This window comes from Ambystoma mexicanum, chromosome 10 (assembly GCF_040938575.1).
Source record: "Ambystoma mexicanum isolate Mex_15411 chromosome 10, UKY_AmexF1_1, whole genome shotgun sequence".
Classification (NCBI taxonomy): Eukaryota; Metazoa; Chordata; class Amphibia; order Caudata; family Ambystomatidae; genus Ambystoma; species Ambystoma mexicanum.
This window is the reverse complement of record NC_090932.1, coordinates 123,293,436-123,437,614: the sequence shown is the minus strand read 5'-3', so window position 1 is coordinate 123,437,614 and position 144,179 is coordinate 123,293,436.

Here is a 144,179-nt window from a genome sequence, read left to right as displayed (position 1 = left end):
TGCTCTCCATCTGCCTCGGGCAGGGTGCTGTAACCAGTTTCTTCACTGGATAAAGGGAGCAGGCCTCTTGACTTCAGAGGACTGCTGTCCGTCGTTTACTGCACGAACGGTAAGTTTCGAGTAATTCTAATGTCTTTAAAGTCTTTAGTAATGATGTTTCTTGTTTTGCAGGGTTCCGGCGATGGCGGATGACGGGCTGAAGTGAGTTGAAGATGGAGCCCGTGTGATGAATAGAAGCGCCTGGAAGCACGTAAGTAAGCGCTTGTTGCCTGCTTCACGATGCGCTCTAACTGTCTTTTTATTTTGCAGGTACAAGTTCGGAGCGGCTGCAGGGTGCCGGAATACCCACTGGGTTAGATGTGGAAAGGAGTAATGGCACGTGAGTATTAAAGTTCCCCAATGTCTTTAAACGCACCTTGTTTTGTCTTTCAGATGCGGGATGCAGCGCCGAAGGCCTCCGGAGCGTGTGAAGAGTTGGTAAGCTTTTGTCTTTCAGATGACGGAATGCAGTGTGAAGACCTCCGGAGCGCACGAGGAGTAGGTAAGCCTTTGTCTTTCAGATGCCGGAATGCAGCGCGAGGCGTTGGTGACAGCCGATGGACCAGGTAAGTGAAGAGCTGTCACTGAAGACCGTAATGCTAACCTGTTCTTTCTTGTCTTTATAGGTGTTGCTGAAGACTGGATTCAGGATGGTAAGCCTTTTTCCTTAGGCCCAGGATCAGATGCAGAAGACACGATGAGCGTTCTGCTGCAGAGGATGCAGAATAACGCAAAGCAAGATTCATCCATCGGGTGTGGTTTAAATAGCCTCCTGTAGTGCTTAGGTGTCTCCTTCCACAGCCACGCCTAGGTAAGAAAAGAGTTCCTGCTTTCCAGAAGAGTTCCAGTGTTCTGAATCTAGGGAGTGGCTCCTGCCCCACCCAACAGGAAAAGTAGTTCCAAACAGAAGAGGATCAGCGGCTCAACTGGCAGGCAAGTAAGCAGCATGGTCTGCTGCAGGTAAGTCCACCCAAGCATTATGAGCCCGGCGCTTCCAGCGCTGGGACTGGGCATATTTATGAGCCTGGTGCCACTGGCGCCAGGACTGGGTCCAAAAGGTCCCAATTGGGACTGGTTGGCACTCGGAACCTGGGTTATGGATCTGCTTCCAAGGGAGTTGGGAAAACCCTGACCTTTTGGAAGCAGAGATCATGACAGTACCCCCCCTCAAGGCCCCTCCCAAACCGGGCTTCTCCGGGGGTTTTGGCTTGTCAGGAAATGTTCAGTGAAATCTTTTGATTAGGCGAGGAGCGTGGACATATTCAGCAGGTTCCCAGGATCTCTCTTGGGGGCCGTAGCCTTTCCAGTCAATTAGGTAAAATAGTTTAGATTTGGAGATCTTGGAGTCCAGAATGCTTTTGACTTCAAACTCGAGTTCTCCATGAACTAGGATAGGTTTTGGAGATTTAGTTAGTCGGGTTTGAGGTTGCACGGGTTTTAATAGAGAGACATGGAAGACCGGATGTATCTTCATGTGCGGGGGCAAGTCCAACTTGACCGCTACTGGGTTTACTATGGTAGTGATGGAATAGGGACCAAGGTATCTTGGGTTGAATGTGCGTGGCCCTTTTAGAGGTAGATATTTGGTGGATAACCAGACTTGATCCCCTACTTGATATTGAGGGGCTTCCTTCCGATGTTGATCTGCTCCTTTCTTGTATTGTTCTTTAGCCCTTTGAAGGTGAGAAACAGCTTCCTTAAAGGCTTGGGTGATTGTAGAATGCAGGTAGTCTACTGCTGGTGTTTCAAGATCTTGGAGGGGATCCAACTCCGAGGTTCGAGGTTGACTGCCGTACAAAAGAAAAAACGGGGTTTTCCCAGTTCCCGAATGGACAGAGTTATTGTAGGCATATTCGGCTATCCAAAGGATGTCTTTCCAAGTTTTTTCAGTTTGTTGCAGCATGCAGCGTAAATACTGTTCCAGAGTTTGATTGGTCCTCTCGGTTTGTCCGTCGGTCTGAGGGTGGTGACTGGTCGATAGTCTCACATCAATTTGAGCCGACCGACAGCAACTTCGCCAAAAATGAGAAATAAATTGACTACCTCGATCCGAAATTAGAACCGAAGGAAAACTGTGCAGTCGGACAATGTTTTCGAGAAATTCTCGGGCCAGAGTTGCTGCTGTTGGCAAGCCTTTGAGCGGAATGAAATGCGCCATCTTGGAGAATAAGTCCACGATTACTAGAATCGTATTGTATCCGGAGCATGGAGGTAGATCGGTGATGAAGTCCATAGAAAGCGTATGCCAAGGGCGAGGTGGGATGTCAATAGGGCGTAAGAGGCCTGCTGGTCTTTCCTTTTGACTCTTGTTTTGGGCGCATACTCCACAGGACATTATAAAGTCTCTGATATCTTTTTTCCAAGACGGCCACCAGAAGTAGCGCTTGATCTTTTCTGAGGTCTTGGCCATACCGGGATGTCCTTCCATTAAAGAATCGTGATAACAAGAGATTACTTTTTTCTGTAAATCTGTGCTGGGTAGGTATAATCGTTCTTGGAAATACAATAAGTTGTCCTTTACTGCAAAGTCCTTTCCCTGCAGATGCCAATTCTGTATGTCTGCTGGAGTTACAAGTTGGCTGGCTTTATCCTTAACTTCCTCTATGGATTCTGTGGCGATTACACCCAGAATTCTTTGTTCGGGAATGATTGGTACAGGTTTAGGGTTGATCAAGTGTTCTTCCACTCCCATCCGAGAAAGGGCATCAGCTTTACCGTTCTTTGTACCAGGTCGATAGGTAATTATGAAGTCAAACTCGGCAAAGAATAATGCCCAACGGAGTTGTCTAGAGGATTGGGCTTTTGCGGTTTTCAAATATTGCAGGTTTCGGTGATCCGTAATCACAGTAACGGTGTGTCTGGCCCCCAGCAGATAATGCCGCCAAGCCTTAAAGGCAGACTTGATAGCCAGAAGTTCCTTGTCAGTAATCGTGTAATTGATTTCAGGAGGCGGGAATTTGCGGGACCAAAATGCCACGGGATGCAACTTATTGGTTACCGGGTCCTTTTGTGATAGAACTGCCCCCATGGCAAGGCTTGAAGCATCAGTTTCCACGATGTAGGGGAGTTCGGGGCAAGGGTGTTTTAAGATTGGTGCAGAGATAAATTTAGTCTTCAAATCCTGGAAAGCTTGTTCCGCCTCGGTACACCATTCAAAACGTTTGTTTTTCTTTAACAAGGCAGTGATGGGCTGGACTATTCGAGAGAATTCGGGGATAAACCTGCGGTAAAAGTTAGCGAAGCCTAACATGCTTTGCACACCTTTTACGGAGGATGGTGATGGCCATTTGAGAACTGCATCGACCTTCTTTGAATCCATACGCACTCCGCCAGGTGATAATATGAATCCCAAGAATTCAACTTCAGTCACGTTGAAAACACATTTTTCCAACTTAGCGAAAAGTTTGTGTTGACGCAATCTTTCGAGGACCATTTTCACGTGTTTCCGATGTTCAGATTCCGATGAAGAATAAACGAGGATGTCGTCAATGTAAACAACAACACACACATCTATGAGCTCTCTGAGGACATCGTTCATAAAATATTGAAAGGCGGCCGGGGCATTGCAAAGTCCGAAGGGCATGACCTGATATTCAAATAGCCCATACTTGGTGCGGAAGGCCGTCTTCCATTCATCGCCCTCTTTTACTCGTACCAAGTGGTAAGCTCCTCTAAGATCCAGCTTTGTATATATGCATGCTTTTCTGACTTGGTCCAGGAGTTCAGGGATCAAAGGTAACGGATATCTATTCTTAACGGTGATCTGGTTCAGGGAGCGATAATCTATACAAGTTCTAAGGTCTCCTTCCTTTTTTGGAACGAAGAAAAAAGCTGAAGAAGCAGGGGACTTGGAAGGACGAATAAACCCATTTGCCAGGTATTGATCCAGGTATTGTCGAAGGTGAAGGTTCTCAGGCTCGGTGAGGGCATACATTCTACTACAAGGAGGAGTAGATCCAGGTATCAGGTCTATCTGGCAGTCATAAGACCTATGAGGAGGTAGAGAGTTAGCCTGATCCTTCCGGAAAACATCTTGGTATTGTAGGTATTCGGGAGGTAACTGGGGAGTCTCTGAAGAAATTGCTGCCAGTGCAACACCAGGTGGAGGGTGACAAGTAGAGACACATTCTGGAAACTGGACCGTTCTTGCTCGCCAATCGATCAGAGGATTGTGTTTCTCTAACCAAGGTATTCCTAGAATAATCTGAAACTGAGGGGCCTTGATCACATCGAACACGATCTTCTCATGGTGTCCATCTTGACTTACTAGCGTCACCTCTTGAGTGGTATGCGTTACTGGCCCGGAGGCTATCTCCGTACCATCCACCGTAGTAATGACGTCCTTTACAGCCTTGGGACAAAGAGTTAGATTCATCCTCAAAACCATTTCATGATCCACATAATTGCCGATGGCACCGCTGTCGACGTAAGCTTCAATTGCATGTAATCGATCCGGATTATCAGGGCTAATGAGGACCATAGGTATCACGAAATGCGAGGTCACGGAACTGGTTTTCACGCTCGGCAAGAGGACCTCTATTCTTGTCGGGCGAGGTTGTTTCCCTGCTCAGAGTTTGTAACTTTGGTAACTGCAGCTCCTACTGCCTTCTTGGCAGGTTCCACCGGACAGTCTCGAAGAAAGTGCCCTGAGTTTCCGCAATAGAGGCATCATTGCAACTGTTTTCTCCTTTCCCGCTCATTTTGTGTTAGAGGACCTTTCACACCCCATATTTGCATGGGTTCCCCGGAGTCTACTCCTTTGGAAGGAGTTGGCGGTTTGGAAAATACTCGAGCATCAAACTTGGAACGATCGGCCTTCCTGTTCTGCAGTCTGTGATCTATTTGAACGACTAAGTCTATATAGTCCGAACAATCTTGTGGGGGATTCACTACTTGGGCTAACACATCTTTGAGCTCTCCACGTAGACCTCTATAAAACAGCGTAATCCTTTTGTCCTCAGGCCATTGAGTTTCCACTATCAGTCTGTTGAAAGACGCAATATAAGCCAAAAGGTCTTGATTACCTTGTTGCAACGAAAGAAGCTCATTGTCCAAGGCCTGCCCCTGTGAATGTCTTGCGAACAGTTTTTCCATACTGAGCTGAAAAGCTTGAAAATCATGGAGGACCGGATCATCTTGATTTACTAGAGGGATCGACCAGTCTGCCGCATTGCCACTAAGGTACGAAAGCACGAAAGCTACTTTAGCTTGATCAGTTGGAAAGGCTGCTGGCCGGCATAAGAAATGCAACCGGCACTGATTGATAAATACTGCAAACCTCTTTGGGTCACCAGAAAATCGTTCGGGCGGAGCCAGAGGTACATTCCCAGGTAGGTTGATCTGCACTGGATTCATAGAGGATGTAGAAGGAAGATTTCCCCCAGATGCTGGTAACGGGGTCTGTCCAGCTTGTGACTGTAGCAATTGTCTAGCGAGATCATCTGTTCGCTCCTTGGAAATAATCAGTTCCCTTCTTAGAGCGTTCATTTCCTGACGGGCTGCATGCACTTCTGCCCTTAGTTCCCCAAGTAACTTGGCTAGCGGGTCGGTATCCGAGGTTTCCATAGCGCCTGGACGGGAGTTTTGTGGTAGGCTTTGCGTTCTGTAACGCTCACCTGATTCCCGTAGAGGCGCCGGTCTTGACTGGGCGTATACCGTATCTTCAAAGGTTATGTGTAACACACGGCTGGCTCTTTGGGCTGGACCTCTGTGCACTGTATGTCTGACTCGAAGGGTAAGATGTCTGCAGATAGAAAATATGGGATTAAGGAACTGGGTTATTGAATGTCTCTCTCTTCTTCCCTTTCTCTTCTCCTGTAGAACCCCAAAGGTTAACGCTCTCACCTTAGGTAAGTGAACGCTGTGCTCTCCATCTGCCTCGGGGCAGGGTGCTGTAACCAGTTTCTTCACTGGATAAAGGGAGCAGGCCTCTTGACTTCAGAGGACTGCTGTCTGTCGTTTACTGCACGAACGGTAAGTTTCGAGTAATTCTAATGTCTTTAAAGTCTTTAGTAATGATGTTTCTTGTTTTGCAGGGTTCCGGCGATGGCGGATGACGGGCTGAAGTGAGTTGAAGATGGAGCCCGTGTGATGAATAGAAGCGCCTGGAAGCACGTAAGTAAGCGCTTGTTGCCTGCTTCACGATGCGCTCTAACTGTCTTTTTATTTTGCAGGTACAAGTTCGGAGCGGCTGCAGGGTGCCGGAATACCCACTGGGTTAGGTGTGGAAAGGAGTAATGGCACGTGAGTATTAAAGTTCCCCAATGTCTTTAAACGCACCTTGTTTTGTCTTTCAGATGCGGGATGCAGCGCCGAAGGCCTCCGGAGCGTGTGAAGAGTTGCTAAGCTTTTGTCTTTCAGATGCCGGAATGCAGTGTGAAGACCTCCGGAGCGCATGAGGAGTAGGTAAGCCTTTGTCTTTCAGATGCCGGAATGCAGCGCGAGGCGTTGGTGACAGCCGATGGACCAGGTAAGTGAAGAGCTGTCACTGAAGACCGTAATGCTAACCTGTTCTTTCTTGTCTTTATAGGTGTTGCTGAAGACTGGATTCAGGATGGTAAGCCTTTTTCCTTAGGCCCAGGATCAGATGCAGAAGACACGATGAGCGTTCTGCTGCAGAGGATGCAGAATAACGCAAAGCAAGATTCATCCATCGGGTGTGGTTTAAATAGCCTCCTGTAGTGCTTAGGTGTCTCCTTCCACAGCCACGCCTAGGTAAGAAAAGAGTTCCTGCTTTCCAGAAGAGTTCCAGTGTTCTGAATCTAGGGAGTGGCTCCTCCCCCACCCAACAGGAAAAGTAGTTCCAAACAGAAGAGGATCAGAGGCTCAACTGGCAGGCAAGTAAGCAGCATGGTCTGCTGCAGGTAAGTCCACCCAAGCATTATGAGCCCGGCGCTTCCAGCGCTGGGACTGGGCATATTTATGAGCCTGGTGCCACTGGCGCCAGGACTGGGTCCAAAAGGTCCCAATTGGGACTGGTTGGCACTCAGAACCTGGGTTATGGATCTGCTTCCAAGGGAGTTGGGAAAACCCTGACCTTTTGGAAGCAGAGATCATGACACCTGCAGAGTGAGTCGGGCCAAAGGGGAGGATAGAAAGGGAGAGGAAATCACAGCATTCACGGAAGAGAACAGAGGAGGGGCAAGGAGAATCTTGGTAGCTAGTGAGGTCACCAAGAAAGAGGAGCTGAGTGGTTGAGGCTAGAAGGGAGGAGGAGAGGGCCACCCACTCAGAGAGACATGAGGTGATCTGGCCAGGGGGCCACTAGAGAGTAGCCACGGTAAGTGTGTGGCTAGGGGAGAGAAAAAGTGTGCAGACAAGGCATTCAAAAGAGGAGTATGTCCGCGTGGGAATGATAGAGGCAGGAATCCACCCAGGAAAGATCAGGGCTACAGCCCCCCTCGGGCTGGGTGGATCTGGGTGTGGAGAGGATCTTATAGCCATCAGGGAGAGAGTGTCAAAGCTTGTGACAGAGCTGGATGTGAAACATGTCTCGGTAATACCGAGGACATCGAGGTCAAGTTCTTCCAGGAGGTGAGAGTTGAGAGTGGCAAGAAGAAGAAGGCTGTCAGCTTTTAAGGCCTTCCGGCGAGGGGTACAAATCAGAGGTATGCCCTGTGGTGGTGAGGAAGGAGCCCGAGGTGGGGCAGAAGAGGAGGGAAGAGAGGGCAAGGTTGTCACCGGGGTCGGTGATATCTTCGTCCGAAAGTGTAGCTTCTGAAATCTCCCCCTCCCCCGACTCCTCACCTTCTTCTTCCTTCCAAGAACCCTTCTTTTCTTTTCTTCGAGTAGACACCTTTTTTTTATGAAGATAGGGACGACCCTGGAAGGAAGCCACCGTGCTCCCCAAGAAGGGAGACCAGGGGGCCCACCCCCGGGATCGACCAAGAGGGGAAAAAGCCTTAGGCACAAAAAACCCCTGTAGTATCGTTGGGTGTCTTGTAGACGTGGAACCAGGAGTACTTATAAGGTAAGATCTGGTAGAAGTGGCTGGAGACAACACGTGGAGTGAAGACTCAGAAACACAGGCAGTCCATTAAGAGGTCCGAGGAACTGGTACACAGGCTAAGTGAGGAAGTACTAATGCAGCAAGCAAAGGCAGTCCAGGGGAACAGGCCGGAGTCTGGTACACGGGAGGTCACAGAAGCAATACAGAAGGTAGGCGAAGGAAGAGCGGAGAGAGTAACAGACAGGAAAAGGAAAAAAGCGGTAAGTGAAGATGGGAAGGTGGGAGGGGAAGCAAGATGGAAGGAGGGCAAGGGAGAATTACTGCGAACCAAAAGAGAAAGGGAAAGGCAGACAGGTCCAGCGGAAAGAATAACAGAAAGGTTCAGACAGGGTACGAGGACCCGACCAGCAGCAAGCGAGAGAGCAGCACGAAAGCCACAGGTAGCAAGCAACTCAGCCTACGGACGAAACCGGAAGCGGTGCAACGCGTCCGTGACCCGGAAGTGGCTGGTTAAAACACCGGGCCGCGGAGCGTCTAGCCAATCAGAATCAGAAAAAGGGAACCAGGAAACAGGGGGCGTGGCCGAAGCGAACGAAGCTAGGTTCCGCGTCGCCAGCGGCTCCATAGACGCCAGGAACTCGGCGGTATGACAGTATGCCCCCTCCTATACGCTCCTCCTCCGGGTTTCCCTGGATGGAAAAAGTGGTATTTGCGAAGTAGGACAGGAGCATTAATGTGTGTGATGGGTTCCCAAGAGTTTTCCGAAGAAGGGTAACCCTTCCATTTAACCAAATATTCCAGCCTGCCCTTATGATACCTGGAGTCACAGAGTTGGGCGACCTCATATTCAGCTCGAGTGAAACCCTGGGGAATAGGAGTCTGTCCAACCTGTCGTGCCCATGTATCAGCATGAAATGACTTAAGTTGGGAAGCATGGAAAACAGGGTGTACCCTTTTTAGGTTATTGGGTAGTCTTAGGCGAAAAGCCACAGGATTGATTTTCTGTATGATCTCATATGGCCCTAGATATTTTGGAGATAACTTGGAGGGATGTACCCAACGAGGTAAATATCTAGTGGAGAGCATAACTTGGGTACCCACATCCCATCCTGGTACAGGTCTACGATGTTTATTGGCTTGAATGCGATATCGGGCTTGGGCTGACTTAAGGCCTTCTTCTACCTTCTTGTGTGTCTCTCTAAGGAGGGAGAGTGAAGAATCTACTGAAGGTACGTTAGTAGAAAGGCCCGAGACAGGAAGAATGGAGCGAGGGTGAAAACCATAAGTACCAAAAAAAGGGCTGAACCCCAGAGCTGCATGTGTGGAGTTATTATAAGAGAATTCAGCTAGAGGGAGTAGTGTGCACCAGTTGTCTTGTTGGTTGTTGATAAAGCATCTTAAGTACTGCTCCAGGGTTCCGTTCAAGCGTTCAGTTTGCCCATTGGATTGTGGATGGAATCCAGAGGTGAGAGCTCTTTCAATACCTAGTCTGCTACACAGGGCCTTCCAGAACTGGGTGGTGTACTGACTACCCCGGTCTGAAATAATCTTGTTAGGTAGACCGTGTAACCGGAATATGTCTTGGAGAAACACTTCCGCCATCTTGGCTGCCGTAGGGACGCCAGGTAATGGGGAGAAGTGAGCCAATTTGGTAAATGAATCCACTACTACCATGACACAGGTGCATCCTTCAGACGGAGGTAAATCCACTATGAAATCAGTTGAAATTGTGCTCCAGGGACCCTTGGGTACAGCATTAGGTTCCAGTAGACCAATTGGTCTTTTTCGGGATGATTTACTCCTCAGACAGATGATGCATGACTGAACGTACTGCTCTACATCCTTTCTCATTGTAGGCAAATAGAAATGTCTTTGAAGATAGTCATGAGTACCAGCCACACCCCTGTGTCCTCCTAGTTTAGAGTCATGACACCAGACAAGTGCGGTTTTACGAAAAGCTGGAGTGGGTAGATAAAGTTTTCCTCCTACTAGGTAAAGACCGTTCCTGATTTCATAGGCCAGATCTTTAGAGTGTTTTTCAATTTCAAAACGACCTCCAGAATCCTCCTGTACCTGTTGAAGGAATTTAGAAATTATTCCGATAGTCCTGGACTGGGGAAACAACCGTTCAAGATTCGTCTCTGACTCTGACAGGTAATCACACCGGCGGGAAAGAGAGTCGGCTACAACATTATTTTTTCCCGGGATGTAAGTTATGCTGAATTCGAATTGGGCGAAGAAGTGAGCCCATCGGGCCTGTCGAGTATTGTAACACTCGAACTGTTTGAGAACCTGTAAGTTCTTATGATCAGTCCTTATGGTGAACGGGAACCTTCCTCCTTGAAGTAGATGACGCCATTCTACACAGGCCGCTTTCATGGCTAGAAGTTCTCGCTCAATAACCGAGTAGTTCCTTTGGCTGGAGTTTAGGGTCTTCGAGAAATAAGCCACCGGATGTTCTGTACCCTGGATTTCTTGAAGAAGCACAGCCCCTATTGCGGCTGAAGAAGCGTCCGTCTCTAGAATGAAGGGTAGATGTTGGTTTGGTTGTTCTAAAATGGGTGCTGAACAGAAGGCTTCTTTAAGAGTACCAAAGCTGTCTTCTGCCTCCGTTGTCCATTTAAATGGAGTTGCAGATTTCTTTAAGAGCGAGGTGATGGGTAATATCTTTTGAGAGAAATTTGGGATGAATCTCCGGTAGAAGTTTGCTAACCCCAGGAATTTTTGTATCTCTTTGACTGAGGTGGGTGAGGGCCATTCAAGGATGGAAGACACCTTATTTGGATCCATGGAGATTCCGTGGTCTGACAGAATGTATCCTAAATAAGGAATGGAGGAGGCTGAAAACACACATTTGGTGAGTTTAACCGACAACTGGTTTCTCTGTAGTCTTCTGAATACTTCCCTAACATGTTCCACATGGTCTTCAGGTGTACGAGAGTATATCAGTATGTCATCTAAATAAACCAATGTGGTTTGGCACAGGAGATCTGAGAATAGTCTGTCCATAAATCGTTGGAATACCGACGGGGCATTTACCAATCCGAAAGGCATTACCTGGTATTCAAAAAGTCCGAAAGGAGTCCGGAATGCTGTCTTCCATTCATCTCCTTTCTGCACCCGGAGTAAGTGATACGCATTCCTCAGGTCGAGTTTGGTAAAGATGGTAGCACCCTGTACAGCTTGTAGGATATCGGTTATCAATGGCATAGGATACCGGTCCTTTATGGTAACCTTGTTTAGGCCGCGATAGTCTATACACGGCCTCAACTCCTTAGAATCCTTTTTTGAGATGAAGAACAGTGATGCCCCTGCAGGGGACTTGGAAGGCCTAATTAGCCCGTTCTCCATGTTGCTGTCCAGGTACTTTCGGAGGTATTGTTTTTCTTCTAATGATAGTGGAAACATCCTACCGAAGGGTACCAATGCACCTGGGGTGAGATCGATGCAACAGTCTTCAGGCCGGTGAGGAGGGAGCTCTACGGGTATCTTTTCAGTTGCCACTTCATTGAACTCCTTCAGGTAGTGGGGAAGACAGTGCACCGTTTTGACTTCGCAGCTATTAGTGGTCTTGACGGTCTCGAATCTTGGTTCTGGCAAACATTCCGATTTGCATAGTGAGGACTGAAAGCTAAGTAGGTTTCTAGACCAGTCAATACAGGGGTTGTGTCTGCGTAACCAACAGATACCCAGGATAAGAGGGAAGTGAGCAGCTCTGATGATATCGAATGCGATACTTTCGGTGTGTTGTTGGATGGATAAAGTAAGTGCTTTAGTGGTATGAGTGATCAAACCCGAGCTCAAAGGTTCGCCATCAACTCCTTCCACCTTTTGATCTTCGTTTTTGGCTATCCTCTTGACTCCATGTCGTTCTGCCCAATGGGTATCCATAAAGTTTCCTGCTGCTCCACAGTCGAGTAGTGCTAAAGCGGTTACTTCTTTGGGGCCTACTCTGAGAGAAACTGTGAGCACCATCAACCGGGAGTCCTCAGATGTTTCTGTAGAGGATACAGAAAGTGGTGCGTAGGGACTAAAAGCAGCCCCTCGGTAATGCGTCCCAATGTTTACCGAGGGCGAGCGTTTCCCGATCTTCTGGGTGGTACTTCCGGACAATCTCTTAATAAATGTAATGAAGATCCACAGTACATGCACAAGGAACCCTCCCTGCGCCGTTTCCTTTCTTCCGGTGTCAGTGGGGCTCTGGTGGTTCCAATCTGCATGGGTTCTTCTTTAGTTGTCCGTTGGAAGGGTATAGATGCTGGTGAAGGAGTCTCCACGGGAGGGGGTACGCTTAGCCTGATCTTCCTCTTTTCTTGACGTCTTTCCGTCATCCTGAAGTCAATTCGGAGGGTAGCTGTCAGAAGTTCGGCGAAAGACACCGGTCTTTCTATTCGGGCAAGTTCGTCCTTCAATTCCTCCCTTAAACCTCGCCGAAATATGGCATACTGAGCCTGTTCCTGCCAACCTGCCTCTGCAGCCACCTGTTTGAAAGTGGTGATGTATGTCAGTAAATCAGAATTCCCTTGACGGATGTCAAGGAGGTCCTCCGAGGCCAAGTATGTACTCTCTGTTCGCAAAAAGGTTTGCTGAATCAGGGCCTTAAAGGCATCGTAGTCCTGTAAAACCGGGTCTGACTGGTTTACTAGAGGGGTAGCCCAAGCCAGGGCATTTCCGATCATGTGGGTGATCATAAACCCCACCTTGGCGTGATCTGAGGCGAAGGTCTGAGGGCGAAAGGTAAAATGAAGATTGCATGCGTCCAGAAATTCTTTAACCTTCTTTGGGGATCCATCGAACTTCCCTGATACTAGGGGAAGTGGAGGTAAATCGGCTAAGGGTCTTTCTCTGTCCGTCATACGCTGTTGAAGGGTGGCGTTAGCAGCCTTAAGGTTCTGCATCTCTAGACTTAGACTTTGTACAGCGGCTACGAGTTCTTGTACCTGCTGTGGGGTGGCCATCTCTTTTTGGCATTGCAAACTGTCACCGGGGTCGGTGATATCTTCGTCCGAAAGTGTAGCTTCTGAAATCTCCCCCTCCCCCGACTCCTCACCTTCTTCTTCCTTCCAAGAACCCTTCTTTTCTTTTCTTCGAGTAGACACCTTTTTTTTATGAAGATAGGGACGACCCCGGAAGGAAGCCACCGTGCTCCCCAAGAAGGGAGACCAGGGGGCCCACCCCCGGGATCGACCAAGAGGGGAAAAAGCCTTAGGCACAAAAAACCCCTGTAGTATCGTTGGGTGTCTTGTAGACGTGGAACCAGGAGTACTTATAAGGTAAGATCTGGTAGAAGTGGCTGGAGACAACACGTGGAGTGAAGACTCAGAAACACAGGCAGTCCATTAAGAGGTCCGAGGAACTGGTACACAGGCTAAGTGAGGAAGTACTAATGCAGCAAGCAAAGGCAGTCCAGGGGAACAGGCCGGAGTCTGGTACACGGGAGGTCACAGAAGCAATACAGAAGGTAGGCGAAGGAAGAGCGGAGAGAGTAACAGACAGGAAAAGGAAAAAAGCGGTAAGTGAAGATGGGAAGGTGGGAGGGGAAGCAAGATGGAAGGAGGGCAAGGGAGAATTACTGCGAACCAAAAGAGAAAGGGAAAGGCAGACAGGTCCAGCGGAAAGAATAACAGAAAGGTTCAGACAGGGTACGAGGACCCGACCAGCAGCAAGCGAGAGAGCAGCACGAAAGCCACAGGTAGCAAGCAACTCAGCCTACGGACGAAACCGGAAGCGGTGCAACGCGTCCGTGACCCGGAAGTGGCTGGTTAAAACACCGGGCCGCGGAGCGTCTAGCCAATCAGAATCAGAAAAAGGGAACCAGGAAACAGGGGGCGTGGCCGAAGCGAACGAAGCTAGGTTCCGCATCGCCAGCGGCTCCATAGACGCCAGGAACTCGGCGGTATGACAAAGGTAGCCAAGGGGGTGAGGAGGGGACAGCAGGAGATGAAAGGAAATTGATGAGGTGAGTGAAGCATCTATCAAAGAGGAGGAGGTTGGCCTGAGGCATTGGACCATGACAGTGACATTTAGGTAGACATTAATGATGACCTTAGAGGAGTCGAAGGGGGCCATAAGTGCTTCCCAGCGGGCACCACCATTAATGGCAGAGGAGGAGACAGGCCAGAGCACAGAGATCATATCTTCAAGACAAACTAAAACCCTATCACCCTGCACGTACTCTACGATCAAGCTCAACCGGCCTCCTAGTCATACCAAAAACAAACTCAGTCAGGTTAGGCGGATCATCATTCTCAGCCTTGGCCCCCACGCTGTGGAACGCACTCCCACCACACATCCGACTCACTGAAGACCTCATGTCTTTCCGCAAATTACTCAAAACTTGCCTCTTCCCCTAAAACCTACCCCAAACTCAAACTAACTCAAACTGGATAACAGCATCTCAATGACTTTTGCCCAAATGCTAGATCATAAATAGCAATGCAGCATTATGATCCGAGTGAGAAATCGAAAACTAATAACTTCTAAGGTTAGATAAAAAGGACAAACAAAATAGAATGAGTAAAAAGGATCAAACCTGCAAAGTGGATAATAAGAATAAGTTGTACGAGAGCAGTAAAGTGGCTGAAATTAATGAAATGGATGAAATAAATGTAATGGACAAGTGGATCAATGTGGACGAGAGGAATAAACTGGATAAAAGCAATTCAACTAACCCAAACTACTAGATCATAAATAAAAATAAAACAAATAACAATACAACATCAGGATCCAAGTGAGAAATCGAAAACTAATAACCTTTAATGTAAACTAAAAAGGACAAACAGAATAGAATGAGTAAAGTGGATCAAAGCAGTGAAGTGGATAAAAAGAATAAATTGTATGAAAGCAGTAAAGCGGTTGAAATTAATGAAATGGATGAAATTATTGCAATGGACGAAAGGAACAAAATGGACAAAAGGAATAATGTGAAGAGGATGGAAAGATGAATACAGGAGACGGATGAGTACACAGAAAGATGGCATGGAATGTAAGAGTGCATGGTAAAAATGGAACAAACAGAATAGATGATTGGAGTACATGAGATGCGTGTAGTGCATGGGACAAACGGAGAGCACGGAACGGATTGAGTGCGTGCGACAAGTGACATGGGCTGAACCGATAATGCAGGATGAATGAACTAAGTGAATGGAGCAGATGAAGTCAGTGGAGCAGATGAAGTCTGTGGAGCGGATGAGTGCGTAGAGCGGATAAGTGCGTAGAGCGGAAGAGTGCGTGGAGCGGACGAGTGCACGTAGCGGACGAGTGCATGGAGCAGATGAGTGCGTGGAGCAGATGACTGCGTGGAACAGATTAGTGCACGGAGCAGATGAGTGTGTTGTGGTGTTGAGCAGATTTAGGGTGTTGTGGTGTTGAGCATATTTAGGGTGTTGTGTTGTTGAACAGATTAGGGTGTTGTGGTGTTGAACAGATTAGGGTGTTGTGGTGTTGAGCAGATGTAGGGTATGGTGCGGTTACGGAGCGGGTGTAGAGTACAGAGTGGGTGAAGTGGTTGGAAGGGACGGGTGAAGTGGTTGGAAGGAACAGGTGAAGTGGTTGGAAGGGATGGGTGAAGTGGTTGGAAGGGATGGGTGAAGTGGTTGGAAGGGACGGGTGAAGTATGTGGATGGAATGGGTGAAGTATGTGGATGGAACGGATGAACTGGTGTGGAATGTGTGAAGTATGTGGGTGCAACGGATGAACTGGTGTGGAATGGGTGATGTGGGTGGAATGGATGAACTGGTGTGGAATGGGTGAAGTATGTGGGTGCAACGGGTAAAGTGGGTGGAACAGGTGAAGTAGGTAAAACAAAAGAAGTGTATAGACGAAACGGGTTAAGTGTTAGAACAGATGCAGTAGGTGAATGGACGGGTGTTGTGGCTGGAACCGGTGAAGTGGGCGGAATCGGTGAAGTAGTAGGAATGGGTGAAGTGGATGGAACGTGTGAAACGGGTAGAACCGGTGAAGTGGATGGAACGTGTGAAGATGACGTATGTGGATAGAACGGATGAAACAGGGTGTATGGAAGAGGTCAACTATGTGATGGATGATGCATGGAGAAAGGACAATGTGGGTATAACGAAAGAAAGGAGCAGACAGGATGATGACGGGATGACATGCATAGATTGGAAGAAGTGCACTGATCAGAAGGAATACATAGAACTGTTAGTGTGCATAGAACTGAGCAAGTTCATGCAACGGATGGAATGCACGGAACAGATAGCGGGCACAGAATGGACATTGTACAAAAATTATTAGAGTACATGGAACGATATGAAGTGCATACAATGGTGGTAGTGCATAAAATGGTGGTAGTGCATAGAATGGTTGGAATGCATAAAATGGTTGGAGTGCATAAAATGGTTGGAGTGCATAAAACGGTTGGAGTGCATAAAACGGAGTGAATAGAACGGATCGGAGTGCATGGAACGGATTGGAGTGCATGAAACAGATTGGAGTGCATGAAACAGATTGGAGTGCATGAAACGGATTGGAGTGCATGGAACAGATCGGAGTGCATGGAACAGATCGACTTGCATGTAACGTTTGAAAGAGCATGGAACGGTTTGGAGTGCTTGAAACAACCGTAATGAATGGAACAGTTGGAGTACATGGAACGGATGGAGTACATGGAACTATTCAAATGGGCTCGATCTCAAGCACCTATGGTAAACCACCATATCACATCTCCACGCTTACTCTCTTCTTTGCACCACCACTCAACTAGAACACAGCAATACTATGACACCATTCAGTATAGCTGTTCTCATACCATCATTTGCCTCATACTCCCCATAACCCTAACTAAACACTGCTGGTTACGCACTCTCCAGCTTAGGTGATCTCCTCAGGCCTAACGCAGCCAGAATCGGTCTGGAAAACAACCTTCCAGAATTAACACATACTCTTGATCTCTCAACCACCACACCTAAGAAGCAGCTATCACACAAATGGCACACCAGCTGCACACATTTCCAGTGTGCACACACACCTTATGACTCTCTCTATTCTCTCTACTGACTTGAACTTCGGTTCCCGAGGGTGTTCAACCTACCAGCGCCTTGAGACCATACCAATGGTACATAAGGTGCTATATAAATGCAAATTAACATAACATAACATATGAAGAGTCCATAGATCTGGCAAATGAATGATAAAGAGGATGTCGGTGAGGGTCTTTCTGGAGGAAGCGCTGGAATAGGTGTCAGCGATGGGAAGACCTGGGATGGCGGCCAAGATATCCTTTTGAAACTTCTTCCTACTAGACTTAGTGAGAAGAGAAGGATAGTTGATGGAGAAGCAGTTGGAGAAGATGAGAGAAACAGAAAGCGCCATGGGATAGTAGGGAGAGGAGCAGAGGGAAGAGTAGAACAAGTACAGCGGTATGGAGCAGTCACTGGGCCAGCAGGTTACAGAGAAGTATTCAATTCAAGCAAAGGGCACTGGAAGTCTACACAAGAACACAGCTAGTTTAAACCTAAATCAAAAATGCAAAAAGCAAAGCTAAATATGTTTAAATTTACAGTAGGAATCAGATGCTAGTGCTGGGTGCAGAGGCGTAATGCTCAAGTATTGCATTTTTTCTCTAATACTCTTAATTCATCATACAGTGTATCAACTTCTGTCTTCCTTTTGGCAACAAATGAGGTAATATGTCCGCGTAAAGCCGCTTTATATGCATCCCAATCATTGACAGGAGAGGTGTCGTCATCTTTATTAATGTGAAAGAAAAGAAATCTTGTAAAGATAGGTGGTTTTCTTGCAAGCGTGCCATGGTTGGCTTAAATCTATTAATATGAGCAAGGACGTTCGGTCTCTTAATAGGGTTGTTAAGACCTTTAACATTACATCCTATAAACTTTAACGCCATACTCTAAAGCATAACGATAATGGTGATAATAACAAAAAATGAATACATAAAAAAACTATTTATACATTAAGTACGTTTTGCTTGTCTGAAGGTTGGGGTATGCCAGAAAAGACAAAAGTTGCATGGGGTGTCATAAAACAATAACAATAGGTGAAAAAGAGAAAAAGAAAAAGAAAAACCAACATTGCATCATCTGGCAACAGGTTGTTAAATAACAAGAAATTGTATTGTTGTGATGATTAGAACTTTCCCACTCAACAATTATAAGAAGGTAAGATTGAGCAAAAATAAAAAGCTCAGAAATCAGATTTTCAATGTCTAGTGCCATAAGGGAGTGTAGGCACATCCCAAAAAGGGCAAAACAGCAGAGAACAACCTGAGACAAAACCACTCTGAAAGATTCTTCAAGTTAACAGATCCATAGGGATGATTATTCTAGGAAAGCTTCCCTCTTAGCGGAGTCATAGGCTATGAAACCAATAGGGAAGGAAGAAATGTCATGTGTGGCTGGTAGACCCCGTATCCATCGCTTCCATTTATTGTAGTCTGATCTAGTTCTTTAAATCCGCTGGGTCCTCAGAAGAAGAAGTTGTGCTGTTAATAGTGAACTTGAAGGTGCATGGGCGGATTAGGCCATACCTTGCATTTAATTGCTTGAGTGCACGACGATATGAGAGTAAGTATCTTCTCCGTTGTGCAGTGAATTTGGATATGCCCTGTGAAATAAAGATCCTGTGCCCATTCCAGATAAAACGTTTCACACCTTTGGCTTTCTGTAGAATTAGTTGAAGTTGGGTGTACTCCAGAAACAAGAAAAGTATTGTTCTTGGTGAATTATTCCTGAATGACACTGCCCACCTCGGTCCAACTCAATGTGCTCTTTGAATGTTAAGATCGATCGAGGGCTGCAGATTCAGAATGCCGGGAAGGGATTTTTTGCTGAAGAGGGCAATATCATCCCCCTCCAATCCTTTTGGAAAGCCGAGCAGTCGGAGGATGTTTCTACAATTCCTGTTTTTCCAAATCATCATTTTGTTTCTAAAGAGTAAGGGTGGGCACCTTCATATGGGCATCTTTAGTAGCAACATCTTCAGCCACACTCATTCTTTTTTCTACTTCTTTGACCCTATTCTCTAGGCTCCCCCAGCTTTCATCTATTTGTTGCAGCTTGACGTTCATGGTTTCCATAAAGGGTTTGAGTGCCCTTATTCCATTAGCATTTTCTCCATATTTGTTTCCAACGTTGTTTGAGTAGGCGGGGGGAGTCACTTTTGGGTCTTTTTAAGGTGGTTGCTGTTGCATTTTTATTAGTGGAGCCTCTTGTTTTTTTATTTTTGCAAAGTCATAATGAAAGGATGATAAGGACAGGCAGACAGTGTGTATAATATACCAGAATGTCAAGACAAACTTTGGTGTCCACAATAACCTTGGAGGAAGGATCACTGTGTATTCACACTACAGTTATTAGAGCAGATGAATTTATAAGAGACCCCAATTAGCTAGAGGTCGCCTGTGGAAGGTCTCATGTTACGCAGATAGATACACCATGCAATTTACCTTCCACAATGATAAGTCAGCCACCTCCCATGCGAGGACCTGAGGGCAGAGTAGTATAAGTTACAATAACCCACTACATCATTTTGAAAAATATAGTGATGGAACAAGAAGTTAATGTCCCAGTCAGAAGGGTTCCATATGTTAAAATTGCGGCAAAAATGGCTGTGGACACAAAATGTTGCAGCAAAAAGGCCATGGTTTTGCTGCTGCAATCCATGTAAAGGATGCAGGGGACACCCCTGCAAACCAGGCGCTATAATACCATTTAAGGGGAGCGCGGGACATCCAAATGGTGTAATGGGGTACACCTTTAACAGGTCAAAACACACGATTTTTTGTATAGGCGACATTTTTGCCGCACTTTTATCACTGCATACCATCAGAAGGAGTGACTAAAATGCTTCTTTTTGAGGTTTAGTTTCAATTGTGCACGTTTGACCATTTGAAAAAAGTGAATTTCAGCTTTATTAGGGGGTTAAAAGTAGCAAAATGCCGAAGGAACGCCAACCACAGGGCTGTAAATATGATTGCTGCTGGTATTGTAGTGAATTCCGCTTCCAGAGATAGAACCGCTTGCACGATGCACGTCAGAGACGTGCTGATCTGAGCTCAGATCTGATAGTGCGGACAGCAAACGCAGTGTCAGCTGTTGCTCGAGTCCGCTGCTTCAGGGCCTCGCCATTCTGTGTCACGCCTGGCCACGCCCCACTTAACTTGAATTTATTACAATGCACTTGAGTGCCCATATGAGCAGCCGGGACACGACCAGCTGTGTGTTAGGTGGGATAACAATGCTCATGTGTGTTATGTTAGAAGCACAAGAGGGAAGTGGTGGATGGTACCACTTTGGATCACTAAAGGGTAGGCCTCATCTCAGAGGAGGATTGGATCCGGAGAACAGGGGTGGACAGGGCTATAGGAAACTCTGGAGATGTCCTGGTATGCTTCTACACCTAGGGCCTCCTTTGTGTGATATTTCCAAATGTTCCCATAGGAAAAGTGTTGGGCTTGCTGAAATTGTCTAATATAGGGGCACTTTGAAAATTATTTCCAGGCCACTTTTCGTTCCCAGTCATTATTCCCAGGGACTCTTTTGATTCCCAGTTCACTCCTGCCTGAGAGAGAGGTTCATGCAAAACTTTGGCAGGTTTAAGAGAATAGGACTGACACGTGCCAGAATGCTACCAATAAGATCAATGCATTGGAGGTTATAGATCTTGTGAAGGGGACACTATCCAAGGACTAATTGAAGTGAAGCCTCTGTCTGTCCCCCTTTGAAGCAATGGATATCCAATACAGTGTAACTAGGCACTGTTGCCCGGGCTCCAAGCTAAATGTATGTAGCGGTACCGCAGGTGAGGGCTCCCATTGATGTGTGTGTGTCCAGTGATTGTGTATTATGTCAGTGTGAATAATACATTTTTCTGAATTCTGAACTCTCTAGTTGGCACGGATAACTCTAATCTCACTGTGTCTCGTTTGCATCAGTTGTACTATGGTGTGCAATGGAAGGAAACAGGAGTACTGCAATACAGTGAATGCTGCAGAAATGTATATTTGTATGTATGTTTCTCAAGTATGGGACATATAAACCTCCTTCTGTATGCTCATTTTAGCACCGTTATGCAGCATCAGGCTTCTACCTCTGATGCTCTGCATATTTTCACCCGAGTCACATTGGGCAACTCCATGAATGTACAACGTAATGGGATTACCAATGATGACGGTCATTACGTGTGCAAAATTCTGTTTGCTATGTCTATCAAAACCCTTTGACCAGGGTTTATATGTCATTACTTAGCACATGGTGCATGTTATTCAGACATGCCACATGTCCAATGCCATCATGAACATGGGGTGTGGGGTTGTTAATAGAAAAATCGACCTAGGCCCAATTATAACCATCTGTCCATTCATGGGGGCCCCTAATAACAGATTCACTGCTAGAGGGCATGTAAGTGTGTAGAACAGCTACCTATATACAAGGTGGGCACCACAAACATCAGTACCCTATATTTGTCAATGACCATTTACTCCAATCTGACCGTACCGGACAAAATGGCCTACTGGCCAACTTTATCTTGGTGAACTACATTAGTAATCAAGCAATCACAATTTATTTCAGAATAATTCAAATTCCATGTAAGTTACATACAAGGTAAAATCACTAAATAAACACAATAATGCATGTAAATACATATACATGCAAACATGATAAAAGCTCAATGCAACTAACTATCTTTCATTAGGACCATAAACACTTAACTAAATCTTTATTTTGGGAACATTATTCCCATAAAAGAAAATAATACAATAAAAATAGTCATACATTATACAAATATGACATTATCAATGTCATCAATACTTGATGAGATCCGACATGGACAAATGCAAAGTTAACATGCTAAAAATATAAAACTGTTTAGGCTGCAAAAAGATAATACTCTACCAACAGACAATCAACGTTGTTCAATTGATGGAAAACCACTTCCACATTTTGTAGACCACACTTTAATATTTATCCACCGCCCAAGTACAGTTTTTGTCACTGGTTAATTGTATGTCCAAATAAAGCAAAATGACCTGTTTAAATTCCCTCTTCCTTATCAATGGGGTCAAAGTTTTCTCCTGATTTTGTATTTTGGTAAGACAAAGGTACATTTGTGTCTCTACTTCCAGTGGGCAGAAGGGACAACATCGATCTATGAAATCCAGGTCGTGCCATTCCTTGGTCACAGTGTGAATTTGAAAGATACTAAATATGAATCTATTCATAAGGATGCGGTTTCAAGTAGATCAACGCCACAACACTTATGGCTGGAGGTGTATCAGGTTTGAAATCCTAGTGAGACAGATTGCGTAGTTTACCGAGTTCCGAATTTTGACTGAGTTCTTCTAACTTCCCCAAGATCCCATGCAGATGTCATTCTCTACTCTGAAACTATTGTATATAATCATGTCAACATTAAGGGGGTAATTCATAGAATTCAGCGCGCAAGTGGCGCATGTGGCTGGCGCACAGTGTGCGCGTGCGACAGTCTGCGCCAGCCGCATGTGCCAAAATCCATTTCCGCGCACAGCGTATTCATGGATTTTAACATCCATTACCAGTCGTGGCACAGAGTGGCGCAGCGACCCTGCAGCAGCACCAGTTACACCCCCAATCCCTCCCCGTGCGCCATGTACAGCGCACAAATTCCATACATGGCGCACAGGCCAGTGGACCAGCATACAGGCCCCCAACCATGAAAACGCCTGTAAAACTCCCCATGCACCCCTCCAAATACACGTAGAAGAATCACATGCGATTGGCCCTGTGCGAGCAGGGTACGTGTATTACAGGGGTTCGCAGGGAGTTCCACACGCGATTGGCCCTGTGCGAGCGGGGTACGTGTATTTCGGGGGTTCGCGGGGAGTTTCACATGCGATTGGCCCTGTGCAAGCGGGGTACGTGTATTCCGGGGGTGCGTGGAAAGTTTCACACGCGATTGGCCCTGTGCGAGCAGGGTACGTGTATTTCGGGGGTGCACGGGAAGTTTCTCACGCGATTGTCCCTGTGCGAGCGGGGTACGTGTATTTCGGGGGTGCGTGGGAAGTTTCACACGCGATTTGCCCTCTGCGAGCGGGTTACGTGTATTTCAGGGGTGCGCGGGAAGTTTCACATGCGATTGGCCCTGTGCGAGCGGGGTACGTGTATTACTGGGGTTCGCTGAGAGTTTCACACGCGATTGGCCCTGTGCGAGCAGGGTACATGTATTTCAGGGGTGCGCAGGAAGTTTCACACGCGATTGGCCCTGTGCGAGTGGGGTACGTGTATTTCGGGGGTGCGCAGGAAGTTTCACACGTGATTGGCCCTGTGCGAGTGGGGTACGTGTATTTCGGGGGTTCGCGGGCAGTTTCACATGTGATTTCGCTGTCAGAGCGGGGTACGTGTATCCAGTGGGGTGCGCGGGGAGTCCCACACGTGAATTGGCAGTGTGGGTCCTCCCAGGTGTGCCCTCTACCCCCTCCATGGCCCCTGCAGGCAGCCCACACCACAGGGGACTACCCAGCACCCCTGGTCATGTCCCGCACGCAGCCCATCCACCATGGGCATGCCCCCCAGCCAGCCCACATGTCACCTTACACTAGTGATCACCAACTCATGTCCCCCAGCACGCCCACCCCCCAGCAGTGAGCCTCAGGCCCTGACTCATGTGCCCCAGCACCCCCACCCACCCAGCAGTGAGCCTCAGGCCCTGACTCATGTCCCCCAGCACCCCCACCACCCAGCAGTGAGCCTATGGCCCTGACTCATGTCCCGCAGCACCCCCACCCACCCAGCAGTGAGCCTCAGGCCCTGACTCATGTCCCCCTGCACCCACACCCCCCAGCAGTGAGGGGCACCTGCCAGCAGGCCCCGAATCATGTCCCCCCTACATGACATAAAGATGCACAATCATGGCCCACATCTTCACCAAAATACCACAGCACGCCACCCCAGTCTTGAGACGCAATGATTTCCCAATCCACCCCACACTGACATGCATATCTCAACACATCAACACATGTCCGTCACACACACACACTGGTTGGCATTGATTGTGTAATAAACCCACATTTTCACATGCATGAACTCAAAGAGCAAATTACACACATGGCAGCGGAGTAGCAGCTTAACTCAACTGCTCTGGACCTCTCCCTGAAGATATTTATAAATAATTTATAATGATTTCCAAGAAAAAGATTGGTGAAGCTGAAAACCCTGCCTCGAAGACGCCCAAGCAGGTTCCTGGGATGGAGGATACCCCCAGCCCTTCAGATGTCTACAAGACGATTCTTCAGTTGGCCCAAGATGTCAGTGATATTAAGCTGACTATGGCTGAGCTTAATTTGAAAACTGGGCAGCTGGATGGCAGGGTCACTGATTTGGAAAAGTCCTCTCTGACTATGAGCTCTGAGATTGCAGGAAGCTTTCAGGCTTACAATAACCTGCGGTCTGATTTGAAGAAAGAGAAGGAACAGCACCTGAATTTGGAGTTGAGGATCAGGGCAAGAAACATCAGATTGGTTGGTGTGGAGGACTCTGCTGATGATGGTGAAGACTTGTCTTCCTTGGTTTTTCAAGTATTTAGGGACAGTTTTCATTGCACTACTATCAAGTTGGAGGACATTGATAACATCTTTAGGATTGGTAAACACCTGAGTGACGAAGCAAGGTGTATCTTGGTATCTTTTTTGAATCTCAGGTCTATGCAAAGCTTGATGAAAGCTGCCAGGATGATTGGGAATGCTACAATCAAAGGTAAAGCTGTCTTTGTTTATCCTGACTTTCCTAAGGAAATCCTGATTCTGAGGAGATCCTTTCGGGGGGCTAAAAAATTGGCCAGGCAGCTTGCACTGAGGGCTTTTCTCAGTAAGAATAATGTCTTTACTATTGCCTTTCCTGATGGTGAGAAAAGCACAACAGATTCTGCACTTGCGCTAGAGTGGCTGGAAACATATAAGAGGGGCCTTCCTGTGCCTTCCCTTACCATGGAGGAACCTGGGACCTGCTTACACCCCCCTCCACCATCCCCCTCATGGTATTTTGTTTTTTTGTTCTCTTAACGTGTTTATTTTCATAATGTTTACAGTAAGTTTGCACTTTTAAAATGGTGCCGTGTATGGATGACAGTTAACGTTTTGGTGTTTTAAATAAGGCTTTGGAACTTCATCTTGCCTTTGTTTGTCATGTGGATTTACGTCTTGCTCAGGATTCCTTCTCGAGACTCGGTACGTGCTTCATGCAGCTTTCACCACTGTTTGAGTAAAGGACCTTTCTTTGGAGTTTTGTGATGTAACCACGCACGTCCGAGGCCCAAGTCAGCTGTTCCGACCGGCATTTCGTTTCCGGGCTGGCCGCACAACAGTGGAGCGCTTGGATCATGGTCGGCTGTGCAGTTGGTGAAGCTCACAGTCTGCCTGACTTGTGAGGTGGAGCGGGATGGCGTCATCGCCAGGACATGCCCCCAGACACTACGAGGTATGTGAGAATGGGCCAGAGACGGTTTCCGGGGATATGATGGAGCCATTGGAGGTTCTGGTATTGATTGGCCCCCAGCCTCTGCATGTTCGGGAGGGTGGAACGCGCAGTGTGCCGTGTCCTGCCCGGGGGCTGCTGTGCTTGTTCTGCCCTGCTACTTCAGATATCTCCCCAGCACCAGATTCCATGTGCAATTCACTTGCTTATGGTGAACGATTTATGGAAAGCAAATTTGTGCACTTATCGATATACAAACATGTTTTCAAAAGGGCTTGGAAATACATCCGCATCATTACGCACGTTTTACGGTGCATGGATTGAAGGGAAATTTTGTAGCGTCATGTTTCATGCATCGCAGAGCTTTAGTAACAGATCTGATCCATTTCATCCTTCGCTTGGAAGGGCTTCTTGAGCTGCATGCAAGGCTCTGGCCTATGGCTGCCTCACTGACAAGTGTATTCTGGCAGCGTTGACAGTTGCAGCAACTGTGGATCATCTTGTTTTTTGGACAAGGGACAAGGAGGCTGGTTTTGGGATTTGGTTTCCAAGTTTGGCCTAACTGGATGTTTACATGTGTTGGAGCGATGACAGATGATGACTATGGATTTCTGCCTCATATATGGGGTTTTACACTTCATTTTCTTTACTCTTTTGCATGTTTTTCTTTATGTATTTTTGGTTACAGTACTAGGCTCACCTTTTTAGTTTTTTTTTGGTGTGATGCATGTTATATCACAGTACATTTTTGTCATTCAAATATTTTATAGATTCAGTTTGGTGCCTGATTCAAAATGTTCTTTTGGTTTTATTGGGGGGTGGGGGGGCTGGAGGCTCTTGGGTGTGTTTGTGATTTTTCTTCCTTGGTTTTTGCTTCTGCACTTTTTCTGGTAATAATGTTTTCTTTGAACTTAACTACTTTTTTTTATGTGATATTTTTGGATTCTGGGTCCCTTGGGAGAGGTCCTGGGGATGGTTCTGAATGTTGTTTAAATTGTTCTTTGGGCTGAAAAGACTTTGCAGTCTTATCTGTTCTGTTTGTTTTTTAATTTTTGTTTTTTGTTTATATGTAAATGTGCGTTATTTTTCAGGTTTTTTTTGTTCTGTTAATGCTTTTGAGGTTTTTGACCTACATGGTTTAATGATGGCTTCACGCACAGGTGGGGCAGTCAATGATCTATGTGTTGTCTCTTGGAATGTGAATGGGGTTGAAGTGGGAGAATGGGACAAAAGAGTCCCACCAATCCCCTCACGCCCCTGGCCTAGAGGATCGCGGCCCAGACACCCGCCACGAGAGGAGTTTGCCTATCTACCAGACGACCAAATACCCTGGTACAGGAACATACGGATGTGCCCACCAGCCTGCCCACCAGCCTGCCCTGCCCAAGCCGACACCTGCGGCATGGATGAACTCGACTGAACCATTCAACAGTAAATAAACACATCGTTAGAGATGCCATGATGACCTAGCCAACGGTGAGAACACCCGTGCAAACAGGCACACTGGACACTCCCACACCAATCCACACGAAGAACATATTCAGTGCTATGACGTAGGTGACGGACACACCCACTGACGCGCATCTTTATTATTTTTCACATAGGTTTTTCAAAATGCAGAAACGCAAGACGCACAACAAACTCATCTAAAATGCTTGCTGACGCTTCTCCTAACCCATACATTGCGATGAGAAATATAACGGAGACATGATACTGGGGATAAAGCAATATGATACTGTAACTTAAAGTGCCGTGCATCAAACATCCCCACCTATGCACCAGGCCCAAGTAGGCCGCAAGCAAGAGCCTCCACGAACATTGAACGAGCAAGAGTACAATTGCTGACCCTGCAGAATGAGCCCGGCGAGAACAGACAGCCAAGGTAGCAATGTTGCAAACTCGCATACCACAAGCCGAAGTCAAGGTCACACCTGCAAACTAAGCCAGACACACAGTGGAAAATGCAACATTAAATGTGCAGAATTCTGCCTCAACCACGGTCTCTCCTCACGTGACCAAGCTGAACCTGACAGGGTGCCAGACCCAGGAGGGAGGAGGCACCTGGGTCCCACGTTTTGAGACACAGGCAGCAACAATGAAGCGACTCAATGGACTTCTGCGGCGGTGGGAGTAGTCTGCCCTCAAGCATATGAACAAATCCACGCATTGTCTGCACAAACACATAGTTACATATTGTTGCAAATGACAGGTGCACCGCGAGCTGGGAACAACGATGGTCCCAGGCTGGGGGGCTCGCGAGTGGACCAATCAGAACATGGGGCACTCATCACTGACGCCATTAACATTAGCCAATCATCAGGGGTCTTCATGTAACAATTTTCATGTATCTAATAGAAGGGACAACCAAGTATACCACCTGACTGACCCTTAACCACTAACAGCGTTCTCTATACGTATGCTATACTAACCCTACCACTCAAGGAACCAATCCAGAGTGACGATAGGTTTTTTTGCTAACTTTCCCAGGTGACGCAAGTAGCGCGTCATACTGAGGTAAAAAGGGCCTGCGAGCCCCACGAATTTCGAGAGAGTCAGGACGGACGCGTACGATCCTTGACCCATCCCTGCCATTGTTTAATAAACAGCAGAACCACCTTGCTTCTTGCGTGTGCCTCATACTCATTTTTGGGATACGCGGGAGGAGTTGGGGCCTCCCTGCCCGGGGGTCCGCGGACGGCCCAGCAGACCCTAGCAGAATTTCCCCCCGACAAGTTGGAGGCACTGCTGAGATCTGTTTAAGATCTGCTTTTATTTTATTTTTTCGAGTGCTCTCGTTGCGAGGAAGCCCGGCGGCGCGGCCCCCTCTGCCGCTGCCCCCTTTTTGAGGACTACAGGACCATCGCGGAACTGCGAGAAGACCGGACAGCGCAATCCGGATATTGGCCTTCGGGAGCCGGTTGAGAAGTATCCCGCCCGCGGTTGGCGAGTGTCCAGACGTGGTCCAGACGAAGGGGAGGTGGCGAGCCACTTGGAGGGGTGCACACAGTCGAGCTGCCCCGCATCAAGAGAACTTGGTGAGTATGCCACGCCCAACAAGCAATGTGAAATTGTAAGGGAGGGGGAGGGAATAGAATACGGGAGGTGGGAGGTGTTACACAGGTGCGCGGCGAAGATTTGATAAATTAGTGTTGAGGGTGAAGTGAATGGTAGCTGGACAAGTGTGAGAACAGTCCGCTACGTTACAGAAGAGGAGGGGGCGGAGCACGAAAACATCACGTGCGGCCGCTCGTAGACACTGATTGGCCTAGGTCGCGACCACCTTTAAGGGTGTGTGTGTGTGCGGTTTCCTACGATTTGGTGATTATTGATCAATGAGTAGATGAGGATCCCTATTGATCGAGCAGAAAACTCGATAGATAGATGACGTTTCCCTGTAGGCGGTAGCTAGCTGGTTGCCTAATACGGAAGATAATTGGCTGGTTAAGCCCTCCTGTCGAGAGGCGTATCACACGCGAGGCGACGCAGCGTGCGCAGTCTGATTATATTGTTGATTACCTTGTTCCAGGCGTGACAAGAGGACAGGTGTGGGGTTAACGGGGGTAGATTGCAAGCGTATTTCAAACTTTTAAAAACATGTAAAGAACTTACCAGTAGTTTTGGAAGAGATCGGTGACGTCACCAGTAGGGCTTTCATAGGATATCTCGAACACACGGCATTTTTTCGGAGAGTGGTGGGGAAGAGAATAATGGTAAGGGAGTGGAGACGGAGATAAACGGTAACGAGTAGATCGGGGCAAGGTGAAAAGGGGGACGTGGCCGCGCACAGAGAACGCCGGCCACGACAAGCGAAGAAAGAGGAGGAGGAGTAAAACAAAAGTGGGACGGCTGTATAAGAACGTCGCACAGGGCACTCAGCCGCAGGGGGCTACGTGCGCCTCGGCCGTAGGGGGCCGTAAAGTTGTTCGGTAAAGGAAGAAAAGGAAGAAAAGAATATACAAATGCAAATGCTATATTTTACTATTTTTCCTTAGCGGACAATCGCAAGTCCCCAAAATTACGGGGCCAGGTAAAGATCTAAGATTGTATAGCGTACACTGTTAGCAAGATAACCGCTACCAAATAGGGGTAGGATAACAAGTGAAGTGCTACTATGTCATACGGGACAGGATCGGGAGGGTGGGGGAACACCCTCACTACCCCGCTACAGCATATATGTAAAACACTGTCACCCCATAGGGAGAAACTGATCAAATACAGCATAGAATGGACACAGGGGACGGAAAACAAAATGACGACACCATGGCCGCCTAATGGCAATTTCGATCCATATACCCAACATTCACTATTAACCCATCTGCATAACACATACAAGGGGAAGAAGTTGACACACCACGTGGAGGTGTTTAATTTATGGAGGATGTTCCAAGGGTCCCGACCAGGACCAAACGGAATGTTCACTATGGGGGAAACAACGGAAGAAAAGAAAATTAAGGAGGAAGGAGAGAATGGGGAAAAAGAGAGTGAAGGCACACAGAACACGGGGAACGGACAAGAGGGAGGAGAAAAGAGTAACAACCTAAACGAAAAGGAAATAAAAAAGGAACAGAGCGACGATATGCCCCTAGCGAAGGTAGTGAAAACGGAGGGAGGGGGTTATATCCTTTAACAGAACTACAAGAAATAGTAAGAGAACAATTAAGTGCGGCTGAGGGGTACTCGAACCCGGCATACAGCCCGCCACCATATACAGCTACAGGTGGCCACACGGGAGGGGAGCGGACTAGTACGACGGGATCAGCTCATACGAAGATGCCCGTGGTGGAGGGCAGGACTGGCGAAGAACAGATCGTGGCAATAGGACATGATGAGTGGGTAGCTGCGCAGGTATTATTAAAATTACGAGGTTCATTAACAGGAGAAGAGAAGGAGGTAGTAAGGAAAATGGACGAGGATAATACCAGAAAGAGTGAAATGAAAGGGGAAGAGGGGAAAAGAAAGGAAGAAGAGCTGTTACGACAAAAGGAAGAGATTTTGGACGAACGATTAGCAGAATTAAGGGATGAGCAGAATGCACTGATCAAGCAGCTTGAGAGAGAGGAAAGAGAGAGAGCACGGGAAAGGAAAGAAAGTAAGAATGAGTTGGAAAAAATGAGGGAACGAACTGAGGAGCAAAAGAGAGAAGCCGAAAGGGTAAAGGCAGTAGCAGAAAGGGTATCCAGAGCAGCACTGCGTGACAAGAAAAGAGAGGAAGAAGAGAAAGAAAAAGAAATGGGAATATGGAAGAGGAGATTACTATCAGAAACGACAAAGAAATACGAAGAAGGGAGGATGATAGAGAGTATATTAGAGCGGGAAAGAGCGAGATGGGAAAGGAAGAGAGAAGAAGAAAGGATATTGGAAAAGATGAGTAGTGAAGTAATGGAGGAATTGATAAAGAAAAGAGAGGAAATTAGTAAAGAAATAGCAGAGAGAAAAGAAGGGGAAAGAGAAGATAGGAGAGGGGAGAGTGAAGTAAGGAGGTATGTACGCAGAGACACAGAAGTAGCAACAACATCAGCACAAAGGGGCGCAATTGGTAGAGAAGAAACGGGAGGAACGGATTTAATAGACTTAAAAACAGTAACGATTAGGGGGAAAAAGATAGAATGGGGGTTGTCACTCCTGGATGACTTTTGTAGGGAGGAAGAAGAAGGAATGGAGAAGGAGAAATAGTGAAAGGGAAAGCCTAGATAAATTATACATCACCCGGACAAATAGAGAATCACCGTGGGCTTGCAGGAGAAAGGAAGAACTGGAGGGAAGTGAGGGGGAAGAGCAAGGAATGGCGGGAAGGCAGACACGTGCAGCTACACCCTCATCATCCCGTCCAACATGCTCCACCACCCCACACTCACCCAGTGCAACATGCCCACCTACACCCGCACCAGCCCCTCGCGAACTCACACCCTATGCAAGCAGGCTTAGAGATCTCCCTGGACGCAGGCAGGAAGAACGAATACACACGCCCACATCAAATAAAGGAAATGATAAAAGAAGGGGAAGAAATGGAGGAGAAACAGTTACGAGCAGGGGAAATATGGACACAATTGACGGTGTAGACGACACGGAAGAAGAGGAGGGGTACACAGACTCGATTTTGGGGAACCCAGGGGGTCAAACAGGACACAACTTAATGCCACTTCTGGAGAGGGGAGGGGTTAGACCACAATACGTCCCTTGGAAGCATGCAGACAAGGAAAATATAAAGTGCAGGCTCCCATCATTAAGTGGAGGTGCGGGAAAATGGATATATGAAATGGAAAAACACACCGCAGGACAGAAACTGGCAGTGGGGAATGTAAAGGGCCTTCTAATATCAATATTGGGGGATGCAGCAGATGACATCTGCAAGAGAGCAGGCTTCCCCGGGGTCACAATAACAAACACATCAAACGATGGGGCACCATTCGCAAACTGCAGACATGCATTATGGCAAGCGCTGAGGGTACAGTACCCAGACACATCAGACATAGGAGCAATTACATCACGCAAGATGCGTGAGAACGAAGATCCTGTTGATTACATCCAGGAAATTCAAGAGAAGTGGCGTATGGAAACTAGAGAACAATGGGACAAAACACCAGCAATATTCTATCATATACTAATACAAGGGCTCCCAGAAGCAGTTCAAAAACAACTGAAGAAGGTAGTGGGGATGGAAGCAAAAGCATGGCCAGAAATACAACTGACGATAGTACATCATTGTAGGACATGGCAAGAGAAGATGAAACAAAAGGAAGAGGATAGAAAAGCGGAAGAGGCTAAATTGGTACAGAAAAAACTTACTAAATACACGATGGAAGGTGCGCTAATAACAACACCTACAACAATGACTCAAAACCCCATACAAGTAGTGGCTGCACAAGATCCCTCCCAAATACAATCATCACAGATTGTAGCACAACAGCTGCCACCACCCAAACCATACACGACTAACATGGGAGGAGGATACGCAACGCCAGGAGCTGGATATTATAATTATAACAGGGGAAGGGGAGGAATGTTGAGGGGGAGGGGATACGGCTATCACACACAACAGCAAGGGGGAGGATTCAGAAATGTCTACCCCACCGGGCAACCAGTATACCAGGACAATTCAGGGAGCTTTCCATGGCAGAACAGGGAACCACCGGTATGTTGGATTTGTGGATTACTAGGGCACATGTCACGCACATGTAGAATGAGACCCAGCACACCAGCATGGGGAGACCAGGGACAGCAAGGGCCTACAAGGGAGCAGCAGGGCATCCAACAACAGCAGGCACTGCAACCGGGAGATGTGCAGCAACAACTAGTAACACAACAACAGCCACAGACATATTCACTACCACAACAACAGGTAGCGATAACACAACAACGTCAAGTGCAGCAAGTACAGCAACCTGCCCAAATTCAAGACCATAAAATAACCTCTACCAATACACAACTACAGCAAACACAACTGGGAAGGGTGACGGTCCTGGGACACAACCCTTACACAGGAAGTGGTCAATCATTATACCCACAATAGGACAGCCCACAGACGGCCTTGGTGTGTCCCATCCTGTCGGTAAAACCTAATAGTGCGGAGGAACCACGCATAGAGGTAACGATAAGTGACAAAAAATTATCATTCCTTGTCGACACCGGGGCGACCCGGTCTTGCATAAGGGAAGGTAAATTTAAGATGTCAGGTGAGGCCATGAACACCCAAGGATTCTCTGGGGCTAGGGGGTTGGTTACCTTTACTGATAGCATTCCCTTATCGATAGGGGATTATGACATGTCCGACCCGCTTTTATATTCTAGGGACTCACCAGTAAACATACTTGGGAGAGACATAATGAACAGGTTGAATATGACGATCTCCTTTACGGAGGCCGGCATAATTTGCTCCACTCCTGGAATAAACATGCTCACTGCATGGCAAATTATGCAAGCATACTGTGGACAGACAGTGATTAGGGCTGAGCCAGTAGATGGCGAACTGTTCCAGTACGGAACAGACATGGCATTCGCATGGATGCCAGGAATAGAAGGAAAGATCTGGAGGAGGCCAACAGCCTATTTGTTTAGACCAGAAACACCAGCCAATGAACCAGAAGGAAAGGTGATTTCAGTGAGCATGGAGAGCATTATAGCAACTGCTGATTATATCGCAGTACATGCCCAAGACAGGGAAGGAAGAGCATGGAGGGCAGTGATAGCCCTAGCTGAGGGATGCAGGCTCACCCAGGTGTCAGACTAGGCGCTCTTTTCAGAAGAAAAGGAAGAAGGTGAAATGGTATTTATGATGAGTGTAGACATATGGCTAAGAGTGACATGCAAACAAGTGGCACAGAAAATTGCAATGGCACTTGAAGCACCCACATCCACCCCAGTTCCCTTCTTTGAGGAGGATATGGCAAAAGTCCCAACATCATTATGGACTACTAGTCCCTATGACGTGGGGTGCATAAAGAGTATAGGGGGAGTAAGAATAACATTGAAAAAAGGTGCAATACTCCCTAGAGTGAAGCAATACCCACTATCAAAAGAGGCAGATGAGGGCATATATGAAACAATAACGGCCCTTATAAATAATGGCATATTGGTACCATCAGAATCACCATGTAACAAAGCTGTATATCCGGTGCGCAAAGCTAAAGGAGGGTCTTGGCGTTTCATCCAGGACCTCAGGCCCTTGAACAACATAGTGGAAGCAGAATACCCCATAGCAGCAAACCCGGCCACAATATTGTGTGGCATTCCAGCAGAGGCATCACGATTTACAGTGATTGACCTCAAAAATGCCTTTTTCTCAATACCCCTGCATCCAGACTCACAAGATCTAACAAGCTTCACGTACAGAAACACAAAATGGAAACACACCAGATTGCCACAAGGGTACTGCGAGTCACCCTCAGTTTTCAACAGAGTAATACAGATGGACTTGGGAAACATTGAATTGGAAAGCACAGTGTTACAATATGTTGACGATATAATAATTTGCAGCACAAGCAAAAAAAAATGCAGAGAGGACTCATTGAAGATGCTGACAATATTGGCTGAAAAGGGTTACAAGGTAGACAAAGAAAAGTTACAGTACTGTCAGGAACAGGTACTATACATTGGTCAGCTCATATCCCAATTCGGAAGAAAGATTGCACCACAAAGAGCACAGGCCATATCAAAAACGCCGTTGCCACAAACAGTGAGGGAAATGCAGCAGTTCCTGGGACTGTGCAACTACTGTAGAGCATGGGTATTTGATTACAGCTCATACATAGGACCCCTACTTGAGGCATTAAAAGAAGCTAACAAAGGGGAGAAAAAATTGCGGTGAACAATGGAAATGAAAGAGGCCTTTGATGAACTGAAAGATGCAATATCAACTGCTCCGGTACTGGCCACCCCAGATTATGAACGACAATTCTTCATATTTTCACATTGCGACTCAGCAGTAATGAAAGCAGTGCTGGCTCAAAAAACAAGCATGGGTTACAAACCAGTAGCATTTTACAGTGGTCACTTGGATCCTGTAATGTTAGGACATTTCCCTTGCGAACAAGGTCTCGCCGCAGCTGCCTTCGCGGTAGAGAAAGCATCATCAATTACAATGGGGTGCCCAACCACACTATTTGTGGAACATGCACTATTTGCAATATTGAACAAGCCTAAGTCCACACTAACTACGCAGAGGGCGTCAGGTTATGAGATCATCCTATCTAGACCAGAATTATCAATTGTTAGATGCAGCACAGTTAATCCTGCAAGGTTTATAGCGGAAGTCATTGAGGAAGGCGACTATGCACATGATTGTACGCAGACTACCGAAATGTACTCATGTACTAGAAAAGTTGAAGAGGACGCGCTAAATGGAGGAGAGCTCTTGTTCATTGATGGGTCATCAACAATAGACCAAAGTGATGGGATAAGGAGAACTGGGGCAGTAGTGGTAAAAATGACTGAGGAATTGGTGTGTGTGGCGGTGAAATGCGCACAATTACCACAACATTACTCTGCCCAAGCAGCAGAACTGGTTGCACTGATCTTGGCTTTGAAGGAAAGCTTTGACAAAAGAGTGACTATATATTCTGACAGCGCATATGTCACGTCTACTGTCCACTCAGGATTGTCCAAATGGAAGAGAAGAGGGTTTAGGAGAGCTGACGGCACCCCAGTGCAACATGCTCTCTTGTTAGCTGAGTTAATTGAAGTAATAAATGATCCCCAAGAGCTAGCTTTGGTCAAATGTCTCGCACACACTAACGGAGAAGATCATATCTCAAAAGGAAATGCAGCAGCAGACGCACATGCGAAGTATGCCGCATATTTTGGTGAGATATGGAACCCCCCAGAGTCAGAGAGAGGGAGAGGGAGGGGGATAGCTAAAGAGATGTTGATGAGAGAAGGGTACACCCATCTCCCAGCCACACAGATAATGGAGTTACAAGCGGCTGCACCAATGGCAGAAAAAGAAATATGGGTAAAAAGAGGATGTACAATGTCGCCAACTGACGCACTATGGCGCCAGGGTAACACTGGAAAGATGGTAACGCCATTGGCACTATTGAACACCGCCCTGAGCCGACTCCACCACCCAGCTCACACAGGCAAGGAAGTTATTGCAGCACGAATTAGGGAAGATTGGTTCTGTCCCGAGTTAAATTCCCATGTGACAAATTTTATCAGCAATTGTCTCACATGTCAACAGTTTACGGCCGGTCACACGTTGAAAGTGATAAAAGGTACTATACCCCGGCCAGAGGGACCCTTCCTGCACATCCATATTGACTACGTTGATATGATCAACGTATGTCAAGGAAATAGGTATATGATTGTAGTAGTATGCCCATTCTCCAGGTGGATTGAGGCAGGACCCTGCTCACATCCAGATGCATTTAGAGCAGCTAAATTTCTAGTGAGGGAGGTTTTCCCCAGGTGGGGAGTGTGCGAGGTACTGCTGTCGGATAACTGCCCGCATTTCGCTAATGAAATGTTCCAGCACATCACATCCTTACTGAATATCAAGCATAAATTTTCATGTGCATATCACCCGCAGGCCAACGGTATATGCAAACGCCTGAATGGCCTACTGAAGGAGGCAATTGCAAAGATACAGCAAACAACAAAGAAGAGTTGGTTGTATTGTCTTCCGCTAGCTCTATTTGAGCTGAGGAATAGACCAGGCTCCGACCACCACCTCACTCCTCATGAGGTGGTGACCGGACGTCAAATGCGCCTTCCTCTAACGCCAACATCAAGGGCATTCACAGACTATGAAAACACTGCAACTGTTCTTGGTGATGAAATGTACCAATATGTGTCTTCTTTGATTACTAGTGTAGTGTTTGTGTCTCAACAGCTCGAGGTCACGCGGGGCGGTTCTAAGAGTTATCAACAAGAAGACGAGGACCAAGGATCAGAAAAGGAAAAACTGTGCAAAATTGCTAAAGGTGACCACGTGCTACTCCGCAATTTCAATAGAAAGTGGAACAGCCCACGCTTCACTGGTCCCCACCTTGTAGAGGAGGTATCTACGAGAGCAGTAAAGTTGCAGGATAAGCGTGCTTGGAATCACCTACACGACGTAAAGATCTGCAAACTCCAGACCCGCCCTAGCGTCACCGACAGGGCCATTGGAAGAACAGCGGCAGCGTCACCCACGGAGGAAGAGACTTCTACCACAGCTGACGACCTAAGTGTCTCCATACCCTGCCACCCCCCAGATTCCCCAGAGACAACTACTGAAATAGAAACTGGTAATTCCCATACCGCCCACCCCATGGTCACACGACCAAAGAGTAAAGAGACTTCCGCCAGTTGAACCCTGTAGGGGAGGACTGGTCCAGGAGACCCCCCTCGCCTGCGCTTTCTCCCCAGGTGAGGGCTATGGCTCTTTGGGCGTCTCCTCATGCCACCCGGGCCCAGGTGATGGAGGGTTCACCCACTGGAGACATTGCCCGCACGTATTGATTGCCCACATGTATTAAAATTTAGCTAGGCCCAGAAACCATTTTGTCTGGTAAAGATGGTGTGAGCTCAGCGCACTGTAGCGCGGCCCCCACCCTTGGAGAGTTTCAGTCATCCCTGTTGCCGCAGCACCCTGGCAGATCCGCTGCGAGCACGTTCCCACGAACAAGACGGACATGAGCTAGCGTAATACACTAACATTGTAACAGTTCACCTCCCGCAGTGTATCATCGCTCCCAGCATGACCCGGCCAGCAGGCCTGGGCAATGAAAAGAACAGTAAAATAGTCATCTGATGGCAGACAGTCTTTATATATTAATGTTGAGACCACTCGCAAGGTATGCTTTCTTCCACAAAATCCCTTATATTACAAAAGCCTGTAAAATGTATAAATATAAGGAAGCATGCTTCCATGATATAAGCGATGGCGAGCCCACACCATTGCAGTTGGGTGCTAATAATAAAGGAACGCACCAGGAATCTATTTGTTATGTGTATCACTGGGAAACTTACACCCCATTGGCTCGCGCCATAACTGAACTAATGCTGCTAGAGGACACAAGAAGACGAATGTAACCATACAGAGGGCCCATGTGAAGGATGCACGAGAAGGCGCATGTCATGTGTGCATGTCTAGGCCCCACATGTGCCACCACCGTCACGAACAGTGGCGGGTTACTTTCTATGTTCTCCACCAATCCTAATTCTACCTCACTTATTGCAAATATATATGCATATAACTAAATACTGTACTTGTTAAAACATAATGTATGAATAAGGTGCTCAGACTGGGTATAATCGAGACACATCCAGCAAAGTTTAAATGCATGTTTTGTATTGCTTTGAATAAGTATTATAGAGTGTTCAAATGTTTGTGATGTTTTTACCTAAATCGGCAACACACGAGGGAGATACCTTTGTGAAATACGTGCAAGGCCATTCCCCCTCCCACCCTGCGAAGGCTGCCAAGGCATGAGAGCAGAGGCCGCGCCGCGCTGCTTTACCTCCCCCAACCAGACTGGAGCCGCTTCAAAGACTTGTAACCCCCTCTGTAGCACCCAAGGCCGCTGCCCGCCACCTGCATTATTTACAGCACAGCAGTAAACCTCTACTTGAACACACGCGCCCCCTCGTAAACCTCACAACCCACCGGACCATCTCAGACTTATGGCCCTGTGCAATCAGGACACCCAACACTTTGACAACACACAGCGGAACATCCATAACAACTTCTAACAAAGCAGAAAGACCTGTACCGCCCGTCCCAGGCCCTGAAGCTTAGCCCCTCGACCTAAGGCCCCGGTCAACAGGACACTGGTAACCATGTCTTGATGTATTACCTCCAGACCCCTCACAAGGTGCATTCCTCCTGTGTTGCATTAACCTGTGGTATAACCTATTGAAAGATTTACTAAAGAAGATAATATTGAAATGACTGAATGACTGCGGTGTGCATGGCCTAGGGCAAATAAGTCAGGAAAAGACATTCATCTCTGACACTGGCCGCGATGGCACAACAACACCGCCCGGATGAACTCTGCCACCCTGCCAGGCCCAGCCCAACCCACGAGGCTGACCAGTGACGTCTTCCAGCCAAAGCCAACCACATCGCAGCAGCACCTATAGTTAGTCGTCGCCACCCAATCCCCTTGAACTTGTGCCCCCTATAGTGTGTAGGTTCTTATGACGTTTTTTGTAAATATATACGCCTGTCTTTGCTATTGTCAGACAGAGCGCTCTCGGAGTTTGCAGAGTTCTTTGCATGCCCTATTCTGATTGATAAACTCCCATTTACGCTCACCCGCACTCTGTCTTGGCCTTATTCCGATTTTGGGAGAGTCCTTCATTGTCTCTCATTGCGGGGAGGATCGTGCTGTTTGGGGACGCTTGCTTTCAGTGGTGACCCCGATAGCGTGATTTTTATTTCTTCCTAACTCATTATAACCGTCCCCTTTTGGCACGAGAATCTCCGGTCGAAAAGGGATACGCACGGTGAGCCGGCTCCGGGAGGCTGCCCGCCAACGGCGACCGGTACACTAAGAAGTGCGCACTCAATAGAGAGAGGGTACGGGATCCCGGTTGAAAAATCCCCTTTGAGTACCGCTCACCGGAGCCGGGGCTGACTGTTGAGCTGACGGCGACACTGCCTGGACGGACCCAGTTTCGGAGACTATCGGTTCAAGACGGGCACGTGAGTACTGAGTGTGAGCGATTGTAAAGGGAGCGGGGAGAGAAGTGTAGGACAGGGAACGAAGAGGGGGTACGAAGATATACTAAAGATCATCCTAAAATTTCCTTGCTTTTTCTTTGCATATGGCCATTAGGATTAAGAGGTGAATAAGAGATAAAAGTGACGGGAACCTAGCTCCGAAAGGGGGTGGAAGGCGGCGCCGCATAGTGCTATATTGACTAGTACTGGGAATATATGACGAAGTGAAATACAAGATAAAAGTGTTCAGCAAAAGGGGGCACTGAGAATATATTAGTGATCGCTATTACTTCTTTCTTTTCTTTTTCTTTAGGGGTAGGGGAAGAATAAAAAGCGAGATTAGCACGAACTTGGGAAGAAAGTAAGAGAAAAAGGGTCCTACTAGAAGGGGGAGAGCAGGTTAAAACATATACATATATGCATATGCGCATCCATCTATCCAAATAAGACGGACAGGGACGGCCGGCTAGGGAGGAAAGGGAGGGCAGCTTGAATGGTGTATTGAGTGTTACTAAGAGGTGTGTGCACCTCGTATGTGTCAGGGGACAATTTGATGTTGTGAATATGCATAACGGTTATAAATGTATAATAGTTAAATGGTCATGGTAAGTGCGACGGGATAAAACCTTTTTTTTTTTTTGAAGGCAATGTTGATACAGTGAAGTGAGTGTGTACCTTTTTTGATTTCCGGATTGATATTGTCGAAATAAATGATGGGTTGCCCTTGTATGTGCCCCCCCAAGAGAACAGAGTAGACACTGCGTATAGCTAGTTTTGTATTGTGCAATCAGGGGAAGGGGGGAGAGCCCAAACGAGCCCAACATTGAATGTGAAGTAGCATAAAAAAAAAATATTGATACTACATTTACATTGTAGTTGCAGACACACAGAGACACACAAGCACTAGGAGGGCACAGGGATGGGGGCTGAAACACCCTTATCACATATTTGTAAGAATCTCCCAGGGTATGCGGAGCGGATTAAGAAATATCATGACCAATGGATAACTGAGTTGAAGGGAGAGGGGTTACCCCAGATATGGCCAGAGGGAGGGTCATTTGATAAAAGTGTTCTGGATATGGTGGCCACATGCATTTATTTGAAGTACAAAGGAAAGCAGTTGCAAAATAGGAGGGAAATATTAGATCTTTGGAGGTTATTTGAAGAGATACCACCGCCTAAAACACCAGCATTAAATCCTAATCTCCCATCCACCACAGACAATCCACTGATGATACAGAGAGATGTCAAAGAATTGTCAAGTGTAGCGCCACCAGTAGAGGTAATAAGTTTGTACCCGATATTAAAAAAGCCTGTACCCGCAGAGGGATACAGTGATCCGACGTATGTGCCTCCCCCGACAACCACTACACCCCACCGGCCCACTGCACCCCCACCATATGAAAGTACGAGGGAGCGAGACCAGGCGAGTACACAAAGGGTGGACATAGAAAAACTCACAGATGATTTACAGTCAAGACTCTCAATAGCAAAAGATGAGCTCTCGAGGATAAAAGACATGTGCGGACAAACAGCACTTAATGAGGCTAGATCAGGGCGCACGTCTAGAGCGCCAGGTGAGATTAGAAAACTTGAAGAGGGGTGGAAGAAAGGTGAAATACTGTTCAGAATTAAAGAAGAACCGACACGAATAATTGAAATAGAGACACGCGAGGGAGATACTGACAATGATGAAAGGCCTATGGGGGATAGAGAGGAATTACTATGTGACATAAGGGACGAGTTAGAAGAAAGTGACAGGTTGAGCATGGCAATGGGAGGGGGAAGCGAAGGGGGGGATGGTACATGTTCAGTGAGAACCCTGGACGATGAGTGGACGGGGCGACTAAGGAACAGAGTGGGGAAAATGGCATCACTGGGAACATTAGGAGCCAAAACGGGTCCGGATGCCACGACGAAAGGAAGGCTACAGCTCCCGTTGATACACAGGGGAGGAGGGAGGCCTAACTATATCCCATGGGCACAGATGGATAAAGCCAATTTATTAAAGCTATTGCCCCCGTTGTCAGGAGGGGCAAGTAAGTGGATATACGCCTTTGAGAAACATACTGCTGGGGTACCCCTAGCTATAGGAGATGTGAAAAGTCTGCTCGTATCAGCAGTGGGCGATCAGGCTGAAAGAGTATGGGTTAAAGCCGGTTTCCCGGGAGTAACATTAGATTGTGACCGCCATGATGGGGCCTCCTTTAACACAGTGCGTGCTAGGGTGTGGGATGCCTTACGCGAAACATTCCCAGACACACCGGACTTACAGTCAGTGATGCAGTGTACAATGAATGAGGAGGAGGATCGTGCTGTTTGGGGACGCTTGCTTTCAACCCCAAACCCTCTGCCCATCGATCTCCTACCCACTACTGTAACCACTCAATTGAAGGACATTGTCTTGCACATATACACATGTAAACCCTTGAATGTTTTCTTTTTTCTTTCTCACACATGCAGGTACCGCGTATCATTGTATTGCTAAGAAAACAGATAACTAATAAAGTCCATTGCCCAGGAGTAGATGCTACCCTCAGACGATAACTACCCTGAAGCCCTATCACACCAATTTGTCTATCACATAAAAAGGCCAAAGTACCTAAAAAGAAGGAGGGTATGTGTCTACTACACAGCATTTATCTTGGCCATAGAACAATCAATGCCCCATCTTCACCAACACTTGCCTGCCCTAAGAGACAGATCGCTTGGATTGGCGTGGGAACAGCTCTTCGCCTGGGCACTGAACGACTACTTGATAGGGAGGGCTTGAAAACAACAACTAACACTAATAACAAGCCTATTGAGAATTTTCAGGCGGGCAACTTTAACGTCGCAAGAATAAGCTGCCGGACTGCAGCAAGGTAAGAGCAAAATGCCGGTGAGACTAGCTTCTGTAATAAAGATGATAGGGATTTTGATGATCACTGGGTTTTTGGCTGCCTCTGTATGGCAGAAAAGGTATGCTATCAATATTTTGGCTGTACCCAAACCTAATGTACCCCCACCCACGGCTGCAACAGGTGTTACGTCAGGTGGTACTAGCAAGCCTCCACATAAGGGAAATAGAGTTAAACGTAGCACATACTCAGATAATAAAGGTATTGACAATTACATAACAGATTCAGCATACGTCTCGAACAACATGTGGTACCAACACATGACCCAAATAGGTAAGCAGACAACAGAAGACAGCTGCTACGTCTGCTCATTGATCCCATACGCCATGAGCGCTTCTCGAACATTCGTTACCACGGAAATAGATGAAAAGACAGCACGATGTATAATATACCTGGCACTGTTCCAAACAAGAGGGAGATTTCAAGGGATGGTGGTGAAACTGGTGTGGAAAACGCGAGACACGTATCCATACGAAAAAATCTTCCTCAAGACTTATTTGAGTTACCACAAAAGCAGTTTGCATGCTGAAGCATTCAGATACATGACAAGTGGTCCTGAAAAGGGAGAAACAAAGAAAGTAACACTACAATACCTACCATGTGACTGGTACGCCACTGAAGTTCCTGGTACACAAGGATGTTGGGAAAGACCACTGGTAACAATAACAGGGAAGGTGTACATGGACAACAAATGGGACATAGGAATGATTGGCAGCAACATGGTAACAAGAGAAAATATTACAACTATTGATGAGCACAATAACAGATGTTGGACGATTTGGGGCAAGTACGTACCCATGATGACGTGGATGGAGAAGGATGAAGACCCAATGAGCACACTGCCGCTGTCTGCACCTAAGATATGCTACCAACATAGAGGAGAAGTGGAACTGGGATACAACACCAACTGTGCAAGCGTGATAGAGTTACGTGAGGGGGGAGCAGGAACAGCAGTATTAATGGACCATTACTGGGCCTGCGGAAACAAGGCATACCACACACTGCCCCCTCTGTGGAATGGTATATGCACAATGGTACACGTTAATGTACCATCACTAGTGGTGCCCCAGAAACATGTGAACATAGCGAACTTCCCTAAAATGGATGAAGGAAACAAGAGGAAGAAGAGATCTGTAAAACCTCAGAAGGGGTCAAAGAACGAAAACAACAACAACAACAATGTCCTGAATAGAAAGAAGAGACAAGGAGAACCTCTGACAGGAAATTACCTATGGGGAAGGTCGGAAACAGCACTCACTTCAATCCCACCAGAACACAGACTATTCAGCAGAGCAGCAATGTTCTTCTCGTCAATAATACATCCGGGACTACAAGCTTACGCAAACGCAAAATGGCTCCAGATAACTCGATGTTAGCTAATGATGACAATTAATTCTACAGTAAATAGATTCATGCAATAAAAGAGGATGGTAGCACTACAGAACAGATATGTATTAGATCTCCTTACAGCAATGGAAGGAGGAGTTTGCGCAAAGATAGGACAATCATGCTGCACATTTATTCCTGCTAACGATGCTGACAATGGTACACTGACAGAAGCAGTATCACAACTGACCCAGATGCACTCCAAAATGATGGAAGAAAGTAAAGGAGTGAAGAAGGATGACAGCTGGTTTTCAATGTTATGGTCATGGATGCCATCTTGGCTGTCGGGCGGACTGAAGATTATAGTTGGATGCATAATACTGGCTGGAGCTGCACTGATCATAATAAGCTTTTGGAAGGCCCGGAAGGCACGCACTACAGACGAAATGATAGAAATGTTTGGTATGCACCCCTTGATGCCGACAGATGATGGCCAGCACACAGCCACAATAATAAAAGAAAGAGAAAAACTGCGCAAACAGATCATCACCAACCACCTGGACCCACCATCTGTGAAGCTCGAAAACCCAAGAAACCCAAGGAGCTACATAGGGAAATGGGTATACTGCACACCTGGAGGAACCTGTGTATATATGTATTGGTCATTTGAAGACCATGTCAACCACTATGGACACTTGGGAGGAGTAACTAAAATATGGAGAGTAAGAGGAGATAAGGAAAAAGATATGTTTGTGGTCGACAAGTCGACCAGAGGGGGGACTGAAGTGGGAGAATGGGACAAAAGAGTCTCACCAATCCCCTCACGCCCCTGGCCTAGAGGATCACGGCCCAGACACCCGCCACGATTGGAGTTTGCCTATCTACCAGACGACCAAATACCCTGGTACAGGAACATACGGATGTGCCCACCAGCCTGCCCACCAGCCTGCCCTGCCCAAGCCGACACCTGCGGCATGGATGAACTCGACTGAACCATTCAACAGTAAATAAACACATCGTTAGAGATGCCATGACGACCTAGCCAACGGTCAGAACACCCGTGCAAACAGGCACACTGGACACTCCCACACCAATCCACACAAAGAACATATTCAGTGCTATGACGTAGGTGACGGACACACCCACTGACGCGCATCTTTATTATTTTTCGCATAGGTTTTTCAAAATGCAGAAACGCAAGACGCACAACAAACTCATCTAAAATGCTTGCTGACGCTTCTCCTAACCCATACATTGCGGTGAGAAATATAACGGAGACATGATACTGGGGATAAAGCAATATGATACCGTAACTTAAAGTGCCGTGCATCAAACATCCCCACCTATGCACCAGGCCCAAGTAGGCCGCAAGCAAGAGCCTCCACGAACATTGAACGAGCAAGAGTACAATTGCTGACCCTGCAGAATGAGCCCGGCGAGAACAGACAGCCAAGGTTGCAAACTCGCATACCACAAGCCGAAGCCAAGGTCACACCTGCAAACTAAGCCAGACACACAGTGGAAAATGCAACATTAAATGTGCAGAATTCTGCCTCAACCACGGTCTCTCCTCACGTGACCAAGCTGAACCTGACAGGGTGCCAGACCCAGGAGGGAGGAGGCACCTGGGTCCCAGGTTCCCACGTTTTGAGACACAGGCAGCAACAATGAAGCAACTCAATGGACATCTGCGGCGGTGGGAGTAGTCTGCCCTCAAGCATATGAACAAATCCATGCATTGTCAGCACATACACACAGTTACATATTGTTGCAAATGACAGGTGCACCGCGAGCTGGGAACAACGATGGTCTCAGGCTGGGGGGCTCGCGAGTGGACCAATCAGAACATGGGGCACTCATCACTGACGCCATTAACATTAGCCAATCATCAGGGGTCTTCATGTAACAATTTTCATGTATCTAATAGAAGGGACAACCCAAGTATACCACCTGACTGACCCTTAACCACTAACAGCGTTCTCTATACGTATGCTATACTAACCCTACCACTCGAGGAACCAATCCAGAGTGACGATAGGTTTTTTTGCTAACTTTCCCAGGTGACTCAAGTAGCGCGTCATACTGAGGTAAAAAGGGCCTGCCAGCCCCACAAATTTCGAGAGAGTCAGGACGGACGCGTACGATCCTTGACCCATCCCTGCCGTTGTTTAATAAACAGCAGAACCACCTTGCTTCTTGCGTGTGCCTCATGCTCATTTTTGGGATATGCGGGAGGAGTTGGGGCCTCCCTGCCCGGCGGTCCGCGGACGGCCCAGCAGACCCCGGCAGAATTTCCCCCCGACAGGGTCAATAATTTGCTAAAGAAAAAGAAAGTGTTTCACATGTTACGGGGCATGCATGCTGACATCTGTTTCTTACAGGAGACTCATATTTTGGCAGATGAAATTTCTAGGTTGGAAAAGGAGTGGGTTGGTTCTGCTTATGGCTCTTCCTTTTCATCAAGGTCAAGGGGCGTGGTCATTTTGTTTTGGAAGAAACTACCTATTAAAGTTTTGAGAGAGTTTGCGGATAAGGATGGTCGGGTGATTGCCTTGTTGGTTGAGATTCAGGGGGAATTGTTGACACTCTGCAATGTGTATGCTCCTACAGTAGATGATGGCTCCTTTTTTAGAATGGTAGTGCAGTCCCTTTTAGATTTGAATAATTCTAATATTCTACTTCGGGGGGACTTTAATACTGTCATTGATCCGATGCTAGATAGAAGTCAGGTCAGGCGAGTCCTACGTTGTGATCATCACCATCGGGCGATTAGATCACTCTTGGAGGAACATAATTTGAAGGATGCGTGGCGTCTGGAGAACCTGGACAAACGTCAATACAGTTTCTTTTCTAGTGGTCATGGTGTGTTTTCTAGACTAGACATGCTTTTTACCAGTGGGAATATGTCGGAAAGTATTGTCTCAAGTGATATTGGTAATATTTTGTTGACTGATCATGCCCCTGTTATGATGCATTTGAGACTTAAATTTCGATGTGAGAGGACTTTTTCATGGAAACTGAACACCTCTATCTTATTGGATGATGATATATTGGAGCGGATTGTTTCAGAAGCCAACTATTTTGTAGTAGAGAACCGCTCAGAAGAAGTCATTGTGGCGAACACGTGGGAAGCCTTTAAATGCTGTATGCGCGGTGTCTGTTTAGGGCTGTCTACTGGTAAACGGAAAAAGGAGGAGCGTAAAAGGCAAGATCTTGATCTGCGTATTGGTGGGATCTCTCGGGATCTGATGCTTGATCCAACTGACTTCAGCGGCTTTCAAAAAACGCTGAGGGGTGAGTGTGGTTTGTTCTATTCTAAATGTTCTTATTTTGAAAAGGGTGAACGTTGTGACAGATGGCTGGCATACCGGTTGAAGAAAAGGATCTCGGAGACTACAATTGCTTCTATGGTTGACCGGGAGGGTAGAATTACATTTGATCCGAAAAAAAGTAACTCAATTTTTCGTGACTTCTACGTGGATCTATATAGAAATGAGGCTGGTATCACTGGTAGGGGCGAGGACTTCTTTGGCAATTTGAACATGCCTAAGATTCAAGATAATGAGTGTGATCTTCTTGGTGGTAATATAACGGTTGATGAGATTAAAAGTGCGATTTCAGGGCTGAATGTGGGTAAATCCCCGGGCCCAGATGGTCCCCCTTGTGAGTTTTATAGGGTCCTCCCAAACTCGGCATTAGAGCTTTTGAGAGATAGCAGAGTGGATGGTGTATTGCCTAAAAGTACTAATCATGCTTCTATCTCGGTTTTTTTTTTAAAAAAAGGAAAGGACTGTAATCTTCCTGCAAGTTATCGTCCGATCAGTCTTCTCAATACCGATAATAAGATTCTTGCTAAGGTACTTGCTATGCGTTTGGTGCAGTTCTTGCCTGCTTTGATTGATGAGGAACAGTCTGGATTCATGGAAAATCGACGTACATCTAGTAATATCAGGGGGTTGTTACTGACCATGGAAATTGCGGATAGGAGGGGCCCCGAGCCATCATTGCTCCCACCTAGTGCCTGCTGCTGCTGTCCATGTGCCCTGTCCGATCATGCCTGCACATCCTCCATCAGCTGGTCTCCAGTTGTTGTGGTGTCCACCTGACTGGCAGGTCTGGGATCTCAACCAAGTTGGCTGTGTTGGTCAGGCCAGGTCCACAGGGGGCCCTGGTGGAATCTGGGCCGGAAGACAGCAGGGAGAATGACTGGTGCATAGTTTCCACAGAGGAGGAGAGGTCCGCCAGAGTTCGCGACACATGTAGGAACCCACCGACCAGGGCCCCTCCCAACAGTGCCACGTCGCGACGCTGCTCTTCGTGATGGCGTGCGTGCTCCACCCCGGAAGCTCTCATGTCATCACGAATGTCACGCTTGGGCAACGCAACACCAATCAGGACGGTGCCCATACGTTCATGGGACCCCTCGTCCACAGGTAGTGGAGAGGCAGATGACGTGGCACTCCCCCTACCTGCGGATGGGCCTGGGACGGGGCATCTCTGCTGGTGCATGGTGGTGCAGTCACAGGGTTAAGGACAGCGGCATGCACTGGCCCCTCCGCGGTGACCTGTGCTGCCTCCTGACCCTGGCCCTGGACTGCACCACTTGCACCAGTGGTACTACCCCCACCAGGCCCCATGTGCGGCTCAGTAGCGGGCTCCTCCTCCTCTGTGGAGACCACCAACCTGGATGTCTCTACACCGTCTTCCGCCATTGCAAGCCCCTGTGGGGGCTCACCCGGCCCTTCTGCTACAGCCGTAGTGGCAGACGCGGCACCAGTCCCCTCGCTCCCGGATGATGGCAATTCCTGGGAGGGTGGCTGGGCCTTGCGTTGCCACCCGGTGGAGGCATCCACACCGCTTGGCTCCACAGCGCCATCTCCGCCCTCTTCTTCACTTGACGCTGCGTAGAGGGAGACATAGAACACAAGCATCAGGGTCCAGTACAATATTCCCCTAGACAGGAAGCAATAACACATGAGTGGCACTGTCAAATGTCACTTCCCTCCTGCCCCTCCACAATACATGGGTGAATGCATGCAACACACATGCAGAAACAGGCACGGCGCCTGCAATCAACATCAGCATCCATGTACAAGGGCCTCTTTTAACCAACATGTTGCCTTCAAACTCACATGCATCATGGCTCACACTGATCCCATGCACACACATCACCGGAGGGTCATGCATCATGGCTTGTACACCACAGACACAGTGGATAGACACAGTGGATACAACGGTGACCGCACTGCATGTGTGAATCTACACATCATCACGGACATGTGTCATGCATCCATGGCGTTTCAAAGTCACACACCCACTTCTCAGACACACACACATTTGCACCATACATGTACATGAGAGCAGCACCCATCCCTCATCCCCCCTCCATGTCCAATAACAGAGACTGGCATGCATTAATGTGTGCATTCCGCATACAGCTCCCCATGTTGCATTGGAACACATGCACCATCCATGTGGTTCACACATTACTGGTCTCACATGCATGACCATGATGTCCCTGCACACACACATCCATATATGGCCTATGTCACACATACAGGCAAGTATCAAACTACCAGCACACTGCAACATGCCCTGTCTCACACAGCAATGCTTGGCCACTTACCGCTCAACTCCAGTCTGGTCTGCCTCCGAAGGATCTGGGCGTGGCGTGGAGCGCTGGGCCTACGCGTTCCAGGACCCTCATCTGGATGTTGCTCATGCTGACCCGGCACCCCTCTGCATCCTCTGCCTTCGCGAGGCGCCGGGCCTTGTAGAGGGTCCTGGACCTGAAGTCCTCCCAGCGCTTCTGGATGTGCTTGATGTCGCGGGTTGCCACCCCATCCGCGTTGATGGCAACCACTGCATCCTCCCAGATCCTCTCCCATCCTTCCTTGTTGGCGCATGATGTTCCGAAGAGGGCATCATAATGCCCCAGGACATGCTCCACCAGGACACCAACTTCCTTCTCACTGAAGCTGGTGGCCCTCTGCCTCTCTGGCCGGGGGTCACCAGTGGTCTCAGATGGTGTTTGCCCTGACATGGCGACCCCCGGGACAGGCGTGGGTGGACAACTGGGTCCTGGGGCTGGGCTGTGGAGCGATGGTATCCCAGTTGGGAGTCTTCTGTTCCAGCAGGGGTGGACACAGCAACTGGACCCCTGCAGATGGCTGACGTGGAGGCACCAAATAGCAGGGCATGTGGACAGCAGGCAGGCAGCAGAAGATGGCTGGTGGGAGCGTTCTCGGGGCTCTTGCGGGCAGGAAAATGGCCTTTTGGGCAGGAGCATGGTCTTCCGTGTGTTTTCGCGTGGCCAGCTTGATACAGAGTGATTTGGCACGTGAAAAAGTGCACGTCAGCGTGAAATTCGAGGAAAGGCCCTTAGCGTGTAAGCGACGTTAGGCGCGCGGGCGTTTCCCACAACACGGTGCATTGTGAATCAGCACGTGAGAAAACTGCACGTCACTGTGCTATTGGAGGAAAGGGCCTTAGCGTGTAAGCGCGTAAGTGACGTTGCACGTGTGGGCTGGCTTAAAAGGTATGAGTATCACGCTATTTTCTTGTACGTGCTTTTTGTGGAGAGCGAGCGGGTGATTCTTGTACTTCTTGTCGGTTCACACGCGATTACTTCACAACGTTTCCAGTTCGTGCTTCCTGTTTCCTCAGACTGCGTTCTTTTCTTCTTTTGGTGGGGGTGTTGCCAACGCGCACATGTGCGTCTTTTTCACGTTCTTGAGACGGTGAGTCGCGCACGTATTTTCCAACTGTGGTTGCCCCCATGTGTCGCGTACCCCTTCAGAGGTCATTGTAGGCTGCGTGTAACATGCATACGCTTATTTTTATCTTTCTGGATTCCACTGCGTAGTGCGCGTTCATTTTTCCACGCAGGTGGTCTACCAGGGGTTGCGTGCATGTGTACTTTTGTTTTTGGGGTGCCTGTGCATTGCGTGACCCGTCATCTTCCCCCAGGGGTCACCTACAGCCTTGCTAGAGCACTAGGGTACGAATTCCATCTAGTACCCTACCCCTTTAACCCCAATTGCCCAGGACAATTGTTTACTGCAACTCCCATAGCACAACAACATCAGTGCCATGGTTGTGAGGCGACCAAGCAGTAAGGGAGGCAAAGGTGGCCGACCTCCAAAAGGTGGGCATGGTGGGCGCGGTAGGGGACGTGGCCAGGGTTTGCAGGGTGCCCCTAGAGCCCCGTGTGTGGAGGACCAATCAGGGCCACCTATGCCCCCCCAATGGTGTGGGAAATGTAGCTGACACCATCCCAGCTAAGCCCGTGTTGAACCGGCCCATTTTGTCACCTGAACCGGCACAGGATGACTCCCAGGGTGGTTAGGCTGCAGGGGCAGCTGCAGCTCACTCCACCCCAGCTCCGAGTCTCCCAGCCAGGACAATGTCGGTCCAGGTCCATCCGACATCACCCTGCAGCCAATGCCTGCACCAAGACCTATGGTCATTGTGCCTTTACAGGCTTCTAGTACCCAGTCCACCTGCGCTTCTGCCCCTACTGACCAGAGCGGCGTAAGCCACTCAGTATCCGCACCACCTTACAAGAAGAAGAAGAAGGGTGCTCTTGCACTACAGGCTGAGACCCCAGACACGGCTACACACTCCGGCACGTCAAGGAAGCCTAGCTTCAATGACGCCGAACTTGATGCACTTGTGGCCTATGTGTTGGCACATAGCCGCGAAATGTTGGTGACTGCAGGCTGTAAGACTACGACTGCTCAACGTAGGGCCCACTGGCAGACCATCGCGGACCACATTAGTGCCCTTGGATTTGTGAGGCGCACAGCTGATGGTTGCTACAAGCGGTGGAATGACCTGAAACAAAGAACAAACTGGCTTCCAATCATGCCTCTACTCTGGTGACTGGCAGTGGGACTCCACCAGAGGACGACCAACTCACTGAACATGAGTCTGTTGTTGCAACCTTCGTCACAGAGGAACAGATCCAAGGCGTAGGAGACCTACCAGATTATGAGGCATTGTCCGGTGAGTGCCCATGCAAGTGTGTGTAATCCATGTGTATGTTTCTTGGGTGATGTGTAATGATTGAGTGCCAGGTGAGGGTGTGTACTCCTGAGTGGTATGGGTCACCCATGTGCTTCCTCCAAACCGTTCACCGGCCTTGGGTTTGGGTATGACAGTATCCCTTCTGACCACAGTAGTCAATTAGCGCCACATTACTGCAGTTGCCCTTGAACTGTCATCTTGCAACAACATTGTTCTGATTTTTCAGTGTTCTTTCAGCCTGATTGTTTCAATCCTGCCATTTTTTCAACACATTTTTCTACCCTAATGCCACATATGTGACATGCTTCTGTCATAGATTACAACCCACATTGGCCCACATTTATTACCTTGTTATGGGAATGATTTGACCATTCAGGCTGATTGAGTGAGGGCCTGCTCACATTACTTTTTGGGGCCTGTTTGAATGTGGAACATGATTGTTGTTTCCTGTCATGTTGAAGTGACCAACCATTGATGTATCCATCGCCTGCCATCACTGTATTATTGCACACTGGATGTGTTGCACTGCGTGGGACATGCGTATTTTGTCACACTATTTTGCATTTTTCATCTCATCATGTCCATCTCACATGGATGGGTGACAGTACTCATTCACTGACATATGGCTGTACTTGTCAAATGTACCATGGCTATGCTACGTGCCATCTGTGTGCTGGCATGTGTCATGTATGTGGATTGCCCATGCCACTCACAGGCTAATCTGTGATGCCAGTGCTAGCACATGTGTTGATTTTCCATCTTGGAGTCCTCGGTGTCTGCTTTTTGCCTCCCCTTCCAACTAATTGACAGTGCATGCATGCCAGGGTTATAGTCGTGTGGGACATGTGTTGTTCATGTACTGGATCTCTGCCTTGTCAGGCCTATGTGTGTGCTATGTTGCTCATGCCTGTTTCCATTTGTTGTCTTTCATGTTTTTGCAGGTGATGACGCACTTGATGCTGTTGAGGTGGAGGAGATGGTGCAGACCCAGGAGGAATCTCAGCCACGACCGGGCACCAGTGGAAGATGTGGTGTGGTGGTGGGTGAAAACCCTATCCTCATGCCGACCATACTGTCCACGGGTGTCTCTGGGTGCACCTCCCCAGACCTCTATGATTCAGGTGCTGAATCGGACAGTGGGCTTATGTGCAGTCGCAGGTGAGTGTTTCTGGCAGGGTTGCTGTTCTGTCCAACCCACCTGCACCGGGGGTAGGCCCCTCTATGGGGATGTCAGTGTTGGTAACTCCGCCTTTGGGGGTTACGGATGCAGGGTCACACTCAACTACATCTGATCCTGTTCCTGGGCCACCAGATCAGAGGGGGAATGCAGTCCTGCAGCCTCAGGCAGTGCCAGCACAGCAAGGTGCAGATGGCCTTGTCCCAGACAGATGTGGTGCCCGCAGACGCGGTGGCCGTACGCCACCAGGCAATACTTTATGCGAAAACTCCTTTTACAGTATAGCAGCACAACAGGGAGCATCGGTTGAAATGATGGCTCAGGCAATGGAGAGGGTGCCAACTTCCATTCTCCCCCCTGAAAGGCAGATGGAGCAACAAAAGCAGGCAACAGACTCCATTTGCCAATCACACAGGGAAGACATGTTGGCGTCCAACAGGGACTGACGGGCGGCACTGGAGACTCCGCGCGAAGACATATCTGTAGAGTCAGAGGGCCACAGGGAAGCCCTGAGGTTAGAACTCCATTTCCTCAGGGAGACTCTGGGTGAACTTGAGGCTTTCCGAAATTTTAGGTCAGAACAGCAGCTGGAGCAGCTCACACGTTCGCTCTCAGCTGAGCTGCAGGCAACTTGTGAGGAGATCCAGGCATCACGCGAGGCCATGCGTGCAGAAATGCAGGCAACCCATGAGGTGCTGCATGGGGATCTCCGTACTATCATCCTCCAGAACCAGACCTTCCACACCCGCATGCTTGCTACCATGGAGGACCATACCATGGCTTTGTGTGGGCTGCCTCCCATAGCACCGCCACCTCCTGATGTAGCAGCAGAGGGTGAAGAGAGCGACAGCAGTTCTCCCACATTGGCGTAGCCGGGCAGGCCATGAGCCCATGGAGGTATTTTTTTTCTGCAACATCCACGCAGGTGGGTGTTGGTGTGCACCCTGTCCTCGAGCCTCTTTGGTGGCCTCCTTGGTGGCCTCCTCCCCCCCTGGTCCACACATGGCCATTTCTTTTTCTTTTTTTTTTACAGTGTGTTGCCTTGTGTGGCTCTTGTGGGCATCCACTGTGTATTCCAGCTGGGCACATGCAGGCTTGTCCTGTCTTTGGGTTAGATGATTGGGTTCATGACACACACACCCCTCCTGCTTCCCCTTTCCATGGGCTTGCAAAGGGTGTGACCAAGTGACAGTGACTTACACAGTGACATTGGGCTCCCATGAGCTGTGTGGGCAGTCTGTAGTCAAAACTGTGTGGATATCCCTAGTGGGGAATGTTGTTGTATTGAACACTGCATGGTGTATTGATATGTGCTTGTGCATCCATGTCTTCCTCCTTATTCACAGGTACCTTCTCCATGTCTTCACAAGGCCGTCTCCTTTGCAGATGCAGTTCATGTTGTATGCAGTACACTAACACATTTGCTTCACAGCAACACTCTGCAGTTGGAAGGGGTCGATGTGCTGGCTTATTCAAGTTGTAAGACTTGCACCACTTTGATTTTGTACTATCATATTTTGCCACTGTTTCATCCTGTGTTGCTGTATTGTGTTGCTGGTAAGTATTTGTTCATGTGTGCTGTTTGTTATTGATTACTGGGAGCATATTGTCTGTTGCCTGTTTCCCTTTGGGACAGTGCACTTTGTGACACTTGTGTCATGTGTTGTGCATTCATTTGGTTGTTTTCACATTGCATGACATGCCATGGTGTGTTGGGTAGCTGAGATGGGGAGGGGTTTGGTGACATGGCACTATTTTCATGTTGTATTTTGCAAGGGGGTAGTCATTCATGCAGCATAAATGTGTGTCTTTTTGTGACACAGCATTGTCTTTCAGTAGGTAGGGATGCACACAAGGTAACACTTCCAGGTGACCAATATCAGGCTGGAATGGTTGTGACAGTTGACTGTCCCTTATGTCATCATCATTGATTGTCAGCTGGTACGTGCCAGGGCTGTGTGCACTCCACAGGGGTGTGATTTTAGGTGAAGTAATTAGCCACCAGCTGCATTCGGGCTGCCTCACCACGTGCCCTTTCCCCTCCCATGCGGAGCAGCCGTGCATATGGTTGGGGATGTGGGGGCACCACCATGTCCACCGGCAGGCCCCGGCGGGTTGCAACGTTGTGCAGGACACATGCTGCCACTATGATCCTGCACACTACTGGGGGCGCCTATAGCAGCTGCCCACCAGAGCGGTCAAGGGCGCGAAAGCGTGACTTCAGCACTCCGAATGTGCGCTCCACTATGCCCTGGGTTGCAATATGGGCTATGTTGTATCTTACCTCGGGTGGTGTGGTGGGGTTCCGAATTGGTGTCATCATGTGGGTCCTCAGAGGGCAGGCACTGTCCCCTGGGGAGGTGATGATGGGTATCATTAGTGGGGTTGTGACATTACTCAGTATCTGACATGTATGCATGTGCAGAGGCATTTATACTCACCAAGCAGCCATGTATCGCCATGCCGCCCAGCTTCTAGGACCCGGTTTAGGGGTGACATTCTGAAAATGAAACTGTCATGGGTGGACCCTGGATAGTTGGCATATACTGAGGTGATGATTCCCTTGGCATCACATACTACCTTCACGTTGATCGAATGCCAGTGCTTGCGGTTTCTATAGATGTACTCAGTTGCCCTCGGAGGACGTAGAGCCACATGGGCGCAATCAATGGCACCTAGCACTTTGGGGAAGTGTGCCACCCCGTAAAAGTCCTGGACAGCACCCTGCCTTTCTGCAGGTGTTCTGGGCATGTATATGTGCCAGAGGACTGATGAGCGTGCAGTCATGATGGCCAACACCTGGTGTAGGCAGCGTGACTGCGTGGCCTGTGACACCCCCCCCACTATGGCACTTGTCCGCTGAAATGAACCAGTGGCCAAGAAGTGCAGTACATTGAGTATCTTGCAGTACATTGAGCATCTTTTCCAAGGGGCTCAGTGCTTGGGAGCACAGGGTGGGTGATGTGAGGTCATCCTCCCACTCACTCACCAGGTCGAGTATTATGTGTGGTGGGAACCTGTACCTCCCATACACCTGGTCATTAGGCATCCCAAAAAGGCTGGTCCTGGGTGTAAAAATTCTGGGCCTGGCTATCCTCCTCCTCCTGCGGTGTCCCACGACCACTACTGCGAGGAATGGTATATTCATCGTAGCGTCTGAGCTTGTTTGTTGTTTGAGCGCACTTTTAAGCTGCGCGGGGCCATGTATGCCTGCTTTCTGCTGGCGTAGGTGTTTCCGGATTAGCGCGTCTTTTTTGGCGCACGCATTTCCCCTGTTCGATTCCATGAATATGTGTTGTAGGCGCGCATGTGGGCGTTCCGCGCATTTACCTCCTGTACTTCCCCCGTAACGCTCACATTTTCACACGTTGTTCCCCATTCCGCGTGTTACGCCCCGCGTTCTGCCCACTTTTGTTGTGTGCGCCGCACTATGTGCGCTTTCGCACAATTTTAGCGCACATCCCAGGATTTACACACGCACGGACTTCCATGAATCGATGTGCGTGGCTTTCGCATGCTTGCGCTGCGGTTTTCGCGCTTGCACTGCAATTCCACGCTTGCGCAGCGATTTTCGGCGCACATTAATTCCATGAATCGGCTTGTAAATGTCTGATTTTCCATCCCTATTCCCTCCTTGATTACTGATTGGGTGTCTGCCAAAATACTTCCTTCTATGACCCCTGCATGATTCTAGATGAAAGTAGGTAAGGTAACCAAAAATGTTGAGCCCCAATCAAGGAGGGCTGTCAAATTATATGGGGATGGTTTGTTTCTTTTTTTTTATTGGAATTATTATATTTCTCCTCACATTCATTGGGATTCAACTTCTTGCTGCAATTGGAGTAGATAAAATTAGTAAAAGTCAGGCTACAATTCCTTCTAATATTTTTAAAAACCAGCATGCATGTGATCGAGACGATCTTAGAACGTAATCTAAATTAAATCTAAATTAAAAGTAAGTATGGCATTGGTTATCAAATACTACTCTACTTCATTATGGTCTAAGTCAATATTTAGTTTGTTCATATCCTAAAATCGTATCGCTAAAATGATCAAACACTTTGAGTGAAGGTACAGTTGTTTAAAAATTTTGGTTCTCAGAAGGTTTAGTTCCTTTCGCAAAAGAAATCTCCAAATGTTTTGTTAATTAATTTTGATGGCTTCCGTTTGTAAATCTTCTCACATTTCCATTGCCAGATGTTTTCTTCTGTTTCTTAGAAGCCTATACTTCTTATATCTAGATAAAAGCAGTTTTTTCCTTATTACCCGATTTAAAGCAAATCTCATGCTTTCTTCAATTGTTTATCAAACAAACCTATTTTCTTGTGTTTTCGATCTACAATTTGATCTTTATAAAATGTCCCCCAACACCCAATGCATTTGTCAGATTTAACAACTTGTCAATAACTCTTGTGTGGTACAATTCTGTATAAAGAGGACAATCTAGTGTGTGATTCTTTACATCTATGAGAACTCTTTTTCAACATGTAATGTATTCAGATCCTCCCTGTGTATGTGTGCTTTATTTGTATCTAGTTGACCTTCTATATAATGTGTGTCTCTACTTTTAACCCTGTCCTTTATTTAATAATGAGAGTGGATTATGATCACTACCCATTCTATCAACTATTTCATTTTATAAAGTGGTCACAAATTAATGGTTAATACCTGAAAAGTGGGTGCCACCCTTGTTTAGAAGGTTGATTATAACAGTGTATTATATAAAAGCACTATAGTTAAGCATTATTCACATTTAAAGAAGGAATAGTTTTGAGTCAGGGCCACAATTCTTCGAATCAACATTGAGTGTAGTTGACTTGTAATTTGCTAAGCCCCTGAACATCGGCTCCTATTATTCCTTGTAGCATTAACTTTAAACAAAGTGTAACCACTAAGGTCCAAAGGTGGGGGTTTGATTTCCCAGGTTTCCTGGAATAACAATATGTCATAATCCTTTAAAAAAGAACACCACTTTGGATAATGTACTTTAGCCTTTCTTCAAACCAGCAATCTCTTGGATATACATTTGACATTTCAATTCTATTGCCTACAGAAGGATTTCAACATGCCATACTGGTATCCTCCCTGGGGGGAATGATGTATTCTTGACCAGGATGTAATTTAACACTTAATCTACCCAGGCAGTCTGTTCTAGGTCAAAGGACCTGAATTTGATTACAGCAGGGATAACTGTATTACTATCAATATGGTCAGCAAGTCGCAATGTGTCTTTTAAGTTGTTGATAATGTTTATTACTCCTAATGGGTTATCGATTAACTGATGTTCTAGATTATTTAGAAAAGCTCTAGTTTGGATGTTGGAATTACTTAAACCTGGGTTTATGAATGAGTGAATCATTATACAAGATACTCAAAGAGTGTGGGGTAAAATATAGCCTCTGAATGTCAGAAATAAAGAAGCCATGCCAGGCCAATATTTAAGCGTGAAGATGGCTGGTGCTATCCATTGGAAATTGCAGGCCAGTCCGATACACTTATTTTTCTAACTTAAGGCCTAGTGACTTGGAAAGAAATGGGCCTAGTTGAAATCTACTAAAATGGACAAGTGCACAAGTGGAGAAAAACACTTACTTTTCACAAATGAACTAACATTTTGGAAAGGCCTGCTTGGAGCATTAAAGGGGACTTCGGTTTCCCATGAAAAATAAAGGCCTATGCATAGACAATACCGAAGGGATATTCATGTAACATCAACTGTTATATTAAAGAAAGACATTACACATGGACGGATTAAAAAACTGCAGTGGTGCACATGAGTTGAAAAGAATTAGTTGCACATTTCTAAGCTAAAAAGGAGGAAATAAGGTCAAATGGCGGACTGCTTTTATCCAATAATAAGAGACTTGATTTCAGCGCATTAAAAAGACATTTGTAAGAGAGGATATTTCATTTGGTGTAAGTTTGAATACTGCTTCCTGATGTAACTATGGCCTATCTATGTGGGTAGAGTGGATTTAAGTCTGTTTATAAAGTATGTAAAGAAAGATTGTATTTATGGACAACAAACCCTGGTGCAGCATTGAAAGTTACAGATACACGGTCAGCAAATTTAATATGCTAGCCCTCCAGAATTGTAAACTGCAACTTGTTGTTCTCTTTGAGGTAAAATCCCCCACTGAACTGTGAACTGAATAGTATATCTGGATCCTGACCTCGCAGCTCTTTGATTTGATAAATACCAGCGATACAGGGCTGGTTTCAAGTAAATGCTTAAATATACAGAGAAAGAGAGTGACATTGTGGTGAATTGCTGATAACATGACCAACAGAAATGAACTTTAAGGTCAGATTTCACATGAAAAGTGCATTAGCTCTGAACAAAGACCCTTTGGAAATCTGAACTCAAGACCTTTGGCTGGGCCCACCAAGGAAACAGGTCTGGCTGTCAAACTAAATGCTAAAATACACAAAAAAGTACATTGAAATTATGGAATTTGCTTATAACATATCCTGCAGAAGTGACCTTAGGGTCAGGCCTTCTCATAAACAGTGATTTGAAGCCAAGGAGGGAAAAGGTTAAGATAACCATGGATAGACCATATGTCTGGTCACAGGTTTTAAGGGGAATGAAAACTGCTTGTGGCTGATCTGAATGCAAAACTAGGGGCCATTTCATGCCCTGTCATTGATTAAACGTTGAATACAGTTTTTCCTAAATAAAAGGAGCATTGTGCGTCCTATCAAGCCCACCCCAGGTCCAAATTAAAAGGGGATGAAAAGCCAGTGAGGACCCTGTTAAATATGTGTGATGTACACAAACTCAGTTATGGGAAAAACTATGATTCTGCCAGTTTCGCACACATAAGAAATGGCAAAGTTGACAAAGGGAGGGATCATGCAAGTCGGGTTTGAATTGGAAATGGTCCCATTCTTAGCTATTTCGGCACAGCAACCATTTGTAAAAAACAGTAGCTCCACCCAGGAAGGACGTGCAAAAATAAAATGAGTATTGTCTGACTTGCCATAAATGTAGGGGTCAAAAATATCTATATTCATGTGGCTATCTGAAAGATTAAGGGGGTTGTCACATTATGAGATTTTTCAGGGCACAAAATGTAAAAATGCCTGTCATTTTGAAATGATGTATCTTTTCTCCTCCCTCAGCCTACATCATACACTCCTCTCAATTGCTGGTCCTATCAGCAGGCACGGGGTGTGGTGGGGGGTGTTGAGGGGAGCAAGCTAGCCAATCCTGACCATGGGAATTATAACAATGTTGGTGTGTCATCCGTGCTATAAGAAGGCAGGTTTGCATCATAGCCAGGCTTTTTGGATTTTTGACTTAATTCTGGGAGATAGCCTGCTGCTGGACTATAGCGAATAACAACTAGCAGAGATGCAAGGAGAGCTACCAAGACCATCAGGGTAAACCTTGCATGGAAACCTGGGATCCCTATCTGAAAGAGGGCTATCTGGAGGGACCTTGCTGTGGAATAGGCTTGGTATCATCAAGAGCACCGGGACCCAACGGTTTGGCTAATGTTGTCATGAAAGCATACCCAGAGTTCTGGGAAAGTCTGCTAAACATCCTGTTTCAGAAAATACTAAAGACAGGTAAAATTCCCTGCTCATGGCAGACGGCAATATTAATTCCAGTTTTTAAAAAGGGCGATAGACTCGACCCAGGCAACTATAGGTTGCTTTCCATGCTTGATGCCACTGGAAAAATATTTGCCTCACTTTTGCTTAGGGAGTTATAATCCTGGGCAGAGGGCAGAGGAGTACTGTCCAGATTCCAAAGTGGGTTTAGACAAGGTTACTCCACTGACCACAACATCATGATTATGGACATTTTGCGAACCAGAGCCTTACGAACTGGATCGGTCCCGCTTTACGCATTATATATAGAGTTCACAGCGGCGTTTGACTCCATACCCCGTAGTCGGTTATGGAACAAACTGTATACAATGGGTTGTCCTGATGGCCTAATATACTATTTAAAACTCCTGCATTCAAATAATTCAGTTAAACTGAAATTAGATCAAGATGGCCATACAACTCAAAATGTTATACAAAACAGGGGTGTCAAGCAAGGATGCGTAACGGCTCCTTTAATTTACAACCTATATACCTACGACATCCCTGAAGCATTAAATAAGGTGAGAAACTGCCCGCCGAAAATTGGGAAAGCTAGCTGCCCAGTACTAGCATACGCAGATGACTTGGTGATATTTGATCACACCATCAGTGGGATGCGAAGATCTGCGGTTGCACTATGGGAATACGCTGAAGAGAATGGCTTAAGCATTAATCTAGGAAAAACAAAGATTATGAGATACACAAGAAAAAAGGTCTCCCGCGTGCAACTCACAGTAGGGGCAGTGAATATTTCATATGTCCCTCGATACTGTTATTTAGGCATTGACTTTGAAAATACTGGGGATTATTTGGCATGCAAACAAACACGCTGTATTAAAGCTGCACAGTTGACTTCCTTATTTCATAGATTTACGATCAGCCATAGCGGCTTTACTCTATGGGGTATAAGGCAACTCTATATACAGGTGTTCGCTCCGACGATAATATATGGCCTGGAAGCACTATTAGAGTCTGATCTTAGATGGCTTCAGATATTAGAGGGTAAATTCTGGCGACGTGTGCTTGGTCTACCTCCCTCTATTCCGATGGCCATCCTCAGATTAGAATTGGGTTTAACCTCCCTAAAGGCATTGGTGTTAAAGAAGCGAGCCGCGTTATATCTCAGAATGGCTCGAGACACAAGTAACGACATATTACTAGCGGTACACCAGGAAATAATAAAGGAAGGATCAACCTCTTCAATTGTTGATCAGATGAACAATTTGTTCTCCGAAATAGGCTGGCAATCCAGAGATGGTAAATACTCAGATAAAGTAAACAGAGCATTGAGTAAACGTATTGATCTTTGGGATTGGCTGGAGAATTTTGGACATCTTAAGAGTTTGAGCAGCTACCAGTTTGTGCAATATAGACTATTTGAATTTAGGAAACCCCAGAGATACTTGAATATCTGTCCATCTATTAGGCTTAGACGGTTTATATTACTGCTTCGCCTAGAACAACTACCTACCCTTAGCAATACGGGGAGAAAAGACAGCATGGCTGCCGAGGAACGCATCTGCCGATTATGTAAAGTGCATAAGCATTTGGAGACTGCAAAACATTTGCTGACCGAGTGCTCGGAGATGGTTGGCACTTTTACCCCCCTTCTTGGCAGTTATGTGCATGAAACTACATATATTGGGGAAGCTCTGTTTTGGCATTATTGCCTCAACTCCAACAGTCTACGTCTCTTAATAGCTCTGTATACTGTTTGGTTGCAAATTGAAACAAGATTGGGTATAACTCTGTAGAGGAATAAGGTTTTATGAAATAATTCTCATACAGATGGTATGAAATTTATATATATCTGTGAATAATGTGAATTATTTGTTTTTTAACACAGTATTTTGTATTGCAATTCATGTATATTTAAAAATTGTATTTGAAGTATGTTAGATTTTTTTTTTTTTATCATGTTAGTTGTGTTAAATTTGTGTAAAGTTTATAGATTAAACTATAGCACAATAAATATTAAATTAAATTAAATAGGCTTGGTATGAGATGTCTACCAAAAGAGGGTCCTAAAAATCTGTCTGGCTTCCTGCGCAAAGAGCAGAGAGCGCCCATGTAAGTAGATAGCCCAAAGCCATCATTTGTGTTGGGAGCCACCTGCCTCTATCCCTTTCCATTAGTGGGTAAAAGAGGGCGGGGTGAAACTGGGTAGGTCCTTCGCACAATATATTAAATATCATTCACAATATTTCCCATTGTGTTGGGAAGAGCCCACATTTATCTTTTTCATTAAATTGTGGGAAGGGGAGACACTGTGTAGACGCCTAGCACATTTTATTAAAGTAAATCAAATGATTCCCATATAGAAAATCACAGGATGAGCATTGTTAGAATTTGAAACTAACAAAGTTCATGCCTAGTGAGTTAGAGCTGGTATAGCCTGTAAAGACTTGGTTGCCTGTTGTCTGAAACCCCTGACTCCTGTACAGAAATGGGGGAGGAGGGACCTGTATCCCAAAAGAAGTAATCCACAAAACACTGCCTTTCAAGTCAGTGTGGAGGGTGCAAAACAAACTTCCCATTCATCCCCATTCATTTTAAATCAGAATTACAAAGCATTGTATTTCATCTTTATATGTGTTGCCAAAATGAAATTTCCCATTCATCCCCATTCATTTTAAATCAGAATTACAAAGCATTGCATCTCATCTGTATATGTGTTGCCAATAGGACATTTCCCATTCATCCCCATTCATTTTAAATCAGAATTACAAATCATTATATTTCATCTTTATATGTGTTGCCAAAATGAAATTTCACATTCATCCCCATTCATTTCAAATCAGAATGACAAAGCATTGCATCTCATCTGTATATGTGCTGCCAATAGGACATTTCCCATTCATCCCCATTCATTTCAAATCAGAATGACAAAGCATTGCATCTCATCTGTATATGTGTTGCCGATAGGACATTTCCCATTCATCCCCATTCATTTTAAATCAGAATTACAAAGCATTGCATCTCATCTGTATATGTGTTGCCGATAGGACATTTCCCATTCATTCCCATTCATTTTAAATCAGAATTACAAAGCAATGTATTTCATCTTTATATGTGTTGCCAAAATGAAATTTCCCATTCATCCCCATTCATTTCAAATCAGAATTACATAGCATTGCTTCTCATCTGTAGGTGTGTTGCCAAAACGAAATGTCCCCGTTGTTCTCATTTTCTCTGACCAGAATTTCCAGGCATTGCTTCTCATTTTATGTGTGTTAAAAAGTGATTTACCTTTGAGTTCCCTTTTCCATCTGTGCCTTTAAAATGAAAGCCTGAAAATGAATGTTCCCATTGATGCCCTTGACTCCCAAAACCAGAATCCCAAAGCACCGCCTGTCTTTTGAATGTGTGTTGCAAAACTATTTTCCCATTGAATTGTGAATGTTTTCTAATGGTTAAATTTAAATTAAATGTGTCATAAGGTGTGACTGCATGTTTCAAAATTGTACCTGTGTTGTTTTAATAACTGAGGTATTGTGATATTGGGTGTTGCCACAGTATTGGTGGCTGATATTTGCTGCTCGTTCTCTTTGTCAAACCTTAAATAAATAAATACATAAATATTCATACTATACACCGGCCTGGTTCCTAGTCCATTAGTGACACATGGGATTTGTTGGGGTTGGGTACGAGATGGGTTGGAGGCCTCACCAAAGTGAACCTGACATAAAAAACACTTTATTGTGTGCTACCTTGCTTGGTGGGAAAAGGAACTCCCTGAGTTGAGTGTGACTGCATAAGAAACTGTGACAAGAGGATAGCCTACTTTGACAGTGTAGGATTGGAATGACTTATCATGGTTTAGATGGGCGGTGGCTCCAGGATTAATCCACTGCTCCTCATTAAGCACTTTACTTAATTTATTTGATCAAATGTTTTTCGGCATGTTCCATTTACAGCTGACATTATCCAGAGTGACTCCAGGGTGGAGGATAAAAGTGGCAGAGAGATCTAAGAATGATGTCCAAGGCTCTATATATCATTATGTTGGAATTTCACACGAATCTAACAAACTGGAGGTCTATGACAGTTAAAATTTCTCATGAGATGACATTGGAGTTTCTCCGATCAATGGTGTTCTGTGTGCTATTAGAGCGGGAATGATCAGGAGGCATTGATGGTGTGTTTATCCAATGTATCACCTAAATCAGTGAGTCTGCTCTTTCTATATCATTAGGTGCTAAGGTTGGAAAGCTAGTTAATATGACCACCTGTGATTCTACTTCCGTAAATGGAAGAGGCTCTGTCTACAGTTGGTGTTAGCGTTAACTTGTCATCCCTTTGATTTTGATTTTGATTTTGATTTTGAATTATTTATAACGCGCTCCGAACTGACTGAACTGTATTGTGGCGCAGATGAAATGTATGCTCAAACTGGTACAGAAATAGAGTTCATAGATGTATCTGGCACAGGAATAGCACTCCAACCAATACTAATAAATGAAATATTATTTAAACAGGAATGTTTTGAGTACTTTATGAAACTTAAGCAGAGTATCAAGAGTCCTAATCTCCCTAGCTAAACTATTCCAGAATCTTGGGCCGTATACCAAAAATCTTCTGTCACCTCTAGACACAAATGTGGATGATGGAATGATTAACAGTGCTTGGTCATTTGATCGTAGGCATCTGGACTATTGATAATACATACGTTTATCCTTAAGGTAGTCCGGTGCCAGGTTATTCAAACATTTGAATTTTATCCGGTCTTCGACTTATAATCAATGAAAAAGTCGACGAGAGGGAGAGACATGGGAACTTTTCTTTAATCCATAAATCAACCTCACTGCTGCATTCTGCGCTCTTTTTAGTCTACTAAGTTGTTTTTTCGTAATGCCCACCAATTGATTATTACAATAGTCTAGGTGGGCATTTGTGAGTGCTCCCACCACCTGAGCATAGTCTTCTTTTGGATTATCTGGAAGGGTTTGCCGAAGGAACCTCAGGGAATAAAATATGGCTTTCATCTTAGCTCCAACCTAGCTTTCGCTACCCAAATTTTCTTGCCAAATATAACCAAGATTCTTGACTTTGGAGGAAAATGTTAGTTCAACTCCTAAAAGTTTTGGAAGTGGTTGATTTTTTATAATGGCCATTAGATGCTCTGGGCAAAACAAGATAAATTCGGTCTTGGTGGCAATCAATTGTAATTGATTGGAAGCCATCCAATCGCTACCTTCCTGCAGACACTCACCAACCTTGACAAAAGTTTCTCTGACCTTGTCTATTGTGATGAAAATCTGAGTGTCGTCAGCATAGGACTGAAAACGAATTCTGTCAACATTTCCCTTCCCTAGCTGTTTGGCAGCTGGACTCTGAATAGTCACATTCTAGGGTAAAGTAAGCTTGTTTCAAATAAATTACCAAGTGTACTCATTTTTTTTTTGAGGTTTTATTTTTTTTTTTTATTTTTTGCTTTTAGTTAACATCTTTTTGCACTTTAAACAACATTACAAAAAAGAAAACATAAATCCATCTCATTTAAAATGTCATAGCTGAGATAAAATATCATTACAAAACTCAATTAACATTTATTACACAAGATTATTATTAATACATCAATCTTCCCTCTAAGAACAATGTCCATGTTCATTCAATGTTAGTTATTAGCATCTGTGCTAGACCAAAAGTGTAAACCGCTTTTGTGCTATTTGCCAAATATGGTATCCCGCTACCGTAATATCTAATGATTCGAAAATAAATATTACTGACCAAAATTGGTTAGTTTCCAGTCCATTTCCAAATGCACAGAAGTCGCCATACCCCATCCAATAATACACCCTTAGCTCAGAACATCCTGTAAGGATATGTCTCCATATCTCCAACTCAATCTTACAAAGGTGATATAAACGCTTTCCCAATTCCAAGCCCTGACATGCCTCAGTATATTTAAGGACCAGCAGAATGTTTAAACGCAAATACGTAATAAAACGATGAAGCTTGGGACAGCAACGTTTTGACAAGTATGTTCATGGGACACCTGGCATGTGGCACTGTTTGGAATACTCTGTGTAGCACCTTTTTTGGTCAGAGCATCAATATTACTAACTCTGTCCCGATCAAGTAATTTCTTCTTGAGTAATATCTCAAAAATTCAGAGTTCATTTATTTCCAGTACAGCAAGTCCCAATTCAGTTAGATGTTGGGTAGCAATTCTTTTGAGTTCATCATATGCTAGGTCTTTACCTATTTCTCTACTGCCCTCATCCAAATAATGCACATGGTCTGACATGATTGACATTAGAGTATCGCCATACTCCCTCCCTTGTTGAAGCTTAATGTATAACTTGCTACAAGCAATCTTCCAATACATGTATAGAGAAGACAGGCCCAGTTCTAGGCGAATTGCCGCTACCGGGACTGATTTAGGTAAACCCAACACTGACCTGAGTAGCTCCCCCTCCAATGCCTTTAGCCAGCTGATGTTCTTCTCTGATACAGTTTCAAGTGCATACAATATACAGGGGACTATGCTTTTTGTGTATGCCTCTATTAGGGCTTCCATAGATCGCTCACATTTTTGTTTGATGTAATTTTTCATCACTTGCCAGCGGCCAGTTACCTTTGTGTACATCATGTCTTTAAACAGGGACACTACAGGTTGTGTGCGGATCGGACGACCTAGATATACATACAGATTGACAACCTCCAGTTTTTCTACATCGATGTGCCAAGCAAAGGATAGGCTTTGATGTTTACTATCGCCTAGGGTCATTATATTTGTCTCCTTTCGATTTACCCTCAACCCATTTGCTTTTGCATATCCATGCAAACTCATAATAATGGATCTTTGGACGCTAACTGGGGTAAGATCAATCACGACTGTGTTGTCAGCATAGCACAACCAACATATACTCCTTCCAGCCAGCTTTGCGGTTAAATTTGAGCATTTCTCAATATCCCTGCTCATGTCAGACACTTACAAATTGTAGAGAGCGGGTGCAAGGACACAACCTAGTTTTAGTCCCATGTTTGTGTTATTATAGTTAGTTAACACTCCATCCTGTGAAATTCTAACAGCTATGCTGGTGTCAGTATATAAGGCCCGGATTAAATAGAGCACATCTGGGTCAATGCCCCATTTTGATATTTTTTCCCCAAATTGTTCTTGAATAACACTATCAAAAGCGTAGGAGTAATCCACGAAGCATAGGTATAAGCAGTTGTTCCTCCTATGACTTGTTTCTGCCAGCAGCAATCCTAGTGCCCATATGCTATGCGCCGTGCACACCCTATTCTGAAACCTGTTTGTTTGGGACTCAGCAACCTTTTATCTGCAATCCATTTATTCAGCTGTATTGGCAATATTTTGGCAAAGATTTTACTGCTAACATCTAGCATTGCCAAAAGTTTAAAGTTGTGAGGGTCAGTATAAAGGCCTTTTTCATGAACGAGTATCAGGGTGGAGCAATGCCAGCTATCTGGTATAAGCCCACTCTCAGCAACTTGCCCAAATATATTGAACAATATTGTTGCCTCCACACTAGGACTCTGGTTTATCACTGCATTCGGCAAGTTATCGAGGCCAGGGGCCCTGGAATATTTGAGTCTCATGATGATCTCGTATATGTTTTCTTCTTCAAATGGAACATTCCTCAATTTAAGACCTTCATTCACTTTGCATTGTGTTTCCCATTTGGTAATTTCCAATACAGGCTATTGATGTATTCACACCAGCATTTCTCTGATATAGAACTCATTCTACAGGTACAGGTGCCAGTAATGTTTAGCATGTTTAGCCATGCTTTTATTAGTCTATAAATCAATTTCCAATTTGAAGAATTGTTGTTTCACTTATAACACATTAGCCACTTTGTATACTTTGCTTTACAGTTATTTGTTCTGTTCTTTTTCTTGCCCGGGCTTTTGTCCTTTGAAAAATTAATGATGCAAATACATGTTCAGTGTTCTCACCTAGCCTTCCTTATGTATTGCAATATCAAAGGGAGTCTGATGTTTTTCCTCTATTTTTAGTGAGCATCTATCCTGGTTTAATGAGGCAATAATGCATCTCACATCAATATCGATACTTAGCGAGCTATCCAGATTTTCTTTACCAGCTTTTATGACATACCCAGACATTATGCTTTTTACTTCACTAATATCTGCTACTGACCACCTGATTCATTTTCCCTGTATATTACTGATGGCCAAATAGGACTCCCTACTTTGTACCGCCTTCGTTTGTGAGAACAGAGTGACTACCAGAACTGCATGAGCACTCAATTCGTTAACAGCAACCTTATAAGTCCAGATTTGTGCACGTACATGAAGCGAGGGGAAAATAGCATCCAGACATCCGAAACTATCTCTGCCCGCCAAGTCTTTAGATTCAACGATGCTGTGCAATCTGTGGGCAGAGGCGTTGTTAGGGGGGGCTGAGGGGGCTATAGCCCCGGGTTTTTTGGTTCTAGCCCCGAATAGAAGCTTAGGGACTACAACCAAAAAGCTATAGCTAGCCCCGAGTCCCGCCAATCCCGACATTAGCTTAGCCCCTGATCTTTTCCAGACCTAACATCACCTATGTCTGTGGGTACCAATCGAAACAAGTCAAAGTCCAACAACAAGCTTGTCAAGATCTTTCCCTTTTTCAGAAGCTTGTTCTGATGTAAACTATTCCTTTTTTCTTTTGCCAGCTCGCATTGGCTTTATTCTAGCTCCAGATCTTCAGTAGTAATTAAATGAGCGTTAACGTCTCCAGCTATAATTACTGCCCCTCCTGGTACTTTTTCCTGCCAAGATCCAAGAAGGTTTTCAAGAGTATCCTTCAATATTTGCCTAAAAAATACTTTCGGTGGACCATACATTGATATTGCCAAGGTTTTTTTGTTTTAATCTTGGAAAATCCTTAATTATAGTGCATAACAGGTTCCTGTTAATAATGCCCAGGGGGTATTGAGTCATATTTAAGTTGCTTCTAGCTCCAATGCAAAGACCCCCAGTAGTGTGCCCCTCTTTTCCTTTGCTTGCTTCCCAATTAATGGTCAGTTTACAAGTTATCCAAGTCTCTTGTAGAAGGAAAAGAGCTGAAGAATCTAATAACTGTTTCCCTTCTTTCCGAGAGATGGAAGAGTGGTATCCCCTAGTAATCCAAGAATGTATTTTTAGGGATTGGTTCTTCTGGAATATTCAATGTTGCCATCCCGAATTTGGCTGTGCCACCCAGTTCATCTCTCCAGCTTGTGAAGCATTACAAAACGTTATTGGCTGTGTCGTCTGGGTTTGTAGCAATTCTGGTGCAACAAACTGTTGGGTAGGCCACTGAGATAATTGTTAAATCCCAACAGAGCAAACATAGGGTTGGGTGCTGTTTGTGAGGGACATGTCTTTATTTTGTGTTGTATTTCAAAACCCAGATTTTGTAAATGGTTTGCTGAGGCACAAATACGGTCCACTACAACCGGCGAGACAAATGTAGCATTTACCCAATTGCTATTGCTACTGCTACCGAGTTTGGGCAATTCTACCTTAAGCAGACTGCAAAAGATGTGTGGGAATAATATACGGACTATCACAAGTAGTATATCTTTCCTGAATGTTTCCAGGTTTGCTGTTTTTCAATGCAGCAATTTACTAAAGCAGAGCCAGATTGACTGTATGCATTTTGGTACCAACATCCAACACCAGTGCCTACAATACCTATTTGGTTGCCTGCTTGTGATCTATGAACTATATCATTTCTGTTTGGCACTGATATCCAGAGAAAAGCCGAATTCTGATGAACCACTTCAGGGATGTGGGTTTGTGTAATCTGCTGGACTTCTAACTTATTTGCTGTTCCACCAGATAACGTGTTTGTTGTTGCTCCGTATTGTCACTATATGCCACTCCCTGACCCTGTAGCCAGTTATCTAGAGTACTTAGTAGCTTGTGTTGCTGTTTTTTACTTAGTTGCCTGGCTAAGTTCCTTTTGATGTTTTAATTCAAAACATGCTTCACCTTGAATATAGTCAATATCTTCTTGATTAAAGTTTGCCAAGGGCTGGTCATTTCTTCTCCGTGAACCCAAGTTTTATCGGTCCCCCCCATGTTCTTTCTTTTATGCCTACTTCGGCGTTTCTCACAACTTGCTGTCTGTTTTTTTCTGTTTTAATTTTTGGCCATCCTATATGTAATTCCTTGCAAGACTCTTCACCAATATTTGGTTTCAATTCTAACCCAATTATTTCTATTTTTCCTGACTGATGGAATGAATTGTTAAGGGCATTCCATAATCCCCCTTTCCAAGAGACTCCATATTTTGTACTCCTGTATTAATGTCACAAATTGTGCGGTTCACCTCACTTTGCATTCAAATTACATTGACCACCTTTGGCAGTATGTTTTAGTGTTGCGTCGTTCTTGTGCAAGTGAGGAACAGAGAGCACATTTTGCTTCCGCTGTAGCTGCAATAGCAACTGTATTGGACTTCATAGATGTTGCATTTTGGAATTGATTTGTTTTTCTCCGGAGTATTAACACATGAGTCCAGATCAAAATCATCAGAGGAAGTAGAAACAAGTCTTTTTAAGTCTGGTGAGGCTGAGAGGTTGGTACTCGTAATCTCATTTATGCCTGTTATATGTGGCAATTTCGTTGGTAAGGACAGTGACTTCAGTGTGCCCCTCCGCAGATTTAAACATAGATTAAGGAGGGAGTTGTTGTTGTCGTCGGCGATGGATTTGGAAGAAGATGCCGCTGGCATTGTTTTATTCACACATTGTATGTTCTGGTCGGTGACCTTGTTTGGGAGCGCCATAAAGAAGACGGTAATTTTGATATTATCCGTTCTTTTACGTTGAATGGCTTCAGTTGAACGTTCTTTTAGGGGGGAGGTACGTCTGAATATAAGGGGAGGAACTAAGGAGACCCTTTTTGGATATAGTGTTTATTTTCGTCACTCCTCATGTTAAAGGCTTCCCCTATCTCAGCGTAGCAATCGGTCTCCCCAACCGAATGTGCTGAGCAATTGATCTAGGCATGGGAGGCTTGGCAAGCCTTTTCTTACCCATGTTAACTCCTGTTTCTACAATTGCCTTTTGATGTAATGATGCAAACAGAAAAAAGTTGATTTCCTCACCGCTCTTCTCGCGTAGCCTGCAGCGACTGCAGGACAACTCCACACAACTCCGTCGCCACGAATGTGCGCTAATGCGCTTGTGTGCTCATTTTGTATTTTTGCAGACCAGGATAGGCGAGTGCAGATCCAGACAACACCAGCAGAAAGATCTGCGATAGTATACTTGTAAAATAAAATATACTATTGCTAGTATCACAGCAGGACTGCAGCGACTGCAGGACAACTACACACAAATCCCTCGCCACAAACGCGTATTATCTTTTTTCCCAAAATGAACATTTGTTTGAGATCTCTTGCAATGGTTGCTTTAAATGTTATTCAATATATTTCCTGAAAAAAGCATAATACACTTTATTGAAGATGGAGAATTGGTCAAATTACTGTAATTCTTGTGTGCCAATGTACCTGTGTCCCTAGAGTCATCATGTAAAATGTGTGAGGTCAGAGAGAATTCGATAACCAATCACACTGATACTTGTGTTAGGGCATTTTCTAAAAGCAAACTCAAATGTTTCGCATTTTACCAATTCTCTCTGCCAAATTCTAAATCATCCTTTCTAAGCATGTCAACGAGTTGAGCGTAACTTCTGTGTGAGGGGTTAAAGTTTCATTTTTAGTATCTTTATGAATTGCACTTTTTCCTTTCCCCAGATCTAAGAGACTTCTACATTGATGGAATAACAAACGAGATCGCCCTTCTATTTTCCATTTTGTTCTTAGAATTATCTCTTTAGTATGGACTACCAAATGGACATATATAATTCCCAAAATGTGTTGATTATTTAATATGTCTTTTAGGTTTCCTAGAAGACATATTTCTTGGAAAACTGGATAATAATAATCTTGATTCTTTGATCAGTGCAGATGGAGCTGAGAAGCTTGAAGCATGGACGCTCAAAGATATATTTGTGTGTTTCCAAATATGGGTTTGCATAATGATGGGTTGTAGCCCCCCTTTTATTTTCTTAATCAATTGTACCAAAGGTGGTGAACATGTCCTTTTGCGTTGCAGGGCATAGACTTCAATAAAAAAACGTCAATCTGTTTATAATTAGCTTTTTTTTATTTTGCGCCTTAAGGGCTCTATGATTTTATAGTTCTTCAAGTTCATCTTCGTAGTTGGATTTTAGAGTTTCCATTTCAGATAACATGTCTTTAATTACAACAAATAGAGTACAATACACAAAATAAGTATTTGGTGAGGAGCATCCGCTTGCTCAATTACCTGCCAAAGTCCTCACCCTCGGCAACAGCCAGCAACCAAGAAAACAGTAGTCAAAGGCCATCAATAGTTGCAGATCTTCAAGTTAATGGATTCAAGTCTGAGCCACAAGTAGCAAACAATGATGCACTTGATTGAGGGATTTTTGGAATATTCAATGTAGCAATGGCATCCGAGCTTGCAGGTAAGCTGGCATGCATGGCGTCATTGTTTTCTGGGGAAGACCAATGACTTCATAACCCTGTAAGCTCTGGATTACTGGCATTGATGTTGTTGAACTCCAGAGGGCAACGATTGTAAGGGCATCCTCCCCTTCCACACTAGCCTGTTTAGACCCTATATCCATCAGCAGCTGCTTTTCCTCCTGATCAATGTCAACAAAGGAAATGCACTCTCCATCTACCCCTGATCTTTTTCTTTCTCCATCGCCTAAACATCCATTCCTCCTAAGACTTCACAGACATCTATCTATACATTGGTAGTCAACACTTTCACAGCTGCCCTGTCATGAGCACCCCGGCAGCAAGAGAAGCAGTGTCACTAGCATGTCCAGAAGCTGTGCATTACTTGAGCAGGATGAGACCGCACTTTGGTGGCTGTAGTGTGGCAATTGTGATCTGGTGGCACGTTGCAGGTTTCCACCAGCTGTGATTAAAGAGTAAGGCAGGAACATGTTGATAAACAACTGGAGTTGGCAATAGCAGTGTACATGCTTGCCTATCAGCAGATTGAGATATATTTGTAGACAATCCCCCCCATAATTAGCACAGTGATACGCACTTGCAAGCATGCACTTTACGGCTGCTGTGGCAGCAGGCAAACATACATCTATCTCAATGAGAAACTCAATAACACCCAGTGTTGTGCAGGCATGTTTGACATGTGGTCTGTAGGACCAGGATGAGGACGTCTCCCAGATAGCCACCGTGAGATGCCCAGCTTGCCATGTAAATTTACCCAGTACAGAGGAGTCTTGAGGGCTGACTGGCTGAATGCTAACTTACTGTGGGGCCACTGCTCCCACCACCTTGGCAGCACACTTGGAGCAGCAGGGCGAAGGAAACTGAAAGCAGAGTCCTTGGCGAACGCAACTGCTACGTCGGAGGGTGGGCATGGGTGACGCATCTGTTGTTGGACTTGTTTCGGCGCAGCATGACCAGAGGAGCCTAGTACACATGTACCTGTTCTCACAGCCCCTCAGGAGAGAGGAGTGCACAGACACATTCAATCAGTAAGCCAAACCCAGAATTGTGAAACCATGTAGCCTGGCAGGCTGGAAAGCTGCATTCTGGAAGCAGTGGTGCTGACTGACATAAGGAACCGGCAATGTGGTTGTGAAACTGGGGTGCACCGGGGGTGCCCGGGGTGAGAACCTAGCCCTGGGGCAGTTCCCTGCTCCAGCTGCCCCTCGTTTGTCTTTCTGGGCTCCACTTCCACTTTCTCTTCTCTTCCCACATGTCATATGTGGGTAGAGGAAAGTGCCTAGTCATGTCTGGTAGGAGCAGGGTTAGGGGTGGATACACGACAGGGGCTGCAAGGAAGGAACACCCTGTGAGAGCACCAGCAACCTGAGTCACGTGGCGTGGTGTGTGCTGGGCTGGACAGGAGATCCAGTTATCACTTTGAACTCCAAGGTGCCATAACAATATAATTGCAAGACGTGCCAGAACAATTTAATCACCAGATGTGCCTTGTAACTGGTGACTAAGGTCACTTTTCCTTATATTCCGGAGGTTTCATCCCGCCTGATGTGCCTCCTTCCTCTGCTGCTGGAGCAGTGCAACACCCCTTTCAGTGACCTGTGTGACATTTTGCACCTGATTCTTGCAGCTAGACCGCCTGCTGAGTTGATCATGCTTTGTGCAGTTTCTCTGTCTCTCTCTCTCCCCCTTCCATCTCTCTAACTTCTCCCTCTACGCTGCTCTCCATTTCCCCTATTTACTTTAACTGCTACTCTATCACCTATCCTACCTCTCTTTCGAAGTCTGGAAGGAAAAAGTTCAAGAAAGATCCTCTTTTCTTCAACCCAGGCCAGGCCTGCTCATCGCTGACACGTATGTCAACGCTTCTTCCAGGTAGATTGTCACAGACATCCTCTTTGTCGCTCCCTCTCTGGATCTATGGATTCTCCACATGGTCTCTATCCTCTCCCCTTCTCTCTGTTGCCCATTAATGGTGACACCAGATGGGAAGTACTTTTGGCATGCTTCTCATCCTCTAGGTGCATCATAAATGTCCATCAGAATGGCATTGTAATGGCCAACGGCTCGCATCACAACCTCCTCCTTCTTGATAGCCATCTTCATTCTCTCATCAACTTCCTCCCTTCTCCTGCCATCCTCCATCTTCCACCACTCCTTCACCTTTTCCACCACTGACGGCCATACCACATCCCTGTACCCCTCCTTGGAACACCTTCAAAGGAGGTAACCAGCTTCACCTAACTACCATCAACTCTCGCTCTGCTGTTAAACACTCCTCTGATATCTGTCTCCTATTTGAAGACTTTGACATTGACGTTCTCTCTCTCACTGAGAAGTTTTTCACTGCTGGCTCTGTCACTGCTTTTGACACACTCCTCTGTGAGTACAACAAGATCCTCACTAAGCCCAGGCCTAACCAGTATTGAGGTGGAGTGGCCTTGATCTTCCCTGAATGTATCCTTGCTACTATAATTCCCATTCAGACCTACTCTTCCTTTGAATCCCTCAGCTGCAGGCTTGGTGTCTCTCCAACCCTCTCGTAGACACTTGCCCCATCAACAGGACCCCTGGTCTAGTCTCGCTCTTCCTCTCCGAGTGGTCTGACCCCACCTCTTATTTTCTTGCCTCAACCTCCAAGCTTCTCCTCCTCGGAGACATCAATATATACCTGATTCGGCCACTGCACTCTTCCACAATCTCTGTGACTTTCTTTTCCTCACCATTCATCCCTCCGGTCTGACACACTCAGCCGGACATACCTTGGATGCTCTCATCTCAGCAGACATCCCCATCTCCAACCCTCTAAATATACCTCTCTCCTAGTCTGACCATGCTATGCTTTCCTCTGACCTGGATCTCTTGGGTGCCCCGGCTAAGCCTTTGCCTGTACTGCCAGTCTCCTCTGTCATTCGACCGATGAAGCAGGTGTCAGTTGCTGCTTTTGCTTACACTTTCATTCTCCCTCCCACTCCTGACACTGACTCCCACACTGACTCTGCCATTGCTAATCCTCACCTCTTTATCACCAACACCCTAGACATCCTTGTCCCTGTCATGAGGATCCACGTGAAGTCTGCCTCCAAGCATTACACCTGGTATGACTCCGACCTACCTTCTCTGAGATGCAAGTGCAGAGTTGCTGAGCGGACCAGGTGGGTATTAGGTGCATCCTCTGAAAGACTGGCCTGCTGCCTGCTCCAAAGGCAATATAGACTCTCCATCCACTCAAAGAAAAAGGCCTATATTTAAGCCTGCATCTCTGGGTACACTAACAACATGGGCAAACTGTTTAAAATCTGCCCGGAACTCTCCAATCCTACTGCCGTCCCCACTTCTCCCTTGCCATCCCTGACCCTGTGTACCTCACTGGCCTCATCCTGTCCTTACTTGTCTTTAATCCCCTCCCTCCTCCCTCCACAGCTCTCAGAACTCCCTTGGCCCTCATGCCCTTTCCCTCATACTTTCCCTCTTTCTCTCCCATAGCACCGGCTGAGGTCTCAAGACATATCCTCTGTATGAAATTCTCCTCCAAACAGGTGCTCGCCTGCTCCTCCAGAACTATCAAGGACAACATACCCTCTCTTGCGCCAGCCTTGGCCGATTTCCGTAATCACTCCTTTGCCACTGGCTCCTTCCAGCTACCCCTGAAGCAATCCCTCAAGCATCCTCTCCTCAAAAAGCCCTCTGCTGAACCCTCTTGCCTGGCTAACACCCATCCTATCTCCATCACCCCTGTCCTGGGCAAACTCCTGGAGAAGCTGGTCATCCCCCAACTGATCCAACACACAGAATTTGTTGGTAATCTCCATGACCACCAGTCTGGCTTCAGAACATCCAGAGGCACAGAAACTGGTCTTCTGAACACCTGCGATGACTTGCTCTCAAATCTTGATTCCAACTCTCCACCCGTTCTTATCCTTCTGGATCTTTCCTCCACCTTCGACATGTTCAATCATGCAACCATTGGCATCACAGGCTTGGCACTTGACTGGTTGACCTCAATCCTCTCCGACCGTCCTTCCCAGGTTCAACTGGGCCCTTTTTCTCACCTATTGCTCCCTCCACCTGCTACGTCCTTCAGGGCTCTAGCCTCGTGCCGTGGCTCTTCAACATCTACTTTATCACTCTGGCTAATCTGATCTCCTCCTTCTCTTTTCACTTCCAGTGCTATGCAGATGACTCACAGCTCTCCTTCAAGCTTCTCTGTACTGCCTCCTCTTCCTCCTCTCTCATCCCTGATTGATTGCTATTCAGGCATTGTGTGCTGTCAATGATTTCTGAATGCCAGTAAGACTCAAGTGCTTTCATTGGGACACCAGCTCCCTCCTTCCCTCTGGCCGCACTTATGGGTCCCCCCTCACCCCCTTGGTAGGCAAACATTTTTGGTGTCATCTTTGATTCCTCTCTCTCCTCACATCGCGGACCTTTCCTAAAAGCCCCACTATCAGCTACACCTCCTACGAGGCATTCTCCCTTTCCTCACATTCCCCCAGAATCTCAATGTCGCCAGGGCTTGGACCTCACTACATCCAACTCTCTCTCCCTAAATACCTCCCTGCTAGAGCCCTTTGGTCTTCTAGCTCCAGCCCTCTGCAGGTCAGATGCTTCACTAAGCAGAGAGTGGGGGGTAGATCTCTCTCCTGTGCAGGAGCCTCCCTCTGGAATGGCTTCCCTGCCCCTCTCCTCTTTGAGCCAGATCTCCTTAAGTTCTGGAAGCTCCTCAAGACTCTAATTTGCTCTTCTTCCTCCCCTCTCCACCTCCCCTGCTAACTCCCCATCTGCCACAGTGACTGGCTAGCTGGCTCTCCTCTGAGTTCTATAGGGCACCAGCCACCCTCCCCCCTCCACCTAGTCCACCCCCCTCACACTTAGCAGGTGGATCCTCAACCTCTGAAACCCATGCAATCCATGGCACTTGCCCTCCTGGCCTCCTCTTAGCACTCGCCTAGCCCCAGCCCCCCTCCACCACCCGCATTCACTTTCAACCTCTCCTCTTACCCTTCTCTTCCCACACTAGCACTTCGCATTTCACGCAAACCGGCACACACACCCCCACCTCTCCCTCGCACTTCTTGTTACTGCACTTGCACGATCCGAATATCACAAGGCCTAGTAGGACCGTTATTGTTATTTCTCTCTTGATCCCCCACCTTTTTTTTGTCTTGTGGCGCCTAGAAGCACCATTTGTGTTATAGGCGCTTTACAAATATCCAATAAATAAATAAAAATAAATGAGGCTGTATTTCAGCTTAGGAATTCTTGAAGACCAACACCATGCACATCTTGACTTCCAACGTAGCACTTGTATTCACAGAGACCAAAGAGCTGTAGCTGTCAAGAGGTCATGTAAATGCAGACCTTTTTCTTGAATAATGTTTGATCAAATGATAAGACATGTGAGAACACTGAGGATAAGAGTTGCATGTCAAGGTAAATGGAATGATGAGTGCCCGCTTGAAGGACTACAAACACATGCAGGCTCCGGTAAGTGATGTGGCATTCACCGCCCTGCCATGCTGAAGCGGACTGCATGCCTCACAATACATGCTCGTATTTCCAGATGCAGAGCTGTGAAGTCTTGTTCAGCATTTCAAAGTGATATTCCCATGTTGGGCTAGAGGGATTAGTAGGGTGGCATGGAGGTACCACGTGCATTGATGAAGGATTGCTGTCTGACGTTCTCTCTTGAAGGACAACAGAAAACCACCATCGCTTTCTGTATAGTTCTTCTAGGCGAATATCTTATTATTATACAATATATATTATATTACCATATACTACACGCGTGGGCCACACGTCAGTTACTGTTGTCTTTTTTCAGAGTTGTTGTTCTTTTGGGCAACACATAAGGTGCGGTGTTGCTCTAGTTGTATCCTATGATGACAACAAAGACAACACGCAATGGGCTCAAGGTGGCATGGCTGTTATATAAGGTCTTGCAGTTGTGCTGTGCAGTTGTTTGTTGTTGTGTGTGTGTGTTGGCACTCTGATGGGGCCATCCAGCACAGCAATCACGTGCAGTGGACTACAGTGCTATACAGGGATGTTGTTTGTCTTTGTTCCGCTGGCTACAGGCGTTGTCCCTGCAGCACAATAGAGGTCTATTCCCACGGGTAGTCTCCTCGCCTGGGGTCACTGTGGTCATATTCTGGGTGGTGGGAGCAGGGGCAGAGCCTAGACTGAGAGGGGAAAGGTGTTATTGCATTAAGAAATTACTGGGGGGGAGGGGAGAACGGGGAATGTGGGTGGTCATGCAGCTTCACTGACGTTTGTCCTATGTGACGACGGACACGTGGGATTGCAGGGAGTAAAGGCTGGGATCATGGCACTGTTTAGGAGTCTTGCGTGCCAATGATCGATGGCATGCATTGACGTTTAAGGGCCCACTCATTTGTTTGCAGATGATTAGCTATTAAGTCGTATTTTCTGTAAGTGTTTCACTGAAGTGCATCTTTCAGTGTGGGAGATGTTTATTTGGTCTGTGAGCTTATGGGTTCCATTGTTGTGAAGTAGGACGTTTATGGGGTTGATGTGTGGTCGCTCTGTTATGGATATGTTATGAGATAGTCTATATGGTTGGTGTTGTTTTTCTGTGGCGTTGTGTGGTTCTTGTTGCCATTTTGCTTATTGGCATCATGATATAGAATGTGTTAAACACTCACACTGTATTGTTGATTGGGAATGTGAGTGTGCACGTGCGACACATTGACGTCTGCCCTGCAGGAGTACAAGGATGAGTAGCGGCTAAAGAGCCTACTCAGACCTCATACTTCCACAATCCGAGAGTGAGCCCAATCATAAAGGTAAAAACGGCACTGTTAAGGGATGTAACTCCCTCAGCTTATTTGGTAACGTGGGCCGAGGGAGGGCTACAACATCAAGAGGGGTGTGCAAGTGAAAAGGCAAACCCAAATAGCGAAGAATAACGGTGGAACATAAAGGAATGTCCAATCAAGGTTCTATAAAAATATACATACTTTAAATAAAAGCACACCATATGCAATAATACATCAATGGAAAATATTACAAAAACCCACACCTGTAGAAAGAACATAGAATATGCAAGATAGCAGGAGGCAGCAAACTGGGTAATTGGAGAGAGCAATAAAAAACACAATGTTGTTAAAAAGGATATGTTCTTGATTTGCAAAAAGGGATGATTAATGTGAACTAGCCCGTCTCTGATATCATATGATAAGTCATTTATAACACGCTTGTACACAAGTGTTTCTACGCATGACAAGATTAGGGAGGGAAGACAGAGGGAGGACAAGACAAACAATCTTACTAGGCCTTGTGTCATTCAGATGGTGCAAGTGCGAGAACGAGAAGTGCAAGGGGAAAGGGAGGGGTGGACTGCAAGGGCAAGGGGAGGGGAAAACCAGGCAGCAATGCTTTGAGTAAGTTCAGCCAGGGCAGCGCGGCTCTGTGTAGTGCAAGGAGACAAGGGACTGTAGGGTTACAGTTACAGCCCCTAAGTGCGTGGTAGGCCCAGAAGCAGTGCAAAGGTGACTGATCAAGAAAACATCTGGTACCCAGTGAGACTCTGAGGGTAGCCAAGCAACCAGTCGGTTTAGCAGACAGGTAGGTCAGGTAGGTCAGCAGGGGCTGGAGAGAGAGAAATCAGAGAAGAGGAACGTTTTGAGCTACTTCCAGAACCTCAGGTGGCCAGGCTCAAGTTTGAGAGGGTCAGGAAGGTCATTCCAGAGGGAGGCACCTGCAGAGGAGAGAGATCTACCCCTCACTCTCTGCCTGGAGAAGCGCCTGATCCATAGAGAGTTGGAGGTAGCTGAGTGAAGGGCTTGAGAAAGAAGGTATTTTGGAAGAGACATTGGATGTAGTGTGGGCCCCAGCCCCAGAAAGCCTTGAGGGCAATGCAAAGGGTCTTGAACTTAATCATTGCAGCCACCGGGAGCCTGTGGAGAGATTTCAGGGCTGGAGAGATACTGTCCCTGGGCTTAAGGCCAAGGATAAGTCTTGCTGTCCTGTTCTTGATTAGTGGCAGAAGGCAGCAAGTAGATGAAGGCAGGTTGAGAATACGGCTGTTGTAGTAGTCCAGTCTAGAGTGAAATAAGGGCTCTGGAGACAGTGAGCCTTTGGGGGAAAGTGAGAAAGGGAATAGTCCCTTTGAGAAGATGCTGCTGGTAGTGGGACTTCCTGGCAATGTCCTAGATGTGAGGAGAGAAAGAGAGAGTGGAGTCGAAGATGACACCAAGGTTTTTTGTCTCACAGGAACGTGAAGGAAGAGGGTTTAAGGTGGGCAGCCGGAGTTAGAGAGGGAAAGAAGGAGCATGGGTCCCAATGAGAAAGATCTCCATCTTGCTGCATTAAGGCAGAGATCGTTGGAGGTGCACCAATCCCGAATCATGGATAGACACTCAGGAATGAGCGAGAGAGGAGGGAAGGCTGAAGGAAAGCTGAGTGTCGTAGGTATAACACTGGAGGAGAAGGTAGAGATCAGGTGGGCAAAAGGGGCCACATAGAGGTTGAAAAACCAGGTTGAGAGGATAGAGCCCTGGAGAATGCCAAAGGTAGAGAGAGATGTGGCATAGAGAAAAGGACAAAGTTGGACCTGCAAGGGGTGGTCCAAGAGGAAGGAGGTAAACCACTCCAAGGCCTGATCCTTGATGCCCAGGTTCTCACAGAGTCGATTGATCAGGATGGTGTGGTTGACTGTGTCGAAAGCAGACGAAAGATCAAGGAGAATGAGGACAGAAGGAATGCTGGAATTAAGGGTAGTGAGCAGATCTTCATGGGTGTTCAGAAGAGCAGTTTCCATGCCTCTTGCAAGCTCTGGAGCCAGACTGATGGTCATGGAGACAACCAACAGATTTAGGGAAGTCAGGGGGGCAGTTATAAATCGATAATAACTTTGCAGTGTCTTTGGCGGTTCTAAACAGTGAACAAGGCTTCTCTGTGCTGTTCAGCGGTTTGATTCATTTTGCAAAGCAGCACTTGCTGTATTCCAGTGGCAAGCAGTGGCAGGTCAAACGTAAGGATGTTGTAGTTTGAATCTTTACTCAAGCGATGCAGATCATGGAGGTCACCAGGTTTGGTTTGGCTGTCTAGGTTCGACAGTGGTGGAGCTGGTGACAGGGTGCACAGGAGAGTTAGTTCAATGTGGGTGTCAAAGGACTTGGGTCTGAGAGAACACAAGGCTCTGTTTCATCATCCACTGGAGTAGCAATGAAGAGATGAGTGGTTTGGACACCAGCTTGAGCAACACAAATGCAGCAAGGTTTCCTGGTTTGTCTCGAGGCAACAACAAGTTTAATCTGACAGTGAATAGTGGTGAGCTGGTTCGAACATGCAGCATTGTGGTTAAAAAGTTGGTGAGTGCAAAAGGCAACTAGAAAGTGGCCAGTTGGTTTGATAAATGAGCTGGAATCATGGCTCACAGGGTTTAGATGGTGAAAGAGCAATATTTTCTGGCTGTCATGGCTCTCAACTCCAGGGTCCTGCTCCGGTGTCTCAGGGGCAAGATTACTCCTTTTCTTGAGCTCCCAAATTCAGGGGAGGCTGTCACACACCTTCAGGGGTTCTTCAGCACAGTGTGGCTGGCTGAGGTGCAGGTCTTGCTCCAGCAACATACCACCATCAATGTGCCCTGGTGATGGTTAGAGGACACAGCTTGCCTTTGCCTTGGACGACCTGTCTTCAACTCACAAAAGGAGGACTTTGGAAAGGACTGCTCTTCCCACAGGGGCCAACAAAATCGTACAGAAAGTTTGAGGTCTATAGGTGATTGGACAAATGCAAGCATGCTTTAAGGGTCCAATCTCTATCCTTGGAATAAGTAGACCTTGCATTCTAGCATCACACTGAAAGTGCATTTTGCTTCAGGAAGTGGAGGGGACAGGAAGGAAAGATAAAGGTAGAAAGAATAAAACTGGTGGAACCTTCCTCCAGCTCCAAGGAGCTCCCTCTGTCTGCACTAAAGATGCACCCTTCTCTTCTCAATAGAATCAAAGTATCTTTTGGTATGCAGCACCCTGGTTTGAGGCTCCTCCTTTTGTGGATGGATGTGCCATTGTATTCCGGTTCCCAAAACAGCTTCCTGTGGAGTTCCTGTCTCTCCAAGGAGGGTGTTACCTGCGCTCATAAAGGGACACAATGAGGCAATCTCCAGGGCTACAGTCTTTCTGGCAGCAGTAAAGACAGCCTTGCTGGGGTGAATACACCTAACCCTTCCACAGCTGAACTGATATCACCGGGCGGAGATATATTTGATACCAGATTGATGTAGCTTTGATAAATATGAGTGATGCTAAGGTTATAAGAGGTCAATTTGGTCAACAGATTTGCCTATCCAAAATTTAATTACCCACATCCTTTTATGTTAATAAAAACAAAAAAGCCAGAGCTTCTACACCCTTGCCAGATGGCAATTCCTCACATGATTGTTATGTGATGTAAGATCCCTTAGTGATGTGTTCTTGCTAGTCGGGAACCCTTGCTTAAGGCAGTAAAAAGTCTTGCCTTCCATGAATTAGCTAAAAGCCATGGTCAAGTGTCCTAAAAGCTGTTAATGCATGGTAAGGTATGATATATGTACTTATAAAGGGCAAGCAATCACCTTCAAAAGGCATTTTGGCACTGAGCAAGACGTAAGCCATCTTACCAAAAAACAAAGGGCCTAAACATCACTAAAGTGGGAATTAAAAGGCCTTATGTATCTATCTAAGCTCCATGTGAAGGACAGTGAGGGGGAGATTGACTGAAAGAGAGTTCCAAAACTTTGTAGCCAGCACTGAAAAAGCCTGACCACCCCATCCAAACTTTAGGCACTACGAGCAGTCCTGCTAAGGCTAAATGCACAGTTTTAGATGGAAGATATTTTCAAAACCTGTCTCCAAAGAAACCCTGATGTGAGACCGTAGTATGCCTTGTGCACAAGGAACGCGTCTTTAAACGTGATACTTTGTTCCACTGGCAACCAGTGAGGTGGCTGTAAGACTGTCGAGATATGCTCTCTCAGCCCTAGATGATGCACAAACTAAACTGCCGCATTTTGAATGATCTGTAATTTGTGGGGCATCTCTATGGTGAACCCCCAAAAAATGGTTTTACAGAAATCCAACAGACTAGACTCAAACTCATTTACCAGCTGAAGCCCGTGGCAGGTGAAGGGCATGGATTTCGAGCACTGCCTGGCTGAGCAATTCCTGGCAGCCCACACGAGACCCATGATACCAGGAGGCCGCGGCCCCCTGGGTCAAAGAGGGAGAGGAAAGCCACACATTGGCAAATCCTGCGGCAGGCATAGGGCACAGCTATTGTGCGCTCAGCAATTTCTGGCAGTGCCCATGAGGACCCAAGATACCAGGAGGCTATACCCCCCTGGGCCTAAGAGGGAGAGGAAAGCTGCACAGCGGTGAAGTCTGCAGCAGGCAAAACGTGCAATTTTGTGCCGACTGGCTGTTTGGCGGTGCGAGGAGCTTATAGCAACTCCGTGCCACTTTATATGAACTCCAAGTAGAACAATACATCTGGCAATTAACATACTTAGCCAACACATGGTAGGCATAAGACCGACTTCCAGAGCTAATCAGATTGAAGCAACGTATTGTGGTAAGTGTTCTGCATTGGCACAAGCCCCTGGTATGCCAGGGTGTTGATAAGATAACTGATGCCAACCCCACTTATATTCCAAACGTTGTTTGTGAAGCTGTGTATGGTCACCGGGAACCTGTACTAAGATTCTACTTTTAAGTGGCTGGGTAATTTTGGATATGATATAAAACCATCGGCAATGGTGAAGGAGAACCTAGAGAGCGATAGAAGGGAGACAGACTAAGTCTGCCCTCCAAGCAGTCAAGGTTACCTCGCCTCTAGTGTTAATCGCTCTAGAATTGATATTGATTTTTACTAAACAAAGGACCCACAACTGACTTACAACACTGCTTTTGTATTTTTAGGATTGAGCTTATTTATTCACAAGAAAAGGATGGTAGACACCCCATGTGTAGGCGCTGGGTCCGTGAATAGTAATCACACCTGGATGCTTCTGACAAATGAAAATCTTGACACTCAATTGTATACTTGGTCTTGATTTAATCAGAGCGTAATGGTCAGTAGTTATCAAGGCACATGTATTGCAAGTCACATGTGGTAGGCCACATGGGGAAAGCCAACACGTGTTTCGACCATAGGTCTTTATCAAGGCTTTGTGATAAGTGGTGAAACGCAAGTGATTATAGGTGACAATGTGTTTCAAGTGACATATCACAATGCAAAATATTACATGACATAAGATGAAGTTATATCACAATACATGTTTCATGGTTGTAAAATGAAGTGGTGAGTGGTGTTGTGACAGGTGTAGTATCACATTTCAGTATATACATAAACCAATAATTGTTTGTTGTTATATGAACCCGTTTTAACAATGATAGTACACCAAGGAAGAAGGAGGGTGTAGAAAAAAGCGGGAGAAGAGGCTGGTTAGTTTGGATCACTGTAAGAGATCTGTTACTGTTAAGTATTGGGCGAGGGATTTTACCACATTGTAAGGATAGGTTCAGGCCCTTGTGTTAGGTTAGGATGCTGGATAGCAACTGGAGAAGGAAGAAGAGGAACATATTGGAACCCTGTTATGCTCATATATTGAGGGGGTGATTGGTTGGGAAGTTGAAATCTGCAACGGGAATTCGTTTGTCATTGGGTGCTTAGTCTGTGAGGATTCCTGACAGATTTTGTGGGTGGTAGGGGTCCTTGATGATAAAAGTTGGCAATTCGAGATGAGGATAATTAGGTAACCTGCTATTCTCATTGAGAATGGTTGTTGGCGGTGTTGTCCTGGAAATGGGGGTTAACTAATGAAGTGGCAGGGGGCATTGGCAGTAAGCCCCTGAGGCAATCAGTGTTGCTGGCCGCAGAGTAGTGGGCCTAGGTTGGGTGCCCCAGGCAGAGTATGCATTAAGCGACCCGGGCAATTGCCAGTCTAGGATGAGTGCAGTCCAGATTGCTGTGGACTCAGTGTTGGCAGGCGATGGGCACTGAAAGTAATAGAGGTCAGTCAGGACAGCAAGATTGCGGGACTGCATAATTTAGACCTGGGATGTGCGGGTCTAACGCTTGCCAGTGAAGGGAGCGGAGCAAGCGTTAGTGCAGTGACAGTTAAGGGGGGGGCTGCGCCGGAACCATGGGGATCGTGTGTGGCTCAGTCGTGTGACCGGTGTGGGAAGCTGTGCTCAGATGAAAATGCACCTGTAAGTTGCTTGGAAATGTGTGTATACGTTGCTTGGTGTGGTGGATGTGAATGGGAGTGCCTGCTTCGGTGCGTGCTGCCATAACGATATGTACAAAGAGCCGAATCGCAAATAATGCCATTGTACTCCACAGTGCAGTCAGGGGTAATCATCTGCGTTCTAATAAAGCCACTCTGGTACACCCACAATTCCATCTGCATATAGATTTGCTGTTTTGGGTGAGATTCGTGAAGGCAATACAGACAACTGTGCACTGTTAAGTTGGTTTCTTGGCCAAGCACAACACTGACACCAGGGTAAGAACAGGAAACATCTTCACTAAGTCCCAGCTCCGGGGACAGGGTACAGGAATACATTTAGGCCACATCAGGTAAGTTACTAGGACATACATCCACCAGCATCCTCTCTCAAGCAACCCATCTTCTCAATTGCACATTCACAGAACCATTCAGAACATAACATTCTCACACACAGCATTCCATGTCAGTTACTTTTAGCATTCCCTGCATACAGGGCAGGGTGCAAGGAAAGACAAGACACAGCATGCACCTAAAGAGAAACACAAGGATCGAATAGTTGATGGTGGGGAGATTTATTCCAGTAATCTTAAAGCATTGCCCAAAAACCGGGAAGGCTCTAAAGCCCCTGGGGCTCCTATATATATGTGCCTGAATTGTTCCAATGAGGACAATAATCAAGAGATACTGGAGGAACAAAAAAAAATGACAGATTCAGTAGGCACTGTTACTATACTTGTAGGATGGTTATGTAATGTTAAAGCACCCAGTCCCATCCTCCATGGTGTAGAGCCCAAGCAAAAGGTCCCCAATACGGGTATATCTATGCCCCCTCCGTCATATCTGCCAACAGTATTAACTGCTCCAAAAAGACCCAATGGGCAATTATCCAACCAGCTGCTAGAACAAATGATCAAGGGTTGTGACCCCACTGTCCATGAGATTAAGCATGTAAGCAAAAACCCCCATTGGGCCGAGGCTATAACAGATGCAATTTCCAACCATGTGCAAATACACACAAGAGACACTACTCCAGTATGGGGAACCAAGCTAATATGCACTCACATGGTGATGGGAGCTCCTGTAACAATACTAGGAGGGCAGAGAACCACAGGGGCATGACTTTCATTGTAATGCACAACGTACCCAGCCTTGATACCGGTAGCTTTGAGAATAACAAATCCCTGGTTAATAAATACATCCATTGGATTTGGCACACGAAAGGGTGTTTCTCAGTGATTAGGGAATACATTGAATATTGTTCACGAAAACGAATGCCGAATGGTGTAGGTGATTATAAACAGAACTTTCTGAAGACTATGTGGCCGGTCAGGGATTTTTAGCCATAGATTATCGGATGTACTCGACCCGGGGATCAATAATAACTTTGAGATCCTACATCCCGTCCCCCATTAACTACGATAAAGTGAACAGATCTGATGCATATTATGCGACCAAACCTGTTGCGACCCCTACAGTGACAAATTCTAAAAGAGTTGAGAGTGAAACAATATTGGATGTAGGGGGTAATGAAGACGAAAGCAAGGAGGGACTTTAGAATGTGGATTGACCATTATTAAGGGGCGGAATGAAAATGGAGAAATGCCCCACTAGTATTAATATGGTCTCATGAAATATTTCTGTGGCAGGGAAGGATCTTCCTGATAACACTTAGGGCCTCATTCCGAGTAGAAGGTAATCATGGCGTTATTAGCGACATGACTACCTCCAATACCGGTACCGAGTCCGCCCTCGTTCAATGGGGACTTACCGGTCTATTCCGACATTTGCGGGACCGGTAAACCCCCATTGAAAAAGCCATTCCCCATTCCCATTTGAGCCACCTTAGGGCTCAATGGGAAGGCGCTAATAACGGTACCGCAAATTGAGGTACCGTTATTATCTCTAAAGTCCCTTAACGGGTCCCGTCCTTAACGCCTGGTAAAACCAAGCATTAAGGAAGGGACCCGCTAAGGGAACTCGGAATAGGGCACAAAGGGATTACCGGCACTGGTGTCCTTACCGGTGCCCGGTATCCCATTGCGCCCAACTCGTAATGAGGCCCTTAGTGTAGTTTTATACAGAGGTAGAGGCTAATTTGCATGCAAGAATCTTGAGCTTTGGATCAAATTGTTTTGCAGGGCTATCAATCCTTTTGCATCCCAGCTCAAAGGAGTCTGAGAGGGAGGCCCAGTGGGGGCCCCCTAACCTGGGTGATGTTGATTTGTACTGGGATGTAAAGGTATGCGACCTACAGTGCTTGGTTATATGTACAGTAAGACGTCACCAGATTCATTTGTTGAACATCTATAAAAGACCAAAGGTTTTACACCTAATGCAGGGACTTGTTGGTAATTGGACTCCGCATGATCTTAAGAAAGCACACTTTAAGTGACTGGGGACTTTAACCGAATAGAGAACTGGATGTGTTGTGGGAAGAACAAGACATAGCATGGGATATACTGTACTTAATGGCTGAATATCCGAGCCGATTGCATGTGCAAGCAATAGGTAGTGCACATATACTGTTAAACCTTGAATTGAGAGCACGCAATTAGCATTTTTCCCCTGATCAACCAGCTAAAACCACTTTCTCTGGCAACAACAGCTCGTACAGGATACACTACATATTAATCCTAGTCTGTGAAAGGGATGTACTCAAGACATTTGAAGTGGTAGAGGCTTATGAAAGCGACCACAAGCCGCCATCCCTGACATTCAAGATTGTCGACGGACAGCAGCAGAGACCCTATGGAAACGGTCGGTCAACAGCCATTTCTCTAACTGGACCTTTTCACCGTACAATAAAGTGGTACCATTTAGTAATGAACAGTAGTATCCCAGACATTTATCAAGCAGCTATTGGACACATTGAAATATTATGTAAAGAAAACTGTTCAGACCAGGTAGTGCCTCAAGAGTTTGAGTTACTTATAAAAACTATCCAGCCATTCATACCCACCACTGGGGCAGTAGTCTAAAGACACACTTTGAAGGTTGTAGAGTAGAACGATGATGAATGCAGTGAGGCAAAGAAGAAAATACTTGCTTAAAGGGAAGTCCTGCGGTGGATAAAAATGCCATGCTCCCTTAAAACAAACTACAGGATTCTTCTTAAACAAAAAAAAGTCCCATACTAGTGGCAAATGGGATTAACTGCTGTCGGCAGTGAGGATGGGAGACTCAGCCTCCTTATGTAACCAGGTATCAGACAGTGCAGTCAAGAATGCCACAGTTATACAAGGGTGTATAGGTTCAATGTATGTTATAATCTTTTTAAGGAGCTCTAGCAGAGGTGTAGACAGGGTAGGGCATGAGCGGGCGAGGACCTCCCAAAATCAGTCAATACCCACTCAGCAGTGCTGTGTGGGTATTTACAGATTTTGATGTCACTGCGCTGGGTCCAACTAGATTAGCTTCAGGCCCCACTTGTTAGACAATCTTCTCTATGTCTCTGGCTATATGGAGATGGATGGGATCAACCACTGCCGATCCTGTCCATGGAATTAGACCCGGGAAGAACCCCAATAGAAGCAGATCAGCCTTCCAGCTTCTCCTTGAAAGCGATTTATAAAGGACTTACATCACAGAAAGGAGGGGAGCACCAGGCCCAAACAAGAGCCCAATTGATCTATTTAAGCGGAAAGCAACTGTTTGCATTCCAGTGTTTCATCGATTTTTGAATGCACAAATCCATTTAAAGACCCAGAGTCATGGAGGAGAGCTGAACTTTCCCTATCTATAAGAAAGGGGGAGACAGAATCCTGCAAATGACTGCTCGATATCCCTACTGGACGCAACCAGGAAAGTTTTCACAAATGCCGAGCTCAAACACTTGCAAGAATGGGTTAGCTCGCAGGAGATTATAAGCCACATGAAGTCAGGTTTTCAGACTGGCAGGAGCATGATTGACCAAGAGTCCGGACTTTTTTTAATCTTACAGAAGTATGCTATCTTAAAGGGGAGTTAAATTCTATACAGTGTTTATTCATTTGAAAACGGCATTTGACAGGGTTTCTAGAGAGCTGCTGCAGAAGTCAGAGATATACATTGACATCTCGTTATATTAGTTCAGCAGCTCTACACTGAGAACCAAACCACTGTACGCTGGGGCCTAGCAGGCGAAACAACAAACCTGTTTGAAGTTGCTAAGGGAGTTAGGCAGGGATGTGTACTGGCACTGTTGATATTCTGTGTCTTTGTTTCAACAAGATCATTAATGAAATTTTAATGAACAGTCTGGATCCAAGATTGGTCCAAGACAGGATCCCTGCCCTCTTTTTTGCTGACAAAGCTGCATTATTTGCGACAACACCAATTAGCGCTGGGATACCACCCAACTCATGACGAGGTCCTAAGAGTCAGAAGCTGAACTTTAGCATTTATGGGTGAAGACTGGAACAAGTCTCAATGTATGACTACTTGGGCATTAGATTTTCTGAAAATTGCCAATCGATTGCCCAAATTGCCAAAGCAAGCATTACTTTGGTGAGAAACAACAGGGCTATGAGGAAGTTTGCATAAATACATGGTGAAGGGCTGTAATGCCAGCTATTGAGTTATATAAAATAAAGGCCAAATTCTCAACAACATATGGGGTAGAAAAGTGGTGGTGTTCTAAAGTTTAGGAACGTGTTACAACTGAAAACACGTTTTTTTTAAAAAGTTGCTTTGACCCCCCCCAAAGTAGACCTAATGCTTTAATACAAATGAAAAGTGATTTAAGAGCCAGTGCAGAAGAGATAGGAACACTGGATTCGGCTCTGGGCCTCCAATGAGGTAAGCAAGTATGAGGAATCTCTCCAACATATAATGGCCCTGGAAAGGTGGGTGCTCACACCAATGGCTCCAGCACATCAAAAGCCTATTGGTGACTCTTGGTCTCAGTATTTATTGGTTGAATCCGTCATCTATTAATGCAGAATCTAAGGCAACAGTGAAATATGCGGCTGTGAACCTCTCACAAATTGGGATGGAGGCTTCTTCCTCAAGTCTGTGAACGGGGCCTCTATGTAAATCGCGATTTATGGGTTCAGAGAGTACCTGGAGTATGTTTCTCCACCAAACGCACAGGCACTTTACTTGAAGTTTAGAATGGGCACTTCGAGAGTGGCTAACGAGCTCATGGAATCAAGTAAACAACGGAAATTGTCCTGGATGTGGGAAGGGGGAGGAGATGTTGACTCATTTGATGTTTTTTTGTGATCCTCTAATATCCACAACATTGGCAGACTCCAAAATGCCAAGATCATGTGCAAATCAAGCCATGACCTCAATATAGTTTAGTTTGTGGCTAAATACATTCATCGATCCTGGCTAAGGAGGCGTTTTGTGATATGGCAGGCAATATAGAGCCAGTGGATTTTGTGTTATGTTAACAGCTTTTTAAATATATTCTAATAATGTATTGTGTTACATTTTCAGTGTTATTAATATTTTATCATGCAATGTATTTGAGTTTACCTGATGAGTGATATCTGCTGAAGTCTGTGTGGGAAATCTAAGTAGTTCAAAAAATCTCCTGAAAGAGAGTAAGTGAAAAAAAAAAAATAATACAGCCTCGAGATCTTGCAGATATGGTACTCCTGTGACAGCTTTCGTTCCAACCAGACACCAAACTCTCACACTTTCAGAGAAGGAACAGGGCAGCAACCAAAAGCTTTGGCCCACTGGTCCTCTACCCAAGGATCTGGACCAAGGGCTTCTTCAGAAACGTTATGAACCTAGTCGTATTCATATGATACAGAGAAGAAGATTAGAATATCTATCTATCTATCTATCTATCTATCTATCTATCTATCTATCTATCTATCTATCTATCTATCTATTAGATACTTATATTGTGCCAAACACCCATGGGCCTCAAGGTGCTCACAAGACAGTTGCAACAAAGAACATAAAAAGCAATTTATCGGAGAGGGGGAATCTAGGTCAGTAGATTGCGAGAAAGGCATAGCCCAGGTCAAAAAGATGTGTTTTGAGTTGTTTCTTAAACTGGACAGTTGACTCGCAACCCTTAAGAACAGAGGTAGCTGATTCCAGAGATCTGGGGCCCAGGATTAAAGCCTGATCCACCAATCCTCTTCCGCAGAACTCGTGGTTGCTGCAGAAGAATGTCTTTGTTTTAACGAAAAGTTCACCGAAAGGGAACTCTAGAAATTCTGGATGACAGGTCATTCGGAGCTTTGCCTATCGGACAATTATGGGCTAGCAATGGTGCCTTTGAATCTGATTCTTTGACTAACAGGAAAACAGAATCTCTGTTTTTTGTCTATTGAACTTGAGTCAGTTATGATATATTCAAACCTGTTCCAGACAGTCCTTCTGATAGTTCCCCTAATGTCCATTAGACTGATCCAGGCGCAGAATCAATTGTGTATCATGGCACATATAGAATCTGGCTCCAAAGTAACTAATTGGAGCAGCCAGAGGTCTCAAGGTCAGAGGCGTAGCCAGGATTGTGTAACAAGTGGGGCCTGGAGCTAGTGTAGTAGGGCCCACCCTAAAGGGAGCCTGAAGAGGGACGTGCATTTGGTCTGAATGCGCAGGAGTGACAAAGCATAGATAGGGTGCGCAGCCCATTCATGAGTGATTCATTAGACGAGCCAAGTCACCAACAATGCACGGAAGATGTTTCCAATGCATTTTCATAGTGTAGTACCCTCCCCCTACACCAACCTCTCTTTCAAATAATAACACTCAATTTGGCTTTGTTGCACCCATAAACGCTAGCTAAACCCATGTCCCTTTTAAAAATTGTTGATGGCGCTCTGACCGTCCCCGGGCCCCAGCCTTGCATACACAGACACACACACAAATACACACACAGACCAACACACACATACATACAAAGACACTCACGCACACACAACGACACACAAACTCATGCACATTTATACACATTCATCCACTAGTCACATACCCGTAAATTATGTCTGTCATTCAAACAGGCACCCAGAACATTCATACTGCATTCTCATTCACACCCATTCTCACACCAATGTACACCATTCACACAGCATTAATTCATACAAAGGCACTTACAGACACCCCCTCGCATAGACACATGTGCACTGACACTCACCCTCGCAAGCATGCACACATACATTCATACCTACATACAATCTTCGAACACACGCATACACACAAACAAAAACACGTTTTCATCCATTATCTGTTTCCCTCCAGATTCACCAGGCAGCCGCCTTTTCAGATGCTGTTTAGGCCTCGGGCTCCAGCACCACAGACAGAAACCAGGAAGAAGAGATAGCTTTCTGGTTCCTGACATGCAGGCAGCATGGTCCATTCTCAGACTCAACTGCTCATTGCGTGGATTTCCTGGAGAGAGAGAACCCTGCTGCTTAGGCTGCACAGTGGCAGTTGTAAATGGTGGGCATTTAGAGATTTTGGGTGGGTCTTGCCCCTCGGGCCCTACCCTGTCTATGCCTCTGCTCAAGGTAAAGATTAAACAGAAATGGCCTAACGGTGGAACCCTGTGGCACTCCACAAGAGATGGCAGTACTTACTGATTTAAAGGGCAGAACTACCACTGTTTGTGTTCTTCCTGTAAAGAAGGATGTAACCCAGTCAAGTGCCTTGTATCTGATACCCAAGTCATGTAGGTGTGAAAAGAGTAAACCATGATGAATTGTATCAAAAGCTACACTGAGAGAGTTAACATGATCAACATCCCCACTCCACTGCTATCCACCAGCCGCTTGAGATTACCGATAACAGCCACAATGACTAACTCAATGCTGCAGCCAGCATGAAAGCCTGCCTGTATATCATCCAATAGCACCTGTTTATTACATATCCACCACCTCTAACATTTTGTTTGGGTAGGGAAGCAAAGAAATGGGGTACAAATCTGCAGATTTATTCGGATCCAGAGATGGTTTATTCAATAGAGGCATAACAACAGCCCTTTTGATGCACTCAGGGACCAAGCCTGGTGTCAGCAAACAATGTATTAGTCTTCAAAGGTTGGGAGCCACCACCGTTCGATCCTTCTTTAGGGTTATGGGCAGACAAGGGTCATGAGGTGAACTTTATGGATGGCGAGATCTCATAATTTCCACTAGGGAAGCAACTGTGACGGGCTGAAAGAGAGAGAAACCACCCTTGGTTACATTCCCATGTCACACATTGTCTGCAAACACCAACTCAACATTCAAGTGGGCCAACTCTTTTTGGATATTAAAAATTGCATCTAAGAAAACCTGCAACATTGTCATAGAGCATGTGGAACGGAGCACCCCTATTATTTAATACAGTGTTCGAAACTCCATGGACAGCGTGGCTAAATATTCACAAAAACGTAATTCGAAAATACAAACCACGATAGATGTTTAAAAGTCTGAGGTGCAGCAGGACGCAATACTGAATTCTTCACCCAATCAGATTGTCAAAAGGACACTTATGGGCTCAATAACAGACAATATTAAAGAGAACTGTACAACCCAATGGTGCGCTTTCTTTCACAGAGTGGCAACCAAAGGATTTTGGCTTACTGTACAAAAACCCAGACTCATTTAAAGTGGAAAAGGTCGCTTTAATGTGACAGGCCAAAGCTTACAATTAACCTCTTACTTGGCTCCCTGGCCTTACAAACTAACAAACTATTTTAAACAAACCAATTAATAATTCAACACTTTCATTTTCCCCAACAATTAAATAAATAAATAAATCCACTTCCTCCCTGACTATCCCTTGGTCCCTACAGTCTCCTTCACACTTCTCAAAGCATCCCGTTTTCTCCCCGGTCCATGCCCCTTCAGGTTCAATACCTGTTTCCCCGGGGAAGCCAGTTTGTGCAAACAGCACCACCCCATCCTTTCCCGCGCCATTCCCCAATTGTGCTTTCCTCCCCCCACATCTAAAGGGGCCATGCCCCCGGCACCAGAAAAACTCTCCCCGAGGTGTTCTTTCTGCCCCACCCCCCCAACATTCCTTTCTACTTCCAACTCTTTACCATATCTATCGCCAAAAAGGTCAGGTATTTCCTAAAAACAGACAAATGGACACCATCCTCTCTAAATATCATGAAGCCTTCATAAACTATTTCTTTGTGGTCCAGATCGAGGCACAAAACTTTACCATCTCTCTGTTTATCCCCTTCCTTGCCCGGTCTATCGCTCCCTCACTTCTCGCTCCCCTCCAAACTTTCCATGGCAACAACTTAGCCCAAACCACACATGTTTGAGTCCACATTTCACGGACCCCTAGCAAATCCCTTTTCATTTTTATAAGGAGAGCCACACCTGTATCTCTTACCAGGTAATTTTCCCCCTGCAAGAATGATCACCCCCTCTGGAGACCCCTAGCGTTCTCTCAACCCCTCCAACCTAGGCAGCAGCTGATCCCAGCGAAACTCCCCTAAACTGAACCATCTTGCCAATGCCACTTTGTAGCTGCAACCCAATTGCCTGCCAAAAGACCCTTTTCTCTTCCTCCTTCCCAGCTCACTTAACAAAAGTGTGGCCCACAACCGAGGCTGCGGCATCTCCCCCGAACTCCGCGCAGCATCTGAAAAAGAAATTACAATGTCACTTTCCATTCATGACCACCCCACCACATTCCGCTCTCCCCTAGCCCCCTGACCGTATTTTAAACAGCCCCCTTTACTGAAGCCCTAATATACCCTGTCCTTCCCAGACCTCCACCATCCTAAAGTCTTCACCTTCTGAACCGATAAGCCCCCACCAGCTAGATTCAGGTCCTTACCCACCCAATTCAATGAATTTCACACTTCTAACCTTTCCAACACCACTAGTAACATCTTCCTCAGGAGCCCATCCTCACTTGGCCATCTCCTCATCCCTCTACGGAAACACCCCCGGTCCTCTCCTACCTGTCCCCCTATATTTCGCACCTTTCACCCTAACCTTTAAACAATGCACCTAATCCCATGTAGACCCCCTTTCTCCTCTATCCTATTCCCCTCCTGCTCACCCTTGCCCCCCACCTTCCCTCACCTACCTACTATGGCCCTGTGTTGCCCACCCTGCACGGGGGGCCCACGTGCACCCCTGTCCATGCAGGCCCTTTTCTTTATTACTCCTCTCCGCCACTGCACCAGTGGCCAAACCTGCACCCCTGTCCATGCAGTCCATTCCATATAACTTAATCTTCCAGCCCCTTGCGTCCATTACCCCATGTTTCCCACCTGCACCAGGGGCCCTAGTGCACCCCTGTCCATGCAGGCCCCTTTTCTTCCTTACTCCTCTCCACCGCTGCAACAGGGGCCAAACCTGCACCCCCGTCCATGCAGTCCAATCCATATAACTTACTCTTCCAGCACCTTGCTTTGTTACTCCATTTTTTCCCCCCAGTTGCACCAGGGGCCCTACTGCACCTCCGTCCTTGCAGTCCCATCTCATCACTTCCCTCTGCTGCACCAGAGGCACTCCGGCATCCCCTTCCATGCAGTCCCTTATCTTCACTTCATTCCCCCCAGCTGCACCAAAGCTCAAATGAGCCAGTTTCTTGCTGTGCTGTGCATACTCAATTCCCGCCCTATCCTGTGCCCTGTCTCCTGAGAACCAGGGCTACTACCGCACGCTCGAAGTTGCGATATCCTCTTAACCTCTGTCAGTCTCTCCGTATTTACTCTGTGCCGCCGTCACTTTAAAGCTTACTCACCTTGTCGTGTGGCAAGCGCGAGGCCTTCGCCACTGTCGCCCATGCCCTCCAAACGACGGCCACCACCCCTTAACGTTTTCCACCGTTATATCCCCCCCTGCGGCCCATCCCTGCCCTACCTAAGTGTCTTCCTCCTCACCCCTCTCCTACCCCCTTGGGATCGCCCCCAAAACTTCTCATCAAACCTTGCGCCCCCCCCTCCTTTTTGGATAAACTGAGCCTGACCTACCCGAACACCCCAATTTAACTGGCATGCGGTCCTTCCCCCCACCTCCTTGCCCCGCTCCTCGCCCTGTCCCACTCTCCCCTGCCTGAAAACAATATGTAACTGGATGCCGACCCACACACCTGCTGCACTCGTGTTTAAATTTGCACATCAACCTCGTGCAGCCTTCTTTATTGAAAGCCCAACATGCTGCTGAGGGCTGATCCCTGCCTCCTACCCCCGCCCCTTCCAGGGCGGGGCGACCAAGAAAGGGCAGGTAAGGCACGGGTAAGCGCTTGCCTTGTGTACCGTTGGAGCTGGCCTCGTCAGCGCCATCCATTGCAACCAGAGATCTATATCTATCTCCCCCCAAACTGCCTGACTGTCCTCCGCCAACCTTGCTCTAAACTCCTCGTCATACCACACCCAAGCGGAGCCCCCAAAACTTCCATGTATTTAGGAGGGCCACGCATCGCTCAGGAAATTTCTCCCAATAGACACTGGTGTAATTAATAAATGCTGACGTCCAATTTTCAATTGTCACTGGGACCCTTGGGTGCGAAGCCAGTTCCCCCTCCTCTTCCTTAGACCCCTCCTTCGCTCTCACTTCCTTATGGAGCAGCTTAAAAACATCCACAAATTCCCCTGCCTGAATCTTATCCTTAGTCGCTGTCATCAAGTGTGCCCCCAAAGGTTTCGTGATACCGGGTTTTTTCTCCTTGCCCTTCATTTCAACTTCTTTTTCTATTGAAACCTGAACCTCAAGCACCAATGGCTCAACCACCTTGTCTGTTTGCACCTCCACCGAACAATTTCCCTTTTCGCCCACCAAGGCTCCAATAACCTGTACACCAATTTATCTCCTTATCCCTTGCAAACCAGCTCCTTCAATTCCTGCCCCCGTTCTCGTGTCCCCCCTCTGCCATACCGTTGACCAGTCCCATTCCCGCTCACCTCTTTCCAAACTGCCAAAGCCCGTCTGCGGTCAGGCCTACACTCCGATGCTCCTCATTTCTTGTCCTACTGTGGGGACAAAACATGTCAGCAGTCTCACCCAGCCAATTGTTCCCCCGATCTCTTGTCCCCCAACCCCCTTGCTCCTGTCTTTCATAATCCCACCTCAAACCCCTTCTCTCCTTCCCCCTCCTCCTTACCGCCCTATAATCTTCATCCTCCCACTGCCCCACATAGTCCTCCATCCCAACTTCATCACCCCTGAAATACCATTGCTGATGCAAGCTCATGCTCGGGTTGAGTCGATCCTCTTCTTGCGAGCCCGGGGCTTCCGCCCCGCCACTCCTTTGGTGTCTTCTCGGCAGGGCCGCAGAAACCCCTTCCTAATCCTCTTCTCTCATCCACCCTGTGGTCTTCATCGCTAGGGGCCGTGCTGCGCCCTCCAGACTGTCCTCGCACCGACCAAGGAGGGGCCGTTCTTAAACCCTCTCCATATTCATCCACTGGAACAGCGGGGGCTGTGCAGCACCCTCTGCCCGAAATCCTCCTAGCAGGGGGGGCTGTTCCGCGCCCCTCTCTAACCTCACTAATTGACGGGGACCTCTCACTCCTCCTTCCACCTGCACTCTTCTGCAGGTATTTTCCACCCTTGCCCCTCTGTCTTGTCTCCACCTCTGCGCCCCACCACCTACACCCTCTTGGCCCCTTGACCTCCCCTTTTTTGGACCCTCCTCACATCCCCTCCCACCCCTTGGTCCATATCAATCACATCTCTGTCAGACTCCCCTCCCAAATGCACTTGTCCCCTGGATGCTCTCCTATCAATCTCCCTCCTCATCTTCCTGCCTCTGGATTCCCCGACCTCCCCTCTACCTGCCACAGGGGTGCAGGCCACCACTGCAGCGAGAGCCCCATCTGGCGCTGCTCTATGCTGCGGTCTGCCCCTACCTTCCTCCCTCTCTCCTGTGAGCTCAGCCACCGCTCCTTCCAATTGGGCCTTAGAAGCCCTGCATCCACTAGACACTTCTTGCTGGCTCCTTGCCCTACCATGGGGCACCCCAAAAACTGGCAGCACACTAAAATATACCCTTGGCTAGTCGCGTAGCTGAACTAATAGTCCCGAGCCAAGACCTACCCGGGGAGACTACGAGAAATTTTTAAACACACAGGAAAACAGAAAAGTGAGGAGACACCCCAAAATATAGCCCTATATAATAATAAGCTTATAACTATTTATTTTTTTCTAGCTGCCCTACCCTGGCACAGGATTAGCCCCAAAATTGTCCACAATACAAATAACTAGTTGCCCTATACAAGAGAGGGGCAGAAGAAACCGAAAACACACTCCCCCCAAATCCGCACGGCGAAAACCCACGCGGCAATTCAAATACACAGAAAAAACAATGCGTTCCCTTTAAGGGATCCGCACTGCCTCCTGTGCCTAAAGCACGCTACTGTGGGAATGCCGCGCAGCCCCCAGGAACCGCCAGAAACTCTCTACACCCGAAGCCTGGAGCAGATAAAGTGTAGGACTGAAACGCTCTCTCCAACCAGCCCCGGCGAGATAGGGCCCTAGAACACCTACCCCCAAACCGAACAAAACACAACAAAATGAAGAGCCGATGGGGAAAGTACAGCGGACCCCAAACCCCACCCACAAACAGAGGAAAACAGAAATACCAAGCGGCCCACAGAAACTAAAGTAAGTGGAGGTACCTTATTTACGGTACCTCCAGATAAATTATTATTTGTTTTTTATATATTAATGTTAACTGCCTACCTGACCCACTCCTAACCTAACCTCACCTCACAAAAACCATCTACCAGGCCCAGATCAGGGAAGACTTGGGAGCAGGCGACCAGGACTGCTCAATCACCAGTCCCAACCGCCGCCTGCTTCCCAAACCTTCCCTGACCCTTAAATACCCCCCGGGGGGGCGCACCATGCACAGGCCAACTCGCTGGCCTGCGCAGCGCCAAAGTAACCCCGGGGGATACGCTTTGCGTCCCCCCTGTGTCCCCCTTTCTTTGATTGGATTCATTGTTTGCTTCTTAGGCACTTATTCAATAAGAAACACTGGGGCTGATTCATGGAATTGCCGATAAACGGGGATTTGTGTGCCATTCTGCCAGCAAATCCCTGTTTAACCAATGGGGATTTGCGGGCAGAATGGCGCACAAATCCCTGTTTTTCGGCACACAAATTCCATGAATCAGCCCCACTGTCTCAAAGCACCCACAGGGGTGGGAGGGAGCAGGAGTGGGAAATACATTAAAGTACATTAACACACAATATATAAGAGCAGTGGGGGAAGAGGAAAACAATATGAACCTACTAGGCCTTGGGAGTATTCAGAACACGCAAGTGCAGCAAGGAAGAAGGCTGTGGTCAGTGCTGTGGAGTCTCAGCTCACGGGTGAGCCACAGATGCTAGGAATGTTGAGTGCTACACGGCTAGGAACCGTGAGGAGTATAAGTGCGAGCAACCAGGTCGGAGGGTGTAAGTACAAGTGCAGATTAGACAAGAGCTGTGCCGATTGGGTGTGGGAGGTCAGAACCCCGACGATGCATAAGGGCCCAGGACGCCAATCTCAGCAACTGTGGAATTAGCAAGGGAGAGAAGAAGGGGAGGAGGAAGTAAAGAGGAGAGTCTTAAGGAGCTTCTGGAATTTAAGAAGATCCTGCTCAAGGCGCAGGGGGAGGTTGTTCCATAGGAGGGAGCCAGCTGAGGATAGCGAATGACCATCTGCCCCCTGTTTAGCAAAATGCTATACAAAAAGAGAGTTAGAGCCAGAGGAGTGTAGTGGTCTAGAGGGAGAGTATTTAGAAAGGTACCGTTGAAGATAGTGTGGTCCCCGGGCCCAGACCATTTTGTGGATGACGCAGAGAGATTTAAATTTAATCCGTGCAGCAACAGGAAGCCAGTGAGTACTATTTAGTGTAGGAGAGTTGCAGTCCCTGGGCTTAAGGCCAAGGATACGTCTTGCTGCCTATTCAGAATTAGCTGGAGGAGTTGTAGAGTGGAAGGTGGTAGATTCAGGAGGAGGTTATTGTAATAGTCAAGCCTAGAGAGAACCAGGGCTTGGGTGACATTGAGCTTCTGAGGGAAAGTGAAAAAGGGAGAATTCCTTTGAGAAGGAAGAGATGAAAGTGAGACTTCTTGGAAATGTCCTGAGTGTGAAGAAGGAAGTAGAGAGAGGAGCCGAAGATGACTCCAAGGTTTCTGGCTTCAGAAGAAGGAACAGGGGGGAGCCCATGGAGGAAGGCCAGAGTGAAGGGAAGAAGGATGGGGCAGGGGTCCTGATGGGAAATATTGGTATGTATTCCTAGCTGGTGTGGATAGAACACAAGAGTAGTTTAAATGGGTATACCATTCTACTTCAGTTGAATCCTGCTAAGGTCGATATACCCCAGAACAGACCCCATTTAGATCTACAGAACACTGCACTCATGGGGTTTGCCAGGACATCTTGGCAAGGTGTCCAGTGTGGCAATAAGTGGAAATATATGTCAGGACATAGGACTGCTAAATCCCCTGTTCTGTGCGTGTCTTTATGCGCCCGCCATAACAGGAATTCTCAGATAGACTGTTCCCAAGAAGTTGACTTCAACAGGAGATCTCCACTTGCAACACCATTTACAGAGTCCCTTTCCAGCAGCAATGGTTGTGGGCGCAGTAAACTATACCTCATAGTTCTATAGAGCCAGTACCCAAGATCAGCTGCCCCAAGACCGAAGCGTACAAGGTGGCAAACCTCGTCCCACCCCCACAAGGAAAACAGGACATGTCTCCCAAGCATTTTGTGCGCATATGGAACACACAGACCCACAGACCCACAACACACGTCTCTCTCTCTCTCTCTCTCTCTCTCTCTCTCTCTCTCTCTCTCTCTCTCTCTCTCTCTCTCTCTCTCTCTCTCTCTCTCTCTCTCTCTCTCTCTCTCTCTCTCTCTCTCTCTCTCTCTCTCTCTCTCTCTCTCTCTCTCTCTCTCTCTCTCTCTCTCTCTCTCTCTCTCTCTCTCTCTCTCTCTCTCTCTCTCTCTCTCTCTCTCTCTCTCTCTCTCTCTCTCTCTCTCTCTCTTTTCTCTCTCCTCTCTCTCTCTCTCTCTCTTCTGAGAGTGGAACAAAAAAGATGTGGATCCCCCAACGGAAATCTGCCTTAATGTGGTTGTGTACACATTTGGGTGAGTTCCTGGTTCACTGTTGCTCTTTGATGTTTGACAAGGGCTTCTACCATTGCAGCTGCCAAGTTTACTGTTGACAAGTCATTCCGGGCGTGGCAATCTTTGGATTGTCTGTTGCTTTGATTGCTTCACATATTTTCTGTGGTTTTCTCGAGCCATGCCTATTGGTTGATGCCTTCGGATAATGTTATATCCTTAAATCATAGTGTCGGCCGCACTTTGCTGCTGTTTCGTGATTTCTTGGTGATCCACCCTATTGACCTTTGATATTCAAATCGTCGTTGAGATCGCATGATTCATTTGGTGATTACATTCACTCTTCTACTGTATTTGACAATCCGTGCAAGAGTTCTTTTCATTTTTTTGTTTTTTTTGTTTAGCAATAAAGCATAATGGGATGGATTAGATTTTGCATCACTCTACTGGACTAAGAGTTCCATTCAATTTCATTTTATGGGTAAATGCTAAACTGATTTTTCCATTGGAAACTGACCTTTCCCTTGACCGACATCACATTTCTAATCACAATGGACAGAACCCTCGTGTAATTGTAGCTCGTTTCATCCGCTTCCAGCGTTCTACTTCGAGCTGCTTTCAATTGTTTTTCCATACCAGGCTTTAAACCAGAAACGTGGCCACGGTTCAATTTCCCCCAAAAAATGAATTTCGGACTGAGCCCATCGTATATTTATAAACGAGATGCAATAAAAGGCTTGGATTCCGGCTGGCCTTCTTTCAGCAAGAGGGATCAGGAAAAGGCCATGTTTCTGGTGTGGGTGAGTCACTGGAACACTAATGCCTCAGTGCTGCTGTGAGATATTCGATGATTCACTGTGATGATAACTTATGGGTCTATGGCACTTGGTCCCACAGTCTTATGTCTCCTTAGAGATTGAAATAACAAGGGCTTCTAATACTCATTGGAACTCACTCTCTCAATCGCATACGGGTGAGTTGGCCTCATCTAGATGTCAGCCTGTGACCTTCTGACAGATCCCTGCAGCAGACCATTAAAGAAGTGAACTTCTTTCCGATTACACACTGTATCTGTCTCATGCTCAGGATTGCTTGGGCACAAACACAAATAATTTGGAATCGTGGTATTTTTCATTCCATTTCTGCACTGAGAACCGCGCATTTCACTGCATACTTTTCATGTCTTTCGTTGCATGCATATGATTTACAGAGACATTTAATTTCATCGTAAAGACAAGCTCATCTTTCTTAAGACAATATCCACTGAAGAAGGCCGCGCGGGGAGTGTAAATCTTGATTAAAGGGGTTATGTCAGACTCAGGAGTAACAGTAAAACAGGTGGTAGTCATCAATAGTGTCTTTAAACTACAGATCTGACAATGCTGAAAAAAAAACACTGGCTGAAAACCCAGTATACACTGCCTGAAGTGTTCCAGAAAGACTGCCAAAATGGCGGCATCCCTGAAATACCAACAACACTAAATACCTCCATAAAATATTTGCAGGTGGTAACAAAAGGCAGGGCAAGCCAAACAGACATATCTGCACACAAAGGGCTAGCAGAAGCTACACCAGCATGTAGCACATATGAAACCAAGCTAAATAATCACATAGCTTAGAGATATTTGCACAACGCAATGTTTACATGGCAGTGCAATACCATTTTCTGTTAGCTACCTGCACTAGGCCAGCAAGAGCATAATTAGCACCACTGAGCAGGATGCATGCTGACAAACGACAGGTGCAGCTCATTGCTGGCATTTCACTAATAAAGACCCGCGGGAAGTAGAAACACACTACAATCCACCATGCTGAGAAACTGAGTGCTGAGACAGCATGTGCAGGAGTTCTTAATGCTGTTGGAGAGAGACATGTAGCTTCAAATACATCAGCAGAGGAGGCCACACTGAAGATGAGGAGGAGAGGAAATAGGGTAAGGAGTATGAGGAAGAGGAGTCAGCCAGACATGTCCAGGTGTAGACGATCACTGTGGAGTCTAACAGATCACACTCTATTGCCTTGATAGAAACAGTATCACTTGTCTGTTGACTGGTGTAGGTCCAGAAATGCAAAGTTCTACTTAACTGTGCAAATCCATACCCCCACTCTTTTTTTTTTAATTTGAAATATCTAGTTTTAACATGTAAAAACTTTTGTTTCAATTCTACTAACATTACACTAACCTCCTCCAAACCAATAGTTCTTCACATCACAGAAAGAAAGAAGGCGAGATAATCAGAAACAAGGATAAGAACATATCAGCCAGTTTGTACACAACATGCAAAGAGACAATTCATTTGCTGTTAATTTTCACCAAAACACAGAATTGAATCTTGAGGTCACAGCTCAAAACGGGCATTTCAGAAGTGCATCTAGATAGTTTACAATTGCACCAACATGTTTTACATTTGCACCAGATGAAATCTTGAGCCACCAAGTGAACATATCATCATCTAAGGGAGCAAATTGACCCAGCTGTATAGATCGCAAGGCACTAGTTTTCTCACACTCAATGATTAGGTGTGTCAGCGATTCAACTGCCAATGAACAGAAGCGACATAGATTGTCTTTTGCCAGTTTGTCTTTTTGTTGCCAAAGAATTTCCTTAGATTTCAAGATATTCAATCTAAACCTGAGGAATTGCTCGCGGTAGTAGCGAGAAGGAGAATGCATTAAATAATGCGACTGTAGATTTAACTTTTTTTGACCAATGTCTAGCCAGTGTGTTGAGGATAGTTTTTCTCGTTTGTCTATGTTGATGATACAAGCCCAAGACTCGAATTTCTTTTTTGCAACTTGTGGTCTGGTCAAAAGATCAAACTCAGAGATTCCCGCTGCATCAACCCAAGCTTGTACTCTCGAACGCCACATATCTAATAAGGTAGCATTGGAATCAACATAGAATTTGTTAGAAACTGACATTTTTCGCATTAATGTGATTGATTTCCAAATCACATGGCTATGCAGTGACTTCATTGACAGTTCATCTCGTAACGATATCATTGAGACACATTGTGGTAGATGGAGTACATAGCACCAAAAACGCCCCTCTAGAGAGTTTCAAATGCGCTCGCTGATGTTCCAGCTGACCTCAGCACCAAAAGTGATTATAGGTACTACCTTTTGTAGGTAGAATGTTAAGACCGGGGATAATGAAAATGTACCATAACTTTTGTTTATTTTTGCTGCTTGAAAGGCAAGACTCATAGTTTTTAGTTTCAGGTCTTTCACCCATTGATGTTCATAAATAGAATTGTTAAACTGCACACCCAAGTATCTTATTGAGTCTACAGTGTCAAGGAACTGGCCATCTACAGTCCATCTAAATGCCTTTGCCTTTTTACTTGCAGCAGTGCCAATTGACACAATTTTTGTTTTTTCAGTGTTAATTGTGAGCTCATTGATCGTTAGGTACTCATATAAAGAGTTGAGCAACCTTTGAAGACCAATTTGAGTTCTATCAATTAGCACCAAATCATCTGCGTAGGCAATACAACTTACTGGAACACGGTTAACCTTTGGGGAAAAACAGTGGACATGACCTAGATGATCCGGTAAATCCACCAAAAATAGTTTGAACAGATCTGCGGCAAGGGGGCACCCCTGCTTTACACCCCTTGGCGTTGGAATGGGATCGCACAGGTCTCCATTTCTATTTAGGCGTACCCGGATTGAGGTGTTCGAATGAAGAGCCATGATTGGATCAAGAATATTTAGTGGGCACTTCCACTTTCTCAGTTTGTTCCAGAGGAGGCCTCTATTTATACAATAGAAGGCCTGCTTCATATCAATAAATGCTAGGTAGATGTTATACCTGGCTTTCTGAGCTTCAAATTTCAGGATTGTGAGAATCAAGAGGTTAACATCGACACCCACACCTTTTGTGAAGCCAGTTTGCCGTACGTCAGGAATACCAGATGATTGCGCCCATTGAACAAGCTTCAAGCGCAGCTGAGAACCAAAGATCTTCCCGATTGTATCTAGGAGAGCAATCGGTCGGTAATTGTCCGGGCAATCCCAGCTACCTTTCTTATGGATGGGGACTATAATGGCTGTTAACCATGACACCGGAAGACATTTTTGCAGAGCAATGCAGGCAAATAAACGCTCAATAAAGATGGCCCAGACAGTTAGATTCTCCTTGAGCATCACATTGCTAATCAGGTCGGGGCCAGCAGCACAAGAATTCTTTAGGCTCTTGATTGCCAGTTCAATTTCATCAAGCGAGGTAGCAACAGCCCAAGAACCCTGACTTACAGCCGAATAACACGCAACAGGGTTAGATAAACTGGAAAAAACATGAGAGAAATGTCTGGACCATCTATCGCCAGAGATGGTATTTTGAGGTGTAGTTGAACGGTCCATTGTACCCATGTTTAATATCTGCCAAATTTCTCAAGTGTTCTTGGTGATTAACAGCTTGATCATCAGCTCAGCACGATCTTGTTCGATGATAACTTTATGTGAGATTAAACAGTTTCTGTAGATGGCTCTTCTCATTCTCACTGCATCTGGTACATTTTTTTAAATTATGCGTAGCTCTTGACGTAGGGATTTTTTTTCCTCATGGATGACTAGGCTGAACGCATGATTATGATAAGTGTGCGTTAAAGCCACAACCTTGGTGACGATTTGATGGTTAATTAGTAATGAGGGGTAATCACACCATTCAATAGGCCGACAAATCTGTCAGTCATACATCTGATCTGCGGGGCATTTATGCGAAGACGATTACTCGCAGTATTGGTTTCAATTGGAAGATTGTATACTTGGCCAGAGGTAGTCCCCCACTCTTAAATTTGGCATCTGATCTGTACTTGTATGCAGCGGCCCAATTTTAACATACTTTTGGTATGTGGCATGGAATCTGCCCGTCTGCATTTTCTGTGGTCCTTGCCCAGGTGCTCAATGCACTTTTGTAACATGCACAGGAACAAATGTCCCTCTCAGCCTCTCAGGAGGCCATCAATATCAGGAAGGCTAGATTTCATCAACTTTCAAGCTTCCCCATTTGCCATTGGTTCAGGAAATGAAAGCAGCAACACACTCTCAAAGCAGAGATGACAAGAGATGTTGATCTGACCATCATACACTACTGAGCTTGGTTCCCTGGGTCAGCCCCTGAAACCATTTTTGAGCAACCGCACCCTTCTACGATTAATGGAGAAACACATGTCCCTTTGGGCAGGTCATCTAGGTAGGCAACTCTCCATTATATCATGTACCATGTAAAGGTACACAACCCCAGCCACTTGGCTAAACCACCTTTCTCCCCATCTTCATTCAATCATCGTCACCATCTCAACTCTACTGAGTTTTGTATCACTGCTGGCATTACAAAATTACTCCATGCCACCAGGGATTCTATGCCTCCAACCTAGGCTAAGTCACATAGATCTGGAAGCATGTAGAATTAGAATAGTTTGGTCACAACAATTCATTTAGTGCAATGGACTCCGTAAATCCGAAGTGAATGTAAATGCCATGGCTGGAACAGGGTATGTCTGATGTAAAATTCCACTGCTGTGAATGTGCTGGTTGATGAGCATGTAAGAAATGCACTTGGAGACCATTGGGAGGTCATAGTTCACATTGTTCAGTACTGCATGATATGATAACAAGTAGACCTGCACGCATGTAACCATCTCCTGACAATGTATATAATGGTTCACATAAAGGTGATTCAGGATATCCATTGCTGCCCTGGCTGATTACACCGATCCAAAATCTGCATTAAAACCAGTACCAACAATGTTGCCCCTGCAACTGCCTCCTGCCCTTCAGCTGAACCGGCCTGCACCACTGCTCTGAGTCACCCTACTCCTCCTCTTACACCATTTCTGTCAGCCTTAGGCCAGAACAATGGTGCCCTTAAATAAATAAATACATAGCTAATAATAATAACAATAATAATAATAATAATAATAATAATAATAATAATAATAATAATAATAATAACTGCCACCTGCCCCAGCTGCATCGGCCTGTGCCACTGCTCTGAGTCGCCCTGCCCCTCCTCCCATTCCATTTCTGCCAGCCTTAGGCCAGGACAATGTTGCCACCTGCCTCACAGCTCAATCATACTATGCCACATCCCTAAGTCGCTCCAACTCGTAACCCCGTACCTCCCACACCTCACACCTCCCCTTTTCCCACATCACTGAAGGAAACATGTAAACACCTTAATGGAGTGCTGATTAATGCCTGATCTATGTTCACCCACGCCACGAACATCCACAACCTTATTGACGAAAACCACCTGACTTCTTGGCGATTACAGAAACCTAGCTTCACAGTGCTGCAGGACCCTCCCTTACACTTGCTATGCCCCTAAACTACTACTCTATCCTCAGATCGGAGAGAATAGACAAAATAGGAGGCAATGTTGCCCTCATCGCCAAATCCTCTTTGGCCTTTAGAGAGATTCCCATCCCACCGCTGCCTGGCTGAACTCGTTCTGACCAAACTTCTTCTCAACCAGAAGACCACCATCAATATTCATATCACCTAGTGCTAAAAACCTAACCACCAGAACAATTCAGAACTAGACATCCCCTTATGTCTTTCCCCCTTGATCAAACTGGCCACTAAATTCCTTGTCCTAGCGGACTTCAACCTTGGACTTAATAATGCCTCTGACACTAAGGCTAATGGCCTCACCACCTCTCTGAACGAGATGCAGTTCTCCTAGCTTGTCCACTCACCTACCAACTCCAAAGGATGTGCATTGGAGTGGATAGTTGCACTTAATATACCTGCTAACATCACAAACGTCTCCCCTCTGCCATGGTCTGATCACACCCTTATCAAGTTTGAGATTCCTCTAACTTGTCTGCCACCCAACTCTGTCATCACCAGACCTCCTACTTTCAGCTGCAATATGAACAGGCTCACCGAAATCAGCCTCTCACCCGCCCTTATTAAACACTTCCCCCTGCCAATGACACCCACGCAGATGCCTCCCTGATTCTCTATGCCCTCGCTCACACCATGGACCAGCATGCTCCACTGTAACCTATTGCCCACAAAGTAGGCAGACAACCCAAAATATGGTTCTCAGATGAAATTGTCTCACTTCTACAATGCACGCGTGCCTTGGAGCACAACTAGAAGAAATCCCACTAATCAACCAATCTCGCTGCTTACCTCACTGCTTCACAAAACCTAAAAGACCTCCCTCACTCTGGCTAAAGCTAACTGACTCTGAGGAGCAAGCCCACAACCCAGCTGACAGGCTTTGGCACGCACTGTGGAGAGCAATGTAAGGTTGTCAAACACGCTGCCAAAAAGGCCTGCTACGCCAACCGGGAGGCTTTGTTGGCCCCCAGAGACCCACCTGAAAACACGGATAGAATGGTGTGTGTTACAACTTTCTCGACGCACACCAACACAATCTGTCAGTTTATTAAAAAATATTGGCGACTGGTAACCTGGAGTGAATCTACCTCAAAGTTGCTACAGAATGACCCTCTCAAACCACTCTTGCTGAAGATGGGCAGTAGTATATGAAGGATGAACTCTATGCGATATAATTTGTGGTGAAATTGTGTCCCTAGGCATCATAACGCCTGGCGATAAGTATTGGTGCACAACTAAAAAAACAGGGGGGCACCAGCTGGGACATATGTACCAGCCTTAAGTTGTGTTTATCTTCACATAATATGATTTATGTGTATGTTTTGGATGTTAACTATTATGATGAAGTGTGTTTGAGGTATACATGATGATGATGATGAGTGTTAAAGGTTGTGAGTCTGGTGGATGTGTATGTGACTTCCAATAGTTGACACATGTCTCGTAATGTATTGATGTTTATGAAATAAGCCAGCTATATTTTAATCAATTGTCTCATATATTTGCATTTCACAGTACTTGTTTGTCGCATTTGTTTAAAGTATTTTGTACATTGTACAATTGATTTCTATGTATTATGTATATGTTTTCTTTCCTTTTATATAAATAACCAATAAAGTCAACTATTTTTGTCTACATTTGCGATACTCATGTTAGAATGGCTTTCTCTATTTAACTAAATCTTACATGGTTTTCTATTTGTAAACATTCACCACAATTTCTGCCCTGGCCTCTTCCATCTTTGATTGCACATGCAAATAAAACATAAACACAGGAATGAAAACAGACATGATCAAATGTGTGTCTAAACAACATATAACCCTATTAGCAGGCATATATTCTCAGTGACCCTCTTCAGTACAACACCAAATAACAAATTCCCCTGCTCTAAAGGTTTATCCTAGCCCCTCCCTAGCCAAAATCAACTAACACGCTCCATGCCCTTTTGGATCACACTAACTACCCCATCCCTAGAGCAACTTCGACTAGCACACTCCCTGGCCTACTGGCCAATCCTACTCACTCCCTAGTTCACATCCCACTTGCACAATCTCCTTCCCTACTGGATCATCCTACCACTTCACTAACCCAATGTCCACTAACACACTCCTCTGCAGCTGTGGACTGGCCTATAATTAACTCTGGAGATTTCTCTGTAGGTCTCTGCACCCAGGACCTCTTTTGTATGGTAACCTATTTTATTTCCATATTTTCTCCTAGGAAAAGGGCGGGGTTTGCTGAAAATATGTAATATGGCGCCACTTTGAAAACTATTTACAGGGCCTCTTTTTGTTCCCATTCCACAACGGCTGCTCTGGAATAGCCCCTTCCACCCTCAACCTCTCTGTCCCCTCTAGGGCAAACGATTAGGTGATGGAAGGTGGTGTCTAGCAGAAGACTTTGAAATAGTTTGTGAGGTAGAGGAAGACGATTGCCCCTTCCCCAGAATTGGCTCAGGATTCTAGTGAGCAGTGAAAACCATCTGCCATATACTTACTGGCTTTCCATGTCCACTGAGCCTACACGGTGATGGCTGGAGTGCAGTCTGGCAGAGGTTCTTTTCTCATTGTTCTTTTATATCCCACTTAATACCAGAGACCAGTTTTTAAGCGAGACCGGGATGCCAACCTGTGATGTTATGCTTTGTCTTGCTTCCAAGATAAATGCGTTGCCCCTCAGCTATCCGCCGGGCCATGGTGGACGAGATGCCTCCACACATTGCACCCCACACACACCAGAGTCTAATGCATGTTGCATAGTTTCTCCACCTACCAGGTTCTGCAATGGTCCACCATACCTGCCTTACAGCATCCTTGTCGCACCATTGGCGCTGGGCAATATGCAGATGGATTCACCATGGTATAGCTCCAGGCATATTTGGTGGATCTAGTACCATGCTGTCCTTGTGGAGATACAGGGGCGCATAGAGCATAGGGAAGAGCCTGAAGGTCGTGATTCATTTGAGCAAGGCCCTTATCACCATCAATATCAGATGCTATCTACAACAGATGACAAGAGTGATGATCATGTGGCTCTCTCTAATCCAGAAACGCCTCCTTCCAGAAACATTACTTTCATGAACAACAGAGGATTAACCCATACAAGTTGATAAGGAACCTGATTTCTTCCATGCAGTAGCAAACTGCTTTGTGATGCCCCTTCTATGAGAGATGGATATGAGTCATGATGCATAGGAACAGCTTGCAACCTATAAATGACATGTCACAGACGTGGACACTTCCGAGTCCATGACATGAAGAGTTACGGTGAAACTCTCCTGGCAGCTACCGTATCCCCATGTGGCTAAACAGCTAGGAGGAAGGTAGCCTAGAGGAATAGCCCTCTAAGGAAAAAAACCCTTATTGGGGAAAACTGATGGAACCCTGGCAGAGCTCAGTCACCAGGCATATCCTATTCCAAGTTTGCCTTCCTTCAAAACCGTGACGCCACATTTGCCACAACAAAGATAGCAGCCTCCCGAGTCCATCTCTGTAAAGCAGTGCTACCTCCGGAGAACATATCTATCAAAGAGAACTGCTGGCCTCTGCATCACAAATATTGAGGTACTGACCTCAACCAATAGGATATGAAGCCTTATAGTTTCAGTGCGTTTTCCTTCTTCAGGGCAATACGAGGGATTTCACAAGCCAATGCCATGATGTCCTGCACCATGTGGTTGAGCATACAGCCTCTTGGGCCATCTATCTTAATTTTCTGTCTTCTCAAAGGTACATTATGATGCTGTCATGGTGCATTGCACAGGAATTCATGGGTAGGGGCATAGGAGGGAGTAATACATTACTATAACGTGCATACATGTTACCACAAGTAAGAACTCAATACCATTTGAAAGAACGATGGTCACAGATTCTTTTAGGAAATAATAAAGATCTCATATTCAGGATTATTCAATTCTTGAAGACTGTACTAGATCCAGCAATGGAAATCAACACTGAAAGAGTGTATTGAATCCAAAAATCTAAATCAACAACGAGTGAGATCACATCATTACCTGAACAGAGACGATAACACACGACAAGAGAGTATTGTACGTATTCTAAGAGGTCTATTTTTTGTAATCCTTTGTTTAAACAATAATGAAAAAGTTTGTTATTAAACTATATCATTTAAATAAAATAAAAATAATAATGTGTATATGCCATATAGCCTAAGCTACTTTAATGTTTTGTAGGGGACAGAGTGGATTTATACCAGCTCTGCATAGTGCTTTCCGTTGGCATACATTTTGTGTGTGATCAGCAAGTGGCATTATTCCATTGTGGCAATGCTCTTCTCCCCTGTGGCAGATACCACTGCATGTGATTGTGTCACCCCTTGTGCTAGGGACACAAGACTGCTCCAGCCTACTCACCCTCCCCGCCCGCCAAAAGCCAACTCAGCCACATTGCACAACCCCAAAAGCTTTAACTTTTCCAGAGTGTCTCAGTACCCACTGCACAGTCTGCTTAAACTGTTGTCCTCCATTTCTTCACCCTTAAAACACCCCCTTGTCCTAAACATCTCCAATGAATTATGTTGGCCACCACAAAACTGGGTATGTTGCGATGGTTGTGTGGTACTGAGCACACAGAGCCATATGGCCACTTTAGCTGTTCTCCAACACCAGAGTTCTCACCCACGTTTTCTCTAACCCAATCAACAACACCCCATACACTGTTGTATGCTAATCGTGTGCCAAGAGCGAAGCGACTTAGTGCTGAGGTGCGGTTTGCACTGACTTATTAAAATCTAAATCTAATTGTAACAGAGTATGATACATGAATTCACACTTTCATCAATCACTGAGTGACCTGCAAGTACCAGTTTGCATTACATCCACACGTGGTAAGCAGTTGGGTGGTTGGGTGGTTGCAGTGGTGGCGGTGCCCGAGTGCATTTGGCATGGCTGCTACATGTCTCCTGTCATTAAGCACAGAAGGATAATCAAAAGCTGTGACAGTAAAACCAGTTCCAAACAAGGTTTCTATTATAATTAATCTTAGTAAAGGGAAGAACTTCAATGAACATATATGAATAAAGGTGCAGAAACTTAAACACATGGCTCTCTCTCATCAGCTAGGTATTTTCAAAGCCTCCCTGGGTCTCTACTGTCATTATCAGCGGCCATCGTCACTGCTTTGCTGTCACACTCCATTGTGGCGAACATCAGCATGCACTGCAAGCCGATCAGTGGCTGCTGTGGGATCTGTCCAGTGGGACTAAAGGGCCCATGTGTGCTGCTCGCTGTGCCGGATGCCGCACATCATGCGCCACAAGGCCGGGAAATGAGAAGCACCAGACAAGGCACATTCAAGAAACACAGAACTTGTCAATTCTCCGGTGAGTCCTGCAAAGTAGCTTAGCATTCTTCTTTCAACCCATCAATGTATCAAACGTTGTGCTGCTTGACCTTGCCATGAATTGTGCCTTAAGAATTATTTGGCCACTTGTATATGACATGCGTACTATCAAATCCAGCTGTGGATTGTGATTGATTTGTTTAATTTCACTCTGACGCCTGATCCACGGCCAGCTTGGCTTGACCCGAAACCTCCTCTAGTTGGGCTTTTGTGTACTTCTCACCCTCGGCTTAGGAGTGTTCATTTATTGGACTGTTATTACTCCATTCAAACATGGATCGTTTGGAGCAGCTCCCTTTGGTTTCCATACACGTGTGTGTTGCCCCATCTAAAGAATGTGTACCATCCTTCCCAGACTATATACTGATGTGGCCTTGCGCCTTCATGCTGTCTGGGAGGCTGCTGTGCAAATGTTTATTTTGTGCATCTTCATGCCATCTGGGGTCTGGTGCTGACCTCTGCCCTTGCTTTTCTGAAAAAATCAGGTTGGACTTCGATGCTCTCCACTACAGTTCTCCATACTTACCCAGTCTAAATCAGGATCTTTTGGGACCCATTTTTCCTTGGGAGGGATCCCTCTATCCCTGAAAGAGAAGATTTTCTTCCCTGTATCCTAGAGGGATTCTTCCCCTTCAACCGGGATGATGCGGACTTCCTCCAGAAAGTGGGTTCTCTTTCACTCATGATTTCTCCTGCCTACCCTCTGATCTCTAGGTTCCAGCTTTTCGGGGGTAGAAGATGTGTGTTCAGGTTCAGAGGTTTTCAGGGGTTTTATTCTGGTGAGAAAGGAAGCTTCCTCTAGGTCTTTTCATCTCCCTTCCTCCGGATCCCCTCTTCTGGAACATGTTGGTTTTCAGAGGTTTCTTCCTGTCATTGCTCCAGGGCACCAGGCCTGGGTGTCGAGCTGCACTGGGCAGCAATTTCCATTTGAGGGCTCTGCTGAACCTTCAACATGCGACCCAGGTCTTGTGTCAAATGTTGGACCTTTTAGGCAGTGTACAATATTGACACAGTTCAGTAATCAGTGATGTATGACAATATGTAGATGGTAACCCATCAGACGTCACTGTTTAAGGACGGCACCACGCTATATACTGGAAGTGACTCATAATACATAGAAATAGATTATGAGCAGATGCATAACCGAGGGATTTAGATGTTAAGTTTGTGTGAGGGAGCAACATTCTAGGAATGGCATTTATCTCAGCTTCTCATGAGAGTCTATGCAAATACACACTGATGCACGGCCACTTCTAAAAGAACCTAGGCATTGAGTCAGTGCATCAGTACTCCATAGAACCATGTTGAGTAGAGCCGCATCAGTAAAGACAATGGGCCTCATTACAACCCAGGCGTTAAGGGTTAACGCCGTCGTTAACCCTTAACGCCTGATTCCAATTTGAACGGCTGCTTTTAGCAGCCGTTAAAATCCATGGCGTTAAACCGCCTTGGTGCTAATTATGGCACCGTAATTTACGGTGCCGTAATTAGCGCCTTCCCCACTCCCATTATGCCCTATGGGGCAAAAATGGGAATGGGGAAGGGTAAATGGGAATTGGGGATTGACCGCCCCACTCACCTTGGAATGGGGCGGTAAATCCGCCATCCACCATAGTGTAAACGTAGTTTAGACCATGGTGGTAAAGTCGGTGTACTTACCGCCTGGGTCGTAATGACCCCCAATAATTTAAACTGGGCAATATTTAAGGTTGGAATCAATCACAGCTCCCTTTTCAAATCACCCACCAATACAGAAAAAGAACAATTCAAAACATACAGTGATTGCTGATTTGGTTATAATACTTTTCTCCCAGCGACCCCAACCTCCAAAAATCAATTACACTTGGCCCCTCTGAATTGAAGGCCAGTGGCAGATGCAATAAAAGGGAAAGAAGAGCAATTGGAAAATTTGTTTTGAGACACCTAAAAAGAACAGGCATGGCTTTGTGGTTTGGGTCAGAGCACAATGGGAACCAGAGGGCAGTTTTGTTTCGCACCACACATGCAAATGAAATACAAGGCCACACACTTCTAATTTAAAATGAAGGGGACCAATGGGGAATTTCATTTTGCCCTTGCACACTCACATGGAAACAGGGCTTTGAGATTAATTCTTTTGGCAAATCTTTGTCTATACCGGATCAACACTCACTGGGAAGAGCTTGTCAGTTCTGAATTCTAACAAAACACATTCCGTGATTTCTATAGGGGAATTAATTGATTTACTTTAATTAAAAATGCTAAGGATCTACACAGACAAACAGGATATTTTGCTACAGGGACATAATTAAAACAATGCTTGAAAATGCAGGGCCTACACAATCTATGGCTTTGGGGATAGTTCTACTTGCAGGAGAGGGCTTGTAGTGAGCATCAGGGAATGGCAGGGCACCTCTGGGACAGCAAGGATGTCAGTTTAGTGGTCCCGGTCAGCTTCAATGTCCCCTGGTCCCTGTCTCCAATGCAACATTTGGGGCTTCTCTGCTTGGATGTTTCGCAAGAGTTCGGAATAAGTGGGAAAAGACCCGTTCTAATGCAAACTGGTTTGCTTATAGGGCAAATGACATCACAAATTTGACATGATTCCTGCAAAAGGGATTGATTGGTTTTCTCTAATCACACCCCACCTGTGTGCTAATAGGACAAGGATATGAGTGGCGTGAGTTAGGACATCTGTGGGAGGAGAAAGCTTTGTCATCCCTAACTGACATGTGGGCTTGGCATGTTCAAAACTCTGAAAATCTTTCAACATCTTTCAATTTTTCAAATCTTTCCATGTATGGCTATATCTTTAAGAACTACATTTTAAGGCAAATTAGATGATGCTAATCTGAAGTCAGGACAGCCTTCCTATTCAGAGATACATTTGTTCTTCTTTTCCTCAGGAGCCGTATCAGTGAAAAATATGCCACTTCATAGTTTCCATGTTAATTTTACCGTTCCCCCTCACACCAACTTTCAAATCTCTCAGAATCAAGGGATGGCCCAAATCAAATTGTCATTAATAACTTTAGTTGTGTTTATCACACACAAATAATTTTATCATGGTTCAAATGGGGTTACTGTTACCTTTAATAAAAGTCTGCAATTACTGTTTTGGCATATACGCTGCCTTTTTTATGCAATAATATGTATTTTCCTATTATCTAAACTCAGCCACAGCTTTATTCTCTTTAAGTTTAATTTCCCCTTTTAAGCATGTGATCAGCAGAGGCTGGCTCATGTTTACCTTCTCCTCTCCCTTCTTGGCCTGTAATGGCCCTGGTTGCAACTCTAATGGACATTTTATGGGAATTAAGACCTCAAGGTCACTTCTGTGGAAAGAACAGGCATGGCCCTAACTGTTTCCACCATGGTTTATATCTAGGCAGTGTATTTTTTCTATATTTTTAAGCAATGGCCCTGATTGATGGTTGCCAACCAGACCTCCCACTCCAAGACCACCAGAGGAAAGGTCTTGGTGGTTAAGTTTCATCTTTAGGAGAAATGACCGGCTGCATGTAAAATTCTGCAAGAAATGTCATTTAAACTCACACACAATGCATTTTACTTGACATTTTATAAGGCACCTAAGACTTATATCCAGGTGTAATGTACTTCTTTAATCTCACAGTTGCAATACATGAATATCACTTCCGGAGTGTCCATATGTATAGGGCAGTTATATGAGAAAACCATGTTCAAACTCTGAAAGTCCAGTAGGCATTTCTCTCTGTTTTCCTCTCATACAAATGACAATATGAACAGTTCTTTTATTTCTTATAATTGCAATAAGCTTGGTTTCACTTGAGATGACTTGCGCTAAATCTGGTATTACATTGAAGATAATGTACACACTGCTCTCTGTCCCTTTAAGTAAAAGTGCAGCTCTGCATGGTTTTAGTAAAACTGCATTGTCAGCCACGTGTCTTTCTTTTTATTGCTGAAATGCATTGCGCATATCTGCACTTTTGAGATTCAAGCCCACTTTCTTTCTTTTGAGATTTAGGCCTGTCTTTAGTTCAATAGGGCTCATGTCTGACATCACCATTTCTGTGCTGCCCTTATACTTCAATGGGGCTTCACAAATCACTGTGGCCTCTTTATTTCTGTCATTCAGGGGCTACATTCACCCCACAGGTGCCAATTCCATACTTCCATTAAACATACTACACAGATACAAGCAGTTGGTTGTAACTCGGCCGCAGGTGTGAGGACAGAGCCATATGTAGCTCAGAAGGTGCCTGCGACTTGTGAGAGAATGAGGAATAGTGGCACATGAAAAGGAGAGTGGAGGAGAGGTTGGAGGTGCAAGAGAGACACGTTGAAGTAGAACAATATTCTGTCTGGGACCAAAGAGACGTAGAAAGATAAAACACTTATGACATTTCTTACATTTACGTGTTTCCTAAATTGCACATAGTCCCTAATGAAATTGTGGAAAACAAACCTTTTAGTTGAGTGTTCATTTGGTTCCACCTGACTTTGTGACAGGAACAAAAAGTTACACATCCATTGAATTCCAATAAGAAACATTTGCTCTCGTGTAGAATTAAAAGTGTTGGAAATATCTGCATACACCTTGTATTAGTTGTTGGTTTCTGTGCAAATTCGGATCTTCACTTGGCTTGGTGAATATTCTGAGGCTTCTGCAATTGAAACTAAATATCATAATGGCATTTTGTCTGTTGGGTCTGTGGATCATTTACAGAGACTTTTCAAATATGATTTTGGAAATGTGATTGGCTGATGCCAAACTAATAATTCTTCGAAGGCCACCACATTGGATTTACAAATCCAAACCTGGATTACAGAAGCTACTCAGAAAAACCTTTGCAAGTTTCATACAGCAGCCCTCAGGGGGAAAATGTTCTTCCTAGTGAGAAATGAACATGCCATGAGTAGTGCAAAATTAACCTTTGCAGAAAAACAAAAAAACAAAACTCCAAGATTTGGTCATGGGTTCACCCAACCTGACAGCTGGGTATGCACACTGTGAAGTGAAAAACACTTTTGAAAGGGGTCTTTTGAAGCCCTGTGGAGCCTGCAATGAGCTTGGACAGGACGAGCCGAGGAAGTGCCTCTGAGTCATGGAATATTGAACTTCCAAGAAAATAAACAGTTGAAATGTAGTGGATGTGTGGACGCGTATTTGGGAATGCTCTGCCAAACGTGATAGAATTATTCAAAGAGGCAAAATAGAAAATCAAGATAGTTCCATAAACATGCGCTGAGATATAACAATATGTCAAGTTTGAACTAAAATACAGTATCTGATAAACAGGATATTTTTAATATAGGGGATCATTACGAGTTGGGCGGTAAGGGTTTACAGGCACTGGTAAGGATGCCGGTAAACCCTTACCGCCCTATTCCAAGGTCCCTTAGCAGGTCCCAGCAGGAACGGCTGGTCTGACCAGCCGTTCTTTGCAGGACCATTTAAGGGACCATGGAGCTAATAACGGCCCTGCAATTTGCGGGCCCGTTATTAGCGCCTTCCCCATTCCCATTGAGCCCTATGGGGGCTCAAATGGGAATGGGGAATGGTTTACTGAATGGGGACTTACCGGGTCCTCCAAGGTCGGAATGACCCGGTAAGTCCCCATTCAGTCAGACCGGACCCGGGTTTGGTGGCAGCCATGGCGCTAATAGCGCCATGGCTATCTCCAAACTCGTAATGACCCCCATAGTCTTGAATGAGAGACTGGTAGAACCAAACAAGATGTTTATTTTTTAATATAGTCTTAAATTAGAGACTGGTAGTGCCGACACATGTTTCGACCTTGTGGATCCTTTTCAAGGCACACAAGAATTCTGTGACTCGCGAGTTAGGTCCTGGATGGTTAGCCTGATGGGAATCATCACTTTGGTATCTAACCAACATCATGTAAGATGATGCGTCATGACTAGGAACTTAGTGATCGTGGCGCGCTATTCTTCAAAATGATGGGCCTGTTGCCCAGTGCATTATTTCTAATGGGTACGCTTAGGTCCTCTGACCCTGCCTCAGTCTCGAAAACAACAAAAAATGCAATGAACTTTGGCAGGGCGATCCAAGGGAGTGCCTCTGAGTCATGGAATATTGAACTTCCAAGTAAATAAACAGTTGAAATGTAGCCACTGTGGATGTGTGGACGCAGACGCATTGCTATGCGCATTTGTGAATACTCTGCCAAACGTGATTGTAGGCTATACAAAAAGAGAATTCTTCACAGAGGCGTAGCATTTTTTCCATTCACATTATAACTACCACACTACCTGAATGTCATGATAGAAGGCTATCCCTTGCATGTAATGCAATCAAAGGCAGACCAGCCCTAAGCAAACTAAAGGCAGGGCATTTCCTGCAGTAAACATGGGCAGAGTTAGTATATGCATGGCTTTATGTCAGAATATCTTTTAAAAACATCACATTCACAGGAAACACTTGTTGAATTGATTTCAAAGATAAAAAAGCAAAGCTAAACTTAATTTGAATTGTCTATGCACCCTTACTATCACCCCTGACCCCCCCCAAAGAACATCCATGCCCAAACACACTGTTGATAACATTGCAAATGGCTTCATGCCATACCTGGTAAAACTGCACATTGGGGTCATCAGCACCATCATGCATTGTGAGACCAAAGTAATCATAATGTGTTGCGTGCAGTGCAAATCATTGATGAATCATTGTGGATGTGATGTGATGCTATCTATGGTGTTATAGATAATGTAATTAATGTTATGTTATTGTGATTTATACAGCCCACCTCTGTCATTTTTATGGTCTCCAGGCAGTGAGGCGGATCTGAAAAGGAAGGCGGACTGAGAGGGCTTAGTTAATGGGATTGAGAGGGAAAAGTGCAAGAGAGCTTTAATGTGCTTTAGTAGCTTCAGTTCGGAAAAACTGATCATGGTGTGCTGGTTGGTTTGTTTTTAGTTGGTAGATGTTAAGTGTTTTTTGGTGTATGAGTGTAGACGGGGTGATTTGCATGTAATTGGTTTAGTTTCTTGTTGGGTGTTGTGTAATGTGTGCCGTTTGTGGTGTTTTTCTATGGTAGAGGTATGCCTCTGTCTTGTTCTGTATTTGAGGGTGGGTATGCAGGATATTGGAGTATTTTTAGTAGGGTTAGTTAATTCAGCTAAATTCAATACAATGGCTATACTAAAACATTCAGCTGGATTCAGTACAGTGGCTATATGCAAAAGTTAGCATAACCCATAAGTGTGGCTATATTTAACAAAAAGCTACATTCAACACAGTGTCTATACTCAAAATCCAGTTAAATCTAGTCCAGTGGCTGTACTAAAATATCTGCTAAATGATATATAGTGGCTAGACCCAAACATTTAGCTAAATCCAGTACACCGGCTATACTAAAAAATGCAGTTAGACCAAGTACAGTGGCAAAACTCAAAATTCAGTTAAATCCAGTATGGTGGCTATACTCAAAAGTCGCCTAGATTCAAAACAGCGGATATACTGAAATAAGCAGCTAATTTAAACCCACTGGCTATATCTGTCATGACCACTACCCAACTTAATCCTGGCTTCCCAAGAACACAGCATGTAGGGGGGAGCTGGACCACCTTAATGCATGCCTGATTGCACCAAACCTGCTCCAACATGGCTGCCACCAGAGACAAGCCATACTTCCAAGATTGCTGCCACCTAGTCCACACCTCTTTAGACCCTCTGCCCATTCTAAGCATGCTGGTCCCAGGACTATATAAGCCACACCCTGGGCGCACGCTAGCGCGTAGCATTTCGAACTGCAGCGAACAAGCAGCAGGGACATGCGCAGTTCCTGGACACTTACCATTCCCTGTGTGTCATCTCAAGCCCGATCCACCCAGGCACCACCCGCTCTCCGGATCAGCATTCCTGGGCACTGGACGCTATAAAAAGAGGAAAACAACAAGGAAGGCCCACCTACACTGACGAACGCAGCACATCCCAGCATAACGTGCTACTTCCTTGGATTGGTCTGCACATACCAATATCAGAGTCTATAGAGTCTACATATTGCTGCCATCTTGACTCCTCTGCACCTGGGAAAAAGAGCAAATGCAGCAAGTAAGCCCCACCACAGATACTGTCATGATGCCTATCCCCGGGCATCAGGACCAAGGCCCTCAGCTCCGGGAGCAGGCATCCAGACATTTGTTTAAACCTCAGCAGCCCCGGCTAGGGGCTGTCTGGGTTCAGTCCTGGCGCCTTAGGTGCCAGGCTCATCATAGAAATCAGTCCTGGCGCCATAGGCGCCAGGCTCATAGACTTTACTTACCTGATGCAGCCCATGCTGCAAAAGAGTCCAAGCCTACATGAGGCCTGGATGGGACTATTTTGTTACAGGGACTATTTTTTACTCAGTCGTGGCTCTAGGGAACTTCTTACCTGGAACTACTTTGGAGGCTATTTAAACCATACCCGAACAACAGCACATGCTTCGCGTTATTCTGCATCCAGCAGTGTGACGCTCACCGTGCCTGCAGCCAGCATCCAGTCTTCTGCCACGCCCGCGTGCCTGCAGCCAGCATCCAGTCTTCTGCCATGCCCACCTTGAATCCGGAGCTCCTAGAATAAAGAAGAAGAAAAGGACAAGGTTAGAAAACAAACTTATTTCAAATTCCTCACCTAATTCCGGAACCATTTCATCTCCGGACCTGGAAAGTACATCAGTCCTGCACGCGTCGCTTCTCCAGCTTCAGCACGACGCCATACTCACCAGTTCTCACAGCATCTTTTGATCCGGCACTGTCTCCATCATTTCTTCGCCGTAATCCGGCACCTAGGGGACACAAGAAAAAACAAGGTGAACCAAGGGAATCAACAAATACAACCTCTTACCACCATAGACTTACCTGATTTACCACCGGCGGTATTATTCCATAACTCTCCACATTTTCATATGCCGCATCTGTAAAGAGGGAGAAAAACATGCATGCAACGCATGCAATAGTTACCGGAACAGCGTTGGGTAACACAGACCCTTACCTGAACGCCAGCAGCAGCTACGAGACCTTCTTCTCACGAACTCAGTTGCAACTTAAGGAAGGAAGGGGACAAGAGTGAACATCGGGCGCATTGAACTCTTTGAACTTGATACTTACCAATCCCGCCAGGGACTTCAGAGTCAATACTTACCGGAACTCTCCCAACGCCTTCAAACCAGTGAAGTAACTGGTATCTACCGCCCCTGCAAGACACGCAGGATGGAGAGCTCATCTTTTATGAACATAGGGAAAATACTTCTTCGGGTCCAGCAGACAAGACTAGGCGGGCCAGTCCAGACAGTCATCTCTGCACTACGCATCACGTTGAAGGAGACCGCAGCTGTCCGGGTCCGATCGACACCCCTGTGGGGTCCAGGTGAGCGTAACAGAACGCGAAGCCTCTCTACAAATAACCACCCGGGTGTTATGGAAAACTTGGAAACTGACCAACTGGCCCAATTATTGGGGGAATTTAGGGCGGAAGTACATGCTGCTCGCCAAGAGACTAATGCCCTCAGGAGAGAACTGATTGTCTCAAAGGAGCGCACGGATGATCTGGCTAGGCAACTACTGCAAAACCAAGCTGGGAAAATGCCCCTACCTGGATATGGGGGAAACCCAACCCCCGTTTCATCAAGCAATCCTGTGCAAGTGGTTTTACCAGGAAATATTCCGTTAGCTCCACCCGAACGCTTTGCTGGGGACCCCAAAAGGTTCGCCGTGTTTATGACCCAATGCCGCTTGCACTTTTTATGCAGACCGGGAGCCTTTCCAAATGACCAAGCCAAAGTAGCCTTTGTATTGTCATATCTTAGTGGCAGCGCAGCGGATTGGTCCATTCCATTAGTCAACCAGGATGATCCTCTTCTCTGGGATTTTCAGGGTTTTCAAAGGAGCATGGAAAAACTATTCGCCATACACTCACAGGGTCAAGCCCTGGACAACCAACTTTTATCCTCACGACAAGGTAACCAGGATCTGCTAACCTATATTACAACCTTCAATAGGTTGGTGGTGGAAACTGGCTGGCCGGAGGAAATACGAATTGCATTGCTTCATCGTGGACTTCGGGGAGAACTCAAAGATGTCTTGGCTCAAGTTGTGAACCCACCTCAGGATTGCACAGAATTTATAGACTTAGTGGTCCAGCTAGACCACTGACTTCAGAACCAAAAGACTGATCGAGCTAAGTTCGAGAACCGGGTATTGGTTAAACCCAACGTTGCCCCCAAAGGAACAGATGCATCTGAACCTATGCAGATCGGGGGGGTTAAAGGACCCTTAACTCAAAAGGAAAGAGAAAGAAGACGACAGATGCAGTTGTGTCTGTACTGTGGAACCTCAGGGCATTTTCTATGAGATTGCCCTACAAAACCACCCAAGAAGGTGGTAGGAGTTACTGATAAAAGCCACATAGAGCCTGATTCGGGAAACGACCACGCCCGACAAGCGTAGAGGTCCGCTTGCCGAGCTTAAAGAAGGACACTCAGACCTCACATCTGATCATCCCAATGGTCCTGCTTGATCCCAGGCAGCCATCACATATGCACGCAGTAAGGGCATACATAGATAGCGGGGCCGTAGGAAACTATATGGACCACAAATTGGTGTCAAGGATGAATCTACCTCTTTGCAAAAAGACCACTTCGGATGTCATCACCACAGTTGATGGAACTGAGATTGCCTCGGGGCCTGTAACTCATTCCACTACAGAGATGACACTGTTGAGTCAAGATGGGCATCGAGAGACTATTGTGTTTGATCTAATCAGAGCCCCACAGATTACAGATAATATTGGGGATGCCATGGTTGGAAACACATAAACCTTGTATAGATTGGCGAGAGAAGAGAATAACCTTCCCGGATTGTGCACACACCTGTTACCCGGAGAAAACTTTGAACAAAGGCCTGGCTACAGTCGTTAACCCAATTGTGCAGTTACCTCAGGAATACCAAGAATTTCAGGATGTTTTTCAAAAAGAACAGGCCAATACATTACCTCCTCACAGATCATACGATTGTCAAATCGACCTCCTACCCGGTTCACAACCCCCATGCAGTAGAATCTATGCCCTCACGGAACCTGAAAATCGTCACCTACGGCAATACTTGGACCAATACCTTGCTAATGGCTTTATTCATCCTTCCAAGTCTCCTGCATCCTCAGCTTTATTCTTCGTGCCAAAAAAGGAAGGTGACCTTAGAACGTGCATAGATTACCGTGCATTAAATCAGATTACGGTAAAAAACCGATACCCATTGCCTCTGATCCCCGAATTACTAGACCAAGTAAAGGATGCTTGTATCTACACTAAGTTAGATCTCCGAGGGGCATATCATCTGGTACGTGTCAAGAAAGGCGACGAATGGAAGACTGCCTTTCGCACCAAGTACGGATTATTCGAATATCAGGTGATGCCCTTCGGGTTGTGCAATGCACCAGCAGCCTTCCAGTATTTTATGAACGATGTCCTTCGTGAACTCATTGACGTCTGTGTCGTCGTATACATAGATGATATTCTAGTGTACTCCTCCTCAGAATCAGACCATGTTAAGCAAGTGCGTGCAGTCCTTGAGAAACTACGCCAGCACAAGTTATATGCAAAATTGGAAAATGTGTTTTTCATGCTACGGAAGTTGAATTTCTTGGATTTATCCTGACTCCAAAAGGAGTCCGAATGGACTTTCGAAAGGTGGACGCGATTCTCAGGTGGCCATCACCCAGTTCAGTCAAAGGGGTACAAAGCATGCTCGGATTTGCTCATTTCTACTACAGATTCATTCCGGACTTCTCCCATGTTATACACCCCATCACAGCACTTTTGCGAAAAAACAAACGCTTCTTGTGGACCGAAGAGGCTGAAAAGGCCTTCCAAGAGCTGAAAGCAAAATTCACATCAGCACCTGTCTTAAAGCATCCACGCCCTGAGCTTCCATACATAGTAGAAACTGATGCATCCAGTTTAGCCATGGGAGCTGTCCTGTCCCAGAAGGATCCTGAAACCGGTCAACTTCACCCAGTAGCGTTTTGGTCCAGAAAGTTCTCAGCACCTGAGTTAAACTATGCGGTTACCGATAAAGAGCTATTAGCCATCAAATCCGCCTATAAGGTTTGGCGGCACTATCTTCTTGGTGCCAGGCATACTATTACCGTAATCACCGATCACCGGAACCTGCAGTATTTAAAAACAGCCAAAGCCCAATCATCGCGACAACTTCGATGGGCATTGTTCTTTGCCGAATTCGATTTCGTGATCACTTATCGACCAGGCTGCAAAAATGGCAAAGCAGATGCCTTATCCCGAATAGGGATGGGAGAAGCATATGAAAACCCAGAACCGGTGCCAATAATTCCCAAGCAAAGAATTCTTGGCATAACTACTCTACAGACACTAGAAGATATTCATTCAAAAATCCAACAACTCTTCGATCCAGCAACCCTGCAGGACTGGGTAAAGAAAGGCCCGGACTACTCAGTCATCAATAACCTACCTTACTATCAAGGACGACTATTTCTACCACACAAGGAAATACAAGAACTAGTCATCTCCAATTACCATGACACCCTAATGGAAGGGCACCCAGGTATCGCAAAAACTGAAGCGAAAATTAAGAGACAGTTCTGGTGGCCCACTTGGCGAAAAGATGTAAAGTCATTTGTGATGTCTTGTGGCATTTGCCCCCAAAACAAAAGCCAGAAGAAAAAACCTGCTGGCCTTTTACAACCTTTGGATATTCCACCTACACCATGGCACACCTTGTCTTTAAACTTTATTACAGATCTACCTTCATGTAATGGATTTAACACCATCCTAGTTATTGTGGATCTTTTTCCAAGATGGCCCACTTTATTCCTTTAAAGGGGTTACCTTCTGCTTCGATTCTGGCCAAGGAGTTCCTCGAAAACATTGTTCGATTACACGGATTCCCTTCCGTATTGGTTTCTGACCAAGGTAGTCAATTTATCTCGCATTTTTAGAAGAAATGTTGTCAACTGGCACAAATCAACGTGAGGCTATCAACAAGTCACCATCCCCAGACCGATGGTCAGATGGAAAGGACCAACCAGACCCTTGAACAGTACCTACGCTGCATGCTACACCAGACCGAAAGCAATTGGAAAGATATTTCAATGATTTCCGAGTACGCATACAATAACTCTGTACATTCAGGAACCAGACAAAGCCCTTTTTATACCATATATGGACATCACCCTCGTACCTCAGAACTCGATTCGCCTCAGCACTTAGAAATGCCCACAGTTAGTCATTTGCACTCTACTATTACAAAAGCCTTTAAGGAAGCCACAGAACATTTGAAACAAGCAAAAGTGAAATACAAGAAAAATGCTGATCAACATAGAAGTGAAACTCCACAATACCAGATTGGGGATCAAGTTTGGCTGGCTACAAAACATATAACTCTGAAGGGAACTCAGACTTTTATTATATTTGGGACCTTACACCATTAAGGCCATTATCAACCCGGTGGCCGTCAAATTGGAATTACCCTCTAATATGCGAATTCATCCTGTCTTTCATGTTTCACTTCTAAAACCAGTTCAACCAGGGACAAGATTAACCAAACCACCTGACCCCATCTTGAAAGATGGAGAACCTGAATTTGAGGTAAAAATATCCTGGACTCCAAGATGATTAAATCAAAACTTTTTTATTTGATCGATTGGAAGGGCTACGGACCACAAGAAAGATCATGGGAGCCTAGCGACCACGTTCATGCACCTCGGTTGGTGAAAAGATTCCATCGGAACTTCCCAGACAAACCGGGGCCAGGGGGAAGAACAACTTTAGGAGGGGCCTTGGGGGGGAGTGCTGTCATGATGCCTACCCCCGGGCATCAGGACCAAGGCCCTCAGCTCCGGGAGCAGGCATCCAGACATTTGTTTAAACCTCAGCAGCCCCAGCTTAGGCGCCAGGCTCATCCTAGAAATCAATCCTGGCGCCATAGGCGCCAGGCTCATAGACTTTACTTACCTGATGCAGACCATGCTGCAAAAGAGTCCAAGCCTACATGAGGCCTGGATGGGACTATTTTGTTACAGGAACTATTTTTTACTCGGGCGTGGCTCTAGGGAACTTCTTACCTGGAACTACTTTGGAGGCTATTTAAACCATACCCGAACAACAGCACATGCTTCGCGTTATTCTGCATCCAGCAGTGTGATGCTCACCGTGCCTGCAGCTAGCATCCAGTCTTCTACAACACCCGCGTGCCTGCAGCCAGCATGCAGTCTTCTGCCACGCCCGCCTCGAATCCGGAGCTCCTAGAATAAAGAAGAAGAAAAGGACAAGGTTAGAAAACGAACTTATTTCAAATTCCTCACCTAATTCCGGAACCATTTCATCTCCGGACCTGGAAAGGACTTCAGTCCTGCATGCGCCGCTTCGCCAGCTCCAGCACGGCGCCATACTCAACAGTTCTCACAGCATCTTTCGATACGGCACTGTCTCCATCATTTCTTCGCCGTAATCCGGCACCTAGGGGACACAAGAAAAAACAAGGTGAGCCAAGGGAATCAACAAATACAACCTCTTAGCACCATAGACTTACCTGATTTACCACCAGCGGTATTATTCCATAACTCTCCACATTCTCATATGCCGCATCTGTAAAGAGGGAGAAAAACAACATGTTAACGCATGCAATAGTTACCGGACAGCGTTGGGTAACACAGACTCTTACCTGAACGCCAGCAGCAGCTACGAGACCTTCTCACGAACTCAGTTGCAACTTAAGAAAGGAAGGGGACAAGAGTGAACATCGGGCGCATTGAACTCTTTGAACTTGATACTTACCAATCCCGCCAGGGACTTCAGAGTCAATACTTACCGGAACTCTCCCAACGCCTTCAAATCAGTGAAGGAACTGGTATCTACCGCCCCTGCAAGACACGCAGGATGGAGAGCTCATCTTTTACGAACATAGGGAAAATACTTCTTCGGGTCCAGCAGACAAGACTAGGCGGGCCAGTCCAGACAGTCATCTCTGCACTACGCATCACGTTGAAGGAGACCGCAGCTGTCCGGGTCCGATCGACACCACTGTGGGCTCCAGGTGAGCGTAACAGATACACACGCAAAGTGTTGCTTCCGGACTTAAACTGGCACATACACACCTCGTGGAAAACCTTCCTATGTGCCTCTTGGCACCCCAAGAACTCTGACATTTTACCTTCAGAGAAGTAAAAAGACATTAGTTTGTGCACACTGCAAAAAGGCAAACAAGCAAGAAAAGACAGTAACGCAAAGACACACAAGTGAAGATCATCTTCTGGCCACAGCTGGTCTAGACCAGAACCAGTGAAGTAACTGGTCTAGGACTCTACTACAAGCACTGCAAAACAAGGGGAATCCAGCTTTCATAGGGCTATGTTTCGGGAGGCAGAAGGGGAAGTCTAGTGCTATAATAATGCCCATCACTCTTGTTTGAGTGGTTAACCTGCCAACAAGCTGCCCGAGTGCAGACCTCTTCACACCCAAATCCTACCCCTTTCACTTTAAGCATGTCAGTCTGCAATTCTGAGGGCCACATGTGGTTAAGATGGGAAGACGTGCGGGATAGTCCATGAGGGAACCAGAGGCCCCCGCAAGGCATCAGGTGATTGTTACAATACCTAAATTTGATGCTGTGGCAAACTAAGTTAAACTTTGGGGCTTAGCTAGATTCGACACAATGATAAGAATTGAATGTTAGTAATATAGTAGAGTAGTGGCATGATTCCAGAAGCACAACACTGGTCATGCTCCCAATTCCTACCACCTTACCCTGTTGTTGCAGTAGACAGATGTGTAGACTTTGCAAGTAATCCAAAGTTGGCATGTGTGGGGACATGAGCAGCACATGGGGTGGTGGAGTTTTAGTCCTGGTCTCTCCCTGTATTTTAACTCAAGAAAACATGTGTGGTGATTCAGTGCAGTTTAAACCAAACAAAAAGAAAGTCCTTCAAATAAAATATATGTAACATTTCATCTCACTCCTTCTCAGGGTCCCTCCAAATGATCTCAGTCATTCAGCAACGTCCCAGTCTCTAGAATTCAGATGTGCCTTGGCAATGTTTTTTTGTAGTTAGGGAATGGTGTAGAGGGTGTTCTTCTCCCATTTCACCTCATAGTGGCATAAAAAGTGGGTTACGCTACATAAAAGGGAAACTGAAATACAATTATGAAAAGAAATCACAACAATGGCTATGTCTAATAACAACCAAGGCATTTGGCATCTCCTCAGAAAATATAAAAAATGTGATTTGTCCATTAACTGTATTTCTGAGGCTACATGGGCCCTATACATCAAAGATACACTGGGTAACACTGAACTGTCCAATAACATCCTCCCGCTGCCGGAAGCCTCATGGGACTGAAAAGCATCTGTATCCGATATCATTAAGATCATTGACAAACTGAAAAATTCTCGGGCGGCAGGACCTGATGGTGTTTGTAATCTAGTAATCAAAAAACAACCTGCTCTATGGGGTGCAGCATTACTACTGTTATTCAAACAAGTTGGTAGGTTGGGTGTGATTCCCCCATCGTGGCAAACTAGCCATATTCTTACGGTACACAAAAAAGGATCGTGGGACAATCCGGCTAACTTTAGAATGCTAGCCATGCTTGATGGATCTTCCAAAATGTTCACTAAAGTTTTGCTCCAATAATTGAATATATGGATCGCCGCCTCCAAAATATTACCATTAAATCAAATTGGTTTTTGCGATAAATCCACTACTACGCACAACCTTTTGTTACTTACATCTGCTATTGAGCATGCTTGGGCCAAATGGCATCTAGACGTATATTGTGCCTATATTGATTTCTCCGCCACATTCGATACTTTCTTAGATAATAAATTGTGCCTAAAACCTAACTCTTGGGGAATTCCACAAGGTGTTTTGAGGATGTTGATGCTGCTTCATACCGATACTTCCGTAATAATTAGACTCAATGCTGCTGGCAGGTTATCGAAAAATATGGCAACCTGTTGTGGGTGAAACAAGGGTGCATGATAGCGGCAATCCTCTTCAACCTCTACCTTTCCGATATGATGAATGCTTTTAATCTAACTAATGCTAATCCTGTGAAAGTAAATGGTGTGATTGTTGGTTGGCTTGCCTATGCGGATGACCTGGTGATACTGGACTATACCCCAGCAGGTCTCCAGCATATGCTTGATTCCCTGGCGGCTTACTCTGCTGCCAATGGTCTATCTATCAATATCGATAAAAGCAAAATTATGGTCTTTTCTAAAAAAACAAAGACCTAAGAGATATTTGTGGAATTTAGATTTTAAAAAAACTGGAACAAGTAACGTCATACAAATATCTTGGTATTATTGTTGATGAGAAGCTCACTTGGGAATCCCAATGGTCAGCACTTCAGAATTGGTGCATTCTGTCCACAAATGCCTTGAGTACCTTTATCGGTCGAAACAGCGGCTATTCTGTCACCTCGGTTGTAAACATCTATTTGGCCAAAATACGGTCAATGATTCTATATGCAGCTGAGATATGGGGTCACTCTTTTGTCAAACGCATGGTAGCATTTGAGGCTAAACTATTGAGGAAGTTACTCCGGTTACCACAAAATCTTAGTATAGAATATCTGTATTTGGAGTTTGCAATTAAAGGTATCTGGTGTGCCTATACATGCCAATGCTTTTTGTCTTATGAAAAGGTGGTTACCCTAGCAAACGACACGATTGTGGCGTATGTGCAAGCGTATCTTAGCTTAGATGGCAATATGCTTGTTGGTACTCTTGGCACTTTACAATGATCTTATGGAAAGTGGTTGCCTGGGAGTACTCCAGGAATGTTAACGATTGCTGCCCAAAAAAGAGACATTAAAAATAAAGTTGCCTCTAAATCGAATAGTGGTCCATATCTTGAGGAGTATCTAACCAGAATCAAGCCTCCAAAATATATTGTGGCATATCCTAGCACCAGCACTTTTCGCACCTATCTTCTAATGAAATTTAATATGACAAATGCATTGGCAACCAAAGGTGATATTCTTGGTATCCCACAGGAAATGAGGAAATGTCGCTTATGTGTTAATGATGTTTATGAGTCACTTTACCACTTAATTAAGAATTGTGAAAGCTTGACTGCGATCAGAACCAAATCTTTTAAATCTTTTAATAATGAAATTGATATGATGCACACAACTGAATTATGGATGTCTTTTATGCGTGGTAACGATATTGACCTAATACACTACTTTGTCATCTTCTATGTAAAGATTGTGGCAATTTTAAAATGTATTGAATGATGAATTTAATTTGAATGTGTATTGGATGCTATATTTTAGAGTTGTGCAATTTTAGCCTTTGTATTGATGACCTGTATATGTTGTATGTCTTTGTGTTATACAAAGCCTTTTGGCTAAAAGTATATCTAACTAATAAATAAATAAATAAATAAATAAATAAATAAATAAATAAATAAATAAATAAACATAGTGGTTCTATAGTGCCGGTCACACTGGAACTGTTCTTCATTTCAGGCTTAGAGCCATAGTGAGACAGCATCTACTCTCACTGTGCCATTATCTGCCTCCCTCTCTGAGAGACCTAAATCTGAAGGTGCCCAACCCAAGATGTTGTGTTTGGAGTCAGTGTAACATAATGTGGGGGTAGAGTGCAGAAGCATGAATAGAATCAGGAGCAATGTGATGGGTTGGTAGGGGTCATGAGGTTATGGGTACGCTGGGCATGGGTTGAGAGGGTGTGGGTAGAGTATCTGGATGGGTTAAGAGATGGTAGCTGTACGATGACAGTATAAAAGGTGTCAAATATATACAGTATAATGTGTGCTTTTTGTCTGTAAACAAAGAAAATATAATTAGTTAAAGAACAGTTGTACACATATGTTATGAACCTCATAACACAACATTTGTGCATGGTACACTGTTGTTGTCTTCACATATAATAATCATTGTGAAAAAATCCACGATGGATGGTATCTAATATTTAGAAAATCCATGGCATACATGTACAGTTTCTGAGAGCTCCTTGTGAAGGAGCACTGGTAGGCGCATCAACACCATAAGGTGAGGATGCATGGGTCTCATTCCCTTCATCGTCGTGCATCTGCAACACATGCATCAACACCTCCAGTCAGAGTTGAAGCAACAACTTCTTCCAACCAAGCACCAAACCCACCTTCTGCCATTTTACTGGCACCCAATTTTTCTGTGCTAAAAATTCTTTGCACTGTATGCCATAATTAGCTTGTTCCGGGAGGTGCCACACTACCTGATTACTAGCACAGCAACTTCTGCACCATCCACCTCCACCATGATGCCTGCCACAACCTCCACCAGAATCCAACCACCCCTGCTGCTGCCCAATCAAGATCTAAAGCAGAGAACAGCTACTTTTTGCTAGTGTGCTATCTTTTTCAATCTAGCTTCAAAATAGTTTTCTGGTTTTTTTATTGTTTTTTTCTTCATGATTTCCATTGCATTGTTCCTCTTGTTGTTCTAGATTGTGAACTATAACCGATATGCAATACATTGAAAGTAATAGTTTATATGCAAGTAACACAAATGAATTATTTTGTGAAAAAGACAAAATAATGTACCATCTGTAACTTCCTCTCCATTTATATATCCTTTTGCAAAGTATAATTCCAACCATTCCATAGTGCTTGACATTTCTATTACAATTTTTATATTTAGATATTTAGGGCCTGATTCATGGAACATTTTCCTATGGGATTGCGCCATTATAACACACTTCCATGAATCAGGCCCTTAATAACAATTACATACTGCATATTTATACATTAAATTAAAAGGTACCATTTACTTACTGAAGTTGTGAAATGATTTTTCTCAGTGGAATAAATGTGAGTACATTTTTTTACAGGGTTAAAAGTTTCCTTTAATTTTGGTACATCCATAATATAGCGTTACAATTAAAAAAACAGTATTTCCATTTGCAAACTTATAAGGGACGTAAAACATGCTGTGTTCAAGAATATGTATATTGTTTTGTAGTGTTTTTTAAAAATATGGTATGTAAAATAATGTAGCAATGTCATACTTAATGCCATCAGTGATGCCATCACTGATGTCATTTGTGATGTCATCTTTGATGTCCTGGGAGTTAGTCTTAGCAGTGCATGCAAGTTATGGGTGTGCAGCTTACCATAACTGAAGAATGTCTTCGTTTTTTTAGATTTTGTGTTACAACCATAACTTCCCTTAGTGCAACTTAACCATAACGTTCGTTTTACAAAGTTTTTTCACTGAGTACGTATGTATTTGTTTTATGCAAGCCTACTTGCCATATATTTAAAGTGAAACCTATCATTAATAAGAACTGTGTAAATTCCATGCAAATAATCTTTCGACAGTAGGACAGACCAGCACGATATTTTCCAAATGAGAGGTCTGACCTGAGTCTCCCAAAACCAGAAAATCCGGTGCAAATCTGTGCCACGATTCAAAACCTATAAAGTGTGAAAAAGGTGTGATTTTCAATTTTTTTATTAATTTTCCTAGAGGGGAAATATCCAATATTTGCTGAAGCGCTCAGCCCAGTCTCCTTGTCGTATTTCCACCAAATAAGAAACCAGTTGGGCAGAAATTCCTCAAATGAAATCTTTTGTTTGCTTGGCATAAACCCATCCAGTAGGTTTTTAAAATGTGGCTAACAGCTGCGTGCCCCTGTCATGCTGCAGTCAGAATTTGAACTGGGAGTATTTTACTCCATATTTTTGAAAGTTGGCCAAAAAATGATATTTTAGGGAGTAAAATAGTAACTCCCATTCACAATGGGAGTATTTTATAAGCGAGTAAAAGTATGTTTTTACTATAAAATGGAAACACTTTTGTAATACATATTTCTTTACAGCTAGTTATTCATGCACATTAAAGATACATGCTTACCTCTTTAGATCAGGCAGTATCAAAAGTAGTTTCTTCCATTTGCACTACTGGTCCAAACATATCCATGGAGGTGTGTGTTTGTGAATGAAGGGGAACAATACTATTTTTCATTTTTTAGAGTGTTTGGCAATTCTTAGTGCGTAAAAGTGGCTGATACACCCCTTATCTGTAGGGCTGGCCAACGGTATGCAAACTAATAGTGTTATCTCCCATGATGCATTGCTGGATCCAAGGGTTTTCATGTTTGAAAACTCAGACATGTTAATAATCGATATTTGCTACAGCAAAAGAATCCAGATATTTTTTTTTAAACAACCTTAAAATCATATAAGGAAAGTCAATGGGGCCTTTAAGCGGCTGTGGAGCAGGGGGGAGGTAATAGAGAAGGATTTGTGAATGTTTGTGGTATGCATTTAGTGTAGAGTTTGTTATTTTTGGATAGAAATTCCCTGAGATCTTGATCTAAGGTGTTAATTCTTATTGAACAGCAATAGAAAAAGAGTACATACTTCCAAATATAAAATTGGAAGATGTCAGAAGCACAGTAAATGCTTGTAGGAGAATAAGGAGTACTTTAAGTGATTTTCTGAAGCAATCCCTGTTTTGTTATTATTAGAAAATGTACGTATTGCTTACTAAATTAATTTACAATGTGTCAGAGGATGATATTAAGGGGATTGTATGGTTTTAGGATGTGGGATTATCTTTTCAAAGCTTTGATATTTGGGTTGAAATTGAAAGAATGTGTTCCGCAGAAGAGAGAGCATTGCTGCTGCATGTTTCCATTAGCTTTTATTTTGATTGGACTTGTGCAATAAGATGTGCTAAGTATAGTATATGCTACGTAGGGGTAGAAAAGTATTTTTGGTGATTTAGAATAAACAAAGATCTCAATTTTGTAGGAAATCAGCATGGAGGATCGTGATTCTTACTTCTAAACTGGCAACACTTTATGTTTTTATTTCAATTAATACATATTATATGGTTGGTAATAGTAAACCTGTAGTTATTATCAATGTAGCTACACCATAGGTAGACCATAATTTAGATAGCCTATACTTTTTTAGAGTTGTTTGACAAATCTGTACAAAATTACACCCAATAATATAAACCTGATTCTGAAATGTTTTGGAAGGTTTTATGTTTTCATCAAGGAGTGGGGGAACAGTTAAATGGATGTCCCAAATCTTTCAAAATCTGGAGTGACTTGAGGGGGAAAATGCTTTTGTTGCAACTACAGTCTAAACTGATGTATGCTTTTTTACGAAACCTTTGAGAAGAGTGGAGGCCTGTCCCTGAAAGTGTTCTTTTGCAAATGTATTCTTAATCCACCAAGCAAATCTAAAAGATCCCAAAAAGAGGGGCAACAAAATGTGGAATATCGCAGTACAGTCAGCTGACTCACTTGTATTTGGTATCCGTTGACACCTGTGGACCAAAAACATTTGTGGATATCACGAAAAAAAGAAAGACTCTGATTGTTCAATAAAGAAACATGAAGTATGTCAAAAATGTTGATATGGGTGCCATGTTGGATTCACAACCTGTACCAGTGGTCCTCAGACATTGTGTTATGAAAATATTAAAAAACAAAAAGTTACACTTGTGTTACATATAAAACAATCTCTCGAGCCGCAGGAAGGTGGAGATGGGGTGGAATATGTGTAGCAAAGGCAAACAGTAATTATTTGCTTGACAGTGTTCCCAGCCTCACTGAGTTGTTTGTGGATAATGGCATGCTTGGAGCCATGCTAAATAATACATTATAATTGTCCAAAATATGAAACAAACTTTGGGAAGATGAAGAATGGTCATGATAGGGTGGAATGTGTGAATTAATGGGCAAACACATCAGCTTTTCTTTTCCAAGGTTTTGCGGAACCAACATGTTCGGGGACTAGCTTTGGTATCCACTGACACCTATGGTCAACAGCAGTCACACAGTTCAACACTTGTTACCAATACGAAACATATGACTTTAAGGTTGATTAGAAACTTGTTAAGGGGTGCTTCTGGTGTTCCCTTCACCAATCATGAGTGGCAACCTCACACTATCTATTTTAATCAATTAATGTGAGTGTGTGTCAGACAAGCTGTGTGCTTGATGAAGCTAGACAGCAGTATGTGACTTCCAAAATAATTCTTTATGTATGGCTCACAGTTTATCAATTTACTGGTAAGGTAATAGTATAATAATACATAATAGCCTTTGCGATTATTTTATTTCTGTGCACTGTAAGGTTGCAGACTTCGAGTGCTGTCACAGATCATATTAACAGTTGTGTTTTGTATGTTCTTAACATACATATTTGATTTTATGCAAGCCAGAAAGCGGTTTGTATTAGTGGAACTTGTCTTCCTATCATTCATACAAATGACAAATGATGATGATGATGATGAGTTCACACATTTGCTCCCCTGGATGATTTTAGCTCCAGCTGAAGATACCAGGGATATGCTAACATCTTGAGCTCTGCGTTTATATTGGAAAAGCAGGGTCAAAGTGACATGGCTATTATTTTTAGTAGACTGGTGTCCCTAAGGGAATATGGGGATACTATGAACCCTTTCTTGAAAGTATAATAGCTACACAGTATCTCCGAACAGACAGAAAGTAGTGGAGCTTGAATTCTAAATAAGCACTTAATAGCTACCAAGTATGCTGACCTATTCCTTCTGACCTTGTTCATGCTGTGGGCCCGGGAAACTTGAGATGGGTTGTGTCTGCTGTTCCCTCAGTCACCATGAGTAGCACCCCAGCAATATGTCAGTCAACACCACTCATGCAAGTCTGGTGCAGGGAAGCTGTGTATCTGCTCAAGCAGGACAGCCAGTAATGTAATTCCAAAAGAGTCTTGTGTGTATATAACTTGTACTGCTGTCAATTTACTGGTAGCGTGTTATTATAATGTATATCGACATTTCCCATTATTTTATTAATTTGTACAGTATAGTTGCAGGCTTGAATCACTGTCACCAATATGTCAGATCTAAAACAAATCGTTTTTTAAGTTCTCAAAACACTCTTTGATTTCAAGCAAACCATCAAGTACTTTGTATTTGTGGTATTTGCCCTCCTCTCCTTTCATTTGGGTGCTCTCCTGTGTGTTTTAGGTTATTCTGAATATGTCAGGCATAAGCTAACAACATGAGGTCTGTGTTTAGATAGCAAAAGCACATTTAGAGTTACATGGCCACCAGGCATTTTTTGCACTGGAATACAACCTGCTTCCGGGCCCGGCCGTGGCCACTAACAGGATTGGAGGACCAGCACAACAAAAGGCAGCTAATAGGGAGCCAGCAGGCGAACGCTGGCCTCAGACCTAAGGCCCACACTCCGGCCCCTGCGTCCTTCTAGCCTATTTGTCCTGCAGCCTCCCACATGGAAGAAGTGGGCTCTTCAGCATCGCCGATGGAAAGAAAGAACCACGGAGGGTCTCCCACCTGAATCCAAGCTTGGTAACCCCTTTGTGGCTGATCATGGCCATTTAGCTGCGCAGAGATAGGCTCATTGCAAAATATTTTCTCAACCACCTTTGCAGCAACTTTGTTTCATAGCTGCTCTGTAGCTGTATACTCTACTTTTTGTGCTTTGTAATAGGCACTATTTCGTTGTAACTCTTCTATTTCCTCCGACTTGCCACGTGTGCCTTTCCAAATGGCAGCGCCTCAAAATGGCCACCAGGCGTTTTTGCACTGGAGTACAGCCTGCTTCTAGGCCAGGCCGTGGCCACTAACAGGATTGGAGCACCAGCAAAACAAAAGGCAGCCAATAGGGAGCCGGCAGGCCTCCCACCTAAGGCCCACACTCAAGGCCCTGTTTTTCCCTGTTTGTGCCAGTGTGCGACGCAGTGTAGCCACCATTAATGAGGTAAGTGTGCTACCTGCCTCCTCACAAGCAAACATATACAATTGGCCTGTAGCTGCTATCCGCAACCCTCTACCCACTATCCTGCAAGTTTCCGTTGCAATTGAATAGGTATCTTGGCTCGAGCACTACGTGACGTACCACACTGTTCAAGCCTGGGAAAGGTCAGCTCACTGCCACTAAAAACAATGTGAACTGACTGCATTACTTTTGTGGACCAATTCTCTTACACTGCATAACTGTTCCCTGCAGCATGCATCCTACTCCTCTGCGCCGCATTTCAGTTACCGTTGTAGGTTTTTTTTACTGTTTCATATAGCCAACATCTCTATGCATGCTGCATCTAGTCTACTATTGCATACTGTTTTTGTGCTGCACTTAAGCCAAATACTATATACTGCATCTAGGCCGCTATGGTTATTAGCTGCATTATTGCATTTAGCCTACTACTATGTGCCGTTGCAAGCCTACCATTGTGACTTTCCTCATTGCTGCATTTAGCCTACAATTATGTGCCGTTGCTAGCCTACCTTTGTGATTAGCTTTATTGTTGCATTTAGCCTACTAACATGTGCCGTTGTTAGCATACCTTTGTGATTAACTTTTTTGTTGCATTTAGGCTACTACTATGTGCCGTTGATAGCCTACCATTTGGATTGTCCTCATTGCTGCACTTAGCTTACTATTATGTGCCGTTGCTAGCCTACCATTGTGATTTGCCTCATTGCTGCGCTTACCCTACTACTAGGTGTCGCTTCTAGGCTACCATTGTGAATAGATTCTAAGCTCGATTTAGCCTACCACTTCTGTGTTGCATCCGACCTACTACTGTGAATTGATTCTGCGCTGCACTCAGCCTACCACTGTTAGTGACTATGTGCTCAGCTAAGACCATGTACCCACCTCTCAGCCTAACACAGTATGCATTATTCATGGTTTCGTGTTTAACTGAGAATTTGGCCAAACTGTTAAGTATAACTTTAATTACACATGCGTGTTCATAACTTCCAAATTCACTTAATCAACGCCTAAGCCTGCTATTACTCTGATCTACACAATCAGCGAGCATAATTGCCAGTACTCTGACTCAGACCAGTATCTTTTGGACACAGTCCACTTACACAATTGATGACCTACTCATCACTACCTGCTAATGTGTGCCTGTTCACGTTTGCACCATCTGCTCCACAACCATTTATGCAGTCACCTTGTTTCTTGCAAGCCTCCAGATAGCCTTCATTGTCGGTAGCATTTCGACCTTAGTGGCAGATACCTGTAATCCAAAGACTACAGTCCCAATTTTCAAGATAGGTGCCTTAGCTTATACTCTGCCCCATACTATGTCCACTCCTACTACTTTACCTCGTTGGATCAAGCAAACTAAATTCTTGCCACCTTTCAAACCAATGAATCAGCCAACCTTCATTAGACCCACAAAATTCCTGCCTCAACTAATTCCAGCAGCTAAATATGCTATTACAGTTCTCCTTCCACCTACCGGAGGTCACTGCACTTCCAATCCTAGCCAAGGGAGTCAGCATTTGGCTTCTAGTCCATCACTGAACCAACCTTGCTCAACCTCTGTAAGAAATACCATGCTTGGCTCCTGACATAATAGAAAATACTCACTGCTCACTAGCCCTCACCTCAAACCGAATACAAAAATTATTTCTCAAAAAAGATCCAAATAAAAAATAAAGAAATCGAATAAAAAAATTTCTAGTCAGAGCAACTCTCCTCAAATCCCGAATCTCTATAGTAACAAACCCATACAAAATCAAAGGTGCCCTCATCAATGTGAGAGATCGTAGCCCATGCGTTAGACATTGCAGACCTTATCACATCTAAACAATTAGACTTCCTTACAATAACAGAAACATGGCTCCATGCAGCTGCAGGTCCCACACTTGCAATTGCTATCCCAGATAATTACACAATCTTGAGGTTCGACAAAGAATATGCTAGAGGAGGTGGCATTGCCTTTATTGCCAAAACTAACTTGGGTCTTAGAGTCTCCACACCACCCTCTATCACATCAGGTGAACTGTTGACAGTCAAACACACGCACAGCAACTAATCCTGATATTCACTTAACTCATTTAATATCACTACTGTCCTATCTTGCATCAACAATACAACCACCCCAGGTTGTACAAGAATTCTCGTTTACCCGCCGCACTGACGCCCCCGACAACCCACTGCATGGCCCCACTGCCTACTAACTCAGTCAGGATATTACCCTGCCTGATGACCTACTATCTACTACCTTATGTAAGCACATGCAAGCATCCCATAAACACTATGGATTACCAAGCCCACAGCAGCCCACTAATGAATCAAGCCAAAGACACATGCCTGTCTAGGGAGACACAATGCATCCGTACCTTGTCCATGGCTTCTACACTGCCTTGCTCAGCCAACAGCAAACCCGCTGACTTCCTACCAGACTTCAAACAAACTAGTATAAAACCCACAACCAGCACCTTTTACCAAATCCTGACACCAGAACAATGGATTAACCGTTTTGCCTGGAAACCTACAGCCATCATACCTTGCCCTACTATAACCATAAACTCAAGACCTGGACACAGATTTGTTAAAAGACATCTCAAGTCAACTTCCAACCTCTCCCTGATGCATCTCCATAACTCAGACTAGAATAAGGCCAACACCTCAAGCAACCTACACTCCATACACAGTGCCCCGCACAAAAACATCAGCCACCAATTATCATCTGCAAACATTACTCCTACCTTGAAAGGGCGACTCATTAATGGCAGGTCACTAACAACCCACACTCTTGATATCAACAACCTTATATTATCCAATGACCTAGACCTCCTAGCCATAACAGAGATGTGACTCCACTCCACCTCAGGTCCCCTTCTATCACTAGCTGTCCCAGACCATTACACTATTATCAGGCAAGACAGACCTTCTTCTAAAGGTGGTGGCGTAGCCATTATCACTAAATCCTCCCTAGGTATCAGACAGATCCCCAGCCAAACACTCCCATCCGCAGAACACCTATCATTCAAACTGCCTTTATCACCTTCGCAAACCATCACAGCCCATTTGATTTACAGACCCTCGTACCCACTCTCTTCCTTTGAAGAAGACTTATCACTACTGCTGACCAACAATACTAAACAAAGCTCACAAGCCATCATCCTAAGAGACTTTAACCTTCGGTTACATGACACCAACGACAAGAACGCACTAGCGATTAGCAACAGCATCACCAAACTAGGCCTCACTCAACGACTCACACAATCTACACACTCCAAAGGGAGACAATTAGATTGGATCGCTGACTGTAATTGCAACCCCACTATCACCTCTAACCATCCTCTGGCCTGGACTGACCATCATGCCATCCTCTTCTCCCTCCTGAGAAACACCCCTAACCACGAGAAAACATTAGCCCCTCCTAGATTAGCTAGAAATTCATGGAACATAACAGCCCTCAAGTTACTCCCACGTCTGCAACCGCTCCTACAGGTGGACACTGCTCCTGAACCAAACGAGGACCCTACTCACTTGGTTAACCTCTACAATAATACCCTACTAAATGCTATCAACAAAATAGCACCTCAAAAGCTTCACAAAGACAAACCCCTTGCCTATTTAAATACCTGGTTTACCCCACAACTGAGAACATTGTGAAAAAACAAAAGAGCAGCTGAAACTAGCTGGAAAAACTTCCCCTCAGCTCTCAACAAAGAAAACTTCCTATCAGCTTCAGCTACATACAAATGCCATCTTCATAGCCATATCTGACTCCTATGATGACCGCATCCGCAATGCCAAATCCAACACCAAGGAACTATTTGGCATACTTAGAGAGTTAGAGTCACCAACATCCTCCCCTACCTGCATTAAGGAAACCGCCTGGTGTCAGAACATCCAAAAAGCGGTGTCAGACGAAATTGAGCTTCTACAAAGAAAAATTTTGACTAAAAAGGTGAACCTAACTAACAACCTTCCCTCACCTACAATACCCAAACCTCTTCCTGAACAATTCGACTTATTCAAATTAACCCCACTCAGTGTCAAAGAAGTAGAAGAAATAATCCTAAGCCTAAAACCTTCTAAATGTATGGGCGACTTTTGCCCCGCACCTATCATAAAAGAAACAGCGAAAGAGATTGCTCCATTTATCGCCTCTCTAATCAACGCCACCTTCAAATCCAACACAATCCCCGCTAACCTTAAGGACGCCTGGGTTATGCCACTTCTCAAGCAACCTTCCCTCGACCCCAATAATCCTTCGAACTACAGAACAAGCACCATGGTCCCTTTCCTTCTGAAGATCATCGATAGACCAGCCTATCTGCAGATCCAGCACCACCTGGAAAGCAACAACTTGCTAGGGCTAGGCTAATCTGGATTCCGACCCAGGCACAGCACCGAAACAGCCCTGATAGATCTAGTAACCCAAAATTGCCCTCCCTCTCTTACTAGATTCATCAGTGGCATTTGACCTCGTCAACCATAAAACCCTCTGTAACCATCTCTCCTCAGCAGCCCATTTTCTCCAATGATGCAATTGCCTGGATACAATCATTTCTGACCAACAGAACAACACAGTGTTTGCACCAATGGCTTCTGCTTGTCCATCGACAGTCAATTGTGGGGTCCCACAAGGCTCTTGTGTCTCCCCCACACTCTACAATATATTCACAAGGCCTCTATTTGACAAACTTGACCACCTGGGCATTTCTTACACCCGTTACGCAGACGACACACACATTGTCATAAACATCACAGGCAACCACGACAGAGACTCACAACGACTCAACAACATTTATCTTATCATCCAAGCATGGATGGCACAACATGGTCTCTGCCTCAACGACGACAAGACTGAGCTTCTCCGAGTGGGAACCCAAGCCGGACTCGATAAACTCGACAACAAATTTAACACCTTCATCATTGACAGCAATATTATCAAAGTCTCAAAAGACGTCAAAACGTTAGGTATGTACATCGACTCCACCGTCTACTACTGCTTTCACATGCACGCGCATGAATGCTTGCAGACCCTTCCTGGCACCTGACAACTGTATCACTCTGGCCAGGGCGCTTGTACTAACCAAGCTAGACTACTGCAATGCATTATAACTAGGCATTAGTCAGCACAATCTACGAAAACTACAGATCTATCAAAACAACGCACTCAGAGCAGCAACTAACTCCCCCAGAAAACTGCACATCTCAGAGATGAGGCGTAGTGCTCGCTGACTCTCATTCAACCAAAGAATCAAACTCAAGACTCTTTCTCTCACACACAAATGCATACATAATCAAGCACCCAAATACCTCTACGACAAATTCAAACTGAACACTTCAGTAAGACAAACCAGATCTTCTCAGTCCAATTACCTCATCACACCTCCGTTCAAACTGCAAAAAGCAGGGGGAAAAAGCTTCCCAGTCCTCGCAGCTAAAACCTG